The sequence below is a fragment of the Crinia signifera genome, chromosome 1 (assembly GCF_055691185.1).
Source record: "Crinia signifera chromosome 1, ASM5569118v1, whole genome shotgun sequence".
Taxonomy (NCBI): Eukaryota; Metazoa; Chordata; class Amphibia; order Anura; family Myobatrachidae; genus Crinia; species Crinia signifera.
The window spans coordinates 259,381,320-259,525,498 of NC_139217.1; the positions used below are offsets into that span (position 1 = coordinate 259,381,320).

Sequence of the window (144,179 nt, forward strand, 5' to 3'; positions counted from 1 at the left end):
AGAACAGCGCGTCTCGCGTGTGTGGTGGTGCCCGGCTAGCAGTTCCAGGTGCTGTCAGCTGCAGGACGCTCTGTATCAGAGCGGGGAGAACGCGGCTTGTGCAGTCACGCCGCCGGCAGGAGATGCGGAAGTGCGTCAGACGCGTACTTCCGGCCGGTGTTTCCTATGGGTGCGCAAGTTAAAAGTGCCCCCCGGAAACAATGCATGGATATATTAGTTCCGCTTGCCGGTTTTGGCTGTGGAAAGCTGGAACAGGAAGGGTTAAGGCGGGGTATTTAAACCTAGCCTTCCTCTGTGCAAAGTGGCTTGCTTCAGTCTGTTCCAGTCTGGTTTACAGCATGGATGCGCCTTCCCCCCAAAGACCTGATGGTGCCCCCAAGAGGTATGCCTGGTTTTGTGGCACTTAGGTACGCTTTTTGTTTTAGTTAGCTTAGTTAACTCTCTTATGTATTTCGTCTATATAGTGTGCCTTCTTCACCTCCTAAGAAGAGGACTTCAAAGAAAAGACATGTTATTTCTCGGTGCCTGGCATGTGATAAAGAGATCTCTGCTGCAAACAAAAAGTCAATTTGTGATGAATGTGATACCTCGCCTAAGCAGGATAAGGAACCTAGCGCACGAGATGACCTGGTACGGGACCTTATGGACTGGATGAAGAAATCATTCGTGTCCAAAGAAGATCTTGCCCAGATGCAGGTCGTTAAAAGGTCAAGGTCCATGGCGGGTTTGTCCTATGAGGAAGCTGAGACCTCCACGGAGGAAGAGGTAGATGCAGAAGGTTCTGGTGCAGAGTCCGGAGAAGTGGAAGACACCAGATCATTTGACCTGGAGATAGTGGACGCTTTATTGAAAAACATATATAAAGCGATGGACTACAAGGAAGATGATGTGACTGCTGACAAAGATCCACTGTTCGAGTCACGAGGAAAGAAGGGTAAAGCCTTCCCAGTACATAAAGTGGTACGAGAGATTATAGTGAAAGAACATTCAACTGTGGAGAAAAGGATGTCTGTGGGTAACAGAATCGATAAAATGTACCCGTTCAGGGATGAAGAATTCCTTAACTGGTGTCTGATTCCTAAAGTGGATGCGGCAGTAGCTGAGCTCACGTCGAAATCAACTATCCCCGTAGAAGATGCAGCGGCTTTCCGTGATTCCATGGATAAAAGAATGGAAAATGCATTTAGGAAAGTACACTCATCTTCAGCAGTGTCCCTGAAAGCTGGCGTAGCAACAGCCTCGGTGGCCAGAGTCCTCCGCCTGTGGCTAAACAATCTTCACACAGATGTGGAAGAGAAGATCTCCAGGCAGTATATCCTGAAGAACCTTAGTATTATGCAAAAGGCAGTGGAGTATCTGTGCGAAGCCTCGCTAGACTCAGTTCTGTACGCTGCTAGATCCATGGCAGCAGGGGTCTGTGGAAGAAGGGCGCTTTGGTTGAAGCCGTGGAGCGCGGACGCTAGCTCTAAAAATACTCTGGCGGCTCTACCCTTTCAGGGGTCATACCTGTTTGGGCCTAAACTAGATACTCTTATCCAAAAACTGTCAGGGGGTAAGTCTATCAGACTGCCCCAGGATAAGAGGAACAAGTTTCAGAATCCCTCGACCTACAAGCAGAATTATAAAGAGGCCAGAAGCTATAGACCGGGCAAACCGTTCTACCGAAGAGGCAACCCAAACACCTCCAGATTGGGGTCCCGACAGCCCTTTCGTAGAGGAGGAAAAGCATGACTATGCGAACGTGATGAGTGTGGGCGCCAGACTCCTCCTATTTTGGGAAAGATGGGAGAAGTCCATTTCAGACAACTGGGTACTGCAAATTATTTACAAGGGCTACAGTATAGAGTTCCTAGAGGTGCCCTACCAGAACAGATATATAAGATCAACTATTCCAAGCCAAAAGATCCTCAGAGACAACCTGATGTTAAAGGTTCAGCAGCTTCAAGAAATAGGAGCAATAGAAGAAGTTCCTTTTGCCCAAAGAAGGAAAGGGTTCTATTCAAGGCTATTTCTAGTGGAAAAGAGCTCAGGAGGATACAGGATGATATTGGATCTGAGACAGCTGAACGAATACATAAAAGTAGTAAAGTTTCGTATGGAGACTATGTCTTCCATCCTTGCCGGTCTAGCAAAGAACGAATTTCTAGCATCGGTGGATCTCAAAGACGCCTATTACCACATCGCTATAGAACGTCGGGACAGAAAGTTCCTAAGATTCTCCGTGGGTCACAGTCACTTCCAATTTACCTGTCTACCCTTCGGGTTGAAAACTTCGCCAAGAGTATTTACGAAAGTCCTGGCCCCCCTGTTAGCGGAGTTGAGGAAAGAAGGTGTGCAAATCTGGGCGTACCTAGACGACCTGTTGATAGCGGGGAGGTCGCGTCAAGAGGTTCAGGAGAAGATTGCCCGAACAACCGAATTCCTGGGTTTCCATGGGTGGATCCTGAATATGGAGAAGAGTTGTCTGCAGCCGGTTCAACTAATTCAATTCCTGGGGGTCAGGATAAATACAAGAGAGTTCCATGTGGCTTTGTCTCTGGAGAGAGCGGCGAAGATCCAGTCTCTAGCAAGAGAGATGTTAGGGGCGAGCAAGTTCGGCTTCAAAGGGGCGCTGAAGCTATTGGGAATGATGGCTTCCTGTATTCACGTAGTGCCTTGGGCACAGTGGCGAATGAGAGGTTTTCAGTGGCTACTGCTTCCCTTTCTAAAGAAAAGATGCGACGACAGAAAAATGTTGAGCTGGTCTCCAGCCGGAAGAGACTCGGTTCGCTGGTGGATAGAAGATCTACATCTGAGAGTATCAAGCCTGGAAAGCCGGCAGTTTCGGGTCCTAACTACGGATGCAAGCAGCAGTGGCTGGGGAGCTCACATAGAAGACATATCGGTCCAAGGACGGTGGTCAAAAATAGAAAGAGCTATGTCCTCCAATGCAAGAGAACTGTGTGCGGTTTGGGAGGCAATCAAGCAAGTGCACTGGAGAATCAGGGAATCTCATTTGAGGGTGATGACAGACAATGTGACAGTGGTGTCGTATATCAACCACCAAGGGGGCACAAAGAACAAGAGGCTCATGGTCATAGCAGGTCAAATTATGGCATGGGCAGAAGAGAATCTGTTGTCAATCTCAGCCGTTCATATCCCTGGGATAGAGAATGTAGAAGCGGATTTCCTAAGCCGGAAGACGATGGATCCGGGCGAATGGGAGCTGAATACAGAGGTCTTCCTCGAGGTGACCAAGATCTTTGGACAACCAGAAGTGGATGTAATGGCGTCTTTCAGCAACAGGAAGGTGAAGACATTCTTTACAAAATATTATCACCCACAAGCCTCAGTCCTGGACGCCTTCTCGGTAAAATGGGAATTCAGGCTGGGGTACGCATTTCCACCATTTCCCCTGATAGCCAGGACTCTGAAAAAGATCAGAGAAGACAAGGTAGAGATGGTGATAATTCTCCCATACTGGCCAAGGAGATCGTGGTTCACGAATGTCCTGAGAATGTCGAAAGTCTCCTCATGGTCCCTTCCGGCCAGGAAAGACTTATTAAAACAAGGTCCTCTGACCCATCCAAACCCCACAATGTTATGCTTGAGGGCATGGAAATTGAGCGGCAGATCTTAAGGAAAGCTCAGGTTACCGACGCAGTATCAGAGATGTTACTGAAGGCAAGAAAAACAGTGTCCTCTCGGCTGTACTACAGAGTCTGGAAGAAATTCATCTCATGGGGTGGATATGAAGGTGACTTCTCAAAGATACCCATGGCAGAGGTGTTACAGTTTCTATATGAAGGCTTTGAGCTGGGTCTCGCACCAGCGACCCTAAAGACTCAGATCTCAGCCTTGAGTGTTCTGCTGGAACGTAGACTGTCAGAGAATAACCTTATCATTAGGTTCTGTAATGCTATGAGAAGAATCCGCCCTTTCAGGAAACCCCTAGTTACTCCTTGGGACCTAAATTTAGTTCTCGAATGCTTAAGCAAAGAGCCATTTGAACCGTTGGAAGAAGTGCCTGGAAAGTACATGACTTGGAAGGTCATTTTCCTAGTGGCCATTACATCAGCCAAACGGGTCAGTGAACTACAGGCCTTATGGATGGAGGAACCCTACTTAAAGTTCCTACCTAATAGAGTTGTACTGAAGACTAATCCAGAGTTTTTGCCGAAAGTAGTCTCGGAGGCCAATATCAATCAAGAGATTGTCCTACCAGCCTTTTGTCCAGATCCTAAAGATGACAAGGAGAAGTCCTGGCACTCACTAGACCTGGTGAGAGCAATTACTATCTACCTTAAACGAACAGAATCGTTCAGGAAATCCAAGAGTCTGTTTGTAATACCGGTGGGGATCAGAAAAGGTCTTACACCGTCTAAACAGACCATAGCTAGGTGGATTAAAGAAGTTATTCAATTCGCCTACAGTAGCGTGGGAAAGACAGTTCCACTGGTGATTAAGGCACATTCGACCAGGGCAGTAGCAGCTTCGTGGGCTAAGAAGGCTAACGTGTCAGCGGCAGAGCTGTGTCGGGCAGCTACGTGGTCTTCAATCCATACGTTTGCGAAGCATTATGCTCTCAATGTGTCTTCCGCCCACTTTGGGAATTATGTGCTTGAAGAGGCCCTCTTGGGTAACTCTGTATAAATAAATTGTTTAAGCAGCATTTGGTTCCCGCCCTATTCTTTCGGGGATTGCTTGGGTAAGTCCCAGTATACTGGCTGCCATGGGGATCGTAGGAAGAAAAATGCGAATTATACTCACCGATAATTCCTTTTCTTCTGAGATATCCCATGGCAGCCATGGTTCCCTCCCTATGTATGTGTTCTTCTGCAGGGACTTTGTTGGTCCGGAGACACTCGAATGACACTGAGGGGAGTTGGAAGGGGGCTAATGTACCCAGAGTGGGCGGTCCCTGCAAAAGATCACCTGTCTGATTGGATGGAAAGGGGAATATCCCAGTATACTGGCTGCCATGGGATATCTCAGAAGAAAAGGAATTATCGGTGAGTATAATTCGCATTTTTTATGGAGTCTCAGAGCCTCCAAATTGAGCAAATGAAGGGGTATGTGCAAAGCATTGGTCAGCAAATTAGAAAAGTATATCAAAGCCTGCGTGCAAGTGTAGGTACGCAAATTAATTTTTTATCCACAATAGACACACGCTTAGGAGAGATTGGGTAGGCCATTAGGGGGCCAAACCACAAATTTTGGTAAACTTAATGAAAATATGCTGGCACAGACCCAAGCAATGAATGGGCAAACAACTGCATTGATGTCCCTACAAAGTCAGTTAAGCATCAGTGCAAGCAATTTGTTAGGTCAACAACAAACCACATCTACTCAAAGCAGCAGCGTGTCCTCCACACCCATGAGTGGGTCACCCACTACTCCCCCCCCTCCCCCCCCCGTACTGTACGTACTAGGGATGGGTCTGGGTCTTTTGGAAAGGGTGGCATTTCCCGGTCTCAGGGCAAAAATGTTTAAGGGTAGAAATTGTGGATTGTTCTGTTAATTTACATGCATCCGGTGTCCTGATGACATTGTCATATTGCACTATTTTGTTCCATTTGCATAAAAAAGTGTTTTTCAGCAAGTAAAATATTTTTCTACCTGCAACCTTGGTGTCATTCTCTTTAATAATGAAAGCATACTTTGATTTGTGTTTGAATATTGCAATATTACAAAGGTTGTGTTTGCCTTACAAGGACAATAATGTGATTTCATTTGGGCATATTACATATGTTTTAAATGGTCCAGCATTGACCACTGCAGAGTGTAAGTACCATGTAATTTAAACAATACATTGAAATCCCCTCATCACAGGCCTCCATGGCAGCTCCACCCCTTGCACCTGTGTGTTGTACCTTTAGCAATGATTTCTAGACATCACCCATGTTAGGATTACTTACATTTAAAGGTCCTAGGTATCAGCATGTATCAAGGCAAGGACAAAGCAGGTATGGCAGACCTTGCAGGGGGTGTGCATTAGTCCCCAAATGGCCCTGTGCAATGTTTAAAAAAGTAGTGAGTTGTTTTGTAAGGTACACCATGTCAGGGTGATATGGGTTATTCTTTAATGTTAATGTTTGCAAGCTAAATTACCTGTGAAATGCCTCTGTATCATCTCTGAACGAACCACATTCCCCCTAAGCGTACTCCTAACTAGCACATGTTGTGTAGCTTCAGCTTCCTGCACGACTGCTGCATTGCCAACATCAACATGAACATTGAGGGAGTGGCGGCCCCGGCAATTAACATACACATGCTCCCTCACATGCGGAGCCCGTATCCCAATGTGGGTGCAGTCTATGGCTCCCAGCACATTTGGAAATGCTGAGAGCCGATAGAATGCCACCTTCAGGTCCTGCCACTCGGACTCACAACGTGGGAATGTGATATATGTGCACCACAGCTTCTTTAATGCATTTAACACCTGAGAAAAATGTTTAGAGAAAGTGGCTTGTGACACCCCCAACGACCATAAGCTCACAGACTGGCATGAGCCTGTGGCCAAGAAGTAGAGGGCAGACATTAATTTCTGCAGCCCAGACACTGCATAGTTGGCACCCCCAAAAGGGTCTAAATCATCTCTCACCTGCTCATATAAGTTCAACAGGTTATTGCGGTTCAGCCTAAACATCTCCACCACCTGTTGATCTGAGAGGGAGTCCAGGTACACCCTAGCACGGTACCTACGAGAAGCACAAAGTGGTTGGGGTACCTGGATCTGGTGGGCAGCATAATCCCTCCTCCTGCGTAGCTCCTTTAAACGTCCCAGCTCACACACTAGCAGCTCCACTCCACTCTGCAGAAACTCCATCACAAACACCCTCACAGGTGTCCATAATATTGTGGGGGTATATGTAGGGGAGTTCACGATTGCAATGTGAGCCACCTGGGATGAATTTAACCAGTCTAGTCTGTTTTTTCAAACTAGTCTGTTTTTTTTCGATTACAATTCGCATTTTGATTGCGATTTCCAAAATCGCCACCCATTAAATTTGCGAATTGTATACTTTTCAATGGGAAAATATCTGGATGCGATAAAAAATGCGATATGAAATCATGTTCCCAACATGTGCGAGTTAGACACCAAAACATGCGAATTTAGCAGTAAATCGATGCCTATTAAATTGTCGATTTAGAAAAAAACAGGCGATTTCGCCATTTTCAACAAAATCGCCAAAACCAGCAAATCACTCCCTATTAAATGTCACCCTTAGTGTCATTATACTGTTGCCAGATGTGGGATCCTTCACTTGAGCCTCTGGCCCAGCACCCTTCTACCAGCAGCACAGATCACAAGTGGTCAGATGCCAACAATGACACAGAGAGGTGGGGAGTGTACTTTTTTACTTGGGCCCTGAGTCAGATGGAGCCTCTCTCCCTAGCCCAAGACAAGCTGCTCAGTACTGAGCTGGGGAGAGAGAGGCAGCTGGACAGGCCCTCTCTTCCTGTGCGGGCGATCACACCTGCACCTCCACCAGCACTGGCTGCAGTCCCCCAGTTAAAATACACCACTGTAGTGAAGCCAAAAGCAGTCAGTGAGACTGCACTTGCTTCACTGTGACTGGCAGTGACTTCCTATTGGAAGTCCGACCTGCCAGTCACCAAGGCAGTCCCATTGGGAGGTGTGCTCTCCATCTCAGATGCCTCTCTAAGGGCTGCTGTGCATGTGTACTATAGTATAAAGCCCTTTTGCATATCAAGATATGTGTATAACTGCATACGACTGTGGTGTAAAAGATATAGATGGGCTGACTTAATGGCAATGTTAGCACCTACTAGCGGTACATTCTGCAATGAGCAAAGCATTATATAAAAAATATATTTTATATATTTCTAAAGATTGTGTGCAGCCATATAGAGACTGGCTACAGCCAGTAGTGCAGCAAATAATAGTAGGAAAAATATTTAGCAGAGAAGAACAGTATAGAAACTTATCGATGTTACACCTATGGAAAGGGCTGTAGTCATTAATGCCCAAAGTACTTTATACGCCGTGTCCCTTTGCACTGGACCTCTACCCAGGTCCTGAACTGGGTAGAACACGGCTAGGACCTGGATAGAGGGCGGCGTAAATGGGTACGCCGGGTCATCCGACCCGGCTCCCGTTTACAGCAATGGGGGACGTACAACCTGCGGACCGCAGCGTCCGCAGGTTGGACAGGGGGGGGGGGGGCACACACAGCCTCCGCTGCTATCTGCAATACTCTGCAGACAGCAGCGGCGGCAGAGGAGGACATGAATGGATGCCTGTGTGCGTCATCCATTCACCTCCCGGACAAGGGCTGGGGGGGGGGGGTGCACAGGGCAACCCAGCAGATCTATCCTATGACAAAGCTGCCTGGAGCAGCGAAACCGGTCAGGACTCAGGTTTCTATCTCCTTCCAGAATACCAAACTGGTACCCCTAAAGAACCCGGAAGTGCTTATTTGTGCACACACTTACCACCCTTTGTCCAATTGGACCACCAAGTCCTAGCAGCAAGGTTGAGGTCGAGGACTGTATCCCGCTCTATTCCATCCAGCGGAGGGAGTCGGTTATTTGTGCCATCCTGGGCCGCTCCTTATCAACATCTTCAAGTCCTCCCCACCATCTGCTACATTGGAGACAACCATCACGCCTCACCAGGACCTGGGGGTCCCCTTGGGCCATGCACAGATCCCAGTCCGGTAATACCACCTCCACTGGTTCCATTTGGATTACAAATTCCTACAGTAAGGTAGAGGTAGAGGACCCATCCCGCTCCAGTCCATCCAGCGGAGGGAGTCGGCAATCCGTGTCAACTTAAGCCGCTCCTTATTCTTACATCTGGTCCTCCCTCCCTACTGCTCCAATTGGGCATATCATTGCAGCTCCATACAGGACGATTTACATCTCAGCCCTATACAGGACTCTTGGGACTCTCCGGGCCATACATTTTCCCCAGTTTGGTTGGTGAGATATGAATTTTATGTGATTTTAGAGAATTATCAATGTATTCTGGCTATATGTATTTTAGACATTAAATCTTTTTGTACTAGATCAACCAATCCCTCATTTTTTTCACCCAACTTTACAGGTTTCATTACCTCACTTTTTACAAAGTTATACCAAGCGCAGCTCAACACCCCTTTCTTTTCTTGTTCAACCCAGCAGATAACCTTAGTGCTGGGCTTGCCCCAGCGCAGCGGTCCAGGTCCCAGCAGCGGCGATCGGCACTTGGAGATGATGTCATCTCCAAGCGACGGCTCAGGAACCACCTGCGCCGGGTGGAGGGGAACTCCGGTGTAAAAGGCAACAAACGCCAGGTCGCACCCGGCTTGAAGTTGGGTCCACAAACCCAGGTATGACCCAGCGTTTTGGTATAAAAGGGGTATTACAGAACTATTGGGCTAGCTTCAGAGACCCAATGTCGCGGCCACAGTGTAAGTCGGTACATGAGTCGCGCTGTGGGCCGTATTATGCACAGTGGTTCTCTGACTCACCAAGTGCCAGGGCTTGATCGTAAGGATTCCGTTAACGGGAATTATCCTCAAGGTAAATCTCAGGGGGTCCGAGCAGTGGACATTCGCACTCATTCGCAAGTGCCATCGTGATCCATCTGATGTAATAGGAGCTTTTCCAGCCCAGTGATAACCACAGTCAGTGGTGGGTGGCAGTGTACGGGCTCCATCTGACGCTGCAGCAGCTTGTTAAGCTTGACCGTATAGATAGTTAGTGCGCGTCTGTAATCAGTCAATCAGCGAGCAGGGAGTAAGCGACAGGCTCCACAGTCTAGACACATAGGGTGACATTCTATGGGATGAGATTTCTGTTTTTTGGCGTTAATTAGTAAACAAAATGGCGATATCGCATTTTTCCGTCAAATCGCCTATTTAATAGGATGAGCTAAGGGACTGAAATCGCATATTATGTGCGTTAACGCATGCGGACCAAAAGTGCGAGATAAATTCGCATTTATATCGCATCCAGATGTTTTCGTACAGAAAAGTATACAAATCGCTTATTTAATGCAATGTGTTTTCGCAAATCGCACTTTTTAGGTGTTTAATTATCGCACTTATTTCAGACCAGGTTCTGTTGGGCGATTTGGCCCAGAACTCACTTTGGTCAAGTGCACACATGGTTAATTTCAGCACAGGTGCCCTCATTTTCACTCAGAAACACCCCTACATAAACCCCAACATCATTAAGGACACCTGTGAGGGTTTGAGACATGGAGATTTTGCAGAGTGGTTTGGAGTTGCTTATCTGTGATGTGGCCCATTTGGAGGAGCTGCGCAGGAGGGAGGAAGCTGCACACCAGATCCAGGTAGCCCCCCGACTACTGTGTACCCCACGTATGTATCGTGCTCAGCTGTACCTGGACTCCCTCTCGGATCAACAGGTTGTGGGGATGTTTAGGCTGAACCGCCTTAACCTGTTGGACTTATATGAGCAGGTGAGAGATGATTTGGACCCTTTTGGGGGAGGCAACTATGCAGTGTCTGGGCTGCACAAATTAATGTGTGCCCTCTACTATTTGGCCACAGGCTCCACTCAGTCTGTGACCTCATGGGCCTTGGGGGTATCACAGGCCACTTTCTCTAAGCATTTTACTCAAGTGTTACTTGCTTTAAAGAAGTTGTGGCGGACATACATCAGATTCCCCAGTTCTGAGTTGGAGTGGCAGGACCACAAGTTGGCTTTCTATAGACTCTCAGCATTCCCTCACGTGCTGGGAGCTATAGACTGCACACACATTGGGATTAGGGCACCGCAAGTGCGGGGCCACGTCTACGTCAATAGGCGTGGGCGGCACTCCCTGAACGTGCAGGTTGTTTCCAATGCTCACCTCAAAATCCTGGGAACTGCCATGACGCCTATATTCTGAGACACTCAGCCCTCTGGAACCGATTTACCGACCACCAAATGCCAGAGGGCTGGCTACTAGGTAAGTACCTTTTTACATATTACCCTGTCTGTCCTTATTTGTATTTGCTGTAATGTGTGTGTTTCCTGTTTCACAAGCATATTGTTCTTCTAGCAGTGTCTCCTGTTTGCAAAAAACACATACCTTACCATATAAGGCAATCACTTCCTATCTGTGTTTTAGGTGACTCAGGATATGGGTGTGTTTCCTGGCTCATGACACCTTTGCGCTCCCCAGAGGGCCCTGCACAGCACCGGTATAATGAAGCCCATATTGCAACCCGCAATGTGGTGGAGCGCACATTTGGCGTTTTGAAGAGTAGATTCCGGTGTTTGGACCGGTCATCGGGTACGCTGCTTTACCACCCTGCGAAAGTAGTGATGATCGTCCAGGCTTGCTGCATGTTGCACAACATAGCCCTGTCCCAACCTGCCTATGTGGAGGAGGAACATGCAGCAGTCGTGCAGGAAGCCCAACCTGCCACACCTACGCAGAGGGGGAATCTGGTGCGCACACACATCATCAGCCGTTACTTTTCTGGTAAGCACATGTGCCCTGTATTCCAAAATGTAACTTTGCTGTAAGTGTACTCATAAACAAATTATTTACCAATACCATCTGTTTCCACCCACATTTAGCCTAATACACAGAGCCAAACGGATGCAGCTGGTGGTGCTGACCTATCCCTTGCTGGTATCAAGCTTGTAAGTACATTTGATACATGTATGAATTACATTTGCTGAAAAACATGGCTCACTGGTGTTGTGGAACTACACGTGCCAGCATGCCCTGACACACTATAACCATAACAGTCCAAACCATGAGTGTCAGAGCTTGCTGGAATATGTAGTTCCACAACCTTTGACGGGCCAGGAGTTACCCCACACTACTTTACAGCAATCCCATTGTCATATACCATTACACTATGTCATAATTCACACAACAATTGGTTGATAAATAATACACTGACACAATGGTATGCGGTTAGACATTTTTACTGCAGTATACTATGTCAGAAGCAATCTGCATTTTTGCCAGTAAAACATTAAAACTGTCGGGGGATGTAACAAGATGTCTTGCATATTACAAAATTATCAAAAATATGACCTATCTTCTCCCACCATCAGGCAACCCTACACCACTTCTAGAACCTGCACCCAGCCCACCACGGGTCCTAATACTCCGACGGGGTGGGGAAGTGGGGGAGCCACTTATTGGGGTGCTAGATACACTACTGAGAGTTGATGCTGCGCCACCTCCGACATTGGCTTCCAGCTGCTGTAGTTGGGCCTGCATACCTATTAAGGCATTGGTCTGCGCTGTGCATGATTGGCTTAGTGCAGCTATACTTTGCGCAAGGCTGCCAATATGGCTATTCTGTTCCCTTACAGCAGAAGTTAGATCTGCAAAATGGGTGTCAATGCTATTAGCAATGCGCACATGAGTGCCTACACCTACCCGTACACTACGTGCAATTTTTCGTAATTGAAGAAACGTGTCTCGCATGTACCCCTGGATGTTACCTATTTGCAGGCTTTGGGAGGCCATAAATTCGATTTGTTTGTCCTTGAAATTGACCAAGGAGTTAGCTACTTGGGAAGCAGAAGCTGCTGTATGGGGTGTGTTTGTGGGTGGGGGTGGGTTGGGAGACACCCCACTTGGGGGAAGATCTCTCTGTGATGAGGTCTGTATTTCCTCCTCTGCCGCAAAGGTCTCCACGGGTTCAAGAATGATGTCCATTTCGTCCAACAACATCATTGAAGAATCAGTTTGATCTGTTCCTAGTTGTATAGTACCTGTGGATACAGATGAGGAGGTAAGTACTGATGCATATATAGGCCAGACTCTCTTCAGTACTGTTTTAGAAAGGGCTTGAGATGCTGGACGCATATACCTAGGGGTCTTATGTACTTACACATGTACCCCGATACAGCATGTAACATTGACATTAATAATAAGTCACATGCCTAGCTCAGATTACATTCATTTCCGTTGCAATGTAGCAGCAGGAGATGAATGTAGTGTGAGATATTGTTGATGTGACATGGGTGTGTGTACTGTATGTGTAATGGCGTGTTTTTTGAACATTTACCTGCTTCCACAGATTCAGCAGCAACGGGCCTTCTTGTCTTGGATGCGTTTGCACTTCGGGATGGACATTCTGTGAAAGGAAAGATGGGCAGCCATTATGTACCTTGCAATGGATAAGCATTTATGGCAAACATGCATTGAAATTACATTAATGGACAATACTTCATTTGGATAAGGACTACATTATTTATTCCCCACATGATTTTTTTTTCCAGATTATTTTGTTAGAGTATTATTAAACTATGGTACACATGACAACTATTGGATAATCTGTGGTATGTAGGCATGGCAGCTAAACCACCAGTACACCTATGTGTTTTTGGCCACATACATGTTAGGCTGCTAGAAAGAATGTTACAGTCAGTGGCGTAGCTTTGTTTGGGGCGCCCCCCCGCCATTAATGGGGGGGCGCCCCCCCGGCTGCCCGTGCCCCCCCCGGCTGCCCGTGCCCCCCATGCCCCCTCCCCCCATTGCCGCAGGCTTACCTGTCCGCCGCGCGTCCCAGCTCCCCTCCTGGCTTCAATTAATTCTATGCAGATGGACCACGATAAAATGGCCGCCCCCATACTGCAGACAGTTTCAGAGAACAGTCTGCTTTATGGGGCGGCCATTTTATCGTGGTCCGTCTCCATAGCATTGATTGAAGCCAGGAGGGGAACCGGGACGCGCGGACACTGGACAGGTAAGCCGATGGGGGGCGGGGGGATTACTATAGCACCGCAGCCCCCCCGGCACCCCCATATGCACAGCGCCCCCCCGCGACCGCGGGGGCCGCGGTGCTATAGCTACGCCACTGGTTACAGTGTTGATCAATATCAGCAGTTGTGGAACTACAAGGCCCAGCATTATGAGCAATTGGAAAGTAGGAGCAGGCAATTTCTTGTGCATGACCTTGCTGGGCTATGTAGTTCCACAGCAGCACTTTACTTAGCATAACAATTCAAGTGAAGATTACAGTTTGAAAACATTGGCATGTTTGTTTAAGATTGCATGTGGTCACACTTACCAGCTCTGGATGGCGTTTGCGGCCTATCGGTATCCGCCACGTGCATGCCAGGCAGGACCTCAGGGGGTATGATGCGCTTCAACTTCACCTCATAGGATGTGTAGCACACAGTGGTGGGGCTTCCTCCGCCAGTCTTGGTGGCCTCCTCCAACTCCGTGGCCATTTTACTTTTCAGCTGCCTTTTGATGTCATTGAATCTCTTCTTGACATTTCTGACCAGGCGCTTGTGCTGACTTACAGCGTTCACCGCCTGGGTGATGTCCTTCCACATAGCCCTTTTGCGCTGTGCAGTGGTCTTGTGGTGAGTTTTCCCAGGTAACCGGTCAAACACAGGCATGATAGCCCGGACAAGCGCAGCATTTTCCTCGTAGGAGAATCTGACCTTTCGGCCACTTTTGGTGCGGCCAGCTTCTACCTCCTCCTCCTCCTCATTTTCTACTCCAGCCATGTACCCCTCCTCCTCCATGCCAGTGTCTTCCTCCTCCACACCTCCATCTTCCTCCACCTCTGACATGTGGCCCTCCTGCAGCTGCTGTGGGGTATGGTCAAGGTCTTGGCTATAGGATGGGGATGCCAGCGGATCCTCCACCTCTTCCTGCTGGGGCTGGACGGCCAGGGCCTGGTCTGGGGCTGGCCTTGCTGTGGCCATGCTGCCTGCCACACTGCTGGCTCTCCCACTTGGCAGGCTGCTGCCACTTCTCCCTCTGCCACTGCTCCCTCTGCCACTCCTCACTCTGCCACTGCTCCCTCTGCCACTCCTCACTCTGCCACCAACACCTCTTCCTCTACTCACACTGCCACTGCTCCTCTCCATGCTCCTTACTTCCTATCAAAGAGTGAAATGGCGCCAGTGCCCCTTTATATAGGGGGTGTGATGCATAATGGAGGGGACAGAGGTGGGCCAATAGGTTGGGGGGTTCTTAGTCATGCGGAGACAGTTTTGTAAATCGCACTCCGGTTGGTCCAAAGAAATCGCACTTTTTTGTTACTTAAATTCGCACCACTTCGCCGCAAATCGCACCACTTCACACTTTTCAGCCTCCAAAGCGCATCACATTAAATATGCGATTTATTACAAAAAAATGCGAATTTAAAAAGGGCGAATAGCGGCGATGTGGTGCGATATAAAAACATGCGCATTTATCTCAATCCATAGAATGTCACCCTTAGGGTGAGATTTAATAGGATGCGATGTTTAGGAAGTTTCCAAAATTGCACCTTATTGCATTTTTTTGCTTGAATTCGAATATGTTAATGAGATACAAATTTGCGCCAAAAAAGTGCATTTTTAGTCATGAAAATGTGTGCATTTGATGTAAAAAAAAGTGGAGAAAAAAATGTTGTGGGGTACCGGGAGTTAGGCCCGCCCACCAACCATTCATGTTTGGAGATATCCCGATGGCCGAACATGATTGGCTGGTGGGCGGGCCAAACTCCCGGTCTGTGGGCAGAGCCACAGATGTAAACACAAGTCCTGCTTGTGTCTACAGCATTCATGGGGACCAAGAGAAGCAGAGAAGCCGGCTGGTGAGTACGTTTTCTTTCAACAGGAACCCCACATGGATTCTATTGGACAAGGGGACTGATTCTTCGGGGGAAATTTACTAATATGGATTCGTAAAAAATAGGTGTATTCGTAGGCAGAAATACACCTATTTTTTACACATTTGTATTTTCAGGATTTACTATCCCAAAAATACAGCAATTCGTATTCCTAATGATGGGACATTCGTATTTGGGTACTTGTTTCCTATCTGGGCGCCCGCTAAGTTAATTGCGCGCCATGCTATTCTCCGTATAAAAATCGGATCGCATCGCATCGGATACCACAAATACACATACACGATATTGAACGATGCAATGCGATGCGATCCGATTTCCCATAGGAAACAATGTTAAATGGATCAATTTACCCAAATCAGCATAGGGAAGAATGGTAAATGGGCCAGAAACCCCAAAAAAACCCACAGAGCAGTGGAATGTCCCCCCAAAAGTAGTTGACGCCACGCCGCCATCAACGTGAACCCGAAGCGTGGCGAGCGCAGCGAGCCCGCGAGGGGCGGCGGTACGCGTCCTCCGACCTTTTCATGCCCTACTATCCACTAGGGCGTGGAGTGAGAATAGAATAGTGTGGCGAGCGCAGCGAGCCACCGAGCCCGAAGCGTGGCGAGCGCAGCGTGCCCCGCGAGGGGACGTGGATACCTTCACAGGTAAACGCGTCCCTTCGCGGGCTTCCCAGGTGTCCGCGTCGCCATGGAAACCTGGGAAGCCCGCGAAGGGACGCGTTTACCTGTGAAGGTATCCGCGTCCGCTCGCCACGCTTCGGGCTCGGTGGCTCGCTGCGCTCGCCACACTATTCTATTCTCACTCCACGCCCTAGTGGATAGTAGGGCATGAAAAGGTCGGAGGACGCGTACCGCCGCCCCTCGCGGGCTCGCTGCGCTCGCCACGCTTCGGGTTCACGTTGATGGCGGGGTGGCGTCAACTACTTTTGGGGGGACATTTCAATGTTCAGGGGTGTTTTTGGCCCATTTACTATTGTTCCTATGATAATTTGGCTAAATTGAGCTATTTCACATTGTTTCCTATGGGAAATCGAATCGGATCGCATCGCATCGTATACCATCGTACATCATCGAGTACCGAATCCGATGCGATGCGATTTCATTACGGTGCCGTACGTAGAAAACCTGGGCGCCCAGATAGGAAACAAGTACCCGTATTTGTATTTACAAATACGAATGTCTACATTATCGATAGAATACGACAGGAATCACCATTCAAAAGAATGGTGGTTCCTGATTTACTAAGCAGCCGTATTGATAATACGGCTGCTAATTGGTGTAAAACAGGCACGAAAATACGACAGGAAAATACACCTTGATTGTCCTGTCGTATTCAGATCTGTGCAGGCTTTAGTGTAAAAAAAAAATAGAAAAATAAATAATTAATAAAAAAAACAGCGTGGGGTCCCCCCCACAGCTGTAACCAGCACCAGGCTGAAAGAGCCGGGGCCGGTAATTAAAAATCAGGGAACCCGACAAATAGGGGTTCCCTGCTTTTTAACAACCAGCCCCAGGCTCCAGGTCCCAAAATACGGGGGACAAAATGAGTAGGGGTCCCCCGTATTTTAAGAACCAGCCCCGGGCCAAACTAGCCAGCAGGGTAATGTCACAGCCGGGGGACACTTATTATATAAGGTCCCGCGGCCAAAACATTAACCCTACCGACCAGTCAGCCTGGCCCAATAAAGGCCCCCCCCCCCCCCTCCAGGACTTACCTGACCAGGCTGAAGCCTGGTGCTGTCCCCGGTGACCCTGGGTTGTGGTCACCGGGCTGATTCCAGTGTAAAAGAATAGATGAAAACCTATTGTTTAAAACTGTGGAACTATGAGTCCCAGCAAGCCTCCCCCGCAAGCTGGGACTTGGAGAACCACAAGTCCCAGCCTGTGGGGCATTAAAGGGCCCGCTGGCACTTGTAGTTCCACAGTAATAAAAATAGTACAATAAACACACACTGACACAATGAAAATAAAAGTTTAATACATCCATTACACACATACTGATACTTACCTATCTTGATCCCGTAGGTAGCCCTCTGTCCTGGTGTCCGGTGTCGTCCTCCAGGTCCATGTCGGTGGTCCGTGTCGTCCTCCAGGTCCATGGCGGTGTCCGGGTCCGAAGAAATCCATGTTGGAGCTGTGGAAGGAAATCCTACTCACCTGGTCCTGTAATGACGATGTCTTGTCTTGGTCCGACGTAGTCCAGGTAATCTTCAAGCTGTCGCCGGTCCCCGCACTGTCCGCATCGCGCTGAGGAGAGATGCAGAGATATTTCATACTCGGCGCCAAGAAAGTCGACTCCTGATTGGCCGCTAGGCGGGCAATGGAATCATTCTGAGAGGCGCCGAGTATGAAATATCTCTGCATCTCTCCTCAGTGCGATGCGGACAGTGCGGGGACCGGCGACAGCTTGAAGATTACCTGGACCCGGACACCGCCATGGACCTGGAGGACGACACGGACCGCCGACATGGACCTGGAGGACAACACAGGACACCGGGACAGAGGGCTACCTACGGGATCAAGATAGGTAAGTATCAGTATGTGTGTAATGGATGTATTAAACTTTTATTTTCATTGTGTCAGTATGTGTTTATTGTACTATTTTTATTACTGTGGAACTACAAGTGCCAGCGGGCCCTTTAATGCCCCGCAGGCTGGGACTTGTGGTTCTCCAAGTCCCAGCTTGCGGGGGAGGCTTGCTGGGACTCATAGTTCCACAGTTGTAAACAATAGGTTTTCATTTATTCTTTTACACAGAATCAGCCCGTGGCCACCGGGGACAGCACCAGGCTTCAGCCTGGTCAGGTAAGTCCTGGAGGGGGGGGACCCCTTTATTGGGGGGGTCCCCACTCCCCCAGGGCCCCTGGCCAGGCTGACTGGTCGGTAGGGTTAATGGTTTGGCCTCGGGACCTTATATAATAAGTGTCCCCCGGCTGTGACATTACCCTGCTGGCTGGTTTGGCCTGGGGCTGGTTCTTAAAATACGGGGGACCCCTACTCATTTTGTCCCCCGTATTTTGGGAACCAGCCCCGGACCTGGAGCCTGGGGCTGGTTGTTAAAAATCAGGGAACCCCTATTTGTCGGGTTCCCTGATTTTTAATTACCGGCCCCGGCTCTTTCAGCATGGTGCTGGTTACCGCTGTGGGGGGGACCCCACGCTGTTTTTTTTTTATTATTTATTTTTCTATTTTTTTTACACCTTGCAGCCTGCACGGATCTGACTGATCCGTGCAGACTGCCTGAAAAATTCGTATTAGCGGCCGTATATATGGCCAGCTAATACGAATGAATACACCATCGGAGGGTTACAAAGCAGTCGTATATGACTGCTTTGTAAATTCCTCTCCGGAACACGACTGTGCATACGACTGAAACAGTCGTATGCAGTCGTAGGGGAATTTCCCCCTTTGTGTCAAGATTAGAGATGTGCAGGTCCGGATTTACCCGGAACTCAAAGCGGGATCTTATTGGCTATATGCTGTCACATGTTTTGGAGCATCCCGTTTTGAGTTCCGGGTAAATCCGAGTTCACAGCCCATATATATTTATTTTGTATAACTGATACTGAATTCTGCTGGAGTACACCAAGTTGCACAAAGCACCAGTTTCAGATGGAGAAAATGGGAAGGGAACTGGTGCATGTCAATTTGATCACATTATGAGCCTGCCCTGTATCAGATCTGAATGGAGAGACTATTGCTGCTGCTTAAGCAGAAGCAGCAGCGATAGCACTAATATAGTAATGCAGCAGGGGGCATTACACTGCTTGCTGCATTACTGAGCTGCTACCCTACATTTGGCTTCTTTCTATATCTATACATATAGAAAAAGATGCACATATCTGACCTCTCTGCCTTTTCTATATTTTCCCATATGTTGGCTGATGCACATATGGGGGTGATTAACATTGGGAGTAGAAGAAGCACATTTGCAAGGCAGAGGCACATGTGGTGGGGTCTGGGATATATATGGGGGAATAGGCACATTTGGAGGCCGAGGCATATATGTATGGGTGGTCCGAGGGAAACAGCAATATGTGGGAAGAGTCACATTATGGGTTGTGTGTGTGTGTGTAACTCTGCTGCCATAATTTTAATAATGGAGACATCTGTGCTGCGTAAAATAAATTGGTATTATTTTGTGGCTATGCCCCTCCCCCGTGAAGCCACTCCCCTATATTTTTGGCTTGAGCACCCACCAGCAAAAACATAAATCGGCACCTATGAGTGAAGGATGTGCTTTTTCATAAGTTCAATACACAGGCCATGCTTATATACTAGCATGATATGGTGTTTTTGCAGTATTTTGTGTAATTGACAAGTAACATGTACGTATCATCTCATTGTAGTACTACAACCACTGCCCCAATCTGCTCCAATCCTAATATTGAAAACAGGGGTGTGACACATATTCACATAACCAGTGTAGTACACATGTCACATTGCGCCAGATATGGCCCGGATACATCGAAATTAGAAAGAGGAGGAGGAGGAAGTAGGATTGAGGAATTTTTGGATATACTATCTATAATCAACCCTGATCTGCCTACTGGTGCATGAGTGTGGAGTCAATCCACCTGTTCCAGATATCATTAAAAAAAAAGTCCGAGCCTCTTCAGATATATATAAATTTTTCATGCCTGACCACATCATTCATTAGAGATATCCACTCACTTAACGTGGGCCCAATAGGGGCCAACCATGTCCTGGCAATAAGGGGATTTTTGTAAGAACTCACTGTTCGAACCCCTTTCTGATTCCAGTCCGGTGACACAGCTTACGATGGGATGTAGGAGGGGAACGCAGGAGCCAGGCACCTATGCTTAAAGTCTTTGGGAGCAGGCTCCTCCCTACTGCATCCCACAATGCTTCAGTTCAACTTCAATAGCACACTAGGATACAAAACTCAGTACAATACCTGAACATCTTATATGCAAACTCATAGAACCATAACATGACAGCACATGAACGGTATAACTTACTGAGCATAAGGGAGGGATCCCTGTGTCACTGGACTGAAATCCAGAAAAAAATCCCCTTTTCTCTTTTGTCCAGTCCGGTGACACAGCTTACGATGGGACGTTCACGAGCCGGTCTTTTGGGAGGGTACGCTCAGACTGCCAGTTCTCATCACTACCTGTCCAAATGAAACGTCCTCCGACGCGAACTCATGAAACCTGTAAAATTTGGTAAAGGTGTGAACAGAGGACCAGGTGGCAGCCCTACACAACTGCTCCACCGTAGCCCCATGGCGCACAGCCCACGAGGAAGCAACTGACCTGGTGGTATGGGCATTGATCTGTGAAGGAACCGGTCTACCTGCCTTACAGTAGGCAAAGGCAATTGTTGACCTCAACCAACGAGCAATGGTCTGCTTTGAAGCAGGCCACCCAATCTTATGCACATCATACAATACCAGAAGCAAATCAGATTTGCGAATGTCCTTTACCCTATCCATGTAAACTCGCAAGGCGCGAACCACGTCCAATTTCTTTAATTTGTCCCTATTCCTCACTCCCTCAGGAGGGGAAAACACCGGAAGAACAATGTCCTGATTTAAATGAAAAGAAGACACTACCTTAGGTAAGAACTTAGGTACTGTTCGATGCACAGCCCTATCATCATGAAAAATCAAAAATGGCAACTTGCAGGACAAGGCACCCAACTCTGACACACGTCTGGCCGAAGCAACGGGCCACAAAAAAGTCAGTTTCCAAGAAACATATTTACGATCAGCTGATCTTAATGGTTCAAAAGGAGGATTTTGCAATACAGATAGAACTAGAGACAAACCCCAAGGTGCTACAGGCTGCCTGTATGGAGGTTTAAGTCTGGTTACGCCCTGTAAGAAGGTCTGAACCTCAGATAACAGAGCTACCCTCTTTTGAAAGAAAATTGACAATGCAGATAACTGCACCTTTAACCCCTTCACGACATATGACGTATATATACGTCATATGTCCGTTGCGGGGGAATCAAGCCAGCTCACGGAGTGAGCTGGCTTGAAAGAGAGCAGGTAATGGCTGTATATTACAGCCAGGTCCCTGCTCTCACGGCCACGAGCGGCGAGTTCGCCGATCGTGGCCGTTTAACCCTTTAAGCACCGCGGGCAAAGCGCCCGCAGTGCTTAAATAGCTGATCGGAGGGGGGGCGCCCCCCTCCGGCGCCGATCGGGGCCCCCCGCAGCGAGATCGGAGGGTGCCGATCGGTTGCCATGGTAGCCAGGGGTCTAATGTAGACCCCTGTGCTGGCCGTGTATGCATACCTATTACATCCTGCCTCAGGCAGGATGTAATAGGAAGTGCATAAAATCACTACGTTCAGCCATAGAGCTCTATGGCTGAACCTAGTACAGGCGATCGCGCCCCCTAGTGGTCAAGTACACTAGGGGGCCTTGTAGTAAAAGTAAAAAAAAAAAAAAAATAAAGTTTAAAAATAAAAAAAAAAATAAAAAAATATTAAAAGTTCAAATCACCCCCCTTTCCCCATTTCCCAAATAAAAATAAATAAAAAATAAAAAAAATAAACATATTTGGTATCGCCGCGTTCCTAAAAGTCCGATCTATTAAAATATAACATTAGTTATCCCGCACGGTTAAAGGCGTAAACGGAAAATAATCCCCAACGCCAAAACTACGTTTTTTGGTCGCATCGCGTACCCAAAAAAAAATAACTAAAAGAGATCAGAAAGTCGCCCATATCCCATAATGGTATTAATTAAAAAGTACACTTCAGCCCGCAAAAAATGAGCCCTCACCCAGGTCCGTAGGTGGAAAAATAAAAAAGTTATAAGCCGCAGAACATGGCGACGCAACGCAAATTAGAAAAACCGTAAAAGTTGCGATTTTTTTTTTTAGTGGTAAAACATAACGAAAACTATATAAGTTTGGTATCGCCAGAATCGTAACGACCCATAGAATAAAGATAACCCATCATTTTAAACGAACTATGAACTCCAAAAAAACCGTAACCAGCGCAAAATTGTGCAATGGCGTTTTTTTTTTTTTTTTACCCCACATTGAATTATTTCCTGATTCCCCAGAATATTATACGGTACAGTAAATGGTACCATTACAAAGTACAACTTGTCCCGCAAAAAAAAAGCCCTCATGTGTCTATATAGCCGGAAAATTAAAAAAGTTACGCTTATTTGAACGCAAGGAGGAAAAAAAAAAAAAAATTACCTTAAAAGGCAATGTCGTGAAGGGGTTAAAGACTGTAGACTAAGTCCAGCAGAGAAACCATCCTGCAGAAATTCCCAAAGTCTCGAAACTTTGAACCTAAACGTGTGAACTCTCTGACGTTTACACCACCTGATGTAGATCTTCCAGACCCTATGGTAATTGGCTGCTGACACAGGCTTACGAGCCCTGAGCATGGTCTGTATAACTGCATCTGAAAACCCCTTTTGTTTTAATAAGGAGGTTTCATAAGCCACGCCGTCAAATTGAGACGACCCAGATCCAGGTGTAGAAAGCTTTAGTAAATCCAGTCGAAGAGGCAGACGCCAAGAGTCCGTCGACAATCTCAGTATGTCGGAGTACCACGACCTCCTGGGCCAATCTGGTGCAATCAGAATAGCTTGCACGCCCTGGCCCTTCAGTCTCTTCAGTATCCTCGGGATCATCGGAAACGGGGGAAATATGTAGACCAGGTTGAAACACCAAGGATCCAGCGGTCCACAATCTCCTGGAAAACTTCCTGATGATGTGCCCATTCTCACTCCAGCAGATCCGCCCTGCTGAGGAAATCCGCTTCCACATTCCGGATCCCTGGAATGAACATAGAGGACAATACTGGAATATTGATTTCTGCCCAGGGGGAAATCCGCAATACCTCCTTCATTGCCATCTTGCTGCGAGTTCCGCCCTGGTGGTTCAGGTAAGCCACTGTTGTAGCATTGTCGGACTGTACTCTTAGCGGTGATACTTTCAGAAATTCTTCCGCCTGTAGCAAGGCATTCCAGACTGCCCGAAGTTCCAAGATATTGATCGGGAGACTGGATTCTTCCCTGGACCAGAGACCCTGTAACCGTAGGTGAAGAACTACTGCCCCCCAACCCCTGAGACTGGCATCGGTCGCAATGACCAGCCAATCCCAGGAGCAAAGGGAACGTCCCAGCTGTAAGGTCTCTACATCTGTCCACCAGTTTAGGGAGTCTCTCGACTCCTGAGACCAAACCAACTTTTCCTGCTTCATGGTCTTTGCGTTCCCCGACCAACACGACAGGATGTTCCACTGAAATGGAATCTGGCAAACTGAAGTGTCTCAAACGTTGACACCAACGTTCCCAAGCAACCGTACTCCCTGCACTCCATTGGTGCAGGAGCTTGTAAAATGGTCAACACCATCTGACGAATCTCCGCTGCCTTGGGTTCTGGTAGAAACACCCTGTGAAGGTGCATGTCCAAAATCACCCCAAGAAATTTCAGACTCTGCGTGGGTATCAAATGAGACTTGGGGAGATTTAGCACCCACCCCTGATCTCGTAACAATTGTGTCACGATGCTCAGATGTTCTTGAAGCTTCTCTGCCGACACCACCTTGAATAAAAGGTCGTCTAGATAAGGTATAATTATTATTCCTTTCAGTCTGAGGGCTGCAGCCATGACCACCATCCCTTTTGTGAATACCCTCGGAGCCGTTGCCAGACCAAAAGGCAGAGCTTGAAACTGCCAATGGTTCTCTCCTATTGCAAACCGGAGTAAAGACTGATGTTCCTTGTAAATGGGTACATGGAGGTACGCATCTTAAATATCCACAGAAGCCAGAAACTCTCCTGAGTGCAGAGACTCCAAGCTAAAATTATCCACCCATAGATGAAGATTTAAAGATTTCAAATTTAGAATAGGTCTGAAAGACCCGTCTGGTTTTTGGACAAAGAAAAGGATTGAATAAAATCCCTTCTTCCTTTCCTCCTGAGGTACCGGGAACACTATCCCCTTCTCTTTGAGCAACAAAGCTGCCCCTATGTCACGACCACCATGGCTGCTACCCTGGCACCCTATGCTGTGCCTGGCTCTGGGCCCTGCAGCAGCATGTTTCATACCCTAGCGCTCACCTCCGCTCTGGTGCCTGGTGCTGGTGGGGTGCAGGTGTCTGCATTGTCGCCACCTCGTGACAGTGGTACGCTGAGCTGTGTCATCGCGGGCACATCGCGGCCACATTATTGGGCACCCGCGATGCGACCGACGCGATCAATCATCGCGTCGGTCGCGATGTCGGTCGCATCGCGGGTGTCCAATAATGTGGCCGCGATGTGCCCGCGATGACCGCGATTTCTGGCTGTGGAAAACAGTCAAGTGAAAAACAGGGAAAAAACAGCAAATGACATGGCATCCCTCAATTGTAAAACAGAAAAAAAAAAAATACATGCAGATTCAACCTTACACTATTAAATGACATAGATAACATTAAAAACGCGCACATATCGCGGTGATTGCGGGCACATTGCGGCCATCAACGATCGTGTTGCGTGTCGGTTGCATCACGGGTGCCCATGGCCGTCATGTGCCCGCAATCACTGCGATGCGCAAAAAGCAACAAAATACAATAGAAAAACACATCAAATTACATGGCATCCCTTAATTATAAGACAATGAAATAACACACGACACAGGTTATGAATTTTAAATAATAACTTTTATTTTTATTTTTGGACAATGGGGGGGAAGGTCATTCTTCTGGGCGAAGGTCATTAACAGTTTAGGAGAATAGATGCCTCATGGGAGAGATTGCTTTACAACAAGGCAAATCGGAATGAGGCATACAAAAAATGGGGCTTAATGTGCAACAAGGAACCATGATGCAAACATGCACTGGGTACAGAACAAAATGCAAATATGCGGAACAGTCAATGGTGAAGGCGCAAAACGAGTACGGACAGCTCAAAGTTCAGGAGTCCGATACTGCGACCCTCAGTAACCGAAATTATGGTCTACGAGCTAAAAAGTTCATCTTGGAGCAAATAACGAACAGAGTAGAACAAGGACATTGCTGCATGGCACAATAATTTAAAACCAATTAAAGCCAAATAGATAATTAATTAAAATCGCGCTCTTCACCTGGGAGGGGACTTTGTGTGCTCAACAGAGCACTTGAAATAGTCCCAGGCAAAGACGAAGGGTCTGTGACTGGTGGCATAGGGGGCCTCGGCGCGTACATAAAAGGGGGAGGAGGAGGCGGAGCATAACCCGACGCACTGTACGAAGGGTAGTGATAGGGGTAGTTGGGCGTTTGGGCCGCTTGCCTTACAATCGTGGCAGATGGCTCTATGTTGCACTCAGCAGAGAGACTTCTCTCTGTTGCACGCATCATAGTGCAATATACCAACCTCTTACAATGCAGGCGCTGGTCTTTCTCCATGCTCTGCATTTCCAAGTCAAGATTGTTTGCAAAAATTTGACAATCGTCAAGGGGAATTTGGACTGCCTCCGGTACCGACCTGCAACAATGCCCTTGGACATTGCGAGCAGTGCTGGACAGCTGTCTTCTTGGACGCCTCCTCGGGATAGCGGGTGTAGTGCTCTCCGTCATTGGAGTACTGTCCACCTCCGCAACTGCCGCTGACTCCTGCTCTGTCTCAGGGGGAACTTCCTAGAAAGGAAAAAAAATGGCAAATGGTAATAACATGACATTTCACAGTCACTTACATGCAAGACATTTTACAGCAAATACTTACAACGTCCACACTCTCCGCTGCACCGGACGAAGAGGTGTCCTCCGTATCCGTTCCCCCTGTTCCACTCTGTTCTCTCTGCTCCAAGATGAACTTCATCCGCTCGTAGTACCATAATTTCGGCACGTAGAAGTCTTCAGCATCGGCTCCGGAACTTTGAGACTGCCGTACTCGGTTAAACTCCTTCACCATGACTGTCCGCATATTTGTCATTTTCCTCTGTACCCAGGCGACGTCTGCATCAGGTTCCCGTTTGCGTATGAGAGCCACCATTTTCTGATATGCCTCATTCCTCTTTGCCTTGTTATAATAATCTTTATCTTTCTTCTCCCAGAGGCATCTATTCTCCTTATACATGTCAATGACCCTTGCCATGAAGCTGTTGGAGAGTTCCCGTTTCTTAGACATTGCTGGAAAAAGAAAACACAAACAAAACCATCTATAAGTAATTGATGTCTATACGGTACTTGTGTGGTATCACAACTCCCATGCCATCTGATGTGATGTGATACCATTTTTCCCAAAAATCATTGACATTTGCCAGTGTACCACCCCCACTATCCACGCGCACCTGAAGCGTGGCGAGCGGCGGCGGTACGCGTCCTCCGACCTTTTCATACCCCCACTATCCACGTCGGCGTGGAGTTGAGAATAGAATAGTGTGGCGAGCGCAGCGAGCCACCGCGCCCGAAGCGTGGCGAGCGCACGCGGATACCAGTGAAGCCCGCGAAGGGACGCGCTTACCTGTGAAGGTATCCGCGTCCGCTCGCCACGCTTCGGGCTCGGTGGCTCGCTGCGCTCGCCACACTATTCTATTCTCAACTCCACGCCGACGTGGATAGTGGGGGTATGAAAAGGTCGGAGGACGCGTACCGCCGCCGCTCGCCATGCTTCGGGTGCGCGTGGATAGTGGGGGTGGTACACTGGCAAAAAAGGCATTTGGGGTACATTTACAAGTTAATTAGAAGAACAATTTAAGCACGATTTACCTTATTAGGGGATAAAGTTGTCAAATACGATTTTTAAGACGTTTAGTCAACGATAACAGCAACTGCAATCCCCCCCCCAAAAAAACATCATTAATCAAAATTCAATGACATAGAAATCCACGCCCACTATCCACGTGCACCCGAAGCGTGGCGAGCGCAGCGGTACACGTCCTCCGACCTTTTCATACCCCCACTATCCACGTCGGCGTGGAGTTGAGAATAAAATTAGTGTGGCGAGCGCAGCGAGCCACCGAGCCCAAAGCGTGGCGAGCGCCAGTGTCAGACTGGGGCATGAAGGGCCCACCAGGGAAATGCACTCACAGGGGCCCACCAAGGGGCGTGGCTTTTTTGAAGGGGTGTGGCCACCTGACCAGAGAGGAGTGGCTATACACTATGCGATTTTGGGCCAATTTCATCCGATTTCGGCACTTTGGGCTGATAATCAGGCAAAATCGGGCCAAAATCGCAGGTGTGTAACATCTGATCCGTAAATCCCCCACCCTGATAATAAAGCACATAGGTCCCACAGATAATAATACAGCAAATAGCCCCCCCAGATATTACAGCACATAGGTCCTCCACACACAGATGATAGAAGAGCACGTAGGTCCCCCCACATATAATACAGCACATAGGTCCAGGGCCGTTTCTAGACAATTCAGCTCCCAGGGCGAAGAAATAAAAATGCCGCCCCCCCCAAATACATAATATGGTAGTGAAGAAATTGCGTGCGCCGCAGGCGTGCCAAAATAGGGGGTTTGGCGTAATTCCTGCACTTAAGTTGGCGGGCTGAAGGCCACACAGTGACTTAGTACGCCTCACAGATAAAGACCAAACAATGACATGCTACTTAAATCATTATACACTGTTTATCCCTGATACCAATTACACATTACGCCGCACACTGTGATGACAATTACACATTATGCCACGCACTGTGATGTCAATTACATATTACGCCGCACACTGTGATGACAATTGCACAATATGTTGCACACATGATGCCCATGACATACTATATAACACTCCGCAATGCCCATGACATACTATATAACACTCCGCAGTGCCCATGACATACTAAATAACACACCGCAATGCCCATGACATACTAAATAACACACGCAATGCCCATGACATTATATATAACACTCCGCAATGCCCATGACATTATATATAACACTCCGCAATGCCCATGACATACTATATAACACACTGCAATGCCCATGACATACTATATAACACACTGCAATGCCCATGACATACTATATAACACACTGCAATGCCCATGACATACTATATAACACACTGCAATGCCCATGACATACTATATAACACACCGCAACGCCCATTACACATTTGACACATAAGTGCCACTTACCTACATGCTCAATGCCAGGGGCTTCATGCTCGATGCCAAGGGGGTCTGAATTTGCTTGTTGCCAAGGTGGACAGAACTGTGCAGCGGCCTGCTCCCGGCCGGTATTTTCAATTCAGCGCACCGCCGGTGGTGTGCAGCAGGGAGGGAGGATGGTGTGCAGCAGGGAGGGAGGGTGGGAGCGGTGGTGTGTGCAGCAGGGAGGGAGGGTGGGAGCGGTGGTGATGTGCAACAGGGAGGGAAGGTGGGAGCGGTGGTGGTGTGCAACAGAGAGGGAGGGTGGTAGCGGTGGTGGTGTGCAACAGGGAGGGAGGGTGGGAGCGGTAGTGTGCAGCATGGAGGGAGCGGTAGTGTGCAGCAGGGAGGGAGGGTGCAGCAGGGAGGGTGGGTTGCAGTCATGTGCAGCAGGGTGGGTTGCAGCAGGGTGGGTGGGTGCAGCAGGGTGGGTAGGTGGGTGGGTGCTGGGTGGGTGCAGCTTGGTGCAGGGTGGGTGGGTGCAGCTTGGAGCAGGGTGGGTAGGTGGGTGCAGCTTGGAGCAGGGTGGGTGGGTGCAGGGTGGGTGGGTGCAGCTTGGTGCAGGGTGGGTGGGTGCAGCAGGGTGGGTGGGTGCAGGGTGGGTAGCTGGGTGCAGCAGGGTGGGTAGGTGCAGGGTGGGTAGTTGGGTGGGTGCAGGGTGCGTAGGTGCAGCAGGGTGGGTAGGTGCAGGGTGGGTAGATGGATGGGTGCAGGGTGGATAGGTGGGTGGGTGCAGGGTGGGTAGGTGCAGCAGGGTGGGTAGGTTGATGGGTGCAGGGTGGGTAGGTGGGTGGGTGCAGCTTGGAGCAGGGTGGGTGCAGCTTGCAGCAGGGTGGGTGGGTGAGCCAGCCGCTGGTTAGCTGCTCACTTCACCTCTCCCCCTGCCTGTGTTGCGTGCTGCGTGCTGGGCCCGGCCCCTGAGTCCCCCGCTCCCCGCTCCGCTGTGTCTGGGAGAGACTGACAGGGAGAGACGTGCTGCTGCTATGTAAAATTCACATCTCCCGCTGGACCGCTAGCCAATAGGCGCTCGCGGTCCAGCAGCCACCAGTTGATTGGCTGCTGGACCGCAAGCGCCCATTGGCTAGCGGTCCAGCGTGAGATGTGAATTTTACTTGGCAGCAGCACGTCTCACTGCCCGCACCCTCCGCCTCCAGCTGCCCGCCCCGCCGCCTCCATCTGCACGCCCCCCACCCTCCGCCTCCAGCTGCACGCCCCCCACCCTCCGCCTCCAGCTGCCTGCCCCGCCGCCGGGTAAGTCACCCGCTAGCTATTGACTACCCGGCGGCATAGGAAGCGTTAGGCCCCGCCCCACTGTAAAAGTGGGCGGGGTCTCAGATGACAGGGGCCCACCGGGGAATCCCCCGGTTCCCCACCAGGCCAGTCCGAGCCTGGCGAGCGCACGCGGATACCTTCACAGGTTAGCGCGTCCCTTCGCGGGTTTCACTGGTATATGAGCGCAGATACCAGTGAAGCCCGCGAAGGGACGCGCTTAAGACGTTTAGTCAACGATAACAGCAACTGCAATCCCCCCCAAAAAAACCCATCATTAATCAAAATTCAATGACATAGAAATCCACGCCCACTATCCACGTGGACCCGAAGCGTGGCGAGCGCAGCGGTACGCGTCCTCCGACCTTTTCATACCCCCACTATACACGTCGGCGTGGAGTTGAGAATAAAATTAGTGTGGCGAGCGCAGCGAGCCACCGAGCCCAAAGCGTGGCGAGCGCACGCGGATACCTTCACAGGTTAGCGCGTCGCTTCGCGGGCTTCACTGGTATATGAGCGCAGATACCAGTGAAGCCCGCGAAGGTATGCGCTTACCTGTGAAGGTATCCGCGTCCCCTCGCGGGGCTCACAGCGCTCGCCACGCTTCGGGCTCGGTGGCTCGCTGCGCTCGCCACACTATTCTATTCTCAACTCCACGCCGACGTGGATAGTGGGGGTATGAAAAGGTCGGAGGACGCGTACCGCCGCCGCTCGCCACGCTTTGGGTGCGCGTGGATAGTGGGGGTGGTACACTGGCAAAAAAGGCATTTGGGGTACATTTACAAGTTAATTAGAAGAACAATTTAAGCACGATTTACCTTATTAGGGGATAAAGTTGTCAAATACGATTTTTAAGACGTTTAGTCAACAATAACAGCAACTGCAATCCCCCCCCCCCCCAAAAAAAAAACATCATTAATCAAAATTCAATGACATAGAAATCCACGCCCACTATCCACGCGCACCCGAAGCGTGGCGAGCGGCGGTACGCGTCCTCTGACCTTTTCATACCCCCACTATCCACGTCGGCGTGGAGTTGAGAATAGAATAGTGTGGCGAGCGCAGCGAGGCGTGCGGACGCGGATACCTTAACAGGTAAGCGCGTCCCTTCGTGGGCTTCACTGGTATCTGCGCTCGTATACCAGTGAAGCCCGCGAAGGGACGCGCTAACCTGTGAAGGTATCCGCGTCCGCTCGCCTCGCTGCGCTCGCCCACGCTTCGGGCTCGGCGGCTCGCTGCGCTCGCCACACTATTCTATTCTCAACTCCACACCGACGTGGATAGTGGGGGTATGAAAAGGTCAGAGGACGCGTACCGCCGCCGTTCGCCACGCTTCGGGTGCACGTGGATAGTGGGCATGGTACACAAGGGAAGGGGGCCATTTAAAAAATTAGGGTGGGGCTCTGGGGGCCATTTTACATAGTACCCTATGTAAATTTATGGTCCATTGGATTGATCTGCTTTTTTTTAAGAGAATTTCAAATTTTACACTGTAAATTAACATTGAAACGGTGGTTGCTATGTGTAAAAAGGCATAGCAACATATGTCACCAACTGATAATCAGTTGGTGACATTTGTTGCTATGCCTTTTTACACATAGCAACCACCGTTTCAATGTTAATTTACAGTGTAAAATGCTGGTTGCTATGTGCAAGAGTGCATAGCAACACTTGTCACAAACATAATATATGCAGGTGACGTATGTTAGTATGCGCTATTTGACATAGCAACCAGTGTTATCCACTGTAATTTTAACTGAGTTACATTGGTTGCTATGTGCAATACCATATAGCAACAAGTCACTCACTGATAATATGGTGACATACATTGCTATGTGCTAGTACACATAGCAAGCAGTGTTATATGCGATTTTTGTTATACTGACATTGATTCCCCCTGGCCATCTCACCTACTCCTCTGGCCCACTCCAACTGCCCCTGGGACCCCCTCCTACCCTTCTTCCCCACAAGCCATCTGCCATCTGCACACTTGTCACAAACATAATATATGCAGGTGACGTATGTTAGTATGCGCTATTTGACATAGCAACCAGTGTTATCCACTGTAATTTTAACTGAGTTACATTGGTTGCTATGTGCAATACCATATAGCAACAAGTCACTCACTGATAATATGGTGACATACATTGCTATGTGCTAGTACACATAGCAAGCAGTGTTATATGCGATTTTTGTTATACTGACATTGATTCCCCCTGGCCATCTCACCTACTCCTCTGGCCCACTCCAACTGCCCCTGGGACCCCCTCCTACCCTTCTTCCCCACAAGCCATCTGCCCCCCTCCTCTCACCCCCCCTCCCCCTCCCCCCCTCCCCCCTATCATTTCCCAGCCCCCCCCCCCCCCCCCCACTCCTCAAATTTATTTATAAACGCTTCAAGGCACTTACATGTTATGCAGGGGCAGGGTGTGTCATCAATTCCGCGCTTTCTGCAGAGTGAATTGCATGCTGGGACACTTCCCTGCATGCAGTTTTCCAGTTTGAGTGACATTAGTGGATGAAATCGCGGTCATCGCGGGCATTGTGGTGTACATTATACAGCTCAATGCCCGCGATGACCGCGATGTCAATGTTAACTTTAGTAGTGCTAAAAGTGCATCAAATCGCGGGCATTGCGGGCATTGTGGTGTACATTACACATCTCAATGCCCGAGATGACCGCGATTTCAATGTTAACTTGACTAAAATGATTATGGATCCCATTGCTGTGAACCTCTGTCACACAGAAGCAGTGTGAGAGGTGACAGCAGGTGATTTGGGCCAAATTTCCAGGGAGACAATAATTACAGGGACACTATAAGGCAAGGGGTGATCTATTGGAATAAGATTGCTGTGATCCTCTGTCACACATAAGCAGTGTGAGAGGTGACAGCAGATGATTTGGGCCAAATTTACAGGGAGACAAAAATTACAGGGACACAATACGGCTAGGGGTGATACATGAATAATTACAGGGACCCAATACGGCTAGGGGTGATACATGATTAATTACAGGGACACAATACGGCTAAGGGGTGATACATGATGGGTGAACACTGCTTAAGATACCAGGGAATGTTACTACTTATTTTGGGGTAAGAGCAGGAAATGGGCCTAATTCAGGTGTGTATGCAAATTCAGTCATACATGCAAAATCACTCAACTGACTCAGTAAAGACAACTTTGGGTAAAAGACAGTAATTTACTTTTCAAAAAAAGCATAGTAAAGAAGCATAGTACAGAACATTAAACTTGAAACATGAAGTAGCATAAAATTGCAATTAGTAAACATGAAAGTCCATGGGGTTTTAATCGTCTTTATCTAACAGAGTCAATGCATGTAATATGCGCTCAAAGGTGTTGTCCATACCCAGGCTCTTCCTCCACATGAATTCCTGGAGGTAGCTTTCCAGCAAATGTCTCGCCGTCCCCCGGTGGCGTTTATTGCGCCATTTTGCGGCCCCCCACATCCGCTCAATGTTTTGTGTGTGGACCCCTGTTGTGGGGTCCACAAAGTTATACCGGTGGTTCACTTTAGCATGCTGGAATCCTGCCGCCTCCAGCTGCTCGGTATTGTAGGCCCTCCAGCAATCGCTATAGATGCTCGAGCCCGGCTCCACGTGCTCCACAATGGCAGCCAATAAAGTGGGGGCGTCCCGGGTGGCCACTTTCGTGGCAAAGCACTGGCCGGTTTCCCGGCAGATGCCCCCAAACACCCACTGTTAGGGTAGCACACGGCCGACATGGGACTTCCGGCGGACGAAAAGAGTCTCGTCGACCTCGACTATTTTGTCGGGCCCACCGATGCGCCGCTGGGGCTGAGCCATCAGGTCCATGAGGCACGCCTCCCTCATGTACTTGTTATAAAGCACTGTTGTCTTGGGGGAGATGCCAAGGTGCCGCTCACAGAAGTCGCCGGTCGTCAACTCCTCGGCCCAGTTAAAAATGAAGCGGATGATGTTGACATAAGACATCCGGCAGCCAGGAATGAAGAGCCCCGCGCGGAGACTAATCTTCTGCCGGCAGGCTCTCACGTGGCAGCGCCACATCCCCTCCTTCTCACTGAGCTTCATGGCATGGCCATTTCCGCAAGTAGCTTCCTTGGGCAACAGCTTATGCTCCTGGAGGAATGAGATAGCCTCCGCCTCCGTCTGAGGCAAGGAGTACATGGTCACTCCAGATCCAGATGCCATGGCCATGACAGGAACAGCAGCAGAATCAGCAGCAGGCAGAATCAGCAGCAGGGACTCAATCACCAGCAGAAACAGCAGCAGGGACTCTGGAATCACGATGAATCAGCAGCAGAATCAACAGCAAGGACACAGGAATCAGCAGCAGGGACTCAGTAATCAGTAATAATCAGCTCCAAATCAATCAAAACGCAGAAATCTCTCTCTCTCAAACCACAGCTCCTCTCACCATCAAAACTACCCACAAAATGAAACTCTTTTAAACTGTCACAGGGGGTCGGTCTCAGACAGGGGGATGTACCCTTTTGTGTTATGAAAACTGTCCTGTAAACATCAGTTACTATGCAGACTTAGAGTTGATGTGACCCAGTGCAGATGTTACTAGGCAGACTAAGGGTCATTCCACCTATTACAGATGTTACTATGCAGAATTAGGGTCATTCCAACCTATTACAGATGTGAGTGTGAGCGGGAAATCGCGGGCATCGCGGTCATCTTGTACCACAAATAGCACCCGCGATGCCTCAATGACCGCGATTTTCAATGGGGCCGATGAAAAAGTTGAGGAATCAAGGGCATCGCGGGCATCTTGTCCCCCCAAATAACACCCGCGATGCCTCAATCACTGCGATTTTGCATGGTGCCGATGAAAAAGTTGAGGCATCGCGGGCATCTTGTACCGCAAATAACACCCGCGATGCCTCAATCACCGCGATGACCGCGATTTTCGGCCCGACAACCGCGATGAGCATCGTGGGCGCCGTTCTAGGTAAAGAGTACCGAGAGTTTCATCACCACTGATGTTGTTAAACATTGGCGTCTACCTACCACCCCCCTTCAGCGCCCAGTGTACCTGTCACAAACCGTGGGTCTCAGCCCCGTCTGAGACCACGTCCATTACCTTCCCGGTGGTCAGCGTTGAGAGTAAGGCCTCTGGTTGCTGTCAGTATCTGGCGAGATGTCCCATGTTTGGCGGGTGCTGACCCGTGTCATCGACATGCCGGCACGCTGGACACATGCGCTCAGCTGACCAGAAGGTCCAATCCCGCTGTTCAGCCAGGGTAACCTCTGACCCACACACCTGCATACCTCTCAGGTATGCTCACTCTTTCCCTGTACTGATTGGTGCTGCTGCAGCTACCCAATCAGCACTCAGCAAGGGGGATATATTCCGGTCTCTGATCCTCAGTCATTGCCTTGTACTTGTGTTCATCTGACTCCAGTACCTCCTGTGTTCAGCTGTTTCCAAGGCTCCTGGTTATCCGGTCTCCCCGTGTACCTCTCACAGTTCCTGCAGCTACTACCTGGTTTGTCATCCCCAGAAGACTCCTGCTATTTCCACTCTGCAGTCGAGTAACTATTCCTGCTACCATCCTCATCTGGCATACCATCTCCAGAAGCCTCCTGCAGTTACCATCGTGCAGTTGAGTGATCCCATCGACCCCGCTGTCGACATCGGTGTTGACACTTTCACACTGTGCCTTCTAGAGACTGTTCCACCTGCCAGTGTCTCCAGTGTCATTATTATTACCATCTCCTGTGCTCACAGCCTCAGTCCCAGCCTACGTCCAGAGGGCCAGGGCAGAGGGCCGCGACCTGCCTGTCAGACGCAGCTAAGTCCATATCCCCTTGCGGGGGTCCCTGGTGAATACCGCTGGCAGGTTAGACTCCGCGCCTCTGTTTGTGGTCTCCGCCAACACTCTGGTACGCAAGGCCTTGCCCCTGTGCATGTCATACATCAGGCCTCCAGCCTTCCGATACTCAGCGCCCTCCACTGGTCCACCACGGTCAGAGTCGGGAACACAACAGACCCCAGACCTGACAGTACCTTACCGCTGTAGATGGGAGTCGTATATTAGGAGAGACTGTCACGCTAAAGACTCAACCCTTAACCTTGCAAATTGGTCCACGCGTGGAAGAAATACAGTTCTTTGTCATTCCCAAATCCTCCTACCCAATTGTTTTGGGCCTTCCCTGGCTACGTGCCCATAATCCCAGTGTTAATTGGGTAACGTCCCAGGTTCAAAGCTGGGGTGCCACCTGTACTAAAGCATGTCTCCAATCCATGGCACCTACTCGTCAAGTCTCTCTTCAGATTCCAGAGGGACTGCCTAACCAGTATCAAGACTTTTCCAATGTTTTTTCTAAAAAAGCCACCGACAAACTACCTCCCCATCGTCCATGGGACTGCTCTAATCGAGTTAATACCAGGAAACAACCCTCCTCGAGGTCGCACTTACCCTTTGTCATTGCCCGAAACTCAAGCCATGTCAGAGTATATAGAGGAAAATCTGGCTAAAGGGTTTATCCGCTCCATCATCTTCACCTGCTGGGACTGGTTTCTTTTTTGTTAAAAAGAAAGATGGAGGATTGCAACCCTGTATAGATTATCAGGGTTTAAATGCATCACCATTAAAAATCGTTACCCACTACTACTCATCACGGAACTTTTTGATAGGATTAAAGGGGCAATCATCTTTTCAAAATTAGATCTTCGCGGAGTTTACAATCTTATCCGCATCCATGAGGGAGATGAGTGGAAAACCGTTTTCAATACTAGAGATGGACAGTATGAAAACCTTGTCATGCCTTTCGGTCTAAGTAATGCTCCAGCGGTTTTTCAGTCTTATATGAATGAATTGTTTCGTGATCTCCTGTACAAATATGTGGTGGTTTATCTTGATGATATATTGATCTTTGCCAACAGTCTTCAAAAACATCTGGAAATTGAAAGAGAGGTACTCTCTCGTCTCAGAAAGAACTCTCTATTCTGCAAACTGGAAAAATGTATTTTTGAAGTTTCTTCCATACCTTTTTTAGGTTATATTGTATCCGGCTCTGGTCTGAAGATGGATCCAGCAAAAGTGGAAGCCATTCAGTCGTGGCCTCGTCCTCATACTCTCCGAGGGGTACAAAGGTTCCTCGGATTTGCAAATTATTATAGGAAATTCATCAAAGGCTTTTCTACCATTGTTGCTCCAATAACTGCCCTTACTCGCAAGAATGCCAAACCTTCCAAATGGGATACTGAGGCTACTAATGCCTTCTTGCTACTTAAAAAGAAGTTCACTTCAGCGCCAGTTCTGATTCAACCAGATGTCAGTCTACCATTCACTCTCGAGGTTGACGCCTCTGCCATCGGTGTGGGAGCAGTCCTCTCACAGACCAAAGCTGATGGTCAGCTGCATCCATGTGGTTTTTTTTCTCTAAAAATTTTTCCCCGGCTGAGCAGAACTACGCCATAGGAGACCAAGAACTTTTGGCTATCAGAATGGCCTTGGAGGAGTTAGCTTGAGGGGGCAGTTCATGTCATTAATATTATTACTGATCATAAAAATTTGCTTTACTTGAAAAATGCTTAATGTCTTAACCCCCGTCATGCCAGATGGGCATTGTTCTTTTCCAGATTCAACTTCAAATGGACCTTTTCTCCTAGAGCAGGGCTGGGCAATTGCGGCCCTCCAGATGTTGATGAACTACACATCCCAAGATGCTTTGCATTAGTTTTGCTATGTGGCCATGCTGAAACTGATGCAAGGCATGCTGGGATGTGTAGTTCATCAACATCTGGAGGGCCGCAATTGCCCAGCCCTGTCCTAGAGCGAAGAATCGTAAAGCAGATGCCTTGTCTAGGTCTTGGGAAACTGAGGAGGAGTCTAAATCTTACATAGGAAGTCCAATCATTGATCCTCTTGCTTTTGCTGCAACAACTGTGCAGGTACCAGTCCCTCCAGGTAAAACCTTTGTTAAACCTAGTTTAAGAAAGCAAATTCGGCATTGGGCACATTATTCCAAGTTTTCCGGTCATCCGGGGATTCAAAAGACCTATGAATTCCTGTCACGTCGATATTGGTGGCCTGCTCTGAAAAGGGATGTTCAGGAGTACATTGCTTCCTGCTCTCATTGTGCCCGACATAAGTCTTCCAATTTAGCTCCAGTAGGTCCATTAAGGCCACTTTCCATTCCAAAGGGGCCTTGGACTCATTTGTCAATGGACTTTATCACGGATCTTCCGTCATCTGATGGTTATACCACCATATGGGTCGTCATAGACAGATTTTCCAAGATGGCCCACTTCATACCACTACGGGGTTTACCTTCAGCTCCAAAATTGGCAAACTTATTCATCAAAGAAATCTTCAGAACCCATGGGCTACCTGAAGAAATTGTGTCAGATCGAGGTGTACAATTTGTTGCAAAATTCTGGCGAGCGTTATGTAAAATCCTTAAAATGAAGCTTAATTTTAGTACAGCCTACCATTCCGCAATCTAACGGCCAGACGGAGAGGGTCAATCAAGATGTAGAGACTTTTCTTCGATTACATGTGTCCTCTTCCCAGGATGATTGGGTTGAGGTTGTCACGACTAGGAGTTTGTGGACTCAGTCGTGACCTTGGTGGTCTGGTGGCTGGTGCTAACTGTCACTCTCGGATACCGTGGACCCACCGAAGGTGGCTGATCAGATACGACAGGACTGGGAGGAGAGAGGATAACTGGCCGGGTACACTGCCTTCGCGTTAAGTGACACCCCAGGGAAGTTGGCTAGACTTCCGAACGGAGGCGCGGAGTCTAACTGGGCAGAGGTCTTCGCCAGGGATTCCCGCAAGGGAATTTGGATTTCGCTGCGTCTACCCAGCAGGTCGCGGCCCTCCGATGGAAGTTTCCCTGGAGGTTAGGGTTCCTGAAGCAGGCGTACGGGTAGAGCGACTGTGCACTCACAGGAACTGAATAACAGCAAACCTTGGTAGCAGCCTTGGCAGATGCAGGAGGACTGAATGACAACTGTAACTCAGGATGTCGACGTGACTTATAGTGGACACAGGAATAACTTAAACTCAGGATGCTGACTTGGCTTGCAATGGACACAGGAATAGCTGAACTCAGGATGCCGACTTGGCTTGTAGTGATCACAGGAATAACAGAACTCAGGATGCCGACTTGACTTGTAATGGACACAGGAATAGCTTAACTCAGGATGCCGACTTGGCTTGTAGTGAACACAGGAATAACTTAAACTCAGGATGCCGACTTGGCTTGCAGTGGACACGGGAATAATGGAACTCAGGATGCCGACTTGGCTTGTAGTGAACACAGGAATAACTTAAATTCAGGATGCCGACTTGGCTTGTAGTGGACACAGGAATAATGGAACTCAGGATGTCGACTTGGCTTGTAGTGGACACAGAAATATCTTGGAAGGTTCCTGGACGCTGGCCCAGAGGACAGGACTTCAAGACACAGGACGCTGGGTGACATGCGAGAACGCCCCAGCAAGCAGCAGGAAGACAAGTTGCTGAAGCCAGTTCTGCCTCTGTGAGCAAGATATTTATCCCCCCTGCCTTGTATTGATTGGAGGAAATGACAGAGGGCAATCTGCAATCTGAGGCATGAATCCAGAATACTTCAGTCTGAACTAAACAGGTGAGCCACATGGAACAGGAGAGCAAAGGGTTACAGGTGATTCCAGCTTCAGCCTGGATTTCCATCAGGTGCACCAATCAATGAACCAGCAATGCACAGACTGTCTGGCAGCATGAATGGAGACAGAACTGAGTCAGACTGAGACACAGAGCAGAATCACCAGTCAGGTAAGCTTGACTAAGCAGATCTGTGACAGAGGTGTTGCCATGGGCCGAATTTGGGCATAATAATCAATACCATTCGTCTTCTTCTTCTACCCCTTTCTTTAACTATGGCTTCCATCCTAGGGTTCCTGATTTCCAGTGGCTGCCTTCAACATCGGTGCCAGCGGTAACTTTGACCCTCCAGCAGCTTCATCAACACTGGAGGAAAGTCAGGAAATCCTTAAAGCCTCACAAAGGTATAAAAGGTTTGCTGATAGAAGAAGAAGAGCTGCTCCCACCTGGAGAGTGGGAGATAAGGTATGGCTGTCTACTCGTAACCTTCGTCTTCGGGTTCCTTCGATGAAATTCGCACCCCGTTTCATTGGTCCATTTTCGATAACACAGGTCATTAACCCAGTTGCCTGCAAGTTAAAATTGCCAAATTACTTAAGAATTCCGAATTCATTTCATGTATCATTGTTGAAACCACTGATTCTAAACAAATTTAACTCTGCTCTACCTAAGTCTCCTAAAGTGTTTACCCACAGGGGCATCAAGAACGTAAGTGACTCATATTCTGGACTCCCGCATCTGTTATAACCGATTGCAGTACTTAATTGACTGGAAAGGCTACGGGCCAGAAGAAAGGTCCTGGACCAACGCTTCTGAGGTACATGCTCCCACATTGATAAAAAACTTCCATAGGAGATTCCCAACCAAGCCTAAAGAGCATCCTGGGGCCACTCCTAAAAGGGGGGGTGCTGTCACGACCACCATGGCTGCTACCCTGGCTCCCTATGCTGTGCCTGGCTCTGGGCCCTGCAGCAGCATGTCTCATACCCTAGCGCTCACCTCCGCTCCGGTGCCTGGTGGGGTGCAGGTGTCCGCATTGTCGCCGCGTGGTGAAGTGGTACGCTGTGCTCCGGTGCCGCGCGGGACATGGGTGGTGTGTGTGAGGCGCCATGTGTGTCCGTTCCTGGATAGGCCCTGGCTGGAAACGCCGGCAGATTGCGCAGCTGCGCACACTCAATGCCGGCTGGGTTCTGTCGTCTCCGCTGGCGGCCGCCATATTTTTGGTTTCTCCAACCTGTGCTGTGCGGCTCCACCCCCGCCTGTCAAGTGGCTGTCCAATAGCCGCACAGCTCACCTCTTAAGTACTGACTGACTGGACAGACCGGCAGTCAGTACAATGATGTCCATGCCTTGAACAGCATTGCTCTCTCCTGGCTCTCTGTAGTGTTTACTACAGTTCCTGATCTCCGGTGAAAGTCTGCCCTCCTCCTGCCGATCGTCTACTGCAGGCATGTCCAACGTTGGCCCTCCAGATGTTGTGAAACTACACATCCCAGCATGCTTTGCCACAGTTTTGCTATTAGAAAATGCTAAAACTATTGCAAAGCATGCTGGGATGTGTAGTTTCAAAACATCTGGAGGGCCAACGTTGGACATGCCTGGTCTACTGTTACCTCTGTACCTTGGAACCTACTGCCGCCAATAAGGACCGGACAAGGTTAGCCTCCTAAACAGTGTTCCCTCTAAGCTGTGCGCGTGTGCGCGCGCACACAACTCGCCAAGCCCGCGCACAGACATTACAACTGAGCGCACAAAGGTTAAAATCTTGTTAAGTGTGCCACGAGTTTAATAAGGTTAAAAATCACTGCTATAGCCTATATGTGTGGTGTGTAAAGTCTGTAAACATTCAAATTGCTTTATTAACTCAACAGAACTCGAAACCTAGGCCTTTATACGTTATGTGACGCACAAAAATGTAAATTTCCTTCAAAGGTTGCACAGCCAATATCTTTTGCCGCACACAGCCTTCGTAAAATTAGAAAGAACATTGCCCCTAAAGGGGTATTATCTTTATCCTACATCCTGACGGTTATTCTCCTCGGTTACTCCTGGTTCTACAGCCACGATCATAATCAGCAAGGACCCTCAGACTTCATCATCCAATCCTTCTTCCAATCATCCATCCAATTCTTCATCCAATCCTCATTCAGTCATTCAACTTATTATTCAATCATCCAATTCTTCAACCAATCCTGCAATACCTTCTCCCGTTATCAAGCATCTACACCTTCTTCAATAGAGACTTATATTATTGACTTTTATCATTCCACAAATCTTCAGTATTATTATCGTGCCATCATTTACCACCTGTATTACAGTACCTTTAATAAATAAGGTTTATTTTACTTCATTGTTTCTTCACTTCTGTTGTTAATGCAACATCCCTATATTAAAGCACCTAGCCTCCGTTATACTTCAGCTGGTGCTTCACGGAACGTGACACCCTAGAAGCGCGGACCTCAGAGATGCAAAGGAGTAGGAAGAAATCTCTTTGGAGGGATGCCCCTGAGATTTATCCGGTAACCTTCGGAAACAATGGAATAAACCCAAGGATCCCCAGTGGAATCTTTCCACCTGTCCCGAAACTGCAGGAAGCGACCCCCACTCTGAGCCCAGAACGGGGAGCCTCCGCCCCATCATGCAGAGGACTTATCATCACCTTTTGCTGCATGTTTCTTTGTAAAGGCCCCAAACCGGGATTTGGGAGTCTTTCCTCTACTGGCCTGGAATCTACCACGCCCTGCCTGTCCTTTGTTAGACGCTCCACCCTGAAAGGAGGAGTGAAAGGATGGCTTAAAAACTCCAAACTTAGATCCTGTAGATTTAGCTGCAGTTGGGAGAAATGTACTCTTTTCACCCGTAGCTTGTTTTATAATGGCTTCCAATTCCGTCCCAAATAGTAAATCACCCTTAAACGGTAAAGCTTCCAGGAACTTTTTTGATTCGCTATCTGACTCCCATGCCTTTAGCCAAAGTGCTCTTCTAGCTGTAACAGAGGTTGCGGAGACCCTAGACGCCATCATAGCGCCTTCCTCATCAGCCTCACAAATGTACTCTGCAGCACATCTCAACTTTTTAGCCAATGTAAAAGCCTCCGAATCATGGTGGAGATTACCGCTCAGAGCCTCCGCCCACTTGATCATTGCTTTAGCAACCCAAGCAGAAGCAATAATGGGATGCAGCGTGAAACCCACGCCTTCAAAAATTGCCCTAAAACAACCTTCCACTTTTTAATCCACTGGGTCCTTAAAGGCCGCACCCCCTTGTACTGGCAAGGCTGTGGAGTTAGATAATCTGGTCACGGATGCATCTACCAATGGAACCTTTTTCCATAAATTTACATGTTCCTCAGGCATGGGGTACATATTAGCATATTTCTTAGACATTAACAATCTCTTGTCGGTAGTTTTCCCTTCTTCACCCAGCAAAGAAAATATACCTTCATCAGAAGGAAAAGAAATAGGGTCCCTGCTACTCTTTTTGAATACATAGTGCGCAGGAGCTTTTTCCTCCTCAGATAGATTTAATGCCTGCTTCACAGCCAAAATTAAATCCTCAATACCAGGAACCGAAGCATCAGCTTCCTCACATCGGTCCCAACCCAAATCCTCCTCACATACCCCGTCATCATCAGAATCCAAATTCAAGAGAGGGGTGTAGAAAAAGGGTGTCTATGAGCAATATCCTCAGAGGACTTGGTAAACTGCTCCATAAGGGATGTCATTTTATGAACACCATGAGCAGTGTCCTGCATAGCTTGTAGTAAAACAGAGTCCCCCTGTGCTAGGGTAACAGACCCCACAGAAGTCTGAGATGAAGGAAAACGGCCAGGAGACCCTAACATGGAATCCTTTCGCATGTTTAAAGCCTCTGTTAAGGCATTCATGGACCTCCCTAAAGCAGCAACCCATGCTAGTTCAGCTTGCTCAGACCTCGGGACCTGCGACCCACTGGGGACAGAGTCACATGAAGGGCACAATTCCCCCTGGTCCCCCTGTTCACATGTAAATTTAACTCCACACATTTTGCAGAAAACAAACATGTCCCGCGCACCCTCCTCCAAAGCAACAGAAGTGCACCGGTCAGTCATTTAAAAAACACAATGCAAAATGTCTGGAAAAGCACAGAATAATGTATCAGTGTACTTATCTGTGTGTAGTTTTCATGTTGCCAACGGTCAGCGAGGGAAGCGCTTTTCAGGAGAGGCTGCACTCTGTGTCCAGAAATCCACAGTTTCAGCTCCGCAGCATGGAGAGATATGGATCAGTGCACAGAGCAGGAAGAGACCAAGTCTCTGCTTCAGCAGGGAGGGTAGCCTATTTGGCGCCTTTTCCCCCTTTAACCACTCCCACAAGTGCCTCTCCTTACCTCCAGTGTCTCCCCTTCACTGTGGAACCACTTGAAATTGTCCAGCAGCGCTGGACTCCTGTAAAAGACTTCAACTCCCTGGCAGGATTTCAGTCTTTAAGGTCATCCAAGATGGCGGCCACCATCGGGGAGGATCCGTCCCCCAAGATCCCCTTCTAAGCCAGGAGACGGTTAGGACACCCCCGAAACCCAGGAAAAAACTCTTTTAGCTAGAGGTTAAGCGCTGTGCAGAGGGAGCAGACAGCTTCCCTCTGCACACAGAGAGCTGACAGGATGCGATTCTGTCAGCCTCTGCTGCGCTCTCAGTGTGTGTGAACTTCATAAGAAGTAACACACTGGCCAAAAACCTGCTCTAACTATTAAATTAATAAAACAATAAAAACCTAACTAGTCTAATAAAAAATCCAAAGAAAAAAAGTGCAGCTGCAGTAGCAGTTGCTCAGCATAGCACCCACTCCTGTGGGCACCTAAAACGAACTGAAGCATTGTGGGATGCAGTAGGGAGGAGCCTTCTCCCAAAGACTTTCAGCATAGGTGCCTGGCTCCTGCAGACCCCTCCTACATCCCATCGTAAGCTATGTCACCGGACTGGACGAAAGAGAAATAAGGCTCTGTCTTGCCAGATAGCTTGACTATGACCTAACAATCCAAATCTCTCCTCACTACACCAATTCCTTAGCCAAACATTGAAGTTTCTGATGCTCTGAGTTCTATCTTCCCCTCTGTGTACTGCCAATACTTCTGAAAAAGTTACAGTGGTTGCAACCTTTCTTCTTCTTTTTTTTTTTTTTATTCTAAATACATAAAGATAATAACAAAGTTAGACATACAAACATGCATACATCACATACAAAACTACAACCATTACAGGATTACAGGATATATTGTTATTACAGATATGTAAGGATCTTGCAAAACCTAAAGACCAAAGTCCCTTATATCTGAGCTTTCTTCTACTTATATTCAACAGTCCTAATTACTGCTCCGCCATTAATCTTAACCTTTCGAGATTGGTTATTGCCTTCCATTGAAGACAATATCTCAGGGGGATATTTCCCCCCAAAAAACAAAAAAACACAAAGAGAAAACAAGGGAGAAAAAGTGATAATAAATACATATATACCTATATATACACACACATATACATACAGACATATACACCTACATATAAATACATACTTTGTGCAATTCTTTGACAGAATAATTCTTTAATTAACCTTAATAGTGAAATTATTATTCAAATCTATATTATATTTATACGTGATATTTTTTAACCCCTTCCTGACACAGCCAGTTTTTGCCTTCCTGACAGAGCCCTTTTTTTTCAAATCTGACATGTATCACTTAAGTGGGGATAACTTTTTTTTGCTTTTACTTATCCCAGTGATTTTGAGATTGTTTTCTCGTGACACATTGTACTTCAAATTAGTGGTAAATTTGGGTCGATACAGTCTGTGTTTTTTTGTGAAAAATACAAAAATGTCGTAAAAAAATGGAAAATTTAGCAATTTGCAAAATGTTAAATTTTCTGCTTGTGAGACAAATAATCATACCACTCAAAATAGTTAATAACTAACAAAGACCATATGTCTACTTTATGTTTCCATCATTATTTCAACTTCCTTTTAATTTTTTTGGACACTAGGAGGCTTACAATATGAATAGCAAATTCTCAAATTTTCAAGAAAATTTCAAACACTGATTTTTTTAGGGACCAGTTCAGTTCTGATGTGACTTTGAGGGACTTGTATGTGAGACACCCCCATAAATGATGCCATTTCAAAAACTGCACCCCTCACAGTATTCAAAACAGCATTTTGGAAGTTTGTTAACCCTTTAGGTGTTTCACAGGAATTAAAACAAAGTGTAGGTGAAATTTCAAAATTTCATTTTTTTTGCAGATTTGCAATTTTAATACATTTTTCTAAGGAACACAGTAGATTTTACTAGAGAAATGTGACTAAAAATTGATTCCCCCAATTCTTTTGTTTTCATAAATATCCTATATGTGGCCCTAGTGTGCACGTTGACCAAACCACAGGCTTCATAATAGAAGGAGCACCTACTTGATTTTGGAGCCTCCTTTTTATGAGATTATTTTTTAGGCACCATGTAGGTTTCTAGGCACCATAAGATGCTAAAATTTAGGAACCCCCCCACAAGTGACCCCATTTTGCAAACTACACCCCTCAGGGAATTCATCTAGGGGTATAGTGTACATTTCAAACCCCCAGGGGTTTCACCAATTGTGGTACAACTGGGCAGTGAAAATGAAAAATTAAATTTTTTACACAAAAATGCAGTTCTGGCTCAAAATTTTTCATTTTCAGAAGGTATGAAGGAGAAAAAGCACCCCAGAGATTTATAAAGGTATAACAATTTTTACTGTTTCTTTAAAAACACATGTATATCAATACACAAATAAAATCAATTTACAATGACATAATGAATGAAGGGGGGGAATAAAAGTAAATTGGAATGAATGTAGAAAAATTAAATGAATTTGAACAAAAAAAGTCCCGCCTCAATGGACACAGGAAGGTGGACTGTGTCGACACTTTTGGAAAAACAAATGGTAAGTGCACGTTACCGACAGTGAATTGATGAATCCCTTGAATTGTGGTAATGCTGGGGGTCCTCACGATGTATGCGGAGATGTTAGATGCCGCTGGAGGTTACCGCTTGATATAAACCAGACTTGTTATAGTTGGAGTGAGAGATAGATGGATAAATCTCAATTTGCAAGGTTGTCTGGAGCGATCTCACCCAGATAGTGTTACAGATGATGGAATAAGGGAATGGCTTCCGTGCCAGGTAGTAGTCCACACTGGTGTAGGTGTTGTTAACCAGGGGTTGGGTAAGCACGGTGTCCGCCAATTAAAGATGCCAGTTGGAGTAAGCAACAATAGTGGTATCCAAAATCTGTCGAGAATAACACAGTGGTGTCCAGAGGTGGGGGGCAATCACCTAACGCGTTTCACTGCGTCCTGCAGCTTTATCAAAGGTGAATTCATCTAGGGGTATAGTGTACATTTCAAACCCCCAGGGGTTTCACCAATTTTGATACAACTGGGCAGTGAAAATGAAAAATTACATTTTTTTACACAAAAATGCAGTTCTGGCTCAAAATTTTTCATTTTCAGAAGGTATGAAGGAGAAAAAGCACCCCAAAATCTGTGCCCCAATTTCTCCCGAGTACGGCAATGCCTCACATGTGACCAAAAAATACCATTTGGGTGCATGGCAGGACTCAGAACGGAAGGAGTGATTTTTGGATTTTGCAGCTCAGATTCTGGTGAAATGTTGGTGGGTGCTATGTCGCATTAGCAAGACCCCCCAAGCACCAATACAGTGGAACCCCCCCACAAGTGACCCCATTTTGCAAACTACACCCCTCAGGGAATTCATCTAGGGGTATAGTGTACATTTCAAACCCCCAGGGGTTTCACCAATTTTGATACAACTGGGCTGTGCAAATGAAAAATTACATTTTTTACACAAAAATGCAGTTCTGGCTCAAAAATTTTCATTTTCACAAGGAATGAAGGAGACAAAGCACCCCAAAATCTGTGCCCCAATTTCTCCCGAGTACGGCAATGCCTCACATGTGACCAAAAAATACCATTTGGGTGCATGGCAGGACTCAGAAGGAAGGAGTGATTTTTGGATTTTGCAGCTCAGATTCTGGTGGAATGTTGGTGGGTGCTATGTCGCATTAGCAAGACCCCCAAAGCACCAATACAGTGGAAGCCCCCCACAAGTGACCCCATTTTGCAAACTACACCCCTCAGGGAATTCATCTAGGGGTATAGTGTACATTTCAAACCCCCAGGGGTTTCACCAATTTTGATACAACTGGGCAGTGAAAATGAAAAATTACATTTTTTTACACAAAAATGCAGTTCTGGCTCAAAATTTTTCATTTTCAGAAGGTATGAAGGAGAAAAAGCACCCCAAAATCTGTGCCCCAATTTCTCCCGAGTACGGCAATGCCTCACATGTGACCAAAAAATACCATTTGGGTGCATGGCAGGACTCAGAACGGAAGGAGTGATTTTTGGATTTTGCAGCTCAGATTCTGGTGGAATGTTGGTGGGTGCTATGTCGCATTAGCAAGACCCCCCAAGCACCAATACAGTGGAACCCCCCCACAAGTGACCCCATTTTGCAAACTACACCCCTCAGGGAATTCATCTAGGGGTATAGTGTACATTTCAAACCCCCAGGGGTTTCACCAATTTTGATACAACTGGGCTGGGCAAATGAAAAATTACATTTTTTACACAAAAATGCAGTTCTGGCTCAAAATTTTTCATTTTCACAAGGAATGAAGGAGACAAAGCACCCCAAAATCTGTGCCCCAATTTCTCCCGAGTACGGCAATGCCTCACATGTGACCAAAAAATACCATTTGGGTGCATGGCAGGACTCAGAAGGGAAGGAGTGATTTTTGGATTTTGCAGCACAGATTCTGGTGGAATGTTGGTGGGTGCTATGTCGCATTAGCAAGACCCCCAAAGCACCAATACAGTGGAAGCCCCCCACAAGTGACCCCATTTTGCAAACTACACCCCTCAGGGAATTCATCTAGGGGTATAGTGTACATTTCAAACCCCCAGGGGTTTCACCAATTTTGATACAACTGGGCAGTGAAAATGAAAAATAAATTTTTTTTACACAAAAATGCAGTTCTGGCTCAAAATTTTTCATTTTCAGAAGGTATGAAGGAGAAAAAGCACCCCAAAATCTGTGCCCCAATTTCTCCCGAGTACGGCAATGCCTCACATGTGACCAAAAAATACCATTTGGGTGCATGGCAGGACTCAGAAGGGAAGGAGTGATTTTTGGATTTTGCAGCACAGATTCTGGTGGAATGTTGGTGGGTGCTATGTCGCATTAGCAAGACCCCCGAAGCACCAATACAGTGGAACCCCTCCACAAATGACCCCATTTTGCAAACTACACCCCTCAGGGAATTCATCTAGGGGTATAGTGTACATTTCAAACCCCCAGGGGTTTCACCAATTTTGATAAAACTGGGCAGTGAAAATGAAAAATTACATTTTTTTACACAAAAATGCAGTTCTGGCTCAAAATTTTTCATTTTCAGAAGGTATGAAGGAGAAAAAGCACCCCAAAATCTGTGCCCCAATTTCTCCCAAGTACGGCAATGCCTCATGTGTGACCAAAAAGTGGCAGGACTCAGAAGGGAAGGAGTGATATTTGGATTTTGCAGCACAGATTCTGGTGGAATGTTGGTGGGTGCTATGTCGCATTAGCAAGACCCCCAAAGCACCAATACAGTGGAACCCCCCCACAAATGACCCCATTTTGCAAACTACACCCCTCAGGGAATTCATCTAGGGGTATAGTGTACATTTCAAACCCCCAGGGGTTTCACCAATTTTGATACAACTGGGCAGTGAAAATGAAAAATTACATTTTTTTACACAAAAATGCAGTTCTGGCTCAAAATTTTTCATTTTCAGAAGGTATGAAGGAGAAAAAGCACCCCAAAATCTGTGCCCCAATTTCTCCCGAGTACGGCAATGCCTCACATGTGACCAAAAAATATCAGTTGGGTGCATGGCAGGACTCAGAAGGGAAGGAGTGATTTTTGGATTTTGCGGCTCAGATTCTGGTGGAATGAATGGTGGGTGCTATGTGGCATTAGCAAGACCCCCGAAGCACGGTGAAATTATGAACCTAATAATCCATAGATGTGTGGTATATTTTAAAACACTCCTTTATACATAGGCCGGGTTTGTCGGGGCAAGTGTCACACTGGAAAATAGTTTGCTTTCTTATTCCCTTTTTATAGCAAACTTTGCACCTTTTTTGTGTCCTGCCCTTTTTTCCAGTGGAGGGGATTTCATCAGGAAAATGCTGCCCTGGTACAATACGGGGGCCAGTACTAGAAGTACTGGGGCCCTCTGCCTGCTGGTTCCCAAATATTAGGCCCTTTATGACTTCCTCTTGAAAGTGCATAAATGTCCCCGTCTGGCTGGTAGAACGGAATAGCACGTAAGCGTTATACAGTGCCATCTGGATGATATACACGGCCAGCTTCTTGTACCAGATTTTTGTTTTCCGCAGGGCACTGTACGGCTTCAGTACCTGATCTGAAAGATCCACTCCGCCCATGTACCTATTGTAATCCAGGATACAATTAGGTTTTGAGGTGTGGGTACTGGTACCTCGTACAGGGACGGAGGTGGTACTGTCTCCGTGAATTGTTGTCAGTATAAGGACATCCCTCTTGTCCTTATATTTGACCAACAACATATTTTCGGTGCATATTCCCCTGCTTTCACCCCTTCTCATTACTTGGGCAATGTGCGTTTTTGGGAGGCCTCTTTGGTTCTTGCGCACAGTACCGCAAGCTGCTGTACCTCTTGAACCAAGGGCCTTAAACAGGGGGATGCTGGTGTAAAAGTTATCCACATAGAGGTGATAACCTTTATCCAGGAAGGGGTGCACTAAATCCCAGACAATTTTTCCACTAACACCTACGAGGGAGGGGGGCATTCTGGCGGTTCAATTCTTGAATCCTTCCCTTCATATACCCTAAACCTGTGAGTGTACCCTGAGGTGCTTTCACACAGCTTATACATTTTTATGCCATACCTTGCCCTCTTACTGGGAAGGTACTGGCGGAATTTAACCCTTCCTTTAAAATGTATAAGGGACTCGTCTATGCAAATGAATTTATCTGGGATGTACATCTCTTCAAATTTGGCACTGAAGTGATCAATGACCGGCCTGACTTTGAATAGCCGGTCAAAGGTGGGATCATCTCTGGGTGGGCACTGTGCATTATCGTTGTAATGCAAAAATTTAAGGATTAACTCAAAACGAGTCCGGGTCATGGCCATACGGTAAAGTGGGGTGCTGTACAGAACATCTGTACTCCAATATTGCCTAATTTCTGGCTTTTTTACTATGTCCATATGAAACACCAGACCCCAAAATGTCATCATCTCTACTGCATCTACAGGGGTCCACCTAGCAAATGATGACGTGGGGTTTTGAGCAATAAACTGCTGGGCATATAAATTAGTTTGGTCCACCATTAAATTTATAAAATCATCAGAGAAAAATAATTTGAAAAAGTCAATTTCTCTGAGACCTGTGGAATCAAATTGGATTCCTGGGATGGCCAAAAACTCAGGAACCTGGGGCTCAAAATTGTCTGGTGGTGGGGTCCATACGAGATCAATTATTGGGGGGGGGTCTCAGCTGCTCTACGGGGGCATCTTTGAGGGGGTCCCTCATCACTAGAGGAGGAAGAGGAGCTTAAGATGAATCCTTCAAATTCCCCGCTTGCCTCACTGGCTGTGTCAGAGTCAGAGGCAAGCATGGCATATGCCTCCTCCGCTGAATACATTCTTCTGGATGACTGGGATGACATTTGGGATGACATTTGGGATGACATTTTTATTTTTTGTGTTTCTGGCAGTGAAATGTTTCAACACGTGTATAGTGTAGGGGGGGGTACAAACTTTATTTCAATGTAGTATGTAGTGTGTAGTGTGTAGTGTGTAGTGTGTATGTAGTGCAGAAAAAAAAAAAAAAGGTCCTGCGCCAAAAATTGAGCACAGATGTTGGTCAGTAACGTCCGTCACTGAACAGCGCTCAAAGGCAACAGGAATTTGATCAAAAAAATTTGATCAAAAATTTTTTTAAAAAGACCCCACAGCACCCTCAAAAAAAAAAAAAAAAGGTGATCAGTGATGCGACACTGATTACCAGTGAGGGGCAGCAGGTGCACAACCTTTGGTGCAACTGACAGTGCAACTGGCAGGTATATATAAAAAAAAAACCTCTGCACCCCCAAAAAGTTGCTCATCACCTCAGATATAGTGATCAGCACAAAAGGGGGGGGGGCAGCAGACACAAAATATAGCACTCTCTATCACTCTCTGTCACTATCTCTCTCTATCTCTCTCTATCTCTCTCTATCTCTCACTATCTATCACTCTATGACACTGCAGCAGCAGCACTGACAGTTATATATATAAAAAATAACCCCTGCACCCCCAAAAAGTTGCTGGGGGTGCACAAAAGGGGGGCAGCAGACACAAAATATAGCACTCTCTATCACTCTCTGTCACTATCTCTCTCTATCTATCACTATCTATCACTCTATGACACTGCAGCAGCAGCACTGACAGTTATATGTATAAAAAATAACCCCTGCACCCCCAAAAAGTTGCTGGGGGTGCACAAAAGGGGGGCAGCAGACACAAAATATAGCACTTTCTATCACTTTCTCTCTCTATCTCTCTATCTCTCACTATCTATCACTCTATGACACTGCAGCAGCAGCACTGACAGGTATATATATAAAAAAAAAACCTGCGCCCCCAAAAAGTTGCTGATCAGTTAATTTATACTGATCAGCACAAAAGGGGGGGGGGGGCAGCAGTCAGTTGCACACGCAGTACAGCTGTATATATATAAAAAATATATAGCACAATCTGTCACTATCTCTCTATCTCTCTATCTCTAACTCTATCACACTGCAGCAGCACAAAATATAGCACTCTCTGTCACTAGCCCTCTCTATCTCTCTCTCTCTATCTATAACTCGAACACACTGCAGCAGCACAACACAGCACAGCACAACACAGGAAGTCACAAGAAGTAACAAGATCCAGGAACGCTACAAGCAGTGATCAGGTAAGTGTTTGCAAGGATCAGGTCAGTATATCGCGGCAGATAGGCACGGTGACCGCACTGCACGCAATTCCAGACCGGAATGGCGTCTGCAGTGCAGTCACCGTTAGTTTAAATCACCCTCCATGGCTGTGATTGGTTCGTCGGTCCGACGAACCAATCACGGCCTTTGGGGGTGGGTGGGGTGACACCAGTGTCACCCTTACACCCCGTGGTGATTGGTGCTGTACTTTACAGCACCAATCACCACCGATCCCTGTGTCACCGGCGAACGTTATTCGCCGGTGACACAGAAAACGCTGTAATTGGCTGTTCACACTGAACAGCCAATCACAGCGATCGCCGATGGGGGGGCGGCATCGCAGCCCCCCCTGGGCATGCAGGGACATGTCTGCTGTCAGGGACAGCAGACATGTTTAAACTGTCACCGCGTCTATAGACGCGGTGACAGTTTAAAGCCATGACGTACATTTACGCCATGTGTCGGGAAGTACATCCCGGCCATGACGTAAATGTACGTCAAATGTCGGGAAGGGGTTAAAGTGCTTTTATACCAAGTGTTAAGACCTTTATGGATTTCATAACCTATCTATCATAATATTAATCTAAAGCCTTTGTTAATTAATAAGAGTAAGAATAATTATATATACCTATGTGTGAATAAGCTCAAACTCCTCCTTAACCAAACTCCTTATGGTACCATCCCCCACAGATGTTAAAAATTTTCGTAACTGATTTTCTCGACATATATACATACTTCTCATGTTCCAGTGTATTATTTACCAGTTTTATCCAATCCCTAACCTCAGGGCCTTCTTTAGCCATCCAAGATCGAGCTATAATTACTTTTGCTATTGAGCACAGATTAATGGCATTCTGTATTAAATCGCTTTTCATAATGGCTTTAGGCCAGATACCCAAAATGCAGTTTATTGGTTGGATACTATGGGTAGGAACCCCAAGTTCAATCAAAATCGCCCCAATTTTGTTGCCAGAATATTTGGACTTGTTTGCACTGCCACACCAAGTGGAAAAATGTACATCCTAATTCACGACATTTTGGACAGCTATCCACATAACTATTTGTAAATTTACTCATCTTAACCGGGGTCATGTAGGTCCTATGTAGAATATTTATTTGGACTTGTTGTATTCTAAGGGAATTAGTGGATATACTTGGAGTTAATAGAGCTGTCTTCCAATCATCCTCACTAATTTCTGGGAGGTCAGTCCTCCATTTTGTTCTTAATTCTGGGAGGTCATCCCCTTGAGTATACCCCAGTAAAAATGTATAGAGTTTGGAGACTCTCTTCCTATTGCCCAGTTTCTGCATACAATTTTTTACTGGTGTCTCAGTAATTTGAATATTCTCTGTTCTATAATAAGGATACAATACGCTCCTCAACTGTAAATACCTAAAAAATATCCCTTTGGGTATGGCATATTCCGCCTGCAGAGATGAGAAAGATTTTATTGCATTTTTATCCATTATCTGTCCTATGTTATTGACTCCATACTGTTTCCATACCTGTCCCACTTGTTCCATTTTTAGTTTGTTCAAACCTTTTATAGAGAACAGATATGTATCTCATACTTAGTGATTTTACCAACTCTACTCCAAATTTTTCTAGCCTGACCCAAAATTGGTGGGGCCCCCCGTTCACAAGCTGTTACCAAAATTGTTTGCAGGGGAGAATGCCCTGGGACCGCCTCTGTTATGAGTTCAGGTAATCCCGAGGGTATTTCATTTTCCCTAATCCAATTACATATATGGGTTAACTGAGTTGCATAATAATAAAGTTTGAGATTCGGCATCGCCATACCTCCATCCTCCCTCTCTCTAGTCAATGTATTCCATTTTATACGAGATCTTTTATTTCCCCAGATAAATGGAATAATAATACCATTAATCTTTCTGAAGATATCATCTCCTATAAATATAGGGGATTGTTGAAAAATATATAAAAATTTAGGTAGGATAACCATTTTTATTAAATTAATGCGACCCAGAGTTGTTAATGGCAGTTTTATCCAACACTTACATTTCCTCTTGGTTTCTTCTATTAGGGGGCCTATATTATCCATTACAAATTCCTTCGGATCTCTGGATATAATGATTCCAAGATACTTAAATTTCTCCGTGAGGGGCAGAGGGAGATTGGAGCAATGTTCCTCCCCCTCTCCTACTATCAGAAGATGCGATTTGTTCCAATTAACCGTAATCCCAGAGAGTCGCCCTGATACTCGTAGCCACCTTTCTAAGAGCGGTTCCTAGCATCAGGGACTGCCGGACCCAGCTGCAATAAGCAGAGATCTGGTGTCCTCTAGGAAGCCACGCCCTTGCCTTTTGCACACACTATTCAGACCTTATGCAAAAGGGGTGTGGTATAACACACCGACAGTCGGGATTCCGACAGTCATTAGCCCGACGTCGGAATCTCGACTGCACAGCGCGTGGAACACAACGAAGCACCTTGCGGGCACAGTGGATCGCCACCTATTTTATTCACCCTCTATGGGGGTTGTGGACCCCCACGAGGGAGCAGTCGGGATTCCGATGTCAGGGTAATGACTGTTGGAATTCCATGAAAAAGATATTTTGCAATTTGCACAGTGGTTTGTATGCATGTGCCTTTAGAATGTAAGCTCACACGAGCAGGGCCCTCTCTCCTTATGTGCCTTTCTTAGAATATATAAACCTCTGCCACCCTGATGCTTGCTTCAGTGTCCTGTCCCCTGATGCAACTATCCATATTTACCATGTACTTGTGGTGATTGTCTCGACACCTCTCCTCTCCAGGGTCACAGATAGCGACCTTTGGGCACCAAGTAAAAAAAAAAGGTACTTCATCATCTTTGCGGCCACCGCTTACACTACAGAACTTCCATAGAGTACCGCGACCTGTGTGGGTTATTTTCAAGGTCCACCCCAGCGCGAGGGGACAATCACAATTCACATGGTGACTAACATAAATGGCATAAGCGGTGGCCGCAAAGATGAGGAAGTACTTAAAAAAAAGATAAACCCCCTTCCTACAAATAGGTCTTATCATCAGCATTTTGCAGTGATTTAAAGTGCATTATCCAATATAACAGGGGTTCTCAAACACAATCTTTTAGGTAATCTAGGCAAACTAACAGTCCAGGTTCAGGGATATCCCTGATTTCCCACAGTTGACCTCAAGTCAATTTGATTTCCATCCGAACTCCACAATGAATATCCTTTAAACCCTGTTAAACAAAGTTTGACTACCACTGCTGTATAACATGTAAATACGCGTGTACGTCTTTAGCCAGCAAGCTACAGAGGGAGATGAAAAATAGAGAGGCGCAGAATTACAACCCATAAAACCTACACTAGGCCGCGCTGCTAGGCCCCTGTCTCTATGGTAACAAGGAGTGCAGCGCCCTCCCTGCAACTACCCAGAGTTCCAATCGACCACGCCCCGACATCAACGGGAAGAGTCAACCAACCCTGATGTGTGCACTGTGCCGCCTAGCCCGAAGTCGCGTGACATCAGCCCAGCCGATTGGTCCGCTCTCTTGTCACTCACAGGCTGCTTTCCCGCAGACACACTAGGTTGTGGCGGCTCCGGGGGTTGAGGGAGCGGAAACCCCGGGCACGGCCAAGCAGGGAGGGGAAGAGCCTGGTATCCGCCCCCCTCCCTCCTCCAGTATTCTCGGCTGGATGTCTGGCGCCCTGTGAGGAGGCTCAAGGACCGGGGAGGTGAGCGATCTTCTCCCCCCCCCCGGGAGGGAAAGGCCCCCGGTGCGGGCCGCGGTTCCGGGGGAAGGGATGACTCTGGACTCCATGATGGCCTGCTGCCTGAGTGAGGAGGTGAAGGAATCAAAGAGGATCAATGCCGAGATCGAGAAGCAGCTGAAGAGGGATAAAAAGGATTCCCGGCGGGAGCTAAAGCTGCTGCTGCTAGGTACTTGTGGGAATGGGGGCAGCGACGGGGTATGGGGGGAGGCATTTGAGTGCAGGAGACTTGGGTGCGGATGATGGAGAAGGGTCATTATGGCAGGATCGGGACACCCTCTGGGTGTGCGGTGATTGGGGCAGAGTAGATCTGTGGGTCCAAATGCAGCAACATGGGGGCTGTAGACGTCGGTGTATGGTACATGCCCATTATGTGCCTCAGCCTGTGTAGTCTGACAGCTCTACCTTGTTGCTGTTATCACTTCCACATGAACGATAGCTGACCGTATTGTTATCAATATCACAGTGAGGTATAGCTCCCACACTAAATTGCTCAGAACACATCTCTTGCTGAATCTCCATGTGTGTTTGCCCCAATAGAGAGAGGGGAAGGAAACCAATGTACTTACACAGGCCCCAACAATGGTGGCTGTCCCCAATATGACTTTCATTTTACAAGATAGTGTTTTTGACAACCAAAAAAAAAAAAGTCTACAAATTTTGTAATGCATGTATTATTTCAATGTAATTCCACTGGGTTGGTGGTTCCTGGTCTGCATGCTTTATCTGTTTTCTGGTCTATTTAATAGCCTGTTACCTATAACTAACACCTTATCACTATTTACCTTTCTTTTTATTCTGGTACCACATCTCCAATAAGCAGCTGTCTTGGTGTTCTTTTGCCACTGGTTGCAGTGCAGAGGGCTCATACTCCTGCATTCTGTCCCAGCTGTCTTCTGCCCAAGTACACTGGAAAAAGAGGGTCTTGTAGCACTTCTAATAGCTTTTTTGACTTTATTTAGTGTGAGACTTCACATTTCCACACCTTACTATGGTAGAATTTTGTATTACATGAATTTAACACTGGCGTTATGTGCAATACTACCAAGTAGGTTCTTTACTTCAACGTGAGATATCCATATACTGTAAAAATGGCTATTTATGCACAAAGATCATGAAATTAACATTTCATAAATAGGCCTTCCTGTTACAAGCAACTTTTGCTTCCGTGATTAATAATGTTGATGCCATAAGGAGCAGATCATCCAATAATTGCTTTTGTGGTATAGTGGGTCTTTTATTTGAATATGGTAACAGGGGACCCATTATTGGAAGCTGAATGGATCTTGCAGTTCCATATCTACCAATAAAAAGTCCCATATGTCCACTCACTTCTGGGACTGTTGTGTCCTAGATGACGGTGTGCATCAGAATAGCATACAGTAGCTGGGCTGTTCTTCTCCAAGGGGTAGGACCCAATGAGCAGCATGGAGTTGCCCAATGAGAGAATACCAGTGCAGAGTGCTCTGCAGGTAAGACTGAGAGTCTGGGAGGTGACCAAGAATGGGATGGATTGAAGTCCAGTGCCTTATCCCTGGTCAGTGATGCGTCTGGTTCCACATGTTGATAGAGTACCACTATTCCTTTTGGAATTGACTCCTAACAGATTCCTGTGGCTCCCAGAGATAGTGAATAGATCACCACGGGCTGCATGTAATGCAGTCCGAGATCGTCGGACATGTGGGATGCCGGCCTATCCTGGATGTTTTTTTAAAGAGGCAATCCGGTACATGGCATGGTTTTGCCTCGTAAATGACTGCTTTTTTTAAAACAAAGATTGACTGCATCCTGCACGTCCAACGATCTTGGACTGCATTGCATCCCGCCCCACATTTTTCAATTATGGGTCTCCGATTACAGTTCCTTAATATTATTTTTAAAGTTTTGCAAGAATAATAATGTGCAAATAATATTCATTTTCATTTTAAACATTTTGAGTAAAAAGCAACATTTCCATTTTTATGACTGCTGAAAATGATTATAAAAATGATTTTGCACATCAGTATTTTAGTACACATTTCTGTGGTCCAGAAAAACACTGCTCCCTGTTATCCTACATAAAAATTAACGTCTCTTCAAAAAAGGAATATATCAGCAAATCTAGTTGGGACAAACGGTACATACTAAACTAGGATTTCAGTGTGTGATTGTGCAATGTAAAAATTACACGTTACATTAATTGTCAAAAGGCTGCAAGGAATGTAAAGTAGTTACCAATACAGCCGTGCATACAATAGTACTTTTACTATCCTTCAAGGCAGAAGTTTTGTTTTGGCACCTATACCTTTTTAGTGTTTTATTTGAATTTTTTTTCTTTTACTTTGTTTATTTCTTGACACTAATTTCCTTCCATTTAGCACCTTACTTATCACTATGTAATATAATGTGTTGAGCATTTTTTTTTCCAAGTTCCATTTTTACATTTGTAACAGCTGTTAGAAATCTGTCTGTTTTCAGGTGTCAGAACTTCATTTGAATTGAACTTAAATATTTCCCAGACATTTATAATACGCATTATAGGAACTTTTGTTCCAAATAAAACAAAAGCAAAGGCTGTCCACAGTATAAACTATCACTGCAAAGCATTTTGTCAGACATTTTATTGATCAAGCTTGCTCTCTACAATTTGAACAGATTTGATTGAACTAGACCTGGGGTAGCCAACTCCAGTCCTCGAGAGCTACCAACAGTTAATGTTTTCCAGATCTCCTCACAGAATCACAAATGAAGTAATTAGCTCCACCTGTGGATCTTTGAAAATGTGTCAGCTAGTGATTAGTGCACCTGTGCAGCAGCTAGGTTGTCTGGAAAATGTGAACTGTTGGTAGCTCTCGAGGACCGTAGTTGGCTACCACTGAACTAGACTATACTATAGTGTTTTATTTTTTTTAAATATTATTAGTGTATGTTGCATATCAATGATATGTCAGAACCTAAGTGCTTCATACTTTACATTAGAACTCTGGTGTAATCCCCTTTTGTAGGCTTTTTTGTTGTTGTGGACTTAAATATGTAAAATGGATCCAATGGGTGTATTTTTTTCAAATATCTTGATCCAGTGTCAAAACACGCGCCAGATAATCTTTCTATCAGACCGCTGTCTACACCTGGCCCTCAGCAGTATGTGGCAAACGCAATGTGATCATCTCCGCATGTTGTGGTGTGAATCGCTTTCTGCACTACTTGAGTTTTGCCAGATGATGCCGTGATTGGGCCCAGGTGTAGTGGAGAGGACTGCGTGATCCCAGCACGCCAAAGACCAGACTCTGTGGTACTGGTAAATGCTTGACCCCGTGTGTCTGTTTTGCACATTGAAGCGCTTTAAAAAAAAATAATTATATAATCTTTCAAAGTTTTTCATCTTATGACTGCAGTGCTACACAATTTGTGAAGTGAAAGTGCTGCTTTTATATGGAGAATAACCTATGCACAGTAGAGCCATTATTGGAAGTGCAACTAGCAGAAACTGGTGAAAGCATTTCTTTGTTTGGCAGGATTCGGTGGCTGTGTTTAACTTGTTTCAGCAAGAGCCTGCGCTCAACAACAGTTTGCACATTGCAGTTTATTGGCTTAACTTCATCTATAGTGGCTTGCTCCGTATGTGTAGTCTTGAGTAACTTTTTGCTTTGCAATCATTTTTTTTTTCTTATACAAGTGCCATTTAATGTTTTTGTATTATAGATTATGAATACTGCAAAAAAGGCCTTACATTTGTTTCTATTTAAATTTGTTTCTTACATAGCATAGGTATTGCTAATCAGTTGATTAGTTGACGCGAGTGATATAAATTTTTGTTAAAACCCACATTCTGTAATATCTTTTGGTGGGATGGGTCTATAGCCTTGTTTTGTATTTGGTTTTACGTTTTCTGTGATGCCTAATGACTATCCAACTCCTAATATACACTATAGAATGGAGAATGTCACTTCATTCCTACCGGCTTCCTACAACTTGTTGAAAATTGGGTCTTCATGTCATACAAATTTAAAATGCATACAGAGAAGCAAATTTTACCACAATTTTATCTACCACTGGTGAATAAAAGTATGACGTGTGATAGTGTTCATTCTAGCACCCGCTATCTTTGAAAACCCATGCAGTTCCTCTTCCCTGCCTGGGGTGTCGCTGTCTGCTATAGGGCTTCTAGCACAGTGTGGTCTATATATCAGCACTGATATGCAAAAACAGACCTGTGCTAAAAACACCACAGCAGACAGCGACACCCCAGGCAGGGAACAGGAACTGCATGGGTATTCAAAGATAGCGGGTGCTAGAATGAACACTATGTGAACAAGCCTCACTATTGTTGTCTGCTATAAATCAATTCATTGTTTAAATAACTGTAACTGATGTAACCAGGATAAGACATGGTAATTTCTGAAATAAAATACATATATCGATTTGGTGAAGGTACACTGTTATGTGTATTGAATTGTTCGTAGGTGCTGCTTACTCTTAAGGGTAGCCCGGTCCCTTTTAACATAAATTAAATGTATATAATGGGTGGAGTGAGCGCTATCCTACTAGTGTTGTTTGCCAAAAATAAATGGTGCTGGTGAGAAGGATTTGGAAAGAAACCGAATGGAATTTTAAGATCTAATTTATTAATACAAATGTAACCTTACAAAGGCGGTGTGTGCTAAATGCGGAGAGGTGTCTATTCCACCCAGTGGGCGGATACCTTGTGTGGTACTACGTGGTGCTTGGTATGCACCTATTTGGAGTCCCCACTTGTCGGAAATTTCCTGGACAAGTGTCACCAGGGGAGATTCCCAAACGGGTTTCAGAGTGTCTTTATTAGACCTCTTTATGCTCCCGTGGGTCCTGAGCCCAGGACCTACGGTCTCTCCTGGTGATTTGTGGGTAATCAGAAGTCAGGGTGTATTGGGTGGGTGGTGAGGTGCCTTGCAGGCTTAGGGCGATTCCTTGGAACCCCCTTACAATCTCATAGGTTCTTAGAACCTATGCCCTCTCCAAGCACTACGAAATGGAACGGTCTTGTGGGTGTCAGTTAATCCCTGCTAGCGGCGTCCCGCTGAGCAGGGTGTGTGTATGTCACTCACTGTTTGTGGGGGTTGAAATGACGCCCTCAGTGCTCGGTTCCCGGTGCAGCAACATCATTTATTTTAGTTGTTTCCCGAGTCCTGTCCGCATCTGTTTCAGTGTGTTCTGGCTCAGCGGCACTTCCGGGTCTCGAGATCACGGGATGCCGCTGTTAATCATCGGTTTTCTCCGTAGCAGTCGCTTCTCCGTCCTGTTCAGGAGAAGTAGTTAATGTGGTGAAGGTGATACATGGTAATGGTGTTGGTGTAGTAACGATGCGTTTCGGCTCTAACGGCCTTTTTCAAAGGCCGTCACCACGTATCACCTTGATCCTGGATTGGATACCCCCATAGTCTATAGTTCTAGTCTATAGTAATTTAAAAAAATCTGTTGGTAACATATACTGATGCACTGGGATATATTCCCATGTCCACTTTTTGTTGGAATTGCCCATATATTAAGTTGGTTTACTCAAATTAACTAATTAAGGGGCCAATTCAGCCCTGTCCCCGATGGGCATGGTTTGGGCAAACACCTTTGGTGAGTTTCACATGTACCGGGGAGTTTGTCCAGCACTTTATGGGCGCGCCCATGAAAACGCTGGATGGGAGTTTGGCTGGGCAGCATTTACCTCTAAAGGTACGCAAACCGCTAGCAAACAGGTCTGAATTTTTTCTTAAGTCCCCTGTTGCCAAGCATGGTTATCCTTAAAACAGAAACCATTGGGGTGTCTTGAGGGCTGCGTTTGAGAACCTCTGTTCTAACCTATAAGAATTCTTGGGGGCAGACTCTGGTTCACACGTAGTGAACCAAATTCAGTCCCTGCCCCGATGGTCGGGGTTTGCACATGTGCAAACCTGACTGTGAGTGGACGCAGAGAGTTGCTCACTCGCTGGGCACTTTGCGGCATAGAGGGAGGGGTGATGGCAGCACTGGCCATGGGAACGCCCAGCGTTTCATGGACCTCTCCATAAAAACGCTGGGTGTTGTTAGTGTTCATTCTAGCAACCTGCTCCTTGCAAAATCCTTCTAGTTCCTGGTTCCTGCCTGGGGTGTCACTGCTTGCTGTGGTACTTTAAGAACAGTCTGGTTTGTATCTCAATGTTATGATACAAACCAACTGTTGTAGAAACGCCACAGCAGACCGCGACACCGCAGGCAGGAAGGAGGAACTGCAAAGATTTTTCAAGGAGCAGGGTGGTAGATTGAAGACTAGTTGCTATGGTTTTGCAGATGGGCCGATGCCTGGTGGGGGGCTGACGTCATGTCTTGGTCTCCACAGTGCAAATATAAGTCAGTCTCAATTGACTTTAATTTCCCTGGCAAATATTTTGATGGGAAGCACAGGCGACGGGATATGGGCAGCCGGAAGGGGGGGGGTTCGGCGGGGCAGCATCACAGGGACTCAGAGTAAATCCGATGACCCTCTGGTCTCTTGCTTTCATTCATAGGCTCTGTATGTGTGGAATTTTTACCATAATAAGGTGCATGGTTTGGTCCTTAAAAGCTTATGTGGAATAATGTTGTTCTCTCTGAACTGGGTGCATTTGGGTCATGGTTTTTGGCTTCAGACTGCAGTGCATACACTGAGCCGAGTGTTTTTTGTTTTTCTGAGTCTCTTTAAAAATGTTGGATTTAAATGCAAGTGTGATCTCGTTTTGTATCCTGTGGGTTTTTACCATTCATTTTGTAACTGGGGCAGTGCAAATAAACCTTGTGTTCTACCCTCAGCCATCTAGTATCCATGAGGGATTGGCCCTTTATGTGGATTAAATGGGAGTGACTTAGGCTACTCCCTTTTGGATGACCATTGGCGTTGTATTTAAGAAGCTAACCTACTTTATGTATCTGCTTTTAGCAAATACACTTCTATATTCTACATAGTATGAGGGCTTGTTTAAAATAGGGAAGCTAGGTGGAATAACGAATGGCATAGATGATAAATTCTATTATGTACATTATGCCACATATTGTGGGGCTGTGTGGTAGTGTTTCAGTTCTGGGAATTTATGTGGAAGTCTATCTGAATAACTGCTGCTACTGAAGCCAATGTTTTGGTTGAAGGTTGTTGAATCCCATGCGCCAGTTATCTCCATCATTCAGTATTCTAAATCACCCCATTTATTGTACTTTATTAGTGTTTTGAGCAGTACTCTGGGGGTGTTGCCTTTGATTTCTATATAAATGACAAACAAACGAAGAGGAAAGCAGTTGTTCTTTGTGCACACATTAAAACACAACTTTCATTAATCACTTTTTCAGACTAGGTTATGGGCAGTATTCAATGTAGAAAATTCTCTTTGCATGGCGAGAGATTTTTTTTCTCTCGCCATGCACTCGCCGTGTTCCGGAGCCTCCTGCTCCCACTATTCAACGTATTTAAGACTCGCCGCCACTCGCGGCGAGTCTTAACCCCTGCAGCGGACGAGCGTCCGCGGCAGGGAGCTGACAGGAGCCGTGGTACGGTGGCATCCAGGGAGATTAAAGTCTCCCTGGATGCCCCAGAACATATGTGGAGGGTAGGGGGCCCCCCCGGGTCCCAGGCAGCACAGGCTGCCCCCCCCTATAGCCAGCGGGGGACCCAGTATTCACTGCACCCGAACGTGCATCGGATGCAGTGAATATATGAATATCTAATGAGCGGCTCGAGCGCTCCGGACCCCTGCTGGCTGCACTGTGTAAAAAAAAAAAAAAAAAAAATATATATTTTTTTTTATTAAATATATATTCATGTGCTATAAGCACATGAATAAAAATAACATGCCCCTTCACAGAAAAAAAACCTGATTTTTTGACACCAAAATTAAAAAAAAAAACCTTTTAGATTAAAAGTTCACATTCCAGCTCTCCATCAAAAGATGGAGAATTTCTACACGGAGAGAGACGGCGAAAATTACTTAAAAAGACGGCGAATATTTCACATTGAATAGGGTTGCTCGCTTTTGGAGAGCAAAAGTCTCCATCCAAGGCGAGAAAAGCACAAACTCGCCATAAAACACGGAGAATTTTTCTCATTGAATACTGCCCTATGAGTATCGGTAAAAAATGTTATGCACAAAAATGTGAACATTTCAACAGTAGTTCTGCTGTGTGAAAATGTTGTGTTTATTTATTCTTAATTTGGTGAACTTGCGACTTGTAGGACATTGCTTCTTTATACACGTAGAGATGTCATAATGGTGCACTCTTAGATGTTTGTATACTACATTTAGCAAGTAGCTCTGATGCAGATGTAGTGACTTTCCTTAGTTTGAGGTTTGTTAGTATTTGATATTATGGGAGTGATTAATTTGTTTTTGCTACTCACGGGATATAGCAAACCTGGTGAAAGCTATTCTGTTCTTTCTGACTGCTGTTTGGGCTCTTTAACCAGAGCTTTACATGGGTTTAGCCACTTTACTTGACTATTTGGGTTCGACCCCCCCCCCCCCCCCACTATTGGGGGTTGCACCCAATAGATGGGAGATAAGGGATCCAAAAAAACAGTAGACTTACCATCTAAGAATAATTGCCTGACTTATCGTCTGTAATTAGCCATATAAATGTAGGCTTTTCTGTAATTAGCCATATAAATGTAGGCTTAAAAAAGAAAATGTATGTCAGATTACACAAATATTGGACTAAATGCAACACAGTAACTGTTGCGTTGTACAGATATGTCCTTGTCCATCTAGCCTCCATATGCTAGCAGCAGGAGATGCCTGGTGCAAGTGAGCCTAAAGGGCCCATGCAACTCTGCTAACATTGGACTTTATATGCTGATGCTGCATCTTAAGGTCCATACTCACTGGGTGACTATGCCCAGCGTGTATGGACAGCGATGAATCACCGATGCGGGGAAAGCCGCTCAGTGCATACACACTGAGCAGCTTTCCCCCTGCCCGGCGCTGACTGAGGGGGGAGGACAGTGTTGCAGAGCTATGCAAAGCTGTCCTCAACGCTGCTCATCTGCTGGTATAACCAGCAGATGAGTGGCTTTCCCGGCGATGATGCTGGAGCGCGCAGCAGCGCTCACCGCTCATCTCTGGGGCATACACACTGGGCGGCTTTGAGCTGAAAGCCGCTCAAACAGGCTGTCCAGTGTGTATGGGCCTTTAGTTTTGGTTGTATATTTGTGTGCAACTGACTTTATACAAAGCACAATGGAACTTTGATTGAAGAAAGCCACGCCCCCTAAATTGTAGCACTGCAAATGCAGATTCAGCAGGTGGAATTTAATTTTTTATCAGCTTAAAGTGATGGTAGATTGCAGGACTATATTCCATTGTTTATTTTTATTTTTTTTATCACAATTAATAGTTAATAATTAATAGCCCTGTAAAGCTGTATCACAGAGCAAAACGCGTTGGTGGACACCACAAGTGACTGACCCATTCCAAAACAACTATATACAGCTGCCACAAGCCGAGAGACCGGACCAGCCTCTAGGCCGAATTTTGGCTAAAACACTGGGAGAGATTCATATAATCCAGCCTACAACACACGTATTTGGCAATAAGAACTAGCAGGAGGTTCCCACTCCCCAAGCCGAGCTGGAACACATCCCCTGCCATCCTTGGAAAATCGAGGCAAAATAAGAACGGATCCAAGCGGGCTTATCACCATCTATAAATACAGCTGTACTTTTTAATATGGTTCCGTATGGACATTTAATACACTTTTTCAGTCACTTTTCTTTCAATTTTTTATGAGCCCAAAGCTCCCCCCCATTTCCTTTTTTATTCATTACTATGTATTGATTTTTATGCTACCCACTGTTTCTAATATGTGCTGCCTATTTTATTTTACTATATAATAAATATTGTACATTTACTAAGGTTACTTGCATCTTTTCAGTATTCGATCCTATCTGTAAAGTTAGCGCAGTCCACCCGTTTTTCTTTTTTTCGCATTTTACCATTGGGGATCGACACCCCCCTTTTTTTGTACTGCAGCTTTTTTTGCAACCCAGCTCTAGAATCTGCGCCCCTTTCTGATTCTTTTGTTATCAGTCCTTTCCCGCTGTAAAGCAGCTAAACCTCACTAAACTAGAGTAGGCTACACAAAAAGTCCTGTTTGAGCATGCATTTAAGCCTTTTCAAATCTTGCTTACTGTGAGCTGAATTGCAAGCATCGGTAACCGAATGTGCTCAAAACAGTAAAATAGCTCCAATGTGAGACTCATCCAAGTTTGGTTTTGGAGAATTGACTGGCCTTGCGTAGTCACTTAACCTCCTCATTAAATTTTACTAGTTTTAAGTCCTAATTTATTTGGTTTTTGTGTTCGTTTTATTCAACCCTTAAGGCCCCCATACACTAGGGCGACTTGTCCTAAGTACAAGTCAGCCCAGATTTCCCCGGCAGCTCCCCGGGGGAGCTTGATAAGATTTAGCACTTGATGTGTCATTTTTTACATGTGATAAATCGCATCGATTTATCACGTGTAAAAATCCGGGGAGCTAGCGGTCCGTGGGAGCTGGGAGTGGGGACCAGTCTGGGAAGCGGCAGGAGCAGGCTGGGAGTGGGGACCGGTCCGGGGGAGCGGCGCGAGATGTAGCGGCAGCAGGCAGGGAGCGGGGACCGCGGCGCAGCGCAGAGAGACCGGGGGTGCGGCGGGAGAATAGAAAGAAATCCTATTCAAAAGACTGGGTGCCGCTGATTGGCTGGAAACTCAGCCAATCAGCGGCCGCCCAGTCTTTTGAATAGGATGGTTTCTATTCTCCTGCCTGCGGTCCCCGCTCCCTGCCTGCAGCTACATCTCGCGCCGCTCCCTCGGATCGGTCCCCACTCCCAGCCTGCTCCTGCCACTCCCCCAGACGGCTGCACATGATTTATCTTATGTGCAGACCGTCCGACATCCGGATCTGATCCGATGCGCACGGGACCGCGCATCGGATCAGATGTCATACCGTACACAATTTGGCCAATTTCACCAGATTTCTCGGGCCAGTTCTTTTTAGATTTCCTCCTGTAAACAGCAATTCTTTGCCTCTTTTCAAGGTAGTATATCATAAACATTATTATTGTACTATTGAATACTTTGTTTATATACAGTAATAATAAGGATGGATAGGCACTAGCCAGCGGTGAGCACCGATGCACGCTCTCGCATCATAGCCGGCAGCCGACGCTCACCTCCTGGTATTACCAGCAGATGAGTGACGGGGTGGACAGCATTCCTTATGGCTCTTTAGAGTACCAGAATTTAATTTTATGGCACCACCTAGGGCAGAAGTAGAAAATTGAGACATACAAACAATGTATTCAATTTAATATATTTTTTTTCAATGTCATCCTTTGGACCAGTAATGTGGTGGTGGACAACAAGCTTCCCATCTGTGTGCCCATGTATTTATTTTATTCTATCCTTAGTGGTTAATTGGTATGGTATATCTTTTAACATACATATTTGGTGATTGTACTTAATTATAAAATTACTCTAATTTTCAATCATTTTCCCTCCCTTTTGGGTTTAGCAGTGTTTAGCTTACTTTTGAGCTGTTACTGCTACAAGCTGAGCCAATCCTATTATGTATGTCGGGATTATTTTATAGTTGCCGGTCACCCAAAGCTTTGTAAGTGGCTTGGCTGTGCACCTGACACCTTATTAAAGTCTTATTGGTTTTATGATTTGTTTTGATTCCTGGGGAACTTTGGCCCTCACCCTCCTTACATAAAAAGAGCACCACCCTTTGTAACAGAGCACATTAGAGGAAATGAAGATCTCCTTAATGTTTTTCATGTTAATATTATCTGTACCATTTTAATATTTTTTGGAAATCCCTAACTCCAGGATGTAAGTAATGGGAAATATTTGCACACTTCAATCCTTGCTCCAGATTTGTTCGGGTGCTATACACCTATGCATATATATAAAAACGCTGTCATTTTTCTTCCTCACCCACCTTGGCAGCAATTACTTTGGGTTACTCCCCTTCTCTTCCAGTGATAGACAGGTAGACCTCGGGTATATAGCACCTCCTCCCCTTTGCTCTACAGTCTTTTTCTTGTCTCCAGTGAGATAAGTTCAGTGTAGGTTTGTTATTTTTGTATAAAGGACTTACCTCATTTGTTACTGGCTATAGCCCTCTGTGTAGGTGCTGCTGGAAGGGGGTATGGCATCCCGGGGAGATGGTGTGGATCCTTGCTTATACCAGGCAGTGTCCTGCTCTATAAGTTCTACACCCTGCTGCCAGGCCGTTGCCTTGAGAGAGGTTTGCTTCCCCATACGGCCATGCTACCATTCCACTCAGACTTCCAGTCTTTTTGGAGGAAGTCGGGGCGAAGGGCGGAAGTGACGCACAGTGCTGGGTGCTGATACGTACACCTCCTCCTCTGACCCCACAGACGCCGGAAGACTGAGGGGCGGTAGGGACGCCTAACTATGGACGCTGAGGCGTCTGACACCGCAGTTGGAACCCGCCTTCTTTCTATATATGGACTCAACTTTATGCTGTGTGTATCCTGGTTGTTGGTCGACTTAGAAAGCGCTCAACATGGATCCTGAAGCCAGCCCTTCTACCCCTAAGCCATTAGGTGCTGTGGTGAGGTAAGTCCTCATAGAGGCACCGATTATTGTTCTATCTGAATAGTGTAGTGATAGGGCTTTATCTATCTTTTACCTAGTGTGTCTAAAGCTGCTGGGAAGAAGAGTACTTCCAAGACTATGAATATATCTAAGAACTGTCTTTCATGTGATAAAACTTTTCTGGAAAGAAAAATGTTTGCAAGGACTGTAATGTATCTGCTGAGGTGCAACCAATCAACCTTCAGCAGCTCATGGACTGGATGAAAAACTCGTTTGTGACTAAAGAGGACTTAAAAGGCATGCAAAGGGTTAAAAGAACTAGGTCTGAGACTAGTGTGGACTTTGAATATGATTCTGAATTCCCCCTTGTTATATGGTGAAGATTCTGAGGAGTCTGAGTTGGAAGCTGTGGAAATCCCAGAAAAGGATGATCATTTAATCCGTAAACAGTAGACAGTCTTCTTAAATATATCTATAACTCTATGAATTATAAGGAGACAGAAGTGGCTGAAGATAATTATTGCTTATTTAAAGATATATCAGTCAAATCCAGTGTTCCCAGTACATAAGGTTCTTTTAAAGATTTGATTTCTTCTCAATGGCAGAATATAGATAAGAAATTTAGTAGCTTTATAAGAATAGAGCGCATTTTTCCGACTAAAGATTAACTTTTTGATAAGTGGTGTGCAATACCTAAAGTTGACGCAGCTGTGTCTGAAGTTCTATCTAGAACAACCATTCTGCTGGAGGATGGGGCTTATCTGAGAGCTAGCATGGACAGAAAGATGGAAGGCGCATTGAAGTTACGTGGCTCTTCAGCAGTTATACTTAAAGCAGGGGCTGCTATTGCATCTTCCTCTAGAGCAGTCGTTCCCAACCCTGGTCCTCAAGTACCCCCAACAGTGCACGTTTTCCAGGTCACCCGGCAGGTGCACTCATTATTCAGGCACATTTGAAAAGATCCACAGGTGGAGCTAATTATAGCACTTGTGATTCTGTGTGGAGACCTGCAAAACATGCACTGTTGGGGGTACTTGAGGACCAGGGTTGGGAACCACTGCTCTAGAGCTCTAAGATTATGGGGGACTTCTATGCAATCAGATGTAGAAGAGAAGGTGTCAAGACCTTTTCTGTTAAAAGACCTTAATATTATAATGAAGGATATTGATTTTCTTTGTGAAGCCTCTTTGGACGTTATATAGTACGCTGCCCTATCAATGGCAGCTGGAGTTTCAGCTCGTCGAGCAGTGTGGCTTCGCAGTTGGTTGGCTGATGTGAGCTCGAAAAATCTTTGTCTCTGCCATATGAGGGCTCTATGCTATTTGGAAGTAAATTGGAATCTTTGATTCAAAGGATGTCTTGTGGAAAGTCGGCAAGATTGCCACAAGATAAGAAATCAAGATTGAGGCCAGTCTCCTAAACAATAGTTTAGAGAGGCTAAGAGCTATAGACCAGGAAGACGGTACAATAGAACATCTTCTGGAACAACTAGACGGTCTTTTCACCAATCTAATCGAAGAGGGTTTCATAGATTCTGACAATCACAGCGACATGAGACCTCTCGGTTGGAGGAAGACTACGAAGGTTCGTGAGCCATTGGCAAGATTCCATACAAGACAAATTGGATTCTTTTGAATGTGTCAGAGGGATATCGTCTAGAATTCTACAGTTTCCCTGTAAGAAGAAGATTTACACTATCAAGGGATCCTCTGAAGCCAGAAGAATTAGAAGCCTTTCATCAAATAGTGTTCGATATGATGGAATCTGGCGCAGTGGAACATGTACCATTCAAAGAAAGAAAAAGGGGTTTTTATTCCAAGATGTTCCTGGTAAAGAAGGCTACCGGTGGATACAGAGTGATCCTGGACCTCCGAGATCTGAAAATAAAGTTTCACATGGAGCCACTAAAGTCTATTTTATTGGCAGTCAGGCATGGCCTCAATAGACTTAAAATATGCCTACTTCCATGTTCCCATATACAAGAGGGACAGAAAATATCTGAGGCTGTTGGGCAGATGTATTAAGCTTTAACAAGAGATAAATGCAAGGGTGACGTTTCTCTCTCCTTATCACCTGCTAACTGCCATGTTACAGCCTGTGTTTGAAAAAAGTCAGTAAGGAGCTGATTGGCTGGATGTTTATCTCTCCTTATCACCCTTGCATTTATCTCTTGCTAAGGCTTAATACATCTGCCCATATGTGTGCTAGATCATCATCTGCAATTTACGTGTTTCGCATTCGGCCTCTCAGCATCCCCGAGAATCTTTACAAAGGTTCTTTCAGGCCTCATAGCTCAACTGAGACTGCTGGCAGTAGCAATCTGGTCCTATCCAGACGACCTACTGGTCTGCGGAAGATTGTAGAGGATGCTTTAGAGATCAGAATTGTCACTCTAGAGTCTCACGGTTGGTTGATCAACAGAAAAAATCTAGTTCCTTGCCAGAATTTACTTTTTCTAGGAGTCATTATAGATACAGTAGATTACATAATCTATCTGTCAGAGGAAAGATGCGACAGGATTCAAATATAAGCATCAATAATTCAAGGTCAAAAGAAGACTGATGCGTCAAGTTTTTTTGGTTGCTGTTAACATCTACCATAGAAGTGGTGCCCTGGGCAAGGTGGAGGATGAGAGACCTCCAAGGAGACGTTCTGACCTTTAGAAAAGGATCACACAGACTTAGAATACAAGGTAGAACTAATTCAAAGAGCAAGGGATTCTCTGAATTGGTGGTTGGGCCCACAATTAAGATCCAGAAACACATCTCTTCTCCAACCAGAATATGTAATATTAACGACAGACACAAGCATCTCAGGATGGGGAGCATTTCTAGGTCAGCAAAACGGTCAAGGAGTCTGGTCACAATCAGAGCAAAGACTGTCATCCAACCAAAGAGAGATGCGTGCAGTAAGAATGGCGATTCTCAATTTCAAAGACCTTGCAGGGACCCATCTGAGAGTTCAATCAGACAACACTTCAGCGGTGGCATACTTAAACAGGCAAGGAGGGACCAAGAGTCAAGCTCTATTGAAAGAGGGTTTAACAATACTATCCTGGGCAGAAGAAAAGCTTCTTTCGTTATCAGCTCTACATGTTCCAGGGAAGGAAAACATCAGAGCAGATTTTCCCAGCAGACAACTAGTATTACCCGGAGAATGGGAACTGAATCACCACGTCTTCGTGGCAATAACAAAGAAGTTTGGAGTACTGCAAATAGATGTTATGGCTTTGAATCAGCACAAGAGGGTTGGTGGATTTTTATTCAAGATGCCAGCTACCAGAAGCAGAGTGGGTAGATGTCTTTTCTCTAAAATGGGACGTCAGTCTGGCCTGTGTGTTTCCTCCATTCCCGATGATATCGCGAAAATTGGAAAAAAATCAGGGAGGAACAAGCAACAGTTATTGTAGTTCTCCAATTTTGGCCCAAGAGGGATTGGTTCCCAACAGTTTTCGAATGGCAATTCAAGAGTCGTGGAGATTACCAGCAATATCCCACTTTCTACAGCAGGGTCCTCTGTCTCATCCAGACATTCAGACTCTCAAGTTTACGGCATGGAAATTGAGCGGTCAACTCTAGTTAAGAAAGGGATCACTGACCAAGTAGCCAGTTTCCTGTTGAGAGCAAGGAAGAAGACTTCATCTGAAATTTACTACAGAATTTGGAGAAAATATCTATCTTGGTCCGAGTCATATCCCAAGATGGAGAAGTATGATGTTTCAAGTGTTCTGCAATTTCTTTATGATGCCTTTGAAAAAGGTCTGGCACCATCTACTCTAAAAGTTCAGATTTCAGCCCTTTCAGTATTGCTGGCTCAAAACAGCCTGGTGAAGAAATTCTGTCAAGCCATTAACAGGGAACATCCTAGAATGAAGTCACCCCTAGAATGAAGGTAGTGTTTCTCACAGCCATAACATCTGCCAAGAGGGTCAGAGAATTGCAGGCTTTATGGGCAGAAGAGCCTTACCTAAATATATTTCCCGATCGAGTTGTACTGAGAACTAACCCTATGTTCCTGCCAAAAGTTTTCAGATTTCCACTTGAATCAAGAGGTTGTTCTTCCAGCATGTTATCCTAATCCTAAGAATGAGGAGGAGAGATTACAAATGTTAGATGTGAGAAGAGTTATTTCCTGTTATCCAGAGAGTGGTAGGAATACGGAAATCTAAGCAATTGTTTACACTACATTCAGGTCCTAGGAGAGGCCTCTAAGGTTACCATTGCACATTGGATCAAAGAGACCATATCGTTTGTGTACAAAAAAAAGGGTTTGGAGGTTCCTGATTGGCTGAAGGCACACTCTTACCAGGGCCATGTCTACCTCTTGGATTAGAAGGGTGCAAGTTTCCACAAAAGATCTATGTGCAGCAGCAACATGGTCCTATGTACATACCTTTTCTACGTACTATAGCATCGATGTGTCGAATGCCCACTTCGGGGAAAAATGTACTTCAGCAAGCTATGCTGTGATTTATTATTAATATATTTTCTGAAGCATGACTTGACTTTGTGTATTATTTACCTGCCCTTATTATGCTTTGGTCTATCCCAGAGCAGGGGTAGCCAACTCCAGTCCTCGAGAGCTACCAACAGTTAAAGTTTCCAGGTCTCCTGAATGAATTAGCTCCAACTGTGGATCTTATAAAATATGTCAGTCAGTAATGAGTGCACCTGTGTACCTATGAGGTGAGCAGGAAAAGGTGAACTGTTGGTAGCTCTCGAGGACTCGAGATGGCTATCCCTGTCTCAGAGTAATGGCTGCCATGGAGGGTGAGGAAGAAAAATGCAAATCTTACTTACGATCATTTATTTTCTTCTGAAGCCTGCATTCCCTCCCAAGGCTCTATACGACGGTGTTCTGGATACTCTCAAAAGACTGTAGAGCAAAGGGGAGGAGGTGCTAGATACCTGAGGTGGGCAGAGTTTCAAATCTACTGGTCTATCACTGGGGGAGAAGGGGATATACCCACAGTAATGGCTGCCATGGAGTGGTTCAGAAGAAAATAAATTATCGTAAGTATAATTTTGCATTTTTTTTTATTGATTAAAAACCTAATACAACTTTTTATAAAGAAAAAATATATAATCCATATGAACATTTAATGGTTGATATATTAGACAATCGTTGACGGGACCATCACGACTCCTCTCTGCAGCCATCAGGTCTGCACATGGAAAGAGAGAGGGTCTGCTTTTTTACATTTCCCCTGTTGCTGCTAAACCTTGCAACAGGGATGCTCCAACAACATGGCAGGCAGTGGGGGAGGAAACCGGGTAATGAGGCATCCCACTACAGCAGGCATTCCCAAATACAGTCCTCAAGGCACACCAACAGTGCAGGTTTTAGTGATATCCAGGCTTCAGAACAGATGGTTTAATCAGAATCCCTCAGGTACTAATTAAGTCACCTGTGCTTAAGCCTGGATATCTCTAATGGTGCGTACACACGCGGGCGATTATTGGAAATTTGGTCGCTGAGCCACCATATTGCCAGCGATGGGAGTGTGCACCAGCGATAAATCGCCGAGTGCGTGCTTCCGTTTTCAGCCCCTGAATGGTCGCTGGTCGGAAGAGCATGCTCCTCCGACCAGCGACTTCCACTGCCTCTTCTCCCAGCAGTGTGACATTTTCATCTGCGACCATCTCTGGTCGCAGATGAAACGGGACACTGATCAATGATTGCTGGGCAATATATTGCTTGCAATATATTGCCAGCGATCATATTGCCCCGTGTGTACGCACCCTCAAACCTGCACTGTTAGTGTGCCTTGAGGACCGTGGTTGGGAATGCCTGCACTACAGGATAGCGGTTAATCTTGTTAATAATTCAGGTGGTGAATTTAAGAGAATTTCCTAAAGGGAAGAGTATTTTTATTAGAATATTTTTAATAAATTGTTAAAGGCTAATGCCAAATTTCCTGCTTAATTTTCCAAATTAGCTGTCGAATGGGCAACAGATTGTGGATACATAAGATATGAAGGGGATAGGATGATAATAGGAATTTTATATATAGTCAGTGTAATTTAGCGATTTGATAATGGTAAAACAATAAATCAGTATAAATACATATAAGCCATTATAACATCACAATTAAAATTGTGCACAAAGAAGCAGGTAAGAATCAGATTTCATATGAGATTATTAATGGTGATAGTAATGGTTTGATTCTTATAATTGCTTATTTGTATAAATGGTGATTTATTGTTTTACCATTATCAATTGCTAATTGACACCAACTGTGTCAGATGTGCAAAATATCCGCTAAAAATGCCAGCTGCGCTCACATTTGTGATATAAATTGTGTAAAAAAAAAAAAATACTAAAAAAGTATGTATAGGTGTCTATCTGTCATTATGATGAATAAAGATGTTTTCTTAGCAATTTTCACAAATTCACTTGGCACTCAAGGGGTAAAATAATTGGGGCTTTTATTTTTAACAGGTATGATTCCTAGTGTACTAGTAATTAAGCATCCAGTTGCTTTCTTGGTGTTCTTATTGGGGATGGGGTGCCGGACGGGGTCCCGACAGTTGGGATCCCGACAGTCAAAACCCTGACACAAGGGGGCCTGACGGCCACCGGCTATTCTCCCTCGTGAGAATAGAATAGATGGCGAGTAACACCGTGCCTGCAGCGTGGTGAGAGCAGCGAGCCTTCAAGGGTCTTTGTTGCGCTCACCATGCTGTCTGGGTCTTGCCAGTCGGGATAATGACTGTCGGGATCCCGACTGTCGGAACCCTATACCACACCCCTGTAAAGCAGTGGTTCATAACCTCAGTCCTCAAGTACCCCCAACAGTTCATGTTTTTCAGGTCACTCAACAGGTGCACATGTGCGCTCATTACTCACTGGCCTTTATTTTGGTTCACTCGCAAAGGCAAATTCCTTCTCGAATGGACAAAACCATGTGCACTGCAGGAGGACAGATGTTGTGTGCAGAGAGAATAAAGGCCCATACACACTAGACGACTTTCAGCTGAAAATCGGTCAAAACAGCCGTTTTGAGCGATTTTCACCTGAAAGTCGCCTGGTGTGTATGCCCCCCCGACTGCCGACTGGCGATGATGCGCGCTCCCGCATCATCGCCAACGAGGTGGGCAGTCTGCTGGTTTTACCAGCACATCTAGCGATGATGGCTGGTTTTTCAGCCATCATCGCCAGGTGTGTACGCAGCGCGGACTGAAAGATGATACACTTTCAGCCCGGCTGACCGCCCCGCTCCCACCCCCTGCTCCCCCGCCGGCTGCAGATCATACTCACCGCCGCTGAAGGACCGCCCCGCTCGTCTGCCCGGCTCCATAGAACTTCTCCAGGCTGCAGCTGCTCCCGCCCGGCCACAGCACAGACTGTCAGCTGACGCCCCGCCCCTCCCGGCTTCTATCCGCCCTGCTCCCTCCGACTTGCTCCACACGGAGCACAGCATACTGCACACTGGCCACCAATGTTATTAGCCAGTAATATATACATTGCTGGCACATGCCAGCAATGTATATATTACTGGCACCACTACCCACCAATGAATATTTATGTATTGGCCAGTATAATATATATATTGCTGGCACATGCCAGCAATGTATATATTCATGGCTCCACTACCCACCAATGAAAATGTATGCATTGGCCAGTAATAATATGTACATTGCTGGCACATGCCAGCAATGTATATATTACTGGCACCACTACCCACCAATGAATATTTATGTATTGTCCAGTAATAATATATACATTGCTGCTCCACTACCCACCAATGAATATATATATATATATATATATATATATATATATATATATATATATATATATATATATATATATATATATATATATATATATATATATATATATATATATATACACATACACACACACACACACACACTTACAGATGGAGCGGGTCTCTTCTTTGCAGGGGATGGCGATGGCGACGCCATCCCCCGCCACCTGTATCTGCGAAAGGGGACATGCGCGCGCGTCCCCTTCCGACGGCGCTTCTTCCGCCGGGTCCCCGCTGGCTTGTCGGCGGTCAACCCGGGGTCCTCACCACCTCCCTGCACCCCCCCCCCCCAACCCTGTCCGTCTCCCTGAAGCGGAGACGGACAGGGTTCCCGTCGTCCTGCCGCCCCGGAAACTGAGACGCGCGTGCACGTCTCAGTCAGATGGAGAGCCGGGCTGCTGGCGGATCGCCAGTGGTGACGTTCTGGCGATTCGCCAGAAAGAGGGAGCCGGGCTCCATCTGTATGGAAGAAATAAAGTCACTCAAGGCTCTTGAAAATATAGTACTTTTTAATGCGCTTCCAATGGCGTTTCAGGATTTTACCTGATCACTGGGCTCCGAATATACACAGTCCAGCGATCAGTTCTGAATCAGGCCCCAAGAGCAGACATGCACTGAATAAAATGGCCCCTGCTCCCACCCTTGGAATTCTAACCCCGCCCATTATGTAAATAGCCTTTTATATGAAAGATTTTCAGCAAAGTCTTTTGCCTCCTGAAAATCTTTTGCTCTTTGGGGAAAATAGTTCAGTGTGTACGCACTATTAGATCTGGGTGGGGTTTTACTTCAAAGTGATATCTATATTGCAGTGTAAAAAGGCCCATACACACTAGAATTTCATTTCAAAAGACTTTCCCAAAATCTCTGATAGATATATCTTTCCCCAAAGTAGTGCGTACACGCTGAGCCATTTTCCAAAGAGCAAGAGATTTTCACGAGGTGAAAGACTTTGCTGAAAATCTTTCATATAAAAGCTAATTTACATAATGGGCTGGATTTGAATTACAAGGGTGGGAGCAGGGACCATTTTATTAAGTGCATTCCAGTTCTTGGTGCATGATTCAGAGCTGATTGCTGGGCTGCGTATATTTGGAGCCCACAATCAGGTAAACTACACCCGTGCCCGCCCTGACCGGGCAAAATCCCAAATTGGGGGAGGGGGGGGGGGGGGGGGGAATGGAATGGAAGGCATGACTTTGTGGGACAGGGGACTTTGCAATCCGTAAAGCCCATTACACATTATGCTACACACCGTAATGTCCATTAAATACAGTGCCGCTTACCTACATGCTCATTGCTAGGGTTTTCCTGCACGGTGCCAGGGGTAACATGCACCGTGCCAGTGGTAACATGCTATGTGCACTGCACTGTGCGATTCTGCCTCCTTACGCTCACCTTGATCTGATGTCTGTCCCTTCCTGCATCACTAAAGGAGACCGCCGGGCAGAGCGGTGGGGTCATCCGACTGTCTCAGAGCAGGTCCATCTGTCCACGACTCGCAGCCAATCAGCAAACGGTGGCTCGCGAGTTGCAAGCAGGCGTGTCATTGAAAATAGCCGCACAGTGGATGGTTGGACCTGCTTAGACAGCCGGTTTTACCACCACTCTGCCGGCTGTCTCCTTGATTGATGCAGGCAGGGACAGACAGCAGGGCAAGGTGAGCGGACATTCCGCCTCCAAAATGAACTGATGGAAAGCAGTTCTGCCCCGTTTCGGCTCAATTTAACCCATGGTGGACAGTAATATATACATATATGCATGGCCGGTGCCAGCTATGTATATATTACTGGCTAATAACTTAGTCATTGGTGCCCAGTGGTGCCTGTAATATATAGATTGCTGGCATGTGCCAGCAATCTATATATTACTGGCTTACAAAAGAAAACATTGGTGGCCAGTGCTGCTCATGTGGAGCAGGACGGAGGGAGGCGGGGCATGTGGCCAGACCCAGGAGGACAAGCACAGGTGACCAGCGGGGCGGACCGGACCAGTGCGGCTAACGGCAGGGGGTGCAGGGCTCTTCAGCAGCAGCCAGCCGGACATAGCGATTCAACGGGGCAGCGTGGACAAGTGAGTATAACAGGAGGCGGGGGGGGGGGGGGGGGGGGGGGGGCGACAGCGGGGGTGATTAATCTTTCAGCCAGCAGCGCACACACACACACAGAGATGATGGCTGAAAAAAACAGCCATCATCTCTGGCATGCTGGTAAAACCAGCAGATGAGAGACTTTGACAGCGATGATGCGGGAGCGCGCATCATCGCTAGTCTGCAATCTGGGAGGCATACACACTAGGCGATTTTCAGCGGAAAATCGCTCAAAAATGCTGTTTTGACAGATTTTCAGGTGAAAATCGTCAAGTGTGTATGGGCCTTAAAAATAAAGCAGCCAGTATTTTCCCTGCACAGAAAAATAAAAAACTCACCCAAATCTAACTGTCTGCACATGTTACATCTGCCCCACCTGCAATGCACATGGTTCTGTCCATTTGAGAGGTTGAGAACCACTGCTGTAAATGGCAAGTGCAATTTTGTTTACATTTTTATTTGATGCTGAATTTAGTGTTCCTTCTAGGAACCAACTGAGGCAGAGCGCTGGAGGGGTGGACCGGGCACGCCGACGTCACTACAGGGGGCGTGCCCGGGGCGCCGCGTCACTACAGGGGGCGTGCCCGGGGCGCCGCGTCACTACAGGGGGCGTGCCCGGGGCGGCGCGTCACTACAGGGGGCGTGCCCGGGGCGCTGCGTCACTACACGGGGCGTGCCCGGGGCGCTGCGTCACTACACGGGGCGTGCCCGGGACGCCGCGTCACTACAGGGGGCGTGCCCGGGGCGCCGCGTCACTACAGGGGGCGTGCCCGGGGCGCCGCGTCACTACAGGAGGCGTGCCCGGGGCGCCGCGTCACTACAGGGGGCGTGCCCGGGGCGCCGCATCGCACATGGGGGCGTGCCCGGGCCGCCGCATCGCTGAAGGGGGCTTGCACGGCCATGACTATGTCACTGAGCTGCCGGGACGTAGCCATGGCCGGGCAAGCCCCCTTCAGCGATGCGACGGCCCGGGCACTCCGGCGGGACAGACTGCATGCTGATTTAGCGGGGCGCTGCTAGAGGGGCAGGGCGCATTTTGCCCTTTAAAAATCGGGCAGGGCGCAGCGCCCCGCTAAAACAGCCTAGCGGGAACACTAGAATTGATTGTTGCTGGGAACCCAATAAAATGCTTGTTAATTTCAGCAACATGCCCAGTACCCACAGATATGTGCAATTGCGATTAATGCCTGCACCAGGATGCGGTCAATAGGCCGGGGGTCGGAATTCCAACGGACCAAATACTGACGCCAGAATCCCGAATGCCACAATGCCAGCACTTTGTCCCACTATGGGTGTCCACGACACCCATAGAGGGAGAATAAAATGGTGTGCCGAGCGTAGCAAGGCACCGGGCCCACTGTGTGGCAAGCGCAGCGAGCCCGCAAAGGGGGGGATCCACGGCCCCCCCTTGTCGCCATTTCTGCGGTCAGGATTTCTTGTTAAATCCCCTGCACCATAGCCATCTGATCTGTAAGTATGTAGTCTGGAATATCGACATACCACCCATATACTGGAAGGTATTTTCTATAATTACATAATATTTAAAAAAGTTGCCAAAACTCTTCTATTATCCTATCCAAAAAGTATATTAAAAGTTTAACGTCATATTATTTTTTTTTTTTTTTTTTTTTAACACAAATTCTTAACAACCAGTATCTAGTGTGTGTTTAAGCTACTGTAGCTGATGTGGAGTCCATGTATCGAATGTCTGTGCCCACCATGAGCATATTTTGTTTTCTGCCAATGCGGCTTTCAAGCCTATAGATGTAATTCATTATTACTTCTATAGATTGGACCTTTGCAGGATAAATACGTTTCTGGTAGGCTCTGAATGACCATTTTATCACTTCATCATTCTAGTTACCTTCTAAAGCATGACCTCGTAAAACTTCACGATGACTGAAATAAAGTTGTTCTGGCTTAAACTATGTTATCATTCAGTGAGTGTTCTGCAGAATTGTCCCTTTTTCTGTACAACTTTATTTGCCCGCAGAGCCTGAGGGAGGTTAGCGTAAAGTACAGTATGTTTTGTTCACACAATGTACTACTTGTTATATTTATTTAATGCACCCACCCCATGTTCCATGTTGCCATTCCCCTATAGTTAATATATATAACACCAAACTTACTTCCACTTTGCGTCTTTCTTCCTTAGCAGTTTGTGTGTTTTGCTGTTTTATGTCTCCACTGTTTATTTGCTATGAATCACCTTATATATGTTTTCAAAGGTGCTTTTTGACTGTCCTTGCTATAGGAGTGTACACACTAGACAAGAAGCCAACAGATTTATCTATGGAGCTGTTGCAGGTATACATCCATTGACATCAATGACATATATTCAATGCCGTGGGCGAGCAGTGACTGCGAGCAGGACTTTTTGCTCGCAGTCACCGCTCACCCTGTCAGTATTCAACTGACCCCCCCTCATTCGCAAATTCCCCCTCGCTCCGTTTTTTGAGCGAGGGGGAATTTGCGAATGTGCCTCCAAAAGCTGCGAGAGCCGAGGCTAATTACAGCGAGTTTGCTGCAGTAGCCGCGGCTCTCGCAGTTTAGGGGAATCCTCGCAGTTCTGTGACTGCGAGGATTCCCCCGGAACGTTGCATAGTGCGAGCGGCCGGCGCGAGGGTTAAACTGCGAGGATCACTGGTTTTCTGTGATCCTCGCAGTTTAACCCCCTCGCCGGCCGCTCGCACCGGCATTGAATACTGCACAATATAAAACATTTGCAAATGCTACACACAGCTTTCAGGGCAATGGCTACATGGCTCCCAAGACTTAGCATGCTTTGTGTACCACACTAATCTGTCCACATGTGCAGCATAACTGCTATTGTAGTCTATCTGCTAAAATGGAGGGCGCGGGGGCACAGCAGTTTCTGGCTAAAACAGGGCATGGTTTGCCAGAGAGAAGGCGTTGCTCCAAAGACTTAACAATGGGGGATGGTCCACACCCTCATCTCTACTGGGGCGTGGTGTAACTAATGGGGGTGTACCCAGTACCTACGGAAGTGCTAGGTTTTCCCCACAAGCTCTCCCTTTAATATGAGTAGATACCATGGCACAGCATCTTTTCATGTGGTGCTGGAAAGGGAGAGCGCATGTGAGAGCGCTTGCCAGTATGTCTGTGTTTTTTTTGTTTTTGGCTGTGAATAAAAATTGCCACCATTTAAAAAATAAATTAAATGAATGCCATGGGGTATCTGGAGAGTGCATACCTGTGGTCATTTTAAATTGCTCAGAGGTCACCAAAATATGTTGCATTCAAAATTAGTGGGGGAGGACGTTGGGTGAGGCGGTGCTCACCTATTTCCTCAGCTGCAAATATGCGCAGCCTATTGAATAGTTCTGAATCAGACTATTTTGCATATTGAAAATGAAGTTCAACTCTTTGGCGCAGTGTTTCTGGAGCTTCTTTAACCCTGCCAAATTTCTGAAGTTTGATCACTCTAATACTGCTATTCTGCTGATATTCTCTCCGAATTATTTGAAAAATGCTTCCCTTACAAAGTTTTTTTTATTTACCCCATTCCTACTTTTTTGAGATTTGAGAACAGGAAAAAGTCAGATGTAGCAAGATCTGATGAGTAGGGAGGATGGGCTATGCACTGAAACCCTGAATCCTTCAAAACACCCATTGTCTTGCAAGCCTTGTCCTCCAAAATAGAACACCTTTCTTCAGTTTCCTGTGCCTTTTTTTATTTTTTTTTTTATCAAATCCTGCTTTAATCTGTATAGTAAGTTAGAATAGCATTCAACATTTTGTTTCGACCTTCTGATAGATGGAAAAAATGCGTTGAGTACCCTAGACCTTTTCTGCATCCCTTTTTGAGTCTTGATTTTTTTCAGCTATGAAGAACTTGAGTGCCTCCACCGCATTGACTATTGTTTAGTCTCTGGATCCATATTCCATTAACTGTAACAAGTCATTGCAAAAAATTAATTACAAGTTAACAAAATGCTGCAAAAACAGCTTGAAGTGTCCGCTCCTTTTTTGTTTCTCAACGAGGTTTAAACATTTTAGACTGACCTCTACATTATTCTAGAACTCCTTGAATTTTGAACCCAGCACAGTCCCTGTATCTCCAAAAGCTCAGGTGTTGTTTTAACAGAGATTTGCTGATTTGTCAAAAGCAGTCATTAACATGATGAACAATTTTGGTTATGGTCACTGTTGATGGCATCCCTGATATTGCTGCGTATTCCTACCTATGCTTAAATATAGCACACCATTTCTTCACAATGGAATAAGAAGGGCACTTGTCACCTAATGTTTGTATTATACACTCATGAAATTTGCTTTGCAGTATTAGTATGTTTTTCATGGCACCCCTAGGCTAAAAGTGTTTTATTGATAAATCTGATTATCCATATATTTTATGATAGGAAAAATCCGTGCCTGTGGCTGCTAATCACTGACAATAAAAGATTTTATTCTGGACCACCAACCCGTGACACCTCTGTAAGAGCCTTGCATCACCCCAGGGTGCCTGGGCGCACAGTTTGGGAACAACTGTTTATACTATAATCAGTGCTACAGGAGGCAGCAAAGGTCATTGTGGGCTAAGCACTCTATAAATTGTCTACCTATATGAATAAATTAGAACAGCGGTTCTCAAACTGTGGCTCCTGACCCCAAAGTGGGTCCCGACCTACTCAGCATGGGGTCGCGACTCCATGTTGTTGGCCATCTGGCTGATTACTTTTCTTATCTCTCAGCCAGATGATCCAAGGAGTCTGAAAAATCTGTTGAATTGTCTTTTTATTTTAGACTCCTCCCATCATTTTGTGCCTCAACAATGCTGCCATGTATGTGCTGTCTGCTGACTACATATGTGACCTGATGACCTTCTGTAGTAATTTGCTGGGGTCCTGTAATTAATTATTTTTATCGTCTTATGGGGTCCCAGAGCAAACTAGTTTGAGGACCCCTGAATTAGAAGGATGAAATTACACCTCACTTGTTGCAATATAAGGAAAAAATAGTTTATTCTAATTCCCATTCTTGCTGATTATGACATATCAAATTTTTTGAGAAGAGAATACAGCCTATTATAGGACACAGTGTTTGACTCCTCATATGGCATTTCAGTAAAGTGCTTTACCTGATTCGGCTTTTTCTTTTGTAAACTTGCCATCCCCCTTAGGGGATTCATACCACATACGTAGTAACTCTTACCAGCTTCCTCTGCAACATTAGAAGGGTTTTCAAACCTGTAAATCCTGAGCACACTGACTTTAAATGAAGACATTAAATCACCCTCTTTTGTTTCTAAGCAAGAAGAGTATTAACAAATTCACCCCTACCAAACTAGGCATTTTCTGCAAGGAGTGCAAAGTTGTGGAAGGCACTTAGCAGACAGAAATATCACTCCATAGAGGTGCGCAGGAAAATGAGCAGTGTTTGACCTGCAGTAATACATGGCTTGTGAAACATCCAAACATAGAGCTACTTTGCAAAAAAAATAAAAAGTCTACTCATTTTATTTTATTTATTTTGTGTGGTATTAAGGAACATCAATTTTTTTTATATGTTTTCCAATGAAAAGGCATGTGAAACATCATTGTGTAGCTCTTCCAAGAATCAAAATGGTTGAGCATTATCCCAATGAATTGAACAGCTATAATATACTTTTTTTTTATTTATTTTTTATATATATATATATATATATATATATATATATATACTGTTTATTCCAATGAGACCTCTGTTGGGATGTTTTGGTCATCTTTCAATCTCATTTAACAAGCCTTTATTCTGCTGGAAAAGATCTGACTGCTCATGCCATGCAACAAACAGATGGATCTTTTCCTTTCTTTGTGTGGTCTTTTTAGATCAGATCATGGTTCTCTAAATGAGTGGCAGGATTGTTCTCTGTTTGGCTGGCACTATTACACTTATGAAAGAAAGGGTCTTATATTCCAGTTGTCTTACAGTAAAGACCTCTGAATGTCTCTTGCCCTGCTACATTTTTCTCTTACCCTGTGATTAACGTTGACAGTGATATGTTGCCAGCAGTCAAACACCAGTTATAGGTCTTGCCAATCCCTGCTCTAATGTCCAAATTAGGTGTCTTTTTTTGTCTTTTGGCATCCATATAGCATTTTAGCTTACAGGAGCGGCTGCATTTAATCTTCATTAACTTTTTGACGCAGGCTTGTGTGGGCAAAGGTTTCGGGAAGCGAACAAAGGATTAGCCTGGGTTCATTATGTAGAAGACAGTCTTAATATTTTTCTTCACATATTGATTTACTGTGATAACAAAATATTAAGTACGTTTTTGTGTTGTATAGATGTCACTCCTCCTGACACTACACTTGCGCTTATATTCAGTTGTGCTCCATTTCTTCTCTTGTTATTCCCTTGTCTGTAGGTAGTGTCAGCACATTGGAGCTGCTCTTAAAGTGACCATACACCTACAGATTTATCTTCAGATCTGGCTGGTTGGAACAGAAATCTAGTAACATCTGAATGACAGTTTGTCAGTTTTCCAGCATTTCCAAGCAAATGGTCAACTATCATTTGCTCTCATCCATAACCATGTTTTTGTTCCAACCAGCCAGATCTGAAGATAAATCTGAGTAGGTAAATGTATTTTCTGATATACAGTATGATGCAGTAGTAAACACTGTCCAGTGTACGACTGTAAAATATATTATTACATGCTACATTCATCTCCATGCCATAATCAGCCAGTTAATAACTTTGCATCTTGTCAGCCGCAAAATGTGCATCTTGTCCTACTTGTGTTTTGGCACTTTAATAAATAAGACCTTTTCAAAACTAAAGGCCCATATACACGATAACATTATTTTTCCAATCTGGATGGATGGAATGAAAATTTTTAAATTGTTGGGGGCAATTTACCATTTGCTCCGAAACATGGAAAACCGACACAAAGGGTAATTTGGTACTTGTTTCCTATCTGGGCGCCCACGATTTTAATCGCGGGCATCGGGGGTAAAATCGGGGCCATCGCGGCCGATAAAAAATCGGCTGCGATGGGCCAGACGCGATGCCCGCGATTTTCCCATAGAGAACAATGTTAAATGCCTCAATTTACCCGCGATGACCGCGATTTACCATAGGAAACAATGTTAAATGGATCAATTTCCCCAAATTATCATAGGGAACAATGGGAAATGGGGCAAAAACACCCCTGAACATAAAAATGTCCCCCCAAAAGTAGTTGACGCCACCCCGCCATCAACGTGAACCCGAAGCGTGGCGAGGTATCCGCGTCCGCTCGCCACACTTTGGGCTCGGTGGGTCGCTGCGCTCGCCACACTATTATATTCTCACTCCACGCCCTAGTGGATAGTAGGGCATGAAAAGGTCGGAGGACGCGTACCGCCGCCCCTCGCGGGCTCGCTGCGCTCGCCACGCTTCGGGTTCACGTTGATGGCGGGGTGGCGTCAACTACTTTTGGGGGGACATTTTTATGTTCAGGGGTGTTTTTGCCCCATTTCCCATTGTTCCCTATGATAATTTGGGGAAATTGATCCATTTAACATTGTTTCCTATGGTAAATCGCGGTCATCGCGGGTCAATTGGGACATTTAACATTGGTCCCTATGTAAAATCGCGGTAATCGCGTCGGTCGCATCGCATGTCATTATAATGGCATACGATGTACGCGCGATGCCCGCGATGGGCGCCCAGATAGGAAACAAGTACCTGTAATTCAGACAAATTGGTTAAATTCATTTATGCAGATGACTGCTTTTGTCCATTTTCTAGCTTTTGGGAGCAAAATGGCAGATTGTAATTTGTTCCCAAAAATTTTCAGCTTTTCATTCCAACCAGCCACATGGAAATATAATCCTAAAGTCTGTATGGGCCTTCAGACAATGAGCCTATTTTTTATACAAATACGTTTTTTGTTTTTTTTTCCAAAAAAAATCTAAGCTAAAATACTTGGCATATCTGGTACATAAAGTCCAATTAAATGACCCTGCACATCCTCAAATGGGAACATCTTGGTCTTTGTGGATGGCAAAGTCAGTATAGTTTATGGGTGGTAGTAATAATAATAAATGATGTGTACCTCACCCTTTTGGATTTTTAATTGTGTGCACCCCAGTACACTACTTGTGTTTTGTTAAGGTGGTACCCTGAATATAATTTGGAGGAAATTAAGTATAAGGAGATAAAGTCTGTTTTTGGTGTTGGATAAAACCTCTGAAATTTCTCATCATGGTGTATTTGAATGATGTTTGTGTCTTAAGCTTCCGGATTAATATTTTTCTGCAATCTGGCAATTGAACAATAGTCTGCACACTCCCAAAGCTAGCACAGTGCTTTTTTAGATTTGAAGTTGGCAGAATTGCTATTCAGCATATTTTATAGATGTATACTGTAGGATACACTCAGATATCTCAGTAAAGATATGCACAATAACCATATTGTCAACAGTCTAGTGTGTGTGCTCAATATCCTTAACATTGCAACATTGCATGCTTCTGCAGGTTGTTAACGACAACTGCTGTTGTCTGAACATGCAGCACAATAACCAGATTGTCAACGACTGCATGTTCAGTGGAGGGGGGGCATGTTACGTCCCTGAACGATATCGTTGAGTGTGTATGCACCACTGATATCAGCAGTGGATTGAATAGTCTATTGTGTCTGGGGCTTAATGATCACTTTAACCATCTATAGATTGTAAGGTTGCGAACAGGGCCTTTTTGTCAGTAAATACCCAGTTTGTTGTATCACGGTTTGCAAATGTAAAGCTCAATAGAATTTTCTGCGCTATGTAGGAAACAGTGTAAATAAACCATCCCCAGCTGAGACATTCAGCTGAACACCAAACCCAGCTCCCATTTTATCTTGGTCATTGCCCATCTGTATAGGCAGGCATACAGCAACTCTGCTTGAAGCTATAATACCAGCTAAAGTGGTCAACATTTTGAACCATTTAATATATTGTGTTCTGTAACATGCAAACTTTTTTATTTATTTGTTGAAGTAATATTTGTATGTGTTAGACGTTTTAATTGGTACAAACGGAGCTGGTTTGCTTTATTTTCCATATTTTATAATGGATCATGCACCATAGCATTCTAGATTTAATTTTTTTTACCCAGGTGTTTGATTTTTAAATATGAAAATTGTTTGCTATTTGTACAGGTACAGGAGAAAGTGGGAAGAGCACATTCATTAAACAGATGAGAATAATCCATGGTTCTGGATACTCTGAAGAAGACAAAAAGGGCTTCACCAAACTTGTATATCAGAATATCTTTACTGCCATGCAGTCTATGATACGTGCCATGGAGACATTGAAAATTCCCTACAAGTGTGAGCAGAACAAGGTACGAGATGGCTGGTTTTTGCACAAACATTGCTGAAATTGCTTTTTATCAGTTTATGGATCTTCTAGGGCATAGGGGGGTATGCAATCACCAGCATCCATCTCCCTGCGGGGGAGAAGGCCACCGGGCCCTATTCAATGCTGTCTTCCTCTACAGCACAGGTCTTCAACCTGTGGCCCTCCAGATGTTGTGGAACTACATATCCCAGCATGCCCTGACAGTTTTAGCATGCACTTATAGGAAAAAATGTGGCAATGCATGTTGGAACATGTAGTTTCACAACATCTGGAGGGCCACAGGTTGAAGACCCATGCTCTACAGCATTGAACAGGGCAGCTCGGCAGAACGAGCCTGACTTCACAAGCAGTCAGGCTCGTTCTGCTGAGAACGGCCGGGAAGTGACAAGCACCCAGCTGCAGCTTGCCTCTTCCCGGTTGCAGTTCACGGCCACGCCTCCTTCTCACCCTGCTGCAGGCGGGACATTGAATCCCGCCTTTGATTTCTCGGTCCAGCAGACCGACAATGGGACAGGGTCACTTGACCCCAGATTAAATACCCCCCCCCCCCCATAATTGGATTAAATGGTTTTTATTGGCAGTCATTTTTACTTTTCAATAATTAATAATTGGGTACATGAGTGTGTGTGTGTTTCCCCATCTCCAAACCACACAAAGAATGACTGGATTATTTTAAGTACTGAATGCACTGATTTTTTGCAGTACAAGAATTTGTGTGTGATTGGGAGGGGGAACGGTATGCAGTCTGTGGATAGACAATGCCACTAATGGTCAACACCTAAAAAGGGTCAACATACCTTAGGCCGACGCTGGCAAAAGGGCAGCATAGGCAAGGTTGACAGTCAAAAGGTTGATATGAGTTTTTCATGATTTTTTTTTTTTTTTTAAAGGTAGTTTTTCATACTTTATTATATAAGTGGGAATATAATAGTGTGCCTAGTGCAGCTAGGTACCGTGCCCGAAACATGGCAAGCATATATACGGTCCATGTTGACATACAATTATAAAGACCCCCAAAAAATCATGAAACATTTTAATTGTCAACCATAAGCTTGAATGTCAACCCTTTTTGGTGTAGACCTAGACTTCCATATCGTAACCATTGAGGGAACTCCTCACGCTTCTGCCAACATGATCTCACAATCCAATTTTTTTTAGTGTGTGTGTCTACGATCATGTAGGATGATATTAGTATAGTAAGGCAGCACGCATGGTGTAATGGTTAGCATTACAGCCTTGCTGAGGTCATGGGTTTGATTCCCACCATTGTCCTAACTCTATGGAGTTTGTATATACTCCCCGAGTTTGCATGTGTTCCCTCCAGGTTTCCTCCCATATTTTAAAAATATACTGGTAGGTTAATTGGCTCCCAACAAAAAAAAAATGTTTGTGTGTGTGCATGTGGTAGGGAATATAGATTGTAAGTTCCACTGGAGCAGGTACTGATGTGAATGTTCAAATATATATTATGTGCGCTAAATAAATAACTGGTGGTAAAATAATAAATATTACTTGAAGTGCAAATTAATATATAAACAGAAGTCTGTCAGTTCCAATTTGCACGAAGTACCTTGGAAGTGAATATAAAGTAATGGTACGTTTCGTTGGGAGCAATTTATTTGTTGTTGGGTTGTTGTTTCTAAATGGTTTTTCGTCCCCAGGGCAATGCACTCATTGTAAGAGAAGTCGATGTAGAAAAGGTGTGTACTTTCGAACAGCCCTATATAACTGCAATCAAAAACCTTTGGAATGACCCAGGTATCCAGGAATGCTATGACCGGCGGCGGGAATACCAACTGTCCGATTCCACAAAATAGTAAGTCTGGGCAAATTATTTTTTATATTTTGGTAATGGTTGCAATTTGGAAAGAAGAAATGTATTCCAATTTATAGTGTGTAGTCAGTATGGTCGTACGATCTAATAACTGCAATAACCATTATATTATGCAACTTGGAGAGTTGATATGTAAAGGAAGAATATTCACTTACGCAAAATGTTGTCACATATTTTACAAATCCATAGATGACCTGAAAAAACATGAACTTTTGGTGTCCCAAGGACCAACTTTGGGTTCATGCATCTAACTGGGTCTAAGTGCACTACATGCACATAAATCAGCATGTTCTTTAAGTGAATATCTGTGTGGGGGTCCTAAAGACAGTTTTTGAGATTCACTCTGGTACTAGAGGTCGCAAACACTGAGTGATAACAGTACCCACTCTAGGCCATGTAATTGTCTACTGTAAGGCCACATGTTAATAGCACTTACAAAACATGGCACTGCAAGAACCAAGCTCGCCAAATGCTGTACACATGTGTGCCTCTTAGAACAGCAATATAAACTGCTCAATCCATATAATACCCTCTGGTGCTTGATGGTGAGGGCTTATCATTAGCATATTATATTTAATTTGGATCTGGTATAATGCATTGCACAATGTTAATGTCCCAAATTTTTTGTACAACTTAATGCGACTGCAGTGTCAAAGATATGTGTATATTGGTAATTTCTGCAAGCTATGGTCAAACAGCTGTGCTATCTCTCACTTTTTGTCATCTTCTTCTTCTACACCTAGCTACATGACAGATGTAGATCGCATTTCCAAGCCAGGATACCTGCCCACACAGCAAGATGTACTGCGTGTCAGAGTGCCAACAACGGGTATCATAGAGTACCCTTTTGACCTGGAAAACATCATCTTTAGGTGGTTGCAATATTATCTACTAAAAAAGTCTAAAGTTGCCGTTTCTGACATTTTTTATTTTTGCACATACGCTGTAAATGCTGAGCTTAGCAAAAGCCTGACATTAAAAGAATATTCAGGATTTCATTCCATGTGAAAATGTATTACGTTTGCACAGATATACTGTAACATTTAAAGGGAGATTTACTAAAGATCCTAAAACGGAGCAGTTGTGATGTTGTCTGCAGCAGCCAAGCAGTTGCTAACTATCCTCTCTCTATTGCATGCTAGAAAATGATGGTTTTTCATAGATGTTATTGTGTGTACACACGGTGCGAGTACCGAACGATGCGATCAGATCGCATAGCATGGCATGCATGCTGTCTGCATACAACTTTGACTATATAGTGCAGATCTGCACTATATAGTCAAGGCAGCCAATACTTTCTGCTTGCGATATGTCGTGAACGCGCACCGGGTTGCAAGGGTTAAAAACCCACGCGAACCCGATGAGATTTTGACTATATAGTCAAAATCTCATCCAGATTGTACCCGTGTGTACACACCATAAGTTTTGATCGCAATATGTTGGGAGCATTTTTCAGATTGTCCATTAAATCCTGCAATTAAACTTCATCTCAGAGTTTTTGGGAATCTGCAGTCATTTGAAATGACCTTTTCAACTCTCAATGTTTGGAGACCGCTCTTAACTTCATTTTAATTGAAAAGTGAGTTGTGCATGCTGTTGGTACCCTTATGTGGTCATAGAAATAGCAATTGGATTAGTTCCGTCTGATCAGTTGTTCCAGTACTGTTTACATATTCTATCAAGGTAGGCACATCAAATAATGTTTAAAATCCTTTAATGCTACCACCACTATAATGCTTGCTATGAAATGGCATTCCTTCTACTCCTAGTGGAAGCAGGGGTATGGCTTCAGTGGAATTTGCTTTAGTTGCTATCTCTGCTGCATTAGGAACCTGCATATCGGAGGGCAGCTGTGTTGCAGCGGACCCTTTGCTGTAAGCTACTGCAGGCAGTTTTATTGGTTTAGATGCTGTTGTAATAGGCTGGTACTATTAAAGCAATGGTAATAACTTAATATGGCTAGGAAGCTTTGTTTACATATGTTCTTGTTTGTGCTTTCCCCGTTATTGAATATAGTATTTTATTAAGATCTTTCTGCAGTGAGCTGGCTGGTTTTTCCAGTTATGAGGGAATTCAATTGTTTAATGGACGTTGGACAATTCAATTGTTGCTCTGATCAGACACCCATTAGCTGCAGGAGAGCCAATTCTTGCAGCCTTCAGAGACGGTGGCCTTCAGAGACGGTGGGAAGAAATGTCCAAAGAGTCTGGTTTGGCTCCCGAACTGAGCTTTTGGGCGCATCAAAAGTACAGTAGCCCTATTTGAGCAATAATTGAATTTTCATGCTGTTTTAATCTAGATTTTGGAAATCCAGAAAGTGGTGACTTTTCTAGTTTGCAAAGCTCAACTAACTGTTAAACAGGCTACCAGAGACTACTATAATGTGTTCTTTGCATTACACTTAAAAAAAAAATATATAAGTAATTATCAGCTCATTAAGCACTAGCTGTACATTGGTCGCCACACTCTGCTTCAGGCTAATTGCTGAGTGAGTCCCTCTTCACAAATGTTGTAGATTTGACCCAGAATATAAATGTTCTACATAATGTAGGTCAGAGAACTGGTATATGTCAGGACAACCGGTGTCTAGAGGTTTGTAAGTTTTCATGCCTCCTGAGACTACTCTATATAAGCAGGATTAAATTTTGATTTATATTCCTGTTTTCCTGTATTAGATATTTTACTTTAATATTACATATTGCCGTCAAGAGGATGGCATGTTTTTCAAGGAAAGGCCCTTTCATGCTTGCTTATTGCTAGCAAAGACTACCGTGTCTGTCTTCTTTCACACCTACTACTAAAACGGTAGGCTCTTTGAAAATGCTGGTATACAAAGTGATAGCAACAATTGAAAACAGCATCTGCTATTTTGAGTTTGCCTTCTGTAAGTAAAGTATTGTAAACAGGAGTGGGAAGAGGTTATGAGTGGACTCTTCTGGTGGATAATTTTCCACGTATAAGCGTATTTGTGGAGAGCAGGTTACAGAAAGCTGACTAGAGCATTTTCAAATACTATTTTTTTTTCTTTGCTGCTATGCACTATATGTGGTATTAATCATCTCTTTAACTTTTCAATCAACTCTGTTTCTTCCCTTTGTTTGCCTATATCCCACTGACCTGTAGGTTTAAGCGTGTGCCTAGTGGCAGGCTGTATATGTGTTTCTGTGGTGCAGAACTTTCACCACATAGGGGTTTGCAAGTAACATTGGGCTACGCCATACTTAGTCTATTTTTAAAGCTACATTTTTCTTTATCCATGTCAGTCCAGGGATCATACGGAGTGAAAAACTATCCATGTCAGTCCAGGGATCATACGGAGTGAAAAACATTGTGGGACCCAACACCCTAGAAAATGTTGGCCCTGCTCCACTGTTTGTGGGTCCCGTCACACATAATGGGGATCGAGGGCACATGGCAACTGGTAGAGTGCTGGGTGCAGGTAGCAGTTAGTGTTGGTATGGATTATTGGACCTCGTCTAGATAAACAGTCAAAAAGTTGACAACTTTTGGTCAAAAGGTCGACATGCAGTATGTCAACAGTGACAATAGGCAGACATGTTCAAAATGTCTGCACAGGCAAAAAAGTCAGTATGAGAGGTTGCTACATGAAAAGGTCGACATGAGTTTTTCTTATTTTTGGCGTCAAAGGCAACATGGACCTCTAATTAGTGTAACGCGTAACCCCGCATGGCTCGCTTCGCCCTCCATGCTTGGGGCCTGGTGCCTCACTTTGCTTGGCCGTTCTCGAGTGTAGTCCACATGAATGGCAAGGTAGGAATAAAGGTCCAAAAAAAATTCAAATCCGTTTTGAAAAATGCATTTCGACCTATTGCATGTCCAGCTAGACCAGTGGTAGTCAACCCTAGCCCTCGAGAGCTACCAACAGTTCACATTTTCCAGACAACCTAGCTGCTGCACAGCTGCACTCATTAATCACTGACACATTTTGAAAGCTACACAGATGGAGCTAATTAGCTCACTTGTGATTCTGTGAGGAGACTTGCAAAACATGCACTGTTGGTAGCTCTTGAGGACTAGGGTTGGCTACCCCAGACCTAGACCATGCACAGGCAAGGAACCTTTGGCCATCCATCTTTTGAACTACACATCCCAACATGCCCTGCAACAGTTAAGGATTGACAAATTGCAAAACTGTAGCAGAGCATGGAATTGTTTTTCAACAGCTGGAGGGCCAGAAGTTCCCCATCCCTGTTATAGACACTGTAGATCTAACAACCGAAAACCAGTTTGGGTAGAGGGGCAAAGGGCAAGCATCAGTTTGTAGATATATTCACTAACAGGGTGGTAATTTCACAAACAGGGGAAACACTTGATGGGGTCCCATTGCCAAAGCATCAATCCACCCTAACTATACAGCCCAGGCTGGGGATTCTTGAGGCGTTGCCCCCACCCTCTCTAGGATACACCAGAGCTATCCCCCACACCCCTGGGTGGTGGGTGCAAGGTTGATAGCTTGTGTATAAAGTAATATTGTCCTTTTACAGTGGGGCCATGGGTACCAGCAAGCTTGCCCTGCATGCGGGTACTTGGGAAACCACAAGTATAAGCCTGTGGGGCATTAAGGGCCTGCTGGTACCTATAGTCCCCCTGCAAAGGTAATATTAAAATAACCATACAGTACCTATTGTTTGAATATTTTATTTATCTGCCCCTTCACCTTGGGGACAGTGGCCTTTAAGCCTTTTTTGAAATAGCCGCTGTGTCCCCAGGGCTTCCTCTGGCATCTATATCTGTGATCTTCGCCTGGGGGCAGCGACCTTTAAGCTCTTTTTCATTGGCCGCCATACCAGAGTAGAAGTCATGGCCTCTTGACCCCCTGTTTTACACTGGCTATTATAACCAGCCCAAGATTGCAGGGTGATGACGCAGCGAGATGTGATTGGAGTGGCCATTTTGAAATTGCAAATTGATTCACTTGGTTGTGTACATCATTGAGAGCGCTGCCAAAGAAAACAACTCTTGATTTAAGCGCTCAGTATTAACCTATTGCAGGGTACCAATTTCTCTTTATGTATAGTAAAGTGGCCTGATGCCACTCCAATTGTCTTCAATTTCCTCCAACAAGTGCTTTAATTGGACTCTGGTTTATGCAATATCCTAGGTCTTAAGGTGCCCACACACGCACCGATCCCGGGGTGCGTTGTGGGCTTAACTAGCACACATAGCATCGCATCGTATGCCTTGTGCATGCAATGCAATGCGATGCTATGCTATAAAAAGCTAGTACAAAAAGTATGTGCAGCACATACTTTTTGTACTGTGCGATGGGGTGCCGCGGGAGCGCGCACCCCATCGTATAGCATCGCACCGCCGGGATCGGTGCGTGTGTGGGCTCCTTTAGCATGAACTGGCAGAAAATTATTTATTAGACATAATGTTTTTCCAGTCCTTCATGATTGTTCCTTACTTAGCCCACTACAGCTATGCCTTTTTCTTGCTGACAGAAATGTAGGTTAGCTGGATCATACCTACCATACCCCATCCATTGTAGTTATGCAAGCAGACCATTTATCTCTTATTATTGAGGTTTCTATTAGAAGGGAAAAGTGTACAATAAAAAATCTCTGTGGTAATTTTTTTTCCATGGATCCTCCATTACAGCTCTCAGATGTTTTTTCCTCCCTTTTTAATACATTTTTTATGAAGTAATTGCTTCAGTAGAGAAACGTTTTACTTGACTGGTGTTTGTTGACACTTCCTGTCTCTTTGGTAGTCAGTCTTACTGATTACTAAGGCGCCAAGATTTGGACAATTTATTTATTGACACTTATGACCTAATGGAGTCGGTAATTGGAAACAGCAGTGATAATGTATTGACCATCTGATTTGAATACTTGATGATCTGCCCACAAATGTGGACAGATTTGGCCTAAAGTAGTGCATTATAATTTGCCAGTATATGGGTAATTTAATATCTGCTTTCAAAGGATGTTCAAATCCTGTTGCTTGTTAAAGCTACGAAAGTAAAAAAAAAAACTAACTCCTCCCAAACCTTGCTTCTCTCCTATTGTATCATGGATAACTAATGTCTCTATTCAGGAAATGTTTGTCCTGCACAATAGTTTTATATTGTCCTCCTACTGATATAATGCCAGATGTATCCAGCTTCAAAAAGTGATACAATGGAGAGTGCTAAACAGCTGCTAGCCAATCAGCTCCTAACTTTCATGTTACAGGATGAGTTTGAAAATAACAGTTAGAAGCAGGTTGTCTGTTTATCGCTCTCCATGTTATAACTTTTTGAAGCTTGATACATCTGGCCCATAATGTCTGCAAAAAAGGATGGCTGTGGTAGTATGATAGCGCACCGGAACTAAACATTTGCTACAGGAGACTAATTACAGTGGTTCCGGGGTTTCTAGCATACTGTTGTTTAGTTTAGTTATGACCTAGTGTTTCCAATGTGACACATTAGCAACTTTATTTTCTACTGTATGGCTAGAGGTGCTTTTAAATTGGCTTGAATTGTTTTTAACTCGATTTTGTTATACAGAATGGTGGATGTTGGAGGCCAGAGGTCAGAACGGAGGAAGTGGATACACTGCTTTGAGAACGTTACTTCCATCATGTTTCTTGTAGCCCTTAGTGAATATGACCAAGTTCTTGTGGAGTCTGATAATGAGGTGAGCATCACCACTTCTTATTATGCAATCCTTTTGTGTTTTACTTATCTTGCATTCTATTGTTTTATTTTTTTGCTCAGAAATGAGTAGTGCAGTACACAGTACTACACAGTATGTATACTTTATATGATGTATGACACCATTATAGAATTCAAAAACAAGTGTGTAAACTTCCAGATAATCTCCATTAGGGATATATTTACAAAGCCTTGAATGCAGAAAAAGTGGATGAAATATCAACACAATCAGCTCCTATCCTTTGTCAACACACAGCCTGTAACATGACAGAAGCTGATTGGCTCCTACTTTATCTCCATCCAAGGCTTAGTGAATAGATCCCATAATGACATGGACATTAGGCAAGATTCTTGCCCCACTAAAATGAAGTGGGCCTGTTCCAGTTTGGTTTAAACAGTATTGTAATGATTGAGTGGACACTTATGGGATGTTCTGGTTCCTACCATCTTTATTTACTTCTTTTCTCCTAGAACCGAATGGAGGAAAGCAAGGCTCTATTCAGAACCATAATCACATACCCTTGGTTCCAGAATTCCTCAGTCATCCTGTTTCTAAATAAGAAGGACCTCCTTGAAGATAAAATCATGTACTCTCACCTTGTAGATTACTTTCCTGAGTTTGATGGTAAGTACAGTAGTTATAAATAAATAGCTCAGGTTTCATTTCTATCTTCTAGGTATAACTGTTACAAGTATCCTATATCTTGTATAGACATTACCACTTCAAAGCTTCTTAGGGGTTTGGGATTGAAGTTTAGTACAGTGGGACCATGAGTGGCTAGTGCTACTACAGTAGTATCTGCAGGTATATATTTATTTTCTGTGGGTTCCTGCAGGCAGAAGACATAATAGATTTCCTTCACTGGTTCGATCATTTGCAAGAAAAACAAAATCCAGACTTTAACAATAGATTATTAATTGGAAGGAAAAGGTAAGACCATGGGAACAGATTCTGTTTCATAGAGGAGGAATGTGAATACCTCCACAATACACCTCAATGCCCATGACCCACCCACAAAACAATTGTAACATTCAATCTAGCAAATAAATTTGGTTTTACACATGGTGATCTGAGGCTGCTTGGTCGTGGAAACCCAATATGTGAAACTCCCAACTTCTATTTCTTCTGCTGATATTGCTAGACTGTGGTTACTCCTCGCATTTCCAGTTGAAATTTATCAACTTGCTCCAACAGTAATAAAGTGTTTGGGTTCAGGAAAAGTGTAGGATAATGTATTTCATTGGACTCTCCTATTTGCAGATAGGAAATAATGACCGATCTATGGTTCAATTACTAATGTCTGTTGAAGGATCATTCTAGACCCTAAAAGAGTGTCATGGGGGAGTTTTCCCCACACTCGACCTTAAAACTTTTAGGTGTTGTGGGATTAATGAGTAATCAATGGTCTTTGATGCCCTATCATTCACAAAATGGGGAATAACAAAAGTAATCGGTTAATCTCCTCAAGTAGAATTTTCTTGCGACTCATTGAGTTATGTTATTGTGTGGCAAAGAGGGGTTAGCATGTAGGATGGTGTGTTGATGGTGCTATATAGGGCTGGTGCAAATACCTTCTAATTAGGACAACTGCTGTCACCTGCCAATGGATGAGGATGGTCGCATAGACCAGCTAAATATACATGAAATCTGCAATTACAGCTGCATAGAATGAAGGTTTTGGTGCCTTGATTGGTCAATGATTAGTTGAAGGCATTGCAATGCAGTGGTTCCTAAATGTTTTTTGAATCCCAGCACCCAAGATTTTCAGAATGGTTTTCACTGCATCCAATAGTTTCTAATATTTAAAATAAATATATTAAACTAAGTAAGTTGTGTAATTACGTACTTGGGTTTTATTCTGTTGTGTGGGACAGGATTCTGTTTGGATTGTCCACATAGTTTATGATTGGCATCCACCAAAACTGACGTTGCCTATTCCATTGACCATAAATAATAATAAGTATTCATGGACCACCAACCTGAGGCACCCCTGCAAGTTCCCCAAGGCACCCCAGGGTGCCACCAGACACAGTTTGGAACCATTGTAATGATTGATTCTCTGCAATTTTACTATGTGCTGCAACTGGTATGTTTTTGTTTTTGCATTTACATAGTTTTTCATGCATTTATTTTTGTTCCATGGCCTTTTTGCTTCTTGGCATTCTCACGGTTTCTCTTTTCCAGGCCCTCAACGGGATGCCACAACAGCTCGTGAATTCATTCTGAAAATGTTTGTGGATCTGAATCCCGATAGCGACAAGATAATCTACTCCCACTTCACCTGTGCTACAGACACAGAGAACATCCGCTTTGTATTCGCTGCTGTCAAAGACACCATCCTTCAGCTAAACCTGAAAGAGTACAACCTTGTGTGACCAGGCACCCCAACTCTTCTTCTCGCCTACATGGTGCCGTCCCACTCACTAGCAGACAGTGAAGCACCTGTAAATGTGGAGGAGCCTCCAATCCTACATTTTGTTTTATTATTTTTATTTTTTAAATTGGTGGGTTTCTTTTTTTTTTTTTGCAAAATTAGTGCGAATGCAGCACAGTGCTGCAAGTTTGCCTTTGATATAAGTGGTAAAATTCATGTGATTTTTATTTTTTTATATGTATTTTAAATTGTTTCTACAAAAAAAATGTGTTTCTTGGTCAATTACGATGAGATGAGGTGAATGGAGGCAATGGGGCCTTTAGTGTAGTGTATGCATTTACATCCTACCATCTTCCTTACACTTCGGTTTAGTTTTCACGGAGATACATCCCCATTGCCGGAATTTTCTGGCCTCCAACTTGGGTTTTACGGGCTTGTGCCCATAGTCATTTCCCACCTCCGTTTTTATTTTATTCTGGTGCAATTTAAAATGCATTGCATGTTTTAACACTAAATACAAATGACAGGGCTAAAAATCTGTATACTTGTTAAGGATGACGAAATCAGTTTGTGTGTATGTATATTGTATATCATTATTATTATTTTTTTTTTATATATATATATTTTGAACATATCTAAACCGTTATTTCCCCTCCATTATTTCACCTTTTTTTTTTTTCTTTTATTGGTTGCATATCTGGTTTTTGCAGGGATAAGTCTCAAGACCACTGAGTATAGTTGGGAAATACCATAGTGTATCAACGTTTGCACAGGGAACAGTTTAAAAAGGAAGTTGTAAATCTGCATAGTATCCTCGAGCAAACTTGGACAGAAGTAAGGCTGAAAAATAGGACTTCTCCTGCACAACTTTATCCATCGCGGCACCCCTTTTTAATTTGGGGTTGTCAAAGATACCAGTGGCTTAGAATGTATGTGTAGTGCCAGATATTGGCAACTAGTAATTCCATTATATTTAGAATTCACATTGCACAGTATATTTCTTTTAGAGATCTGCCTGGATTTTGACTTTAAAATATATATTTATATTGGGGTGGGGGCACTGTCATATTCGTGCCATTCTCGGGATGAAAAGATGTAAAGGGCACTAAATTATTTGGAGGATCACGTGACCATTACTGTAAAATATTAGATGTCACTAACTTATTCCGTGACCGTATCAAAGCACAAGGCCACAGATAATTTCTAATATTTTTAATTTACAGTAACATGGAGTCGTTATTCCTTACAATACACAAGGTTGTAAAATACCAAAACTCCATTTAATCGCCAGCTGCTGATTTTTGTTCCTATGCTAATCTCCAATTTGTTTACGCCAAGCTGTGGTCTGTGCCATAGCAGTAATTCAGCTGCATCCCTAGGTTCACAGGAAGGTGCAATAATACAATTTAATGACACTACGTATCAGACGTCATCACTAAGCTCCTATTACTATTGCGACAGAGCCCATGGTACAGAGCTTGAAGCTTTTATAATTCATTACAATGTCCTTCTACCATCTTCCGTCTCTTTAACTTGTTTTTTGGGACTACAGTATGATTCGTTTTATATACTAAATAACTAGCTTTTTGGCTTCCTGACACTTAACAGAACAGTGCCAGCTTCATTTTTCCCTTTACTAAAAATAGCTGCCATTTACAGAGTTGCAGTCTTTTTCTTTTAGAGTTGAACTTCCCGCAAGTACACGCTTTCATTTAAACTATTTTGAAACATGAGTTTGTACAGCTGACGCTGTCCTGTGATAGTAATTCAGTTTCAGATAAGTGAATACAATTTTTTTTACAATCATTTACACAGTATTACAACAGACGTAACAATATAGAAAGGAGCCATTTTCCTCTGACCTGCTCTTATCTTTCTTGAGGGGAAATAAAACCATATATACTAATATATGATGAACTACATCTCATTGACAGATAAAACTGACAATGTAAGCCAAGTACTGACTTTGTGTTGATAAGTTGATCATTTGCTGCTGAATTTGGGTAAGAGTATTTTCTGCAATTCCAACCCCCCCCCCCCCCCTTTTTTTTTTTTTTAAATATGGCTTTCTGCAATTTTTTAATGTGCCTTATGCATTCAATTGGATGGAGTCTACTATACCCTAGAAACGTCAGTATATATAGGGAAATAATATATTGGGAATTTATTTACTCTTATGGCAGGTGACATAACTTGCTGCGAAACATAGTATTGTCTTGACTCTTTCATTAAGAGCATGATTGAAATAGTACTTCTAAAGGTTCCTTTTTATGTAAAGGTTTCGTATTGTGTTTTGACTTTTAACTGTAAGACATTCAGATTTTGTCCCAAAAGATTGCATTGTTTAATGCTCAACTATAGTATTGACTAGTGTTACAAACTTAACCTCACTGCCGACACTGGCCATGCTACATTATAACTGCAGTGTTGGTTTAGAAACCGTCCTACTGGTTGTGTCATGGATTATGATTGTGCCATTGGTTTTTGGTATGCAGCCAGGATCTCTTGGGAATACAGTATAGTTAATGTTATGGCAGCCTAAACCTAAAATAGCTTTTCAATGTTTTCCTTAGAAGTGTCAATAACATTGTGCTTTTACAGTAACCTATTGGTAAAGTCCTGCAAGCGGTCTTTTGTATTTTTCTGTCTATTGCCAATGTTGAGAAGGGTTTGTACCTGTGGGCTGTTAGCCATAAAGTCCCTTTTTTTTCATAGGTGTAGGCATCAGTGTATTTTACCATGCCTTCTTCCACAGAGTGACATTCCTTGCCCTTTGCACCTTGTGCCCAATTAAATAGCTTGATCATTGTTCTGGTGGCAGCTGCACTGTAATGTGTGCTCTCCCAATATTCCAGAGTATGGTCCTGTGATAACACTAAATAAAGTTCACCACTTTTCTTAAATATTCTTTATTATAAGTTTGGGCTCTGAAATCACTTTTTGTCTTATCAGTTTGCAGTGTTTCGCAATTCATTCTGTTTTGTATGATGTACTATGTGTAGGTTTGTTTCTTTTCTTTGTTTTTTAAAAATATGCAATTGTGATTCTCGAAACGCCAATCCTCCCTTCCCACATTGCCATTTCATTGTTGCACTGTGTAAAGAATTTATGATCTACAATTCCCGGTCTACTAACCCGTCATTGAATCTATTGCCTATTAGTGATGTCTGTCAAGATAGTTTTAGATGCAAGGTTTTGGTCCTCTGCTTTTATAAGTCATGAAGGCAAAATTGAAAGCTTTTATAGGAAAGACTTGTTTTTACTTTATATTTTCTGCTACCTCCTTTGTGCTTTTCCCATTGTTTCCTCAGAAACACTCCCCAGACCAGGCCTTCTTGTTGCCATCCCCCTTTCTATTTGTTCTTGTTACTGTCTATAGTAAAAGTGCCAAAGTTGTGGTAATCATGGGCTTTACAGCCAAGCATATTTTTTATTTTGTAGACCATTGTTCGTTTCTTCAAATTAGTTTCTTTATCCAGATAATGCTATTCCAGTGTGTTCCCTTCAGTCAATATCTGATAAGAAACCATATAATATGCTCTTAATTGTTTAGCAAAACTGGTTTAAAATATAATCACTGGGACATGTAATACTAAAACAGTCTTCTGGTATTGTTGCTCTTCAGTGTTAAGGAATGTGGTTAATGTAATACTTTCCTGTATTGTTAATTTACATATTGTAAATCTATGTTACAAGAAGTGTGTATGTAAACCTTTTTTGCTGACGATAATGCGGAGTGAGGCAGAAGGCTTGTATATTATTTATTTACTCCAAATTATTCTGAATAATAATTCCCACCTTTCTGTGTTCCTAAATGGAGAGACTGTTAATTAGCATGGCATTGTCTATACTCTTAGCTGATTTGTGACAAATCCTTTTGCATATTCATGTGACCCATATCTGTACACACTTCCCACCTCCCAAAAGCAGTTTGAAGACCATATAATTGCTCCTCTTTATCCTTACTGAAGTGTCTTACAAAAATCCTTTAGGTTGTAGCGGGGAGAGTGCTAAAATGACTGTGAATTGTGTCCTGGGTACACATTTATTGTGGAGTATGTTAAAAGATTTACATTAAAAACAAGACACAAAATACAAATGGTATTATATCCGTGGTAAAATCACAATTATTGTCAAAATGTATTTGCTTGTGTTTTTTTTTTTTTTTCTTTTTATTATTCAAACTCAAGCTATAAAAAACGTATTTACATTAGTATGGTATACTATACAGTATAAATATACCTATATTTTAGCATTGGTAGCTTTGTTTGGAAAGTGAGAATCCTAAACACAAATACATTCCTTCACAGCCGCTTTTGTCAAACCTATAAACATCTAGATAAATCACAGCTAATAACAAGTTTCTGTTAGGAGAATTGGTTTAATCTCTTCAGATGGAATTCAGAGACTATGGACTCCATAAACAGGGGGGGGCACAGTAACCATAACCAAGGGCCCAAGTTTGATTCCGACACCAACCTTCAGCAACGCAGGTGAAATTATCCATAACGTTTTCTGGAGTTAGGAGAGTATGTGAATATACGGGTCACTTTTTATATTCTGCAACTGGCTCCCATAATAGTTTGTTCTGAATGTACTGCAGATTGGATCCCTCTACACTGAAGGATCAGTAGCAGAACTAAAACAGAACTCCTTCCGCTAGTCTATACAAGCTGTATTCTTCATACTGTATCTAGGCACTTGGTAAATGGCTTTTTTCCCCCTTTTATTTGTTTTCGTTTTGTTTTTTTCTTCCTTAAACTGATTGCTTCATTTCCTGTTCCCCTGTGCTGACTGATCTCCCCTATTGCTCAAATGCACACTGGAATTTGATTTTCATATTGTGCTCCTCAAAATAAATTGTTTCAAATTCGACAGTTTGTGCCTTGCCTTTTTTATTTTGTTTTGTTCTTTTTTTTTTTTTTTTTTTTGTGTGTGAAAAATGACACATGAAATGGATAGGAGTAATGTTCCATACATAGTTGTATTTGGTTTTATTTTTCTATTCGATTTTGGTCATATAAGCAAAATCTATTTAAATTCAAACTCTTACGATTCAATCCCGATGCATGGCCCCATGTCATCAAAATCGAATAGAAAAATAGACTGTGCAGGCAAGACTATATAGTACAGATCTGTACTATATAGTCCAAATTGAATGCGTTTGCCTTGCCGTGTGATTCCATGTCTGTAGTGGCAGTCATGCCTGTATTCTACACATAGTTATGAGTATTTAAAGGTATTCCAGTATAAGTTGACTTTGTTTTTTGCTATACCCCTTTCACACTGACCAATATTTCCCAGGTTATTGCACATGCACGAACAATATTGGGAATTTGCTCAGTGTGGAAGGGTCCTGATAGTATATAGTATATCCCGGGTTGGGCATCCCAGCATTTCAACCCTGGTCCTGATCAGGGTTGAACCAGGGATCGACCCAGGATGCAGTGCAGTGTGAATGTCCTATACCTGGTATTCTTTAAACAGGACTAAAAATGCCTCTGATTGGAGCTTTATTGTGCTCAGACAAGACAATGTTATCATCCAGAGCCCGGGAAAGCAGAGGAGACCGGCAGCATGGCGACATGGACAGTTCAAGAGATCAGAGAGCTGCTCGGTATAAAGAGGGAGGAGGAAATAGAGACCAATAACAGGTGCAGTGAATGATGGTATGGTTCACAAGCAAAATAAACCAAATTTAATTAACTAAACATGTTGTGATGACTTTTCTAATAATAATGAAAGGGTTGTAACTACTTCTGAAACAATGCAGCAAGGTTTTCCTATTGTGAGCAAGAAAAACGTCCATTTCCAATGACATACATATGTATTAGGGCTTTCCTAGGATCCTTGTAAATGGGGCTGTCTCTGGTCGATTCCAGGCCTAAGTGCAGTCTGAAAGGGTACATTCCCGGGTTGTGTCCCGGGAGGCGTAATGGAACACAATCTTGGGTGTAACCCGGCTCTGTCTGTGTGAAAGGGGTATTAGTTGATCTTTGGTCAGAGCCAGAATAGAAATCGCTGCTTAAAAAAATAGATGCTCAGAATAGCTCCTATTCCGGTGATGGCTAACCTTGACTATTCAGCTGTTGTTGAACTACACATCCCAGCATGCTCTGCTACAGTCTTGCTATTTGGCCAAATTATGTAGCGCATGCTGGGATGTGTGGTTCAACAACAGCTGGAGTGTCAAGGTTAGCCATCACTGGCCTATACACTGCAGGATGCATGCCCAAAGCATCTTTTGGCTGCTCCCTGCATTAGCACTACTAGCCACGAGGTGGTGATCCAGACACCCTGTAAGCCAGATGCAGGGACAGTGGTGGTTGTGCTCTGGGTGATGGCAACACTAGCACACCCTTCTTTATGGACCGGTCCCTTGTGCAATCTGTACAAAGTATACAAAATTGGCATGAGATTCATGACCAGTTATCTTTAGGGTTGCATCAGCAAATGTGGTCTCTTCCTGCTTATCCACACAGGCAAAATTAATCTCCTAGCTAGTATGAGTACATATTCCAAAATAATTGTAAGTTTGTTGTGGATAAATAAATTCCAAATTACCAAAACACTGGGACCTAATGCACAATAAAATGTAACTTTATAAAGAAAGTGACTGGATCTCTCTTCCAAGTTGTCTATAGAACTTCTATATTATTCTTTAGGCCGCTGGACTCTGTTACCTCACATATTGATGTGAGAAACAATTGTGGTTACAGTGTCAATGTGGGTGTATGTAGAAGAATTCTAAAACTAGATTTACTGTAAATGACAATTTATGCACATGGAAACATGACAAACCTAAATGAACTACAGTAGTACATGTATTCATTCAGCTGTAAAATGCCCTTGGACTTAGACAGGGAAAGAAGAAAGAACCAAAAAGTCTCAATTATTCAGTTTCTTACTTAAAGACCTTTTTTAAGTGCTGCTGTGTTCAGGGGACTCAAGTCCTGGCACATAATGGATTTCAGCATTCCTCAGAGCTGTCTGTATGAGGGGTTGTCTCCGTCCATGATCGCATACACTACAGTGTACACGGAGAGTTGAATAGGAATACCACTCTTCTACCACTACTACTCTAGCGCTGCGGAATATGTATGTGCTATATAAGAAACTGTTAATAAATAAAGTGGAGTAAAGCTTTAAGGCTAGGTACATACCTAAAATGTAACTGTCCAATATGTCTGGTGGGAACATAAATCTGGAAAATGTACAGTAACATTTGTTTGCATAACTGTGATAAATCGAAGGGTTTTAACCAATATAACTGACTGAACATTTTCTGTTTTCCCAGGGGATTCAGAAATAAAATCCCTGAACTATTTGCAATAATGGCCATGGGTTATCTGGGAATTGTGGCTATTACAGGGTTATGATGCAATGAAAATTATGACTGGGACAGTGTTCTATCAGGAAATACTTTATTAAGGAAGTACAAAATGGAAAAAATCAGACGAGGAGCAAAAAAAAAATACTACATTAATACTATTCAGACCACCAGAACATGGAAAGGAACTGGGCCTATTGCAGGAGATCATTAAAAGGACATAAAATGAGTTGTGATAATCATGGGAGACTTTAATGTACTTAAACTAAAGGCCCATACTGACGATTTTCACCTAAAAATCGGTCAAAACAGGCGTTTTGACCGATTTTCAGCTGAAAATCGATTAGTGTGTATGGGACAGCGACCCCTGACTAGCGATGATGCACGCTCCCGCATCACCGCTAGGAAGGTCGATGATGGATGGTTTTCCATCCATCATCACTGTGTGTGTGTACGCTGCCGGGCTGATAGTGATTAACCACTTTCAGCCCGGCGGTACGCCCCCTCGCCTGTCATACGCACCCTCCTGGACTTGTCCTCGCTGCCCCGCTCACTCGGCTGGCTGCTGCGGCGGCTGGCTGGTGAAGAGCCCTGCTCCACTGTTCACCCGTGCTATGTCCACACGGGTCTGTCTATACTCTGCCGCCCGGGCCCGTCCACAGGTGCATGCAGCTGATGCACCCCCCACCTCCCTGCATCCTGCTCCACACTGAGCAGCACTGGCCACCAATGTTTTCTCTTTTAAGCCAATAATATATACATTTCTGGAATGTGCCAGCAATGTATATATTAGTACATAGGTGGCATTTTTCCCGGTCAGGGCAGAGCAGGTGTAGTTTACCTGATCGCTGGGCTCCGAATATATGCAGCCCAGCAATCCGTTCTGAATCAGGCACCAAGAACAGGAATGCACTGAATCAAATAGCCGCTGCTCCCACCCTTGTAATTCAAACCCCGCCCATTATGTAAATCGCCTTTTATATGAAAATGTTCAGCAAAGACTTTCGCCGGTACTTGTTTCCTAGCACGGCAACACCGATTTGTATCGGGGTGATCGTGTCGGAAAAATCGCATCGGTCGCATCGCATGCGACCAAATCGCATGCAATGCGACCGACGCGATTTTTACATTGAATCAAATGTGAATAGGGCCCCTGGGACCCTATTTTGCATTGGATTCAATGTAAAGTATTCCCCAGACCCCCAATTTTACCCCCTCAACGTCACCCCACGATTGACGCCAACCCGAAGCATGGCGAGCGGCGGCGGTGCGCGTCCTCCGACCTTTTCATACCCCTACTATCCACGTCGGCGTGGAGTGGAGAATATAAAGTGTGGCGAGCCACCGAGCTCGAAGCGTGGTGAGCGCACGCGTATAACTTCACAGGTATACGCGTCGCCACGCTTCGGGCTCGCTGCGCTCGCCACACTTTATATACTCAACTCCACGCCGACGTGGATAGTAGGGGTATGAAAAGGTCGGAGGACACGCACCGCTGCGCTCGCCACGCTTCGGGTTGGCGTCAATCGTGGGGTGACGTTGAGGGGGTAAAATTGGGGGTCTGGGGAATACTTTACATTGAATCCAATGCAAAATAGGGTCCCAGAGGCCCTATTCACATTTGATTCAATGTAAAAATCGCGTCGGTCGCATTGCATGCGATTTGGTCGCATGCGATGCGACCGATGCGATTTTTCCGACACGATCACCCCGATACAAATCGGTGTTGCCGTGCTAGGAAACAAGTACCGGCGAAAGTCTTTGCTGAACATTTTCATATAAAAGGCGATTTACATAATGGGCGGGGTTTGAATTACAAGGGTGGGAGCAGCGGCTATTTGATTCAGTGCATTCCTGTTCTTGGTGCCTGATTCAGAACGGATTGCTGGGCTGCATATATTCGGAGCTACTGTACACTGGCCACCAATGCTATTAGCCAGTAATATATACATTGCTGGCACAGGCCAGCAATGTATATATTACTGGCACCACTACCCACCAATGAATATTTATATATTGGCCAATAATAATGTATACATTGCTGGCACATGCCAGCAATGTATATATTACTGGCACCACTGCCCACCAATGAATTTTTATATATTGGCCAGTAATAATATATACATTGCTGGCACATGCCAGCAATGTATGCGTTACTGGCACCACTACCCACCAATGAATATTTATATATTGGCCAGTAATAATATATACATTGCTGGCACATGCCAGCAATGTATATGTTACTGGCACCACTACCCATCAATGAATATTTATATATTGGCCAATAAAAATATATACATTGCTGGCACATGCCACCAATGAATATTTATATATTGGCCAGTAATAATATATACATTGCTGGCACATTCCAGCAATGTATATATTAATGGCTCCACTACCCACCAATGAATATATATAATATATATATATATAATATATAGTAGCCAGTGACAGACGCCTGCTTACATCAACGTTTCGAGTGTTCCTGATGAAGAGATTAAAACTCTCAAAACGTCTCCTTTATTTGAAAGTCGCCGGAGTGCCGCCTTACCACTACAATATATATACACATCCCGCTCCATCCACATAACTACCATTCTCTACGCCCTTCACTGGCTACCTGTAAAATTGCGAATCGTTTTCAAGATTGGCTTACTCACTTTCAAGGCCCTACATGATCAGAGCCCAAGGTACCTGCAGCAGCTTCTGATTCCTTTATGTCCTACTCGATTACTACGATCACTGAAGAAGGACTACTAACAGTACCCAGAATTTCCCTGAATTCATCTGGGGGTCGAGCTTTCAACTTTGTTGCTCCAACTCTATGGAACTCTCTTCCTCGCACGGTGCGAGAAGCCCCCACTGTAGAACCCTTTAAAAATAGACTAAAAATTTACTTATTTACTCAAGCATTTCACTGACATCCACTGTTAAGCTTGTTTAGTATTTCGAGCTGTAAAGACAATGTTACAGCACTTTGAGTCCTATTGGGAGAAAAGCGCTATATAAATATCATTATTAATTTTATTAAATACTGTCTGCTTTATATTTACACTGCAATTTCGAATTCCGTTTGAACACACCCCACCCAAATCTAACTCTCTGCACATGTTACATCTGGCCCACCTGAAGTTCACATGGGCTTTCCCTTTTTTGAGTACAAATTTGTCCTGTGATCAGGTCTGAATTAAGGGGACCAGAGACTGGCTGATCCCAAGCAAAAATGGGTTTTTAGGAAGGCATATTTTGTTGGAATTACAAAATGTGTACAGTAAGTGACCCTTTGCCAGAGTTGAGGAACTTTAAAGGACTACAAGAGAGGTGGGAAAAATTAAACCATTCCATAATAAAGGACACAGACGTTTAAATCAAAAAGGGTAAAAGCCGGCACCCACTAGTGTGATTTGACAACTTTTTCTGCAATTCTGATGTATTACTGCAACAGATCGCATGAAAAGTGTCATATCACGTGATTTTCCTGTAATTGCGATGCGAGGCGCATTCCCATGTGATTCGCATCACAATCGCAGATCCGACTGGGTGGCCTTTAAAAAAAGATGCCTGTGTGGTTTCTGAATGTATTGTGAAAGCGAAAGATGGCCTTCAGGAAATATAAGCAAACACAGAATAATGAATACAGTGGTGCATCTTGTTAGACAGAAGACTAAGAAGTTATTCTGATGTACAAATGCACAGGCTGAGGAGAAAATGTCCTAGTCAGTGGGTAAAGGGGCAAAACTTTTTCTATCATCCATCCTGTTGACACAGCTCAACCATGGGATGTAGTAGGGTATGATGGAGCCAAGCACCTATGCTATGTTCTTTGAGAGGCAGGCTCCTCCCTCACTGCATCCCAGAAACTTTCAGTTTCATTTTAGGTGCCCACCAGAGTGGGTACTTATGCTTTTTAGAGAGTTAGAATTTTTTATTTTATTAATTCTACTTTAGCTAGTGCAGGTTCAGTGTAAAGTTTTCTGGGGAAACTTTTATACACTGTTTGCATCGCTGCAGGGACTGACAGAGCACTGCCTGATAGCTCCCTGTGAGTTGGTGGGAAAGCACTGCTTTCTCCCTGCTCAGCGCACTGACCCCTCTCATTGGGGGGGTCTCCTGGGCCCTGGGGGACCTGAAACCGGCTCTCAACTAGTAAGGGTCTTGGGTGGCGGAAACCCCATTATGGCGCTGCCATATACAAGGGCTTGCCAACGCACTCCATATTAAAATGGAGCACAAACTGGCTACAGGAGCCCTACGCAGCAGGGTACTCTCATGTGATCCCCAGTGGAGGGGGAGACAGAGGACTCTACTATGGGAGCGGCTGAAGGGGGAGGGCACCAAAACGCGTTACATCCCTGCTGAAGCAGAGACTGGGTCTCTTCCTGCCTGTAGTTTTGGCGCTTTTTGTTCCCACTGGAGCTCAAGTCCAGAGGGCAGAGCGATCAGAGCCTGCGTGGGCGGCTGCCCTTGACGGATCTATGCCTGAGTTGATACAGGCACTAAATAGGCAAAGGGAGGATTTATCCAGCTCTCCCAGATTGTTCTCTCAGTCCCAGCCTTCTATGAGTTTCCATCCAGTTACCATCACAGGGAGACCCTGCCATGTTGCAGGTTATGCAGCACACAATTCAGGGTGTACATAAGAGGTCTGAACATGTGGAACAGTTTTTTAAAGTGTCTGCAGCTGTTTCTGTTAGACACCCCTTATCTGAGACCCCTCTCCTTAACATTGATTCAGATGAAGAGGAGGGTGAATGTGCTGCAAATACTGTTTGGTGACAGCAAGAGGTTGGGGATACCTCGATCTCAGGTGTGGATGATTTGATGCCGGTGTGCCAAGCTTTGAATTTAGCTGAGATAGGCACAGTTCAGCATGAAGCCGTGTTTGAAAAGCCAATGCAAATATGTGGTTACCCTACTGATTCAAGCATGTCTGACCTCTTGGGAGAGGCCATAGACAAAAAGGTGGTTATGCCAAAAAAGTTTAGTGCTTTATATCCCATGCCAGAGGAACATGTAAAATTGTGGGAGAAGGTTCCTTTGATGGATGCACCTGTGGCTCGCCTTTCTAAGCCCACAGCACTTCCTATACAAGGGGGAGAGGCCTTTAAGGACCTGGTAGACAAGAAGTGGGAGGGTTGTTGAAAGGCCATTTTTTTGAAGTCCCATTTTGGTGCCTTTACCAAGAAGCAATCGTCCAAGCCTGAGGAGAAATCCTCAGCAGGACGGGGTGTGGACTCCCCATTCTGGGAGCAGTGTGAGGGGTTGTCTCCTACTTTTTCAGGATGTTTGGTTCAGCTCCACTCAGGATCAGTGGGTGAGGGCGGTAATCAGAATCAGCTTAATTGGCCAGGTGTACTTGCGTATACTAGGAATTTTTTTTCAGTTTGCTGTGCAGCAGCCAGGTGGGTAACAAGTAAACAGCATACAGTATAAACAATAAACAATATAAACAGGTGGGGGAACATATACAGTCATATATAAAGTTATTCCGAGGGGACACCATGTTAGATTATGTGCAAAGGGTTATGGCGCGACTAGACAGTGAGGAGTGTCTGCCTGATGGCGTAAGGTTAAACAAGCCATGGCCAGGATGTAGTTAGTCCTTGACTATTTTCGTTGCTCGCTTTTTTGCTCTGGACAGGTACAGGTCCTGGACAGAGGGAAGGTCTGTCCAGATTATCTTCTCCGCAGTTCTGACTACATTTTGGAGTTTGCATTTGTAACTCTCGCTGGCGGAGCCGTACCAGACCAGTATTGAGGAGCACAGCGCTTTTCCAACAATAGTATCAGTGTTGGGCCCCCATTTAAGGTCCCGGGAGATTGTGGTTCCTAGAAACTTGAAGGAGTCCATTAGCGACACCAAACTGTCAGCAATTGTTAGCGGAGGAACACCAACAGCCTTCTTCCTAAAGTCCACTACCATATTAATGGTTTTGAGTGGGTTGAGCTCTAGATGGTTGCTGCTGCACCACCGGGCCAATCGGTCCACTTCATGTCTGTATGCCGATTCGTCCCCGTCCTTGATAAGACCAATGACGGTAGTGTCATCGGCGAATTTTATTATCTTTACTGATTGCGCCTCTGAGGTGCAGTTGTTGGTGTACAGGGAGAAGAGCAGGGGTGAGAGTACACAGCCATGGGGGCTCCTGTGCTGATGGCCCGCACTTGGGAGGTGAATTCCCCCGCTTTCACAACTTGCTTTCTATCATTCAGAAAGTCCACAATCCAAGAACACGTAGCTCAAGGGACTCCTAGGCGGAGTAGTTTGGGGTTCAGGATGTTAGGGGTTAATTGTATTGAAAGCCGAGCTGAAGTTGACAAACAGGACCCTTGCATAGGTACCAGGAATATCCAGGTGCTGCTGACTGTAGTGCAGGCCCAGGTTGACTGCGTCCTCAACGCATCAATTAGATCGGTAGGCGAACTGGAGGGGGTCTAGCTGGTGGCCAGTCACAGCTTTCAGGTGGTTCAGTACCAGGCGCTTAAATGTTTTCATGATCAAAGACGTCAGAGCGATCGGCCGGTAGTCATTCAGATTTGTAATAGTTGATTTCTTGGGGACTGGAACAATAGTGGAGCTTTTGAGGCAGGAGGGAACCTTGCGTAGCTTCATGGTTACAAAATCAACCTGAGAGGGGATCCTCCAAGGCGTTTTGTACTTACCCCCTAACCACGGGAGGTGGGGAAGAGAGCAGGTCTGTTGGGGGTGGTGTCTTTGCTTGCTCACAACGGGGTGGTTATTCCAGTACCTGCACAGTAACAGAGAATGGGATTTTATTCCACTCTGTTCCTGGTCCCCAAACCGGATGGGTCCATTTGACCCATCTTGAATCTAAAATTACTAAACAAACATCTGTGGGTGGATCATTTCAAGATGGAGTCTCTCTGATCAGTGCTGCTAAACATGGAGTCAAGGGAATATTTGGCAGCAGTAGATATTCAGGACGCGTATCTCCACGTGCCAATATTAAAGGAACATCAGTCTGTGCTATGGGCTCACAGCATTGGCAGCTCCAAGATCTTCCATTTGGGCTGGCAACAGCCCCAAGAGTGTTTACCAAGAGGATGGCAGCATCACTCAAGTTGAAAGAAATTGTGATTATTCCATTTTCAAAGCGGAGTCGGCAGAATTGTTACAAGAACACATCAGTGTAGCACTTCATTTGGATGGATCATAAATTTCAGGAAGTTTCATCTGCTGCCATCCCAGAAGCTTCAAGTTTTAAGGGTGGTGTTGGACACTCATTTGCATTTGGTGTTTTTGCCAGAGGACAATGCCAGGGCAGTGCAGAGCTTAACCTGGTTAATTCTCAGGGCTCCACATTCGTTGGTCTGGTGCCCACGTTCGAGACCCTGCAGTATGCAAGATATCATTTGAGGGTGATCCAGTGGAACATTCTGACTTCTTGGTCAGATATATACCGACACCATGAAGTTGTAAAGGATTTCTCTGACACAGGAGTCGAGAGAGATTCCATACTGTGGTGGACAGATGTGGAAACTCTACAGATGGGGCGATCTCTGCTGTCCTGGAACTGGTTAGTGGTCATGACCTATGTGTGTCTCAAGTGTTGGGGAGCTGTGGTTCTCCATCACAGGCTTCAGGGTCTGTGGTCACAATCGGAAGCAACTCTGCCCATAAATATCCTGTAGCTCAGAGTGGTTCCGAGGGCACTTCTGCATGCAGAGATTGTTTTAACAGATTCTCCGGTGAGAATTCAGTCTGACAATGCAACGACTGTGGCATACTTGCATCACCAGGGAGGTACTCGCAGCAGGTTGGCGATGTGAGAAGCCTCACAGATATTGCATGTTCCAGCTTTGTCAACTGTGTTTATTCCAGGGATCTGGAATGTGAAGGCAGACTTTCTCAGCAGATCAGAAATGCAGGAGGGGGGAGTGGGCCTTACACCCAGAGATGTTCAGGGACATCACGGTATACTGGGGAATTCTGGAGGTGGACTTGATGGCTTCGAGGCACAATTGTCAAGTCCCACTGTTCTGTTCATGGACCAGAGTTCCAAGGGCGTGGGCTGTGCATGCCATGACTGTGCCTTGGACATTTAAGCTGGCATACATCTTTCCACTATTTCCAATGCTGGCACAAGTTCTCTAGAGGATTTGGCTTATGGGGTTGCAGGTAATTCTGGTGGCTACAGACTGACCCATGTATTTGGACATTCTCAGGTTGTCAGCAGTCTCCGTGGCTCCTGCCTCTTCATCCAGATCTGCTTTCTCAAGGTCCATTCTTTCACCAGGACCTAGCTCAGCTAAATTTGACGGCATGGTTTTTGAAATGTCATTATTGACAAAGAAGGGATTTTCAGATGCTCTGATTCAGACAATGCAAAAAGCTAGGAAATCTGTCTCAGTGGCTAATTACTATAGGTTGTGGAAGATCTACAGCAAATGGTGTGAGAGACAGAAGGTTCAAATTGGCTAGACTATTGGATTTTCTTCAGGAAGGTTTTTCAGTAGGGTCGAGTCTTCAATCCTTGAAGGTGCAACAGTCAGCACTTTCCATTTTCTTTTAAAAAAATGGTGTCTCTTTTACCTGAGGTTCAGTGTTTTCTTCAAAGTGTGGTGCGTATTCGACCACCTTATCGTCAGCCAGTAGTTCCATGGGATTTGTCCCTGGTACTATCTGTGCTACACAAACCCCCCTTTGAACCTTTGCGTTCAGATTTAAAGTTTTTGTTGTGGAAATTATCTTTTCTTTTTGCTATCACTTCGGCAAGGAGAGTATCAGAGTTGGGAGCTTTGTCCTGTAAGCTTCCCTTCTTAATTTTCCAGGAGGATAGGGCGGTTCTCTGTACAGTTCCAAAATTCTTACCGAAGGTGGTCTCTGATTTCCATTTAAACCCATACGATTGTTCTTCCAGTATTTTGCCCTCCTGCGGAGACCAGACACAGGGACAAATTGATGCTTTTGGATGTGTTTGCGCTTTGCACATTTACTTGGACAGAGTGAAGTCTTTTTGGAGACTGATACCTTGCTGGTGCTGTATGATGTACATAAGAGAGGGTGGCCAGCCTCTAAGCAGACTATCGAGATGGTTGAGGTCGGTCATTGCTTTTGCCTACAGCAGGGTTGGTCGTCCAGTTCCGGCCAGGGTGAATGCCCATACCACAGGGTCTGTTGCCTCCTCTTGGGCTGTGCGTCACAGGGCTTCAGCAGAGCAGGTGCAAGGCTGCCACCTGGTTCTCTGTTAACACGTTCACTAAGTTTCACAGGTTTCATGAGTTTGCGTCAGAGGACACTTTATTTGGGCGAGCAGCTGTACGTCCTGAGCGTACCCTCCCAAAGGACCAACTCTTAAATGTCCCATGGTTGAGCTGTGTCATCAGGATGGACGATAGAGAAAAGGGGATTTTTTTAAGAACTTAATGTTCAAATCCTTTTCTCTGAGTCCATCCTGGTGACACAGCGATCCCTTCCTTTACACTCAGTGTTATACTGTTTTCCTGTTAATTTTTTGATTGTGCATATAAATATGTTCAGGTGTTGTATGGAGTATTGTATCCTAGTAGGATTTTGAACTGAAAGTTTCTGGGATGCAGTGAGGGAGGAGCCTGTCTCTCAAAGAACATAGCATAGGTGCTTGGCTCCTTCAGACCCTACTACATCCCATGGTTGAGCTGTGTCACCAGGTTGGACTCAGAGAAAGGGATTAGAATGGCAAGTTCTTACAAAAATGCTTTTAGTTATTTAAGGAGAAAAAGTCAAAGAAGGAATAATAAGACTTCATACAGAAAGTGGGAATCTTGTTGAGGGAGACAATGTCGTAGCTGATCCTCTTAATTATTATGCTCACTGTTAACTACTGAAAGAGAGAGGCAGAGCACCCAATTAAGTTGCAAGAGCATTCAAAGAAAATTAGGTAGGTATAGGAACATGTACAAAGGAGTCCTATCAGAACTATCAAAACTAAAAGTGGACAAATCAATGGATCCAGATGGGATATATACAAGGGGATGCAGTTAACATTCCAGCAGTCACAATGCTAGTGTTCAATATACCGATGCTGGCATCCTGACTGCCCTTGGAACACCGGCTTGAAACTCTGACTAGATCAGGATGCTGACACTGGAATCATGGTCGGTCAGTGTTTGGGGCTAGTTACTGTGAATCCCTGGAAGGGGGTGTTAGGCTGTGAGAAAGGGGCCGGGTATCTTTAGGTACCAAAAAGGGGAGGTTTAGGGTTAGGCTGCAGGCTGGGGGATTAGGTTTAGGAACTAGCGGGGAGGGTAAGTATACTTACCAGACCCTTGTCAGCATCCTCACTGAAGGTCACCCGTATGTATCCCTAGTCAATAACACAAAAAAACTGAAAGGGTGCTTGTAACATCACTTACAGATTTATTCAACTAGGTGCAATTCCAGAGAACTGAAAAAGAACGAATGTTGTCCTGCTGCACAAAAGTGGAAGTAAGGAAGGGCAAGCAACAACGGGGGAAATTTACTAAGATGGAAGTTCTATTTCACATGGGATGTTGCTATGGGCAACCAGTCATATACTATCTATTATCATTTACAAAGTGCTAAGTAAAGAAGAAGTAGATTCTGTTTGGTTGCCCATAGCAATGTCCCATGTGAAACTCCCATCTTGTAAATTTACCCCTTCATCAGTAAGCAAATTAATGGAAACTCTCTTAAAGCTCTTTGAAGAAAGTTTTAGAATACAGATGGAGACACTGTTATCTTTGCTTCCGGCTTTAATGAACAGGTCCAGAAGCATAACTAGACATATTGTAGGTCCCAAGACAAATTATTGTAAGTACCCCCAATGGTGAAAAATGGATATGGTATATGTAACTTTGACAGGGAAGATGGGCCCCGCTCAGCTCTGGGCTCCATAGCAACTGCACTCCCTATGGGTAGTAACACCCTTGATGCCATGACATTTTCGTAGGCGTTATGCTGATTTGGTGCCTTTTTTTACATTAACTTTATTCGTAATCAATGCTACCCAACTTCAATTACACAATTTTAGGAGGTCTTTTTGTGTTTGTATACTACTACACACTACTATCTTTTACTTTTATCCACTGCATTGTCTAAAGCTGCTTCCACAATGATTAGCACTGGAAATTCATCGTGGCTAATAGGATCGACCCAGAAGAGGTAAAGCTGGCCCATACATCTACAGATTTATTGTCAGATCTGGCTGGTTGGAACAAAAATCTGGTAATATCTGAATGACAGTTTGGCAGTTTTTCAGCATTTTGAAACAAATGGTCAACTGTCATTTGCTCTCATCAATTACCAGGTTTTTGTTCCAACCAGACAGATGCGACAGTAAGGGCCCTATTCAGGTTGGCTTGGTTAGCTGCCAACATCACAGCTTACCGAGCACCTGAGATGCTACCGAGATCCCCAAACATCAGAACTGGGTTGAATTCGCCCCGTTCTGAATTAACTTGAATTAGGCCCTAAATCTGTAGATGTATGGCCAGTTTAAGTGTGGGTGAGTGACTTAGATCGTGCACATGGATGAGCTCTAGGATTGGAATATATCTTGAAAAGCTTTAGTTTTGTTTATGGACTTTTATGATGGCAGAAGTATTTTTATGGACTACAAACATCAATGCAGTGAGTCACAGTTGTACAGGGTAATGGGCCAAAGTCCCTTATATACAAGACACTGATAAACTCATACAGAATATGATTACATAGAGCTGTTGTTGCTAAAGGTCGTTCTACAAGTTACTGAATCATAGGCCGTACTTACGTTATTTACACATGAAGTCTTCATTTTTGTATATTTTTCACTGAATAAATAACCACAAACTAATTGGTTATTTGTTGTTACATAGAAAGGGGTTTTGAATAGTGGGATTTAAATAGTATAAACTATCTGTCAGGACTTGGGTCTCTGGTGGACTGGAACACTGGGGGTTAGAGGCAAAGACAGTTCATATGAGGATCACTCTCACTGCGGGCACAGCTAGGTGGGGGAGTTGACGAGACTGCTCAGAGGTGCGGAGTCTAACACCACTGACAGTTTTTCCACAGCTAACTGGACAGTCACGGGAGATGGACGGTGACCAGTGGCAGCGAGCTTGGAACTGAAGAACTTGGAACTTGGTCTGCATTACCCTGGGAGGCTGGAGAGATGACAGTGACTTGGGAGCCAATGAGTAGTCGATGGCCTGGGAGCCAACAGAGTGTTGACGGCCTGGGAGCCGGAGGACTGTTGACGACCTGGGAGTCAAGACGGACTGTAGACAGCCTGGAAGCTGGAGGGGTGTTGACAACCTGGAAGTCAATACAGACTGTAGATGGCCTGGAAGCTGGAGGGAAGTCGACAGCCTGGGAGCCGACAGGAGCTGTTGATGGCCTGGGAACTGACACAGGCTGTGGACGACCTGGGAGCCAGGAGGGAACGTCAGTCAAAGAACCGATAGTGTATTCTTCAGCCTGGGAGCTGGTGATGGTTGCAGAATCAAACTGGGAGTTGATGATGTCAGCGTCGACCTGGGAGTCGATGACTGCAAAGTTGACCTGGGAGTCGATGATGATGGAGTCGACCTGGGAGTTGATCACGGCAAAGTTGATCTGGGAACCGATGGTGACTTTAAGCTGGATGCTGGAGATAATATAACAGTAGCTACAGCAGGTGGAATAAACCAGGCAAGGTGGTAGTAACAACAGCAGCAGGATGAGGTTCACTGTAGCAGATAATCAGGACCCTTGGAGTCAGTCTCTGGGGAACTCTCAGAAGAATGACGAGTGAGGTTTAGAGTTGACGCCTCTGTCAACTAGGGAGTCTAAGTTGGTGATGGCCCTTTAAGAGCCAGTAGCAAACTCTGCTGAAGGATGCAGGAGTGCTCTATCCTCTTCACTTGGGAGCTGGAGATGGTAACAGTGAGGAAGGTACCCTGGCAGGTGGAGAGAGCCAGGGAGCTTTGGTAGCAGCAGCAAATTGCACAGAAAATCACAGGGACCCTGGTCAGGAACCTGGAGCCTTGGACCGCTGAGGACTGGATACACACAGGAATCAGACAAGTTGTTCAAGGCCCTGAGCTGTTCTCAAGTGAATTCTTATATCCCCCTAGGTAGCTAGGGATTGGTTACTGGCCGCAGCAGCAATTAGGTCACAACCAGGAAGTGTGATTATTTGAATATACCTGGATCATGTGACCAGTGCTGAAGTCAGGGAGCCTAACAGGAGCTTAATCAAGGAGGAATGCAGAGCAACTGCAGCAGCAGGGACACAGACAAGCCTGGAAACATTGGAAATCAGAAAACAAATGTAAACCAAGTCAGGTTTGTGACACTATCCACATGTATTATATGTTATCCATAAGAGCACTCAGAGGGCAGTATTCAATGAAAAAAATTGTCTGTGCATGGCAAGAGATTTTTTCTCTCGCCATGCACTCTCCGTGTTCCTGAGCCTCCTGCTCCCACTATTCAATGTATTTAAGACTCGCCGCCACTCGCGGCGAGTCTTAACCCCTGCAGCGGACGAGCGTCCACGGCAGGGAGCTGACAGGGAGCCGTGGGACGGTGGCATCCAGGGAGATTAAATTCTCCCTGGATGCCCCAGAACATATGTGGAGGGGAGGGGGCTCCCCGGGACACAGGCAGCACAGGCTGCCCCCCCCTATAGCCAGCGGGGGACCCAGTATTCACTGCACCCGATCGTGCATATTAACGATCGGGTGCAGTGAATATATGAATATCTAATGAGCGGCTCCCTGCTGGCTGCACTGTGTAAAAAAAAAAAATAACATTTTTTTTAAAAAAAATATTTTTTTTTTATTAAATATATATTCATGTGCTATAAGCACATGAATAAAAATAACATACCCCTTCACAGAAAAAAAAACCTGATTTTTTGACACCAAAATTAAAAAAAAAACCTTTTAGTTTAAAAGTTCACATTCCAGCTCTCCATCAAAAGATGGAGAATTTCTACACGGAGAGAGACGGCAAAAATCACTTAGAAAGACGGCGAATATTTCACATTGAATAGGGTGGTTCACTTTTGGAGAGCAAAATGCTCCGTCCAAGGCGAAAAAAGAAAAAATTCTCCATAAAACACGGAGAATTTTTCTCATTGAATACTGCCCAGAGACAAATAAGTATTACATATTTATTCTATCTTTTACATTGTTTTAATCCATACTTGCCTACCTGACCCTCTCCATGCGGGAGAAAATGCTCTGCTCCTGGATTTCCCTGGTAATGTATGATTGCCATCACCTGTGGGGAGCTAGGTAAAGGTGTTTCACCACAGGTGCTGGCAATCATACATTACCAGGGAAGTCCAAGAGCAGAGCATTTTCTCCGGCATGGAGAGGGTCAGGTAGGCAAGTATGTTTTAATCTTTTACATTGTCCAACAATACAGCTTATATGAACATTTACATATAAGCTGTATTGTTGGACAATGTAAAATATTAAAACAATATAAAAGATTGAATGAACGTAATACTTGTTTGTCTCAGAGTGCTTACGGAGAACTATACAGTGGGAAAGGCATTATCCTTTATTGGAAGCATTCCTTTTCTTAGTAAATACCTGCAAATTGAGGGTATAGGCAGGTACTGAGGTAAATTTCAAGGACGGCCATGCATTTATGTAGTAAAATATAGAGGACTGTACAAAATAGCTCATTTGTATGAAGTAACCAAAAATAAGTCACTTTTATCCTATAAATGGATAAATAAATGGATTATGTTTCTTTTTGTGATCAATCATTTGAAGTAGGGCAATGGAGAGGCTGGTATATCCATTAGATAGTAGCAGTAGCATGTCCTGGCACCGGGTGTGACTTCCTGCACTGACTGTTTTGCTTTTGAATATCTCTACCTCGGGTATCTCTTTCAACACTCTCTTACTGGGGGACAGTGGTACTGCCAGCCTGCAATCAGGGCCAGCGCTACCCACTCAGCAGCTCCTGCAAAGCAGGGAGGCGCCATGCTGAAAAGGCGCACTCTCCCTGCTCTGCTAAAGCTGCCTCAGCCCTCACTGTCACTGCCTGCACGCCGCCCGCAGAAAAGCTGCTCCCTCACCCCGAGTGCACACACACACACCCTCTGTCTGTCCTCCAAAGTCCTCCTCTTGCCCCCTCTTCCTCAACGGAAGGTCATTAAACTCTTGTGCTGTTGCAGGCAGCACTGTAATAACAAAGAGCGGCGGTGACCGTGCGGTGTAGCAGTGCTTGATCCCCCCCGCCCAGTCTCTGTGCAGCCTGTGCAGCCAGTGCTGTGCCTTGCGCTCATCTAAACTTTCTATTTTGATCATGGCTACTGGCTGCATCAGCTTTTCAAATATTGTCAAATATTGCCTGAAGAGCAGCTCCCCTCACTCACTGACACTGTGAATGCCTTGATGTCATGACCGGGTCTGCCCCCTACCAATTGCTCCCTGCGCTTGTCAATCAAATGGTGAACAGGCCGCCTCCCCTTCCTTCCCTCTTCTCAGTGTGCAGTGCAGCCCAGTCCTCAACACTCCGCCCCCTCTATCTCCTCCCCTATACTTCCATCTCCTCCTTCTCTCCCCTCCTTTTCCCCTCAGTCACAAGCAGAGGAAATGGCGTCCTCAGCGTCCTGCCTACGCAGATAGAAGAGGAGGGACTGTACAAGATTTAAACAGCAAAGAACAGTGAGTCTATTATTATACATGTTTATAACATATTTTTTAATAATTGTATCTTTTTTTAATATTAGACACTTTTTAAATAATGCCTACAACATTTTGCAGACACAGCACTGAGATGCGAGCGGTTTGCTAGACAGTGAAACATTTGCACAGTATCGACTGCATTCTGGCTGTGCAGCCTACAGTAGCTGTGAAGCCAGATGCAGGCCAGCCATGTGTTGGGTTGTGTGCGATGTCACCCAGCCATCAAAGCCCTACACCTGACATGCCTGCATTGTCTCGACCACTCGCATGAAATGCTGAAGCGATGCCCCCACAACAGGCCATCAGCGGCGGGGAGGGTGGGTGGTGACGAAGGCTTGCATGAAATGCTGAAGTGATGCCCCTGCAACAGGCCATAGGCAGCGGGGACGGTGGACAGTGCATATGCTCCCACAAATGAGCTGCAGCTTGCTGCAATGGCAATGTGAAAGGGCGCAAAATTTATGGTTTGCAGGAGGGCACCAGACACCCTAGCACCGGCCCTGCTGCAATGTCATATAGATCACAGGTGGTTTCTTACCACAGTCATCAACAGCAGAAGTGCTTTTGCTTCCTTCTATCTTAGTCAGAGTTATGGTGTGTACATGTGGTGTGTACGAGACATGCCTTTTAGCTGGTACCCACCCTTTTTTCGACCTGATATCACGCAACAAAAGACCCCCTCTCGGTTCAGGTCCCCGTCCCAGTGTTCCTTGCTGGTTCTAATAGGGACAAAGTCAGAATTAAGAGGGTACCACTGTTCAACGCTCAAAAGGTTGAGTGTAGGAACTATGGGTGGCAGTGACCTTTACAGGCTGGGTGAATGATCGTCACTGGCCGAAGCCTCAGCCATCCAGCTATGTAGCACTCACGCGCTGAGGTGGTTGATTTAGGGACCCACATGTTTGTGTGAATTCCCCAGCCAGTGCTCAAAAGGGGGGGGGGGGGGGAAACATATAGATGCAGAGGATACTCACACCCAGTTTATTTTCACCTTGATGGGCGCTCACCCACACCTATAGGGGAAACACAACCGCCCTATCTTATATCTTTCGCCAACTCGAGGCTAACTGACCTACACTCACTTAACAATGTTACACCAATCGTTATGCAACTAACTAATACATATAAACTTCAATTGATTAATAAGTCAAAACAACACCGAACAGATTAAATATACAAACACTAACAGGTCCTCCCCTTACCTAGAGCTGGCTTTGCCCTTAAACAGCAGTTCCCCCTTTTCTTATTCAATCCTGGCCCCGAGAAGAGCTGCTGCAAAGCCCACTGTTCCCAGGGGCAGGACCCTTCTGGAGAGGGTAAAAATCACCCTTTTCCCAACTTCTTTAGGCCTTAAGATGCCTAAATTGACTGACACCGCTTCATGAGGCCCAGGCCTAAAGCCTGACTGTCAGCTCAGGCCAAAGGCCTGCAGTGGGCACAGGCCTGGATGTGGAGGCCTCGTTATGAGGCGCAGGCCAGAGGGGGTCTGGTCAGGGGGACTACAAGTCGCAGGTCTGAGAGGGCCTGATCAGGAGCCACAGGCCTAAGAGGGCCTGAGTATGCAGCACAGGCCAGAGGGGGCCTGGTTATTAGCCACAGGCTGGAGAGGGCCTGAGTATGCAGCACAACCTAGAGGGGCCTGACTATTGCAGCACAGGCCAGAGGGGCCTGATCCTACCCACAGGCCTAGCGCCCAAACACCTTGTGGTCTTGGGGGTTTAGACGTAGGTGGTAGCCACCCGGGGCCACTTACCCAGGGTGTTGGAAGAGGCTGCAGCGAGGCGCTTCGTTAGCTCTTTTGCTTCCCACTTGCTGCTGCACTCCCAGGTTCTCTCTTCTGATACTGCCAAGTCTTTGGGTCCCACTGCCGGCTCTTCCGTGCCGCTGCTTCCTGGTCCTGTACAACCACCGGGGATTCTTCTGCTGCTCACAGCACTGCTTCGGCATCTACCGGTCCCATTGTCGCCGCCTCTTCTTCCACAGCCACCTCATCTTCCTCATCTTCCACCGCCTCTGTCTCCTCTTGTCTTCTGGAGCTCTTCACCGCTCCTTCTCTGCCAACAGACTAACGCTTCTGCCTCGCCCCATCTATTATAAGGCGCTGAGGGTTGGCGGGGCTATGACGTGGCGAGCCCCAACTGCCTTTAGGGATGTGGCCTATCAGAAGGGGTGTGCATCCTGTCTCCGTGTTCCAGGAAGTTGGGGGGGGTGTGACACCATGAGTTCCTACCCCCAGGTGACACTAACCCTAGTAACGCCACTGTGGGCGTCAATGCTCTGCTGAGTTTGCTTCCTGCTTAGGCAGGAAAAGAAGGTCATGTACACACGTTGGAGGAGCCAGAACGCATGAGAGGACTGAGGAGCAGCCCAGCTAGTTTAACAGCCTGCAGCATCCTCAACACGTGCAGACAGGGGAGCAGCGTCTCAGGTAAGTTGTCCTGCAGATAAAAGAGGGGAGGGGGTCATTGTGCATCTCCCCCCACAGCCAGTCCCGATCAGTTCACTGAAGTGCACTTTGGGTTTTAATGTTAACCTGGCTGCTTTTGATTGCCTGGATTCCACATGTAGATTGATTCTGCACCAACGCGTTTCGTATCCACATACTTGGTCCCAGCCCTCTGATGAAGTACGTGGATATGAAACACATTGGGGCGTGGCCTGGTGTTTGCTGTCTGTTCGCCGAATGTGAGTGTAACCACTCCAACTTAACCTGTGTAGGATACACAGAGATACACGCTGATACGTTGCGGTACGTTACCCTGCATCTGTCTGTACCTGATAAGTATTTTAAATATAACTTTATACCTGTTTGATATTGCACTATGGAGCGCTCTTATTCATTCTTTTAGAATATATATATATATATATATATATATATATATTTATATATATATAGCATATGTATCCCATAAAAGTCTGAAGACCCTGGGACACAAACTGGCACTACAGCAATAATGCTAAGTAAATAAAGCAACAATTTATTTAGCTCAATGTTTTGGGAGAGTCAGCCCCGTTTTCAAGAGCATTACAAATAAACAAGTAAAGCGCTCACCTTATAGGGAGAGGCCGCACCCGCGGAGAGGGGGGCACAAAAAGAAGGGGCAGAAAGATGGGGGAGTTGATTTTCAATCTTTCTGATTACCAATTATCCAAAAGTGAAAAATCCTTTTTGTCGCTTGGCATGTCTTTTGTACCAACCGCTGGACATGACCAATTTAATCTGGCGGTGGATCATTTTAAGTTCAGGCGCAAACTGAGGTTGGGGGAACTTTTTCATAACATGAATAAGAATAAGGATGGAGATCTTATTGAATCAACTCAATTCCGGTTTGTTTGATCCCCAAACTTCAAATGCTATTATACGTACTTATTTGAGGATGATTGAACATGACTTTACTGAAAACACTCCATTTCATGATAACTTATCTCCTGAGCTCAGGCTGGCCTTAAAATACCTTTGAGATAATCACACTATAGTAGTGCGCCCCGCGGAAAAGGCGGGGCAGTAGTCATACAAAATGTTGAAGCCTACGATAGGGAAAACATGCGCCAGCTTGGTGATGTTTCTACCTATGCGTTATGTACTGATAATCCTATTCCAAAAGATCAAGATGATTGCGGATAATACAATTAGTATGGCATTGAATCTTGGTTGGCTTACTGTTTAGATATCCAAGTATCTAACAGTGGATTTCCCAATATGTCCTGTGCTATATACGTTGCCAAATGTGCATAAGACATTGGTGGACCCCCCTGGAAGACCCATTATATCTGCCAGGGGGTCTGTCTTGCAACCTTTGTCAATATTCATTGACAGCTTTTGCAATAATTAACACCTTTAATTCCAAGTTACATCAGGGATACAGGAATAGGTGCTGCACATGGTCAGGATCAGTGCAAGTTGGTCATTCTGCTGAGAGCGCCATAGCACGGTGAGCACCGCGAGTGCAGCACTAGCAGGAACCTGGAAAGCTTGGTGGGTGGGTGAGGGGATGCCGCAAAGCCAGGGAGAGGCTCCCCTCACTCACCTTAAAAAAAAAAACAGGGAGTGCAGCTGGTGATCTCCTCTGCGTTCTTCATTGGCACCTCTGCAAAGGGGCACATCTGCCCAGATAAGTGGGGGCAAATGTGGATGCAAGGTAGTGAGGTGTTTGGTGGAGTTGGGGGAGGGTAATTCAAGGCAGTCAGGTGTGGGGCAGAAGCACTGGATAAGCAGGGGGGGGGGGGGGCAATCCAGAGAGGAACTCCACTCTGTTGCCTATCTCCAACTGGATCCCGCACCTGCTGTTCAAGTAAAAAAAACAACACAGGATCCAGGATAAGTGGGTGGAGGCTCAGAGACCCTGCGTTACTCAAAAAATGGCCACCACCTTAAAGGAAACAGACGCTAAAGGTCCTCCTGCACCTCTAGCATCTGTCAGGATGCCCACCACTACCCGGAACGGCTGATTCTGGGAGTACTGGCACGCTGTGCTCCTGCAGCCATGGGTAGTGAACATGTACCCCACCTTCAGCCCGTGGCAACGAGCATGAAAACCCTGGCAATGAGCATGTAAACCCATGGCATCAAGCAAGAAACCCCTCAGCAACGAGCATGTAGGCAAGTAGCACTTTTGTGGCATAATGTGTAATGGGCATCATGGTCTGAGGCGTAACATGTAAGGGGTATCACAGTCTGAGGCATAATGTGTAATGGGCATCACAGTGTGAGGCACAACGTGTAATGGGCATTGTGGTGTAATGGGCATTACGGTGTGTGGTATAATGGGCACTACAGTGTGTGGCATAATGTGTCATGGGCATTACAGTGTTTGGTATAATGTGCATTAGGAATTACAGTGTATGGTATAACGTGTAATGGGCATTATGGCATGTGGTGTACTATGTAATGGGGGTGTGTTGTGTAATAGACATTATGGTGTAACTTTTTTATACATAAATAAGTCACTTTCTATTTAGTTTTCATTGATGCCCAGTAGGCTGTGATGGACATGCCAAAAAGTCTGTGATGGACATGCCCAGTAGGTGGCAATGGACATGCCCAGTAGGCAGTGATGGACACGCCCCTCCAATTGTGTACTCCTAAGGAAATGGGCTGCGCACGCCTATGGATCCAGGTGATTTCCTGGACCTGGTCGATGATCTAACAGAGGACAAGCTATTTGCAACAATGGACATGTCCTCACGATGGGCCTTATTCTGGTTGGAGCGTCCGGGCCGTACGCGTACGTCCCGGGGTTTTTTACGATCTGCGCATGTGCAGATACGCTAATGCGCCGGCGCGAACACTCCACAACGCTTACGGCCGGTGTCTCAACGTGCGAAAAAACCTGTACGCGAGTGTACGGGTAATGGGGCGGCATAGGGGCGTGTTGATGGGAGCGGCCGAAATAATGAGGGAAAATGGGTGTAAATATGGGCGTACACGGGGGTGTGCACCAAAAATGAGCGGTGCTACTACCGCACGATCGACTAAGGCACCGTTCATTTCGGACACCAAACAGGCGGCCGCCAGCCGCCAGCTCAAACCACCCCTACAGATACCGCATGCCAGCGTGCGCCTGAGTTGGCTAATTAACGCTGATTACTACTCAAACACATACACCTGAATGTAATAAGCAATGCTGCAGTCTATTAACTCCAAACCATGATTTCACTGCCTGCAAGCCACACATACAGCACGCAAACACATTGGAAGCTTATGTTTCTATACTTCTCCACATTTAAAGGTTTGTTTAATTTAAGGTAAGAATCTTTTTATACGCTAAGGTAGGTATTTGCTAAACAGACACATTCACTACGTGCTTTCATAGACTTTACGCAGTAGCACACTCAATCTACACAAGTCGACATGTGTCAACGTGTTCACTCTAATACTAACATAGGTTTTGTATTTAGGATACAATAACATAAACCACATCTAACACCTACAAAGGATGTTTCAGCAATGTTTGAAGCCCATGACCACTATTTTCCACACAATCTTTGTATAGTACCCAAAATAATGACCTGTACCACTATCTCATCTGCTATGATTTGGATTTGACTACACTCTGGATGTAAGATGCCACCAATCACATTATTGCACTCTCATCTCTCTAACAAAGGATTCCTACATCTGCTTATGACACTGTCAAATCATATATATTTAAAAAGTTATGCATGTTTGTTCACAAGCTAATTTATCATGTTTGGCCCATTCACACATCTTTTTTTAGGGAGGACACATATGCATTCCTACACAAATGTACCTTTTCACCCTTGTTTGTCTGCCTCACCCACTCCATGAGGAAAGCATTGTTCTGGACCTGCTTTTACCTACTACTGTAGGAGCTACCTCACCTGCACACAAACTGCTTTCTCACCTATTAAGTTGCTCTGCACATGTGCTGACACAAACTAATTAGCAGGGAAAAGTTGGATAGGAACATGGGAATGGCCATGGAGAGGGTTACACATGGGAAACTTCGACCACACTTCAACAAATGTTCAAAAATACCCTGGGCAGTAAGTACACATAAATCTAGTATTTGTTTCACACAAGAAATGACACATACCACAATTTAGATTTAATTTGTAAAATAAATTTATTTGCTGTTCAGCATCACAGCTTGACACTTTAATGTGAGAAATCAAATAAACAAATAAAATAGACACACAAATAATAAAACAGCCAGAACAAGAGGTTGCATATCTCCAAACATGTGTTACCCTGCAAATGCAATGGTGAAAGAAATGGGGACACCAGAATACGTACTGCAACAACCAGGGTGAATACTAAGCAAGATACACACCACCAAAAAAAAAAATCCTGCATTTGTAGAGGTCAAAATACGAACTTTCATGCCCATGGCACGCAAATGGATCGATGGGCAACTCAGGAAGCGGATGTCCAGTGCAATTTAAACCTTTGGCCTCCAACCACAGAGGAAGTGAACCAGGTCTCATTTGGGCCCTTTTTTGCCCCTTTTAGATGGGGCCTTGGGGACAGGGGCCTTTGGCTCAGCTGGCTTTCGGCGTCTTCCCCTAGTCGACACAGGAGGGTCAGCCGAGGTGGAAGGTTGGGGAGCAGCTTGGGGTGGGGCAGCAGATGGGGGATTGTCCCTTAGGGACCTGGCGGTGGACAGCTGCTCCGCAAGAAGTTCATTCTGGCGGCTGAGGTGTTGGCCAATGCTTAGCATGCCAGCCGCCAGAGTTTCATTAATGCGGTTCAACGCCTCAACCTGCAGCTGGTTTGTGGCCTTCCACTCTGCCAGAAAATCCACCACCTGCTGCTGACGGATCGCAGCATCCACCCCTTGCTGCTCGATCCTGTCCAGCGTCACCAACAGGCTCTCACTCCATGTCTCCTGTGGCTGGGGCTGGGGGCGACGTCTTGGTGGAGGCTGGACCACCTGCTCCACCTGCTCCACCTGTGGCTCTGCAGAGGAAGATGCTGCCGGTACATCCTGACTTTCTGCTTCTGCTAGGATAAGAATTGAAAACAATGTCACCATCACATACGCAATAAAAAATATCTTTCTAAATACAATGCATTACTGTGACTTACCATCAAAAGCAGCAGCAAAGACCTCCGCCGGGAGCTCACTGTCCATATTGGAGATCCCCCTGATCTCCCCCACATCGATCACGTCACAGGAGTCCAGCTCCAGGGGGGTATACTCCAAATGGTCAGGCATAGGACCGCTCCCGGTGGACATGCTGTGGTTGTACCGGTCAGTCATCTTCCTCTTCAGGGCACTTTTGAAGTCAGTCCACCTACAAGTTTAAAAATACAAATATCACCATGAGATATGTGCACCACTGTGCTACGTGTAGGGTTACCACCTAGTCCCTTTAATTCCGGACACATGTTACTTACACAGGTTCTGTGGCAGTTTAAAATTAGGTGAAGTGGAGTCTTGAAGTCAGCCAGCCACAGAACCTGTGTAATTAATATGTGTCCGGAATTAAAGGGACTATGTGGTACCCCTAGCTACGTGACATTTCCTAGTGTGGGTGATCTTATGTTTTTTTGCCATGTGTGGCCAAATATTTCTTTGATGGACAAAACCATGTGCACTGCAGGTGAGGCAGGTGTAAAACCCCACCCAAATCTGATTATCTCTGCACAAGTAACACCTGCCTCACCTGCAGTGCACATGGTTTTGTCCATCTAAGAAATATTTGGGCAGAAAGAGTGAACTACAATAAGGGCCTCAGTTCCTGCTGGAGACTGCTGAAAAATTGCCCTGACAAACACACTAACCTTTTCTTCACCGCGTCCCAAGTTCTGACCACTGGTGACACCTGGTTCACTTCCTCTGTGATCTTGTCCCAAAGGTTTCTCCTTGCACTGGCACCCGGCTTCCTGGTTGCCAATTCAATTCATTCGCGTGCCCTGGGCACTAGAATTCGCATTTCGGCCTCTACAAATGCAGGGTTTCTCCTTCTGGTGGTGGTATCCTGCTCAGTCCTCACCCTAGATGTTGCAGCACGTTTTCTGGTGGCCCCAGTTCTCTCACCATGCACCTGCTGGGTCACACCTGTTTGGAGAGATGCAACCTCTTGTTCTGGCTGGTTGCTTGGCCCTTGTGGAGCTGGTGGAGGTTCACCAGGGCCTGTTACTGAGGAGCCCGCTTGATCTTGCAGGCTACTCCTCTCTTGGGCCCTCCTTCTCCGCTCCTGTTCCCTTTTGTTGAGTGCATCAAGCAGGGATTCTGCTGTAGCTCTCTGCAGAGCGTCCTCAGCTGCGGAATCGTCTGAGTCAGACATGTTTGCAGCAATTGTGGGCTGCATCTGACTGAATATTTATATGTTAATCTCCCGCCACGAACAAGGGGGCGTATATTTTTCCCCGCAAGGTAGATGCAAATTTACGCCGATATTTCCCGCCGATAATTGCCGCTTAAATTACGCAGGTCTCAATGCACCTGATCAATCACCCGTATATGTATATACACAGGTTGTGGAGCATTGTGGGCTACATCGTGAAATGTGTGCACCTGTCATTCCAATGATGAGTGTTGTCAGCTGGTATCTGTTGGAGTTCGTGTATGCTTTGTGAGTCACATTTCAAAACATCACGTTATAATGCTTGCCTTGCATATGTAATGTCTATGCAATTGTCATACAGCAACATGTTGCATTGTGGCCCTTTAAGCAGCGTAGTTCTAAGTAGACGGTTGCGTGTATTAATTTCCGCATACTATATATACAGTACTTTTCTCTTCATGGCAATCGGTGTATTGAGCCCCCTTTAAGCAGCGTAGTTATGAGTAGACGGGGTGCGTGTATTATTTTCCGCACACTGTATATATACAGTTCCTCTCTATACATTGAATGCATGCTGTTGGTTGTGGTGTGTATATCGGAACGGTCCGCGTAAGTTTCTATTCGCATCCAGTTTGTTAATGTAAGAGGGATTAATAAAGTTAATACCAAACAAACAATTTTTTCAACCAATCAGCAAGCAGCAAAAGTGATATATGTACCTGCAATTAATAACTGCGCCATTGCCACCATGACAGCAAACAGAGCTAGGCCATTCTCGACCCCTGAGCTGTTGGCCCTGGTCCACGTCATGGACCGTCACCTGGGGCCCAGGGGCCCATATGTTTCGAATGCGGACAAGCGGCGGGCGTATAATGCTGCCCGCTGCCTGATATTTTCCACGACCGGCGTCCGCAGAAGCCTGGGGCAGGTTGAGCGGCGCTGGTCAGACCTGCGCCGGCGGCAGCCCGTTCTACTGTGCAGCCTTCGCCGCCATATTGCCCGATGTAAGTTTTGATTACTAGTATGTCTGCGTTTTTTAGCAATGTTGTGTGTACTTTTTAAAAATAGGTTGCTGAGTATGGGGGTGTATATGGGTGTATATGGGTGTATATGGGGGGTATAGGGGGGTGTATATGGGTGTATATGGGGTGTATATGGGGGGTATAGGGGGGTGTATATGGGGTGTATAGGGGGGTGTATATGGGTGTATATGGGTGTATAGGGGGGTGTATATGGGTGTATAGGGGGGGGTATAGGGGGGTGTATATGGGGTGTATATGGGGTGTATATGGGGGGTATAGGGGGGTGTATATGGGTGTATAGGGGGGTGTATATGGGTGTATATGGGTGTATATGGGGTGTATATGGGGGGTATAGGGGGGTGTATATGGGGTGTATATGGGGGGTATAGGGGGGTGTATATGGGTGTATATGGGTGTATATGGGGGGTATAGGGGGGGGGTTTAAGTAGTTGCTCAGTTTTTTGGTGTAGGATATCAAATAGTTAGCATGATAAATGTCTGAAATATCACAGCAATGATCATTTGGAAGGTTATGAGCATGACTAATGTGAATTTTTCTTTCCCCCTTTTTTATGAATCCCAATCTTCGATTTCTATGCCATCAACATGAACATTGCAGCACGGGCAAGAGCCGCCAGAGAAGCCCGGGAGCAGGCACGCCGGGACCAGGCAGCCCCGGAGCAGCCAGAGGAGGAGGAAGAGGAAGAGGAAGAGGAGGAGAAGAAAGAGGAGGAGGAGGAAGAGGAGGAGGAGGAAGAGGAAGAGGAGGAGAAGAAAGAGGACGAGGAGGAAGAAGAGGAGGAGGAAGAAGAAGAGACACAGGGTGCTGTTTGGACCCACACAATTTCCCCATCCCCTTCCCCCTCCACAACCCCCACCCCCACCACCTCCCCAACCCCCCCCCCCTCCCCACCCCATTTCCAACCCCCCTATACCTCTCCACCACCCACCCCCAAACCTCTCCACTCCCCAGTAACAGCCACTACCGTGGTCCAGACTCCGGGACCATCATTCTCGTTGCTCCAGACCCCCCCAACCACCGCACAGCCAACCAGCGGTGACCAGGATGGCTCAAGTAGCCGTAAGTAAATAATTTGTCTAATGTTTACCTACACATTTCTACACATCAACAATCACAACAACCACATATGTGTATCCAACATCAACATTAGTTGCAACATATCACTGCAGGGCGAACATGAGGTGTGTCCTGTCCTTCTCCAGGAACAAGGGTCCCCTTGGTGGTTTTTTTGAGTGTGGCCATGCCTCACCCCTTGAATAATTGACATAACAGTACATCCAATGAGATATCCGACATTAGTGGTGTGGTAGTTATGTGGCTCCAGGTGTTGGGTAACTCCAGTTCCCAGCATGATGTGCAACACAGGGCCGGATTATAATGGAGGCACAAGGGGTCAGTGCCCCTGGGCCCCCCTCTAGCTAGGGGCCCCCTGTGGTTGTCATGTATTTTTGACCAAAAAATGTGTAAGTTGTTTTTTTTCTTTTTTAGCTAAATGTTTTGTGCATGGGTGGGGTAGTGCTGCAGCTTCACCTATCTGCCAATGTGACAATGATTTATGGTGCTGAGCATCGGGAGCCAAGGCACACTGATTGCACAAGTGTGCAGTGCATTTCTGGGAGTTGACTAAGTCCCATGACACTTTGCACCAGAGGACAGAGGCTGAGAAGTTTGTGCTGAGCTCTGATTGGTGGAGCTCATTACATGCTTCTCAGGTCCATGGAGAACAGCAGCAGCAGCTTAGTCATGGGAGGGATTTTAATCAGAGGCAGCACTAGGACTGTGAGGTCTCCACCAGAGTAAGGGGCAGAGGGACAAACACAGGCTTTTCATGTGGTGTGTGTGTGTGTGTGTGTGTGTATATATATATATATATAAATATATATATATATATATCCCCTGCAGTTAATTAAGTATATTATTTTGTAGTACTGTGTTTACAGCAGACCCATCTTCAATGTAGTTTAAAAATGTATGTGGCCTTCACACATAACTCTCAACTTATTTTTAGGTACAAATACAACAAACATTTGTGTATGTTATATATTAATTTTTTATTTTTATCCCTTCCCTACAGACACTGGACAGCAGCAGGAGGAGGTGGCAGCCCTAATGCGGGAGATTGTCCTCACCCTCCTGTACCTCCAGATCCTGTTTGGCCTTCTGGAGGCCCGAATTTAATTTTTTTTTATCCCCCCCCCCTTATTATTTTTGTGGCAAATAAACGTTTATGTACAGTTCGAAATTGCCTTTGTTTTTAATCAGAAATATGTTAGAGGGCTTGTAAGGGTAGGTACATACAGATGTGTACTGTAAGTTATACTTGTAATTTGAGGTGAGGGGTAATGATTGATGTGTGAATGTGTGTGTTTTTGAATAAAATAACACATAGTAAAAATGCATGAATTTTTTATGTTGTTCGATTACAACATCACACATAACATCAGGGTAGGTATACATGTTACACATTGTGGACAAAGTAATTATGGACATAATTTAGTACATATACAGAAACACCAACATTACTTGATGTAAAAATAACAGCAAAATGGGGACACATAGATAGTGATTAAAATGCCACATTAGAACATCACAAATATACATGTAATGAGGGTTCAAATGTAGTTTTATTAGGTCTTTATTGAGGTAGACAATTGAGTTAATAGAAAACAATAATTGAATAACAAATAGATTAATTAATCAATTGTGAGATTTGTAGTTGAAAGGGAAGATTTGCAGGTCCATATATGTGAAGGGTATGCCAGCGTACACGGACGTACGCTCACTCTCACGAGCGGTGACATAACTTGTGTTTTCCATTGAAAACAATAGGGACCCGTGCGTGCAAGCTGGCGTACGCTCAGATCTCCGCAAGAAGTCGGTGGGGAGACGGAGGAAAGACGGCCGTACACGGCGCCGTACGCTCAGTTGTACGCCTGTTGTCGGAGTGCAAGGGCTGGCCCGTCCGCGTACGTTGCCGTACGCTCATTTGTACGCCACTCCCCTTCTACGTTATTTCTGCCCGTACGTAAGCGGCTGATTTGTGGGTGGACTTAACCCTAACGGCCGCGTACGGCTAGCGTGCGGTAATGGCGAACGTACGCACGTTTGGCCGCTCCGAGCAGAATAATGCCCTATATACCATTATACCCCATGTAGGGGGTATTAGTGCAGTGGAATCACTATTGTCCCTGAGTAACAAAATTGGAAACTCCTCTCCTATGGTAATTGCCTTCTTGAATTGATATTAAAACATAATCTTTTTATGTACGATGGGTGGTACTATGTCCAAGTGGCTGGCACCGCCATGGGGTCAAATGTAGCACCCATGTATGCAAGGATCTACATGCATGAGTACGAGACCACCATGATTCTGACTACTTATGGGCAGTGTTCCCTCTAAGCTGTGCGCACGCACAACTCGACGAGCGTGCTCACAGACATTACAACAGAGCGCACAAAGCAGCAGTTGTCCCTTTTTGCAGTTGTGGACTCAATTAATGTATGTTTCATCCATTAACTACATTGTGTGCTGTGCTTTGAATGTATAAATGTTTAATATAATTTTGAAGTAAATTTAACACAAATGCTGAACGTCATTTTCCAGGTTTTGAACATGGTCCAAGAATTGAATCAATTAGATAGTACTGTAAGGTTCACGGGCATGATCAGTGAGGCATCAATTCATTTTTTGGCTATTACGGTTACAAAAGTGGGCAATAAATTGCAAACAACTTTGTATCATAAGGAGACTGACCACAATACAATTTTGCATGCCTCTAGTAACCATCCGGTACATTTAAACGACAGTTTAACCACATCACAGTTCATGAGTGTCCTCCGTAACAATACGGATGAACGGATGGCAGAAGCACAATTGATTGAAATAAGAGAATGTTTTCTCATGAGAGGATACAAACCTCATAGATGGATCATAGATGGATGTGTAGAAAGGGCTAGACAACGCAAAACCAGGCAATCGAATAAAGCAGTAAACCGTTTGGTATATGTGACCCAGAATGACGACAAATCATCTGTTATCTCTAAGTCGACAAAACGTCATTGGCCAATTCTGAAATCTGACCCAGGACTTGGCCTAGGCCACATGGAACCCCCCATGATGTCATTCATGAGGGGAAGAAATCTAAAAAAAAAGCTGTTAATGCACCCAACAGGTCAGAAGACACAAGGTGAACATACTTGATTACAAACCGGTAAACCTGGTTGTATAAGGTGCACTAGTTGCGTGACTTGCCGGGCCATGATTCCAGGGAGTAGTTTCCCACATCCGCATACGGGCAAGGCAATTTCAATCAAGTATAAATTGCATTGTCGTATGGATTTTGGGATTTATTCACTAATTTGCCCATGCGGATTGACTTTCGTGAAAGAAAGGCGAACCATCGATACTAAATTCGCCAGGCTATTGTCTACAGGGTCCACCGATAAACCAGTGGGAGGACACTTTTTGAGAGTGGGCCACCAAGTGTCCTCATTGCGATGTAGTATCACTGATTGGGTCCCTCCCTTACCATGGGGTGGGGATCGCCTGACTGTTCTGAAAAAATTTAGAGGCCAGATGGATTTTCCGTTTGGACACATTAGTTCCACATGGTTGAAATTAGAATATTACACTAAATATCTTTCTCTGTTAAAAAATTTTTCCTCGCTGATCAAGTGCACCTTATATGCACTTTATATGCACTTCATATGCAGTGGTGAATTTTGTGATTATAGTATAAAAATTAAAAAATTCCTTTAAAACTATTAAAAGTTAAAAAAATATATATATATATAAAAAATATGTAGAAATGTAATGATATTTAAGTTGTAATGTGCAGTGTGATCATAATTGCTTTACTTTGCTTGGTAACTTGTACTCCTGGTGTTCTTTTAAAACAATGTGCGTCTATTAATGTATGTCTAACATTTGATTTGCTAGGATAGGATGCTGGAATTTAGATTGCTTTGATTGTTTAATTTTTCTTTTTTTATATAGATAATTTTTTGGATTAAATGATGGGCGCCTTACATATGTTTACTATCACTATAGTGGACCCTGTGATTGATATAATGAGTTTTTTTTTTTCAAATGGAGAAGTACGATATAAGTGACATAACATATTAGCTATTGCCACAGTGGAACGCATACTTCCGCATAGCGTTCCATTAAGTGGAAGAATGACAAGATTTAGCCGTGTCTCCGATTTCCCACCTACGCACACAGCTACTGCCAGTGCCACCTGCCATGGTGCTCCTAAAGTCACTGTCAGCCTCTCATGGGATTTCACAGTCAATGTTATGGCTGCTGAGATTTCTGTAACATCCAGGAGCTGAGAGCGAAGCAGCCCCATTTTACTCTGTCTCAGAACAGTGGCGCACGCAGGGGGGTTTATGAGTACCCAGAAACCTCCTAGGAATCTAAGGGTCTTAGACTGAAAGCTGAGGGTCCCCTCTTTCCATGGGTACAAGAATTTTAAAAATCAGCCCTGGGGAACCAGAGATATCTGACTTCAAAGTAGTGGTCCCCATCCAAGCCCTTTACTTGCTCTTCCCAGTCAGATATCTGACTTAGGCCAGTATTCAATGCTCCCGATTCACCATTTTTTCTGCGAATGGGGCTGTTTTCACTCCTTGCTGTGAATTTTTTTCACTGAAAATATGAGGTACTTGTTTAGTTTCACGGCGGCAGCATGGCCGCCGCGAACTTCCGGGTGCGGCGCTCACCAAACTATCTAAAATAAAAGAAATTAACTCTATGCCAACGTAGATAGTTCATACCCCTACTATCCACGTTGGCATAGAGTTGATGTTAGAAAGCGTGGCAAACGCAGCGTGGGCGAGCGAAGCGAGCCCAGCAAGCCCCCGTGAAACTAAACAAGTACCAAATATGATTCACCCTATTCAATGTTCACTGTTTGCTGAAAGCGAACAGTGAATGTCGGCCAGTTCTCTGTTTCATGCTCGCTGCAATTCGCTGGTGTATTTCAATGGGGTTTTCACTGGGATTCGCCGAGAGTGTATTCAATGCTCAAATGGAGAACTGCTTTCTCCATTGATTTTCGCCATGATTCTCCGTTTTAAATTAGTCATCTTTTTTAGGTGAACTGGAAAGTGATCTTTTAAAATAAAGCTTTTTTTTTTTGGTGTCAAAAAATCAGATTTTTTTTCTGTGAAGGGGCATGCTATTTTTATTCATGTGCTTGCATTACATGAATATATTTAATTTTTTTTATTTTTAAACATTTTTTTTTATACATTCGCCAGCAGGGAGCCACTCATTAATATTCATATATTCACTACACTCTGGTCCCGGCTTGTTACGTGCTGTAGGTGAGGTGAGAGTGTGCCGATTTATTGTGTTATTCGGTACTTGTGTAGTTTCACGGCGCCACCGTGCGCACAGTCTGTGTTTGAAACTTGGCAGCTTGCCAGACTCTGTGTTTAACGGTGCGCGTGCCGCTCTAGCTGTTCTCAGCGCAGCGCGTGCCTGCTTTACATATGTAATCTATGTTATCAGCGTAGCGCTGGATAGCAGCAGCGCGCGCTGACAGGTCACTGTGGTACTTGTAGTTCGATTCTCGGCCTTTTGGCTAAGATCAAGTGTAGTATCTGTTCTTATCAGTTTATTCTGAGAGGCAGCTCTGCTCCTTGTTTCTTGGACCGACAACGGTCCTTCTCAGGGCTACCGTTGCCAGGCCGAGAAGAGCGAATTGAGCGAAGACGTCGGGACTGCGAGGAGGAGAAACATCGCCAGAAGAGGGAGAAGCCGGAGAAGACTGAGGCTCAGACTTGCTCTGCTCTGCCCTCCGAAGCGACTGCCGACCCCTCCTCTCGACGCCGAGGAAGAAGCTCCGCCCCCGACTGCGAGGAGAAGGGGATTTCGCCTGAAGAGGAGATCAACGCACCCTAGCCACCTGGGAGAGGCAGACTTGTTTGCTCTGCCCTCTCAAAGCCTTGCAGCACTCCCGAGCTGCCTAGGAGGGTCAGACTTTTCTGCTCTGCCCTCTGAAGCCTCCACCGCTCCGGAGCCGCCGCCGAGGGTCAGACTTTCTGCTCTGCCCTCCGAAGCTCTGCAACGCTCCCCAGCCTCCGTGGAGGGTTATACTTGCTTTGCTCTGCCCTCTGAAGCCGTGCATCGCTCTCTAGCCACCTTGGAGGGTTAGACTTGTGTTGCTCTGCCCTCTGAAGAGATCTCCTCCTTCCCCCCCCTGCCGGGGTCCCGGAAAAGACCCTTTTGCCCCGAGAAGCCGGAAGGATGGCCACAGCCTCCGCTCCGGCCCCCCTCGCCGGGAAGAAGGGCAAGTCCCCAGCCGAAACCTCAGCAGACGTGGCCGGCCCCAGCTCCTGCCCCCCTTCAGGAACACCACCAGCGGTGCCCGCCAGGGATAGCTCCAAGGCTACCCCAGCCCTGGAACCCTGGATGAGGCAGACCGTGGTGATGAAGCTGAAGGAGGTGGACGGACGGGTGCCGGACCTTTCGCTGGTGCAATTCGGCAAGATGATGGTCCTGGACCAAGGATTCTCGGCCCCCGAAGTCCTCAGCACCCAGACCTTCATCAAGGGGATCTTTTACGTCACCTTCGCCACCATTGCCATCTGCAAGAGGTATTGGGAGGCGGTGAAAGCGGCGAAGCCTGATTCCCCTCTCTCTTGCTTTGTGGGCAACTGCCCTATTCAAAGGGAGGAGAGTTGGTTGATGGTTTCAATGCGAAGTCCACATGTGCCTGCCAAAGACATTGTCACGTTCCTGAGCAGATCCTGCACGGTCATCAGGGACCCCACAAGGGTCCTGCTGAGCAACGGGCTCTGGGACGGAAAGTGATCGGTGGTGGTCAGGCTCCACAAGGACACTTCGTGCCCAGACGGAGTCAAGCACCTCAAACAGTGCTTCTCCCTGGGGGGAACCGCTGGACTCATCTACTACGCGGATCAACCACGCACCTGTCGAAAGTACAGTGGGAAAGACCACGTGGGAAGAGAGTGCAAGGTCTCGGCATGCAAGTTCTGTCACGTGGCCGGCCACGAGACAAAGGACTGCCCCACGAAGCTCGTCTGCAACCTGTGCGGCAAAGGAGACCACCTCTACAAGGCATGCCCTGACAGAGCGAGGTCCTACGCCGCAGCAGTGAAGGGAGTTACCCCCATGGTGCCTCCCCAGCCGGTACAGAAGCAGCCAAAGCCGAAGCCGCAGAAACAAGGTGGTAAGAAACCCTCCCCTGCCCCTGTCATCCCCACCCCTCCTCCCCTACCTCCCTCTGTGACAGCACCCCCCTCCACTGCTGCTCACCCCCCTTCCTCACCCTCCCGACCTCTTGCCCAACCCACCCCTCTTCCCTCCACCCCCTCTGCCCCTCCCCTTTCCGAGGAGGAGTTTCCACCCCTTGCCTCTGCAGGTCCGACCACGCTGAGACGGAAGAGGAAGGTGTTGGAGAGCCCCGCTGCCGACCCGGAAACTTCCAAAAAGGCAGCAGTTGAGTTGGTGGAACCACCCCAGCCCGCCCCCACCCTCGAGGAGGAGATGGCGGCCTTGGTGGAATGTTACGACGAGTTCGGGGCGACTGAACTCGTCTGCGACAGCGACATCGACCAACTGCTTGGCATTACGGAACCAACCCATGAAGGAGATCCAGCTGCAGAGCCGGACGCTGCGCCCCCTGATGGGAGTGGTAACGTAAACGTATCGTAACCTAACCTGCCCTTTCTCTTAACAGATGGTAGCTTTTAATATTCTTACCATTAATGTGAGGAGCATTAAGGATAAGGCTAGGAGACAGTCTGTTTTTACTTTCCTTGACTTTCAGAAATGTGATGTATACATGTTGCAGGAATGCTCTCTCCCTTTCTCCAGGTCCTACAAGCACCTGGCCCGGCAGTGGTCCCATGGCCCGTCCTACTGGTCCGGTGGAGGTGAGTGTAAGTCTGCAGGGGTAGCCATTCTGATCAGGGGGAGCCTCTTCACGCTGGATTCTGTTCAGGAGCTTGTCTGCGGCAGACTCATTGTCGTAGACGGCTCCTGGGCAGGTGAGCCTATCAGGCTTATCTGCGTGTACGCTTCACCTATCAAGAATGAGCATTTGGAATTATTCCAGACCCTGCGGACCCAGCTCGCCACCACCAGGGCTGTAGTGATGGCTGGAGACTTCAACTGCCCGATCGAAGGGGATGGACGAAGCACCTGCAACTCTGCGAAGCTGGACATCACGTCCAATCTGCTCCGGGAAATGGTGGCCGAAGCGTCACTGCGGGACGCTGTGGGCTCCATGGGGGCAGGCTCCGTGAATTTCACGTGGAGCCGCCCCGATGGCTCTGTGCGTTCCCGCATTGACTTTGTGTTCACCTCCCGGGCAGTGCAGCAGGTTAGGCATTCTATGGTTCCCTGCTTCTTCTCTGACCACAGGGCCATTCTCTTCCAAGGTATCCTGGGCCATGGTTTTCCATCTGGCCCAGGCTCCTGGAAGTTGAACTGTGCACTGCTGGAAAAGGAGGAGGTATTGGCTGAACTTAAGGATGCCTACATCACATGGAAAAATGACAAATGTTATTTTGACTGCATGTCTGACTGGTGGGAATATGCCAAATCTAACATCCGCAGTTTCTTTCAGGTCAAAGGGCGTATCCAGGCATGCGACCGTAAGAGGAACCTCAGAAATCTGCAGCGTGAGCTCCAGTCCCTGGTGGACCTCCAGAGGTGCGGCTGGGACGTGAAGGACGACCTGGATGAGACCAAAAAGAGCCTGAAAAGGCACTTTGAGGAGGAGTCCAGACGTATCGTCTTCCGTTCCAAGGTGGAGAATCTGGAGAAGGGTGAGAAGTGTTCTTCTTTCTTTTTCAGGAAACTCCACTCTGGCCACACGCCCCTGACCGAGCTGCGAGATGAGAATGGCATTCCCAGACAGGGGAAGGAGGGCGTGATGAAGGTCGTCCGCGACTACTACAGCGACCTCTACTCCCCTAAGACGACTGACAACGACATGGCCGACAAGTTCCTGTCAGGTATCACTAACCCTATTGATCCTGCAGGCAGATCGGCACTGGACGCTCCCCTGACGCTGGAGGAGGTATTCTCTGCCACCAAATCCTTTAGGCAAGGCAGGACCCCAGGTAACGATGGTCTCCCAGCTGAGCTCTATGTAGCGCTGTGGGATCTAATCGGCCCGGACCTGCTCGAGCTGTATGAGGAAATGGTGGTGGAGGGAAAAATGCCTCCTTCGCTGAGGGAAGGGATGATCACGATCTTGTATAAGCGGAAGGGAGAGAGATGTGAGCTGAAAAATTGGAGGCCCATCTCTCTTCTGAACATGGACTACAAGATCCTCGCCAAGGTACTGGCCAATAGGCTGAAGGCTGTCATTGGACAGATTGTTCATCCGGATCAGACCTGTGGTATACCAGGCCGCAGGATCGCAGACAGCCTTGCCCTCCTCAGGGACACGGTCCATTACGTGAAAGATTGTAATGTGCGCACGGCCCTGATCAGTCTTGATCAGGAAAAGGCCTTTGACCGTGTCTCTCATGAGCTGATGGGTAAGGTGCTGCGAAAATTTGGTCTTGGTGAATTGTTTTGTTCGTATGTTAACCTTATGTACCTTGATATCCACAGCACGGTGTTGGTGAACGGCTGGAAGACTGACCCCTTTCCTGTTCTCTCTGGGGTCAGACAAGGCTGCCCTCTTTCACCTCTTCTTTTTGTTTGTGTTATAGAGCTCCTGGCCCTATCCATCAGACAGAATCCAGAGATTAGAGGGATCACCGCACCAGGTCCAGACCACCCAGTGGCCAAGTGCTCGCTGTACATGGACGACGTCACTGTCTTCTGCGCGGATCAACGCTCGGTGGCAGCACTCGTCCAGACCTGTGAGGACTTCGGCCGTGCTTCGGGGGCAAAAGTCAACTGCGGGAAGTCAGAGGCCATGCTCTTCGGAAAGTGGCACCTGTCGTCCTCGGCTCCTTTCCCATTTACCGTCAAACCGGACCTCATCAAAATTCTGGGGGTCTGGTTCGGTGATGATGGAGCCGCCCGGAAGTGCTGGGATGAGAAACTTGCAACAGTGAGACAGAAAATTGGACTGTGGAGCCTCAGAGACCTTTCCATCGAAGGGAAAGCCCTTGTGCTGCGGAACGAGATCCTTCCCGTCCTGCAGTACACAGCCCAGGCCTGGCCACCGCCAAGTGCGGTCTGCAAGGCCATTACCCGGGCCACTTTCCACTTCATCTGGGGCTCCAAAATGGACAGAGTGAAGCGGAGCATTATGTACAAGGATCCCCTCAAAGGTGGCAAAGGCATTCCAGACATTCCAACTATGCTGAGAGCCTTCTTTGTATGTACTTGCATCCTCAGAACTTTGATTGACAATTGTGCCGGCTCTGCGGGGAACTCCATGTCCCGCTTCTTCCTCCTGCCATTGTGGAGGACCCTTAAATGGGACAAGTGGGACAGCTCCATCCCTTACAACTGGACAACTCCGTGGTTCTACCTGGATGTGTCCAAGTTTGTGAGGGAACACCAACTGGAGGGATTGAAACCCGACTTGTGGAAGCCAAAAACTGTCCACAAGCTCATCAGAGCCAGAGACACTATGGAATCGATCCCAGGGCTCCCGGCGGCAACAGTTAAGTTTGTCTGGTAGTATGTGGCATCCAAGAGACTGACTAATAGACATAAAGACTTGTCATGGATGGCCATCCAGGGCGGCTTGCCTCACCGGTCATTCATGCACTCCCGAAACTTGTGTAGGTACAGACATTGTCCCTGGTGCCTCGTTCGCGAGGAAACATCTATGCACCTCTTCTGGGACTGCACCTATGCCCAGTTGCTGCTGGATGCCCTAGAGACTGAGTTTAAGGACTGTGTGCCCAGGAGCCACCTATCGTACTATTCAGTGCTTTATGGACTGTTCCCCGGCACACACACTGTTGGGGCGACCCAGGAAGCCTGGCGCCTTATAAACTGTTTTAAGGACGCTGTGTGGTTTGCCAGGAATTGCCTCATCCTGAGGAGGGAGAGGATGTCCGTGCAGGACTGCCGCAGGCTGATCCACAGCCTGCTCAGAGACTACTCCATCCGGGATAGCCCTGAGGAAGAAGAGGACTAGCCCCCCCTTCTTCTGGCCCTTTCCCCATTGAACTGAGTGATAAGAACTGTGACGTGGCCCCGCTCCCCCATTTCACGATGTCTGTTGTTTTATTGATGTCCTGTCTATTTATTGCCCTCCCCTTATATGTGTCTGTCTGGTCAATAAAGCTTCGGGCAACGTGACTCCCCCTCCCTCACCCCCCTCCCCTCCACCCATAGTCTTATCCATAGTCAATGATTGTTTAAGGTTAGAATGCATAGTGCATAGCATGTCTTATGGTATTTGATTTCTTATGCTGTATTTCATGAAATGTACTATACAGTCTTGCATGTGTGCTGTGTTTTGGCTGTGCTGCGACACAGTATATATGCCTAAATGTTACCGTCTGTTTTTTGCTTTCTTTATGTACAATAAAGATTTGCCTTTTCAATCAAAAAAAA

General features: G+C 45.6%; 2 protein-coding genes and 1 pseudogene across 2 annotated transcripts; 2 read left to right on the forward strand and 1 right to left on the reverse strand.

The window, feature by feature from the left end:
- Window positions 1-25,129: 25,129 nt before the first annotated feature.
- On the reverse strand, window positions 25,130-26,587 carry LOC146028064 (uncharacterized). The gene is made up of 2 exons (XM_083158293.1): window positions 26,229-26,587; window positions 25,130-26,143 (listed from the first exon to the last, which is right to left on the reverse strand). Exons 1-2 carry the CDS (start codon window positions 26,580-26,582, stop codon window positions 25,589-25,591), a joined length of 909 nt encoding a protein of 302 aa, XP_083014419.1. The 5' UTR covers window positions 26,583-26,587; the 3' UTR covers window positions 25,130-25,588.
- Window positions 26,588-56,047: 29,460 nt separating this feature from the next.
- GNA11 (G protein subunit alpha 11) lies at window positions 56,048-103,776 on the forward strand. Its single transcript, XM_083181416.1, has 7 exons — window positions 56,048-56,459; window positions 87,830-88,014; window positions 89,693-89,847; window positions 90,609-90,737; window positions 96,380-96,509; window positions 96,998-97,151; window positions 98,712-103,776. The coding sequence occupies exons 1-7, from the start codon at window positions 56,324-56,326 to the stop codon at window positions 98,900-98,902; spliced, it is 1,080 nt and encodes a 359-aa protein (XP_083037542.1). The 5' UTR covers window positions 56,048-56,323; the 3' UTR covers window positions 98,903-103,776.
- A 34,459-nt stretch (window positions 103,777-138,235) lies between these two features.
- LOC146045025 (U2 spliceosomal RNA) lies at window positions 138,236-138,342 on the forward strand (annotated as a pseudogene).
- The last annotated feature ends 5,837 nt before the right edge of the window (window positions 138,343-144,179 follow it).

Coding starts and splice junctions, on each gene's coding strand:
- LOC146028064 (XM_083158293.1), bottom strand. CDS start 26,582: ATGTATAAGGAGAATAGATGCCTCTGGGAGAAGAAAGATAAAGATTAT. Junction 26,144..26,228: donor CAGCGGAGAGTGTGGACGTT/GTAAGTATTTGC, acceptor TTTCCTTTCTAG/GAAGTTCCCCCTGAGACAGA.
- GNA11 (XM_083181416.1), top strand. CDS start 56,324: ATGACTCTGGACTCCATGATGGCCTGCTGCCTGAGTGAGGAGGTGAAG. Junction 96,510..96,997: donor TTGTGGAGTCTGATAATGAG/GTGAGCATCACC, acceptor CTTTTCTCCTAG/AACCGAATGGAGGAAAGCAA. Junction 97,152..98,711: donor TTACTTTCCTGAGTTTGATG/GTAAGTACAGTA, acceptor TCTCTTTTCCAG/GCCCTCAACGGGATGCCACA.